The 144,179-nt window shown below is 44.3% G+C and overlaps 4 protein-coding genes and 1 non-coding gene across 5 annotated transcripts; 4 read left to right on the top strand and 1 right to left on the bottom strand.

Moving 5' to 3' along the window:
- The first annotated feature begins 30,598 nt into the window (after positions 1 to 30,598).
- LOC121574896 (CTTNBP2 N-terminal-like protein) lies at positions 30,599 to 53,618 on the top strand. Its single transcript, XM_041887562.2, has 5 exons — positions 30,599 to 30,706; positions 41,714 to 41,821; positions 51,255 to 51,488; positions 51,748 to 51,855; positions 52,110 to 53,618. Exons 2-5 carry the CDS (start codon positions 41,723 to 41,725, stop codon positions 53,397 to 53,399), a joined length of 1,731 nt encoding a protein of 576 aa, XP_041743496.1. The 5' UTR covers positions 30,599 to 30,706; positions 41,714 to 41,722; the 3' UTR covers positions 53,400 to 53,618.
- Positions 53,619 to 71,889: 18,271 nt separating this feature from the next.
- On the top strand, positions 71,890 to 71,965 carry trnaa-agc. The gene has a single exon. It is a non-coding gene; the product is annotated as a tRNA-Ala (tRNA).
- Positions 71,966 to 75,773: 3,808 nt separating this feature from the next.
- Positions 75,774 to 87,182, top strand: LOC121574897 (protein Wnt-2b-A-like). The gene is made up of 5 exons (XM_041887563.2): positions 75,774 to 76,447; positions 79,454 to 79,674; positions 83,194 to 83,471; positions 83,738 to 84,002; positions 84,862 to 87,182. The coding sequence occupies exons 1-5, from the start codon at positions 76,290 to 76,292 to the stop codon at positions 85,089 to 85,091; spliced, it is 1,152 nt and encodes a 383-aa protein (XP_041743497.1). The 5' UTR covers positions 75,774 to 76,289; the 3' UTR covers positions 85,092 to 87,182.
- A 3,701-nt stretch (positions 87,183 to 90,883) lies between these two features.
- LOC121574898 (suppressor of tumorigenicity 7 protein-like) lies at positions 90,884 to 129,968 on the bottom strand. The gene is made up of 15 exons (XM_041887564.2): positions 129,761 to 129,968; positions 129,061 to 129,143; positions 128,656 to 128,815; positions 128,466 to 128,520; positions 128,205 to 128,320; positions 127,951 to 128,029; positions 126,818 to 126,906; positions 126,593 to 126,693; positions 125,973 to 126,087; positions 124,124 to 124,196; positions 123,542 to 123,644; positions 113,072 to 113,222; positions 112,797 to 112,889; positions 112,404 to 112,543; positions 90,884 to 93,619 (listed from the first exon to the last, which is right to left on the bottom strand). The coding sequence occupies exons 1-15, from the start codon at positions 129,966 to 129,968 to the stop codon at positions 93,524 to 93,526; spliced, it is 1,662 nt and encodes a 553-aa protein (XP_041743498.1). The 3' UTR covers positions 90,884 to 93,523.
- An 18-nt stretch (positions 129,969 to 129,986) lies between these two features.
- Positions 129,987 to 139,883, top strand: LOC121574899 (F-actin-capping protein subunit alpha-1). Its single transcript, XM_041887565.1, has 10 exons — positions 129,987 to 130,092; positions 131,901 to 131,964; positions 132,087 to 132,138; positions 132,243 to 132,306; positions 136,841 to 137,047; positions 137,141 to 137,220; positions 137,457 to 137,535; positions 137,809 to 137,880; positions 138,314 to 138,376; positions 138,505 to 139,883. Exons 1-10 carry the CDS (start codon positions 130,054 to 130,056, stop codon positions 138,643 to 138,645), a joined length of 861 nt encoding a protein of 286 aa, XP_041743499.1. The 5' UTR covers positions 129,987 to 130,053; the 3' UTR covers positions 138,646 to 139,883.
- The last annotated feature ends 4,296 nt before the right edge of the window (positions 139,884 to 144,179 follow it).

Raw genomic sequence — 144,179 nt, 5'->3', positions numbered from 1 at the left:
TCTCATTGTTTCTACAGATTGTAAATAGAAAATAAACAAAATAAACGTGCCACCATTTGTTAGAGATGAAGAGTTGGAGCGAGATTTATCTCGTCATGGTTAACTTGTATCTACTTTTGGATGAAAATCTCCTTTGCTGAAACATGTCGTGTCTCATAGGAGACAAGTGCATATGATTTTAAAGAAGGAAACTGACGAACTGAATTTAGCGTTCAGTTTTAAGATTGATGGATTTGATTATGTCTTCTACGCTTCTACTGAATCAATGAAATGCTTTGGCTGTGGAAGAGAGGGGCATTTGGTATGTTATTGTCCCGAGAACGAGCGTGCATAGCCCGGTAGCAGCTCGAGTGCTGGTGCAGCTAATGCACCACCACGAAGGGATGAACATGCTAAGGGTGCAGGGGAAGGGAGAAGGTGGGCAGATGTGGTTGGAAAAGTAGGAAAGGAAAGCAGTGTGGCTGCGGAGGCAATTGTGGTAGATCAGAACAAAGAGGGAGGGGAAACAGTCGGTGTGATTGCGACTGTTGCTGAGGTGGTGCTGGAAAATGAAATTGGCGGTCAAGAGGAGATTGAAATAATGGAAAAGAAAGCAGCTGTTTTCAAAGTACCGAGGAGTAAGAGGAAGAATTTAAGGGGTGGTGAAGGGTCTAATTCTAAGAGGAAGGTAGAGATTGATAAATCAGTTGAGGATAAACAGGTTGTAGAGATGGCAGAGTTTTCCTCTGGGGAGGATAGCGAGAGTGAGTCATCTGATGTGTCACAACAAAATAGTGAGAGAAATGGGGTGGAAGGGAGGTATAATAATAATAATAATAATAATAATAATAATATGCCATTTAGCAGAGGTATGGGAAGGTACGTCAATTTCTGAATGGGGGGGACGGACGGACAGTGTTGTGTAGTCATAAAAACTCAAGAAGTGGGGGTGTGGCCATCTTGTTCTCAAAAGGGTTTTTGCCTTTGTCATATGAGGTTGAAGAGGTAGTTGAGGGGAGGTTATTAAAAGTTAGAGCGAGGTATGAAAACATCACTATGTGTCTGATAAATGTATATGCCCCATTGGTGGCAGTTGAGAGGGTATGTTTTTTAGAGACATTATCAAATACCATTGAGAAATGTAATACTGAAGATTATTTATTTATTGCTGTCAGTGATTTAGATAGAAATCACAAAGAACCTCATATAGCCTCAAGGACTTTTTTTAAACGCCTCATTGTAACAGGTTGAGCTAGAGCAACAATTGTCTTTGCAGGAGCTATACACTGCATTAAAAGGCATGGAAAATGGAATGGCACCAGGCATTGATGGGCTTCCTGTTGACTATTTAAAGTATTTTTGGGCTATGTTTGGAGAGGATTGGCTAGCAGTAGTTAATGATAGTTTGACCAGAGGGTTACTATGATAAGCTGCAGAAGGGCTGTCCTCACCCTACTGCCAAGAAAGGGTGACCCTAGGGAGGTGAATAACTGGAGGCCGGTGGCTTTATTGTGCACTGATTATAAGATCCTGTCAAAGGCTTTGTCCAACAGGCTGAGGGAGGTGATGGGGCAAATCATACATACGGACCAGTCCTACTGTGTTCCTGGCAGGCAGATAGGGGATAACATTTCTCTGATTCAGGATTTTTTGGACGTCTCTAGGGCTATTGGGTTGGATGCTGGTCTAATTTCAATTGATCAGGAAAAGGCATTTGACAGAGTTGAACATCAATACTTATGGCACACTTTTGAGGCGTTTGGTTTCAGCTCTGGTTTTATTGCCATGATCAGGGTGATATATGGTGACATTGAAAGTGTATTGAAAGTTAACGGTGGTTTGAGTGCTCCTTTTAAAGTGTGTAGAGGTATTAGGCAGGGATGTTCTTTGTCAAGAATGTTATATGCCATCGCTATAGAGCCACTACTAGCGGTACCGGAGCGCCAAGTCTAGGTCCAAAAGGCTTCTCAACAGCTTCTACCCCCAAAGCCATAAGACTCCTGAACAGCTAATCATGGCTACCCGGACTATTTGCACTGCCCCCCCATCCCACCCCATCCCCCTCTTTTACGCTGCTGCTACTCTGTTTATTATTTATGCATAGTCACTTTAACTCTACCCACATGTACATATGACCTCAATTACCTCGACTAGCCGGTGCCCCCGCACATTGACTCTGTACCGGTCACCCCCCTGTATATAGCCTCCCTACTGTTATTTTATTTTACTGCTGCTCTTTAGTTATTTGCTTTTATTTTTATTTAATTAAAACTTTTTTTATTTAAAATTTTTCTTTAAAAAACTGCATTGTTGTTTAAGGGCTTGTAACTAAGCATTTCACTGTAATGTCTACACCTGTTGTATTCAGCGCATGTGGCAAATAAAACTTGATTTGATTTGATTTAAATAGCATTAGAAGTCGCATTGAAGGGTTATACCTTTCAGAGGATATTCCTCCTATTCGTCTCTCAGCCTATGCTGATGATGTAGTTATTTTAGTGAAAAATCAAGCAGAGGTGGATAGTTTGAGTCTAATAGTTGATCGTTTTAGGGGAATATCCTCTGCAAAGGTAAATTGGGAGAAAAGTTGTGCTTTACAGATTGGAGAATGGTCTGGAGGGATCATGGCTTTGCCAGGAGGGTTGGAATGGTGTAAGGGAGGTTTTAAGTATCTTAGAGTGTACCTAGGAGATGAGGGGACTATGGGAAAAAAATGGATTGGGGTGGTTGAAATGGTGGAAGGGAGGATGAGGAGATGGCGTTGGTTGTTATCTCGTATGTCATATAGGGGGCGCACTATTATAGTTAACAATGTGATTGCCTCTGCACTGTGGCATCGGTTGTCAGTTTTAGAGCCACCTTCTGGCTAAGATACAGGCGATTATTGTAGATTTATTTTGGGATAAATATCACTGGGTTCCACAAAGTGTTTTGTATTTGTCAAAAGAGGAGGGGGGACAAGGTATTGTACATCTTGCTAGTATGGCTGCTGCTTTCCGGTTTCAGTTTATTCAAAGGTTGCTTTATGGACCAGAAAATGTGGTTTGTAGAGGGGTGGCAGGTCTTGTATTACAGCAGGTTGGGGGATTAGATTTAAAGAAGGCTTTATTTTTGGTTGATAGTAGCCAGATTTCTAGGGAGGGAGTACCACAGTTTTACAGAGGCCTCGTATGGTTTGGAGCATAATGAAAGTGTCCAGACGCACTTCAGTGGAGACAGTGCATTGGCTGTTGGAGGAACCTCTGGTGTATGGGGTAAAACTGCAGCTGTTCCACATTTCTCCAAGATTCTGGTGAAGGACAAAATCATCACCTTAAAACAGTTAATGGCCATGGCTGGGCCCACCTTAATGGATGGAAGACGGTGGCTGAACATTTGGGGGTGAGGTCGGAAAGGATTGTTGGACAACTGCTGGGAAGCTGCAGGAAGGCTCTGTCAGCAGAAGAGTGGGGAATGCTTAATAGTCACAATAAGAAGGTACAAGATGAAAACGTCTCATTTCCAAGACTAGGGATTACACCCAATATCCCAGTCAGAAAGAAAGGCGTTATTACTGTATTTGAGAGGGTTGGAAGAGGTTGGTTTGGATGAGGTGAATGGGAAAGACTTATATATTGGGTGTGTCAAGGTTTTGAATAAAGATAAATAGAAAAATAGAAAAGACACTCCATGGAGGGTAACATTGGGCATTGATGACAAGGTAAAGCCAGCACCACTGTACAAGCCTCCATTACAAAAGGGTACTGGTGACATGCAATGGAGGGTTTTGCATGGCATCATTGCAGTTAATGCTTTTGTATCTGTTATTAACTCAGATGTTGGAGATGGATGTCCTTTTTGTAATATAAGAGAAACAATGTTTCACTGTTTTATGGAGTGTGAGAGGATAAAGCCTGTCTTGGAAATACTGGAGTTTTTGTTTAAAGCTGTAGGGGAGATTTCCAATAACACTGTTTTTATTTTTGGGTTTCAATATAGTAAGCAACAGAAGAAAAAAATGTCAACTGTTAAATTTTATTTTGGGACAAGCTAAGATGTCAATTTCTTCTGAGTAGGAAACATAAGATAGACACGGGATATGGGCAAGATGTAAGATGTGTTGTTAAAGGATTAGTGAAAGCGAGAATAAAAGTGGATTTTGAGTTCTTCTCGGCTGTAAAAGATCTCCCATTGTTTGAGGAGAAGTGGGCTTATGTGACACTCTGGCTCCATGGACTTTGATTATTGAGCCAGGGTTGTTCATTTTCATTGTTTGGGTGTATTTCTATGTTGGGTATTCTAGTTGTTCCTTTCTATGTTTGGTGATTGTTCTTGATTAGTCATATGACTCCCAATCGGAGGTAACGAGTGTCAGCTGTCGGCTCGTTATCTCTGATTGGGAGCCATATTTAAACTGTGTGGTTTCTCCTTGGTTTTGTGGGTTTTTGTTCCTTTTGGTCAGTGTACCGTGGACTTCATTGAGTCGTCTTTTGTTTGTAGTCCGTTAACGTTTATTTAATAAAGTCATGTTTCTTGGACACGCTGCGCCTTGGTCATACTTGGACGACATAGACCCTCGTGACAGAAAAACCCACCATAAAAGGACCAAGCGGCGTGTCAAGCGGCAACAGGATCCACCTACACAGGATTTATATCCACCCATAAAGGATTCATGGACATGGGAGGAGATTCTGGATGGTAAGGGGCCTTGGGCACAACCGGGAGAATATCGCCGTCCTCGTGAAGAGCTGGAGGCAGCTAAAGCCGAGAGGCGGCGATATGAGGAGGCAGCACGGAGGCAAGACTGGAAGCCTGTGGGTACTACCCAATAATTTCTTGGGGGCTAAGAGGGAGTGTGGCGAAGTCAGGTAGGAGACCTGCGCCTACTCCCTGGACTGACCGTGGAGAGCGAGAGTACGGGCAGACACCGTGTTACGCAGTTGAGCGCATGGTGTCTCCTGTACGCAGGCATAGCCCGGTTCGGTACAGTCCAGCTCCACGTATCGGCCGGGCTAGATTGAGTGTTGAGCCGGATGTCATGAAGCCGGTCCCACGCCGTGCCTCTACATCTCCTTTCCCTCCTTTAACCAGTAGCCCCCGTAACCTGGTGGCCTCTTGAATTCGCCCCTTCTCTGCCTCCGTTAGCCCCGTCGTCCAAGCCATGTGCCCCCCCCCAAAAACTTTTTGGGGTTGCCTCTCGTCCTTCCAACGATGATGGCCCTGCTGACGCCGTTGCTCCTCTCTCGCCAGGGCCTTGATCTTCCCCCAAGGTCCCTTGCCCCCGAGCATGTTCTCCCAGGACCACGATTTGCCCACCTGGGCCATCGCCAGCCTCTCGATCTCCTTACCAGGCGCTTCCTCCCATGTCCAGCTGTCTTGCTCCTGGGGGGGGGGGGGCTAAGAGGGAGTGTGGCGAAGTCAGGTAGGAGACCTGCGCCTACTCCCTGGACTGACCGAGGAGGTATGCCCGCCCAGCCCTCCCCTGTTTGGGGGTTTTGAGGCGCGGTCGCAGTCCGCGCCTTTAGGGGGGGGTACTGTCACACCCTGGTTCTGGGACTCATTATTGTTGAGCCAGGGTGTGTGCAGTCTATGTGTTTATGTTCTATGTTGGGTGTCTAGGTTGTTGTTTTCTATGTTTGGTCAATGACTCCCAATCGGAGGTAACGAGTGTCAGCTGTCGGCTCGTTATCTCTGATTGGGAGCCATATTTATACTGTGTGTTTTCACCTTGGGGTTGTGGGTTTTTGTTCCAGGTTCAGTCATAGTCACTGTAGGACTTCACTATCGTCATTTGTTTGTTGTTTTCGTGGTTGCTTTTATTTAAATAAAGTCATCATGTTCACTCCACGCGCTGCGTATTGGTCCGTTTCCTCAGACGATCGTGACAGAAAAACCCACCATAAAAGGACCAAGCGGCGTGTCAAGCGGCAACAGGATCCACCTACACAGGATTTATATCCACCCATAAAGGATTCATGGACATGGGAGGAGATTCTGGATGGTAAGGGGCCTTGGGCACAACCGGGAGAATATCGCCGTCCTAGTGAAGAGCTGGAGGCAGCTAAAGCCGAGAGGCGGCGATATGAGGAGGCAGCACGGAGGCAAGACTGGAAGCCTGTGGGTACTACCCAAGAATTTCTTGGGGGGGGGCTAAGAGGGAGTGTGGCGAAGTCAGGTAGGAGACCTGCGCCTACTCCCTGGACTGACCGTGGAGAGCGAGAGTACGGGCAGACACCGTGTTACGCAGTTGAGCGCATGGTGTCTCCTGTACGCAGGCATAGCCCGGTTCGGTACAGTCCAGCTCCACGTATCGGCCGGGCTAGATTGAGTGTTGAGCCGGATGTCATGAAGCCGGTCCCACGCAGCTGGTCACCAGTGCGTCTCCTCGGGCCGGCGTACATGGCACCAGCCTTGCGCATGGTGTTCCCGGTTCGCCCACATAGGCCGGTGCGGGTTATTACACCTCCCCGTACTGGTCGGGCGACGGGGAGCATCAACCCAGGGAAGGTTGGGCAGGCTCAGTGCTCAAGGGAGCCAGTACGCCTGCACGGTCCGGTATTTCCGGTACCACCTCCTCGCTCCAGCCCAGTACCACCAGTACCTACACCACGCACCAGGTTTCCAGTGCGTCTTCAGAGCCCTGTGTCTCCTCCACGCACTGGCTCTATGGTGCGTGTCTCCAGCCCTTTACCACCAGTGCATACACCACGCACCAAGCCTCCTGTGTGTCCCCAGAGTCCTGTGCGTCCTGTTGTTGCTCTCCGCACTAGCCCTGAGATGCGTGTCCTCAGCCCGGTACCTCCAGTTCCGGCACCACGCATCAGGCCTACGGTGCGTCCCCAGGGTCCAGCATGCCCTGTTGCTTCTCTCCGCACTAGCCCTGAGATGCGTGTCCTCAGCCCGGTACCTCCAGTTCCGGCACCACGCATCAGGCCTACGGTGCGTCCCCAGGGTCCAGCATGCTCTGTTGCTTCTCCCCGCACTAGCCCTGAGATGCGTGTCCTCAGCCCGGTACCTCCTGTTCCGGCACCACGCACCAGGCCTACGATGCGCCTCAGACGGCCAGAGTCTGCCGTCTGCCCAACGGGGCCTGAACTGTCCGTCTGCCCAACGCCGTCTGAACTGCCCGTCTGCCCAACGCCGTCTGAACTGTCCGTCTGCCAAGCGCCGCAGGAACTGCCCGTCTGTACTGAGCCTGCAAAGCCGCCCGTCTGCCATGAGCCTTCAGAGCCGTCCGCCAGACCGGGAGCCGCTAGAGCTCTCCGCCAGACAGGAGCAGCCAGAGCCTTCCGCCAGACAGGATCAGCCAGAGCCTTCCGCCAGACAGGATCAGCCAGAGCCTTCCGCCAGACAGGATCAGCCAGAGCCTTCCGCCAGACAGGATCAGCCAGAGCCTTCCGCCAGACAGGATCAGCCAGAGCCTTCCGCCAGACAGGATCAGCCAGAGCCTTCCGCCAGACAGGATCAGCCAGAGCCTTCCGCCAGACAGGATCAGCCAGAGCCTTCTGCCAGACAGGATCCGCCAGAGCCTTCCGCCAGCCAGGATCCGCCAGAGCCGTCCAGCCAGGATCCGCCAGAGCCGTCCAGCCAGGATCCGCCAGAGCCAGCCAGCCAGGATCCGCCATTCAGTCCGGTGCTGCCCCTCAGGCCGGTGCTGCCCCTTAGTCAGGTACTGTCCCTTAGTCCGGTGCTGCCCCTTAGTCCGGTGCTGCCCCTTAGTCCGGTGCCGCCCCTTAATCCAGTGGGGTTTAGTTGGGGGGTGGTCATGTGGAGGGGGCTACGGAAGCGGATAGTGACTAAGGTGGGGTGGGGACCACGACCTGGGCCAGAGCCGCCACCATGGACAGACGCCCACCCAGACCCTCCCCTAGACTGTATGCTGGTGCGCCCGGAGTTCGCACCTTTAGGGGGGGGGTACTGTGACACTCTGGCTCCATGGACTTTGATTATTGAGCCAGGGTTGTTCATTTTCATTGTTTGGGTGTATTTCTATGTTGGGTATTCTAGTTGTTCCTTTCTATGTTTGGTGATTGTTCTTGATTAGTCATATGACTCCCAATCGGAGGTAACGAGTGTCAGCTGTCGGCTCGTTATCTCTGATTGGGAGCCATATTTAAACTGTGTGGTTTCTCCTTGGTTTTGTGGGTTTTTGTTCCTTTTGGTCAGTGTACCGTGGACTTCATTGAGTCGTCTTTTGTTTGTAGTCCGTTAACGTTTATTTAATAAAGTCATGTTTCTTGGACACGCTGCGCCTTGGTCATACTTGGACGACATAGACCCTCGTGACAGCTTACGAAGGAGCGGTTTGTTTTGTGGAGGAGGGGAAACTATTTTTTGTTGATGAAATGAGTTGAATGTATAAATATGCTGTTTTGTATTTTTATTTATTTTATTTTTATGTTTTAATTTTTATTTAGGAATTACATTTGTTGTTTCATTTCTGAAAAGGCAGTGTGCCATTATTTGGGTTAATACTTGAGTATAAAATAAAGGTTTTTATAAAAACTCAAAACTCTCTCTCTCTCTCTCCCTCTCTCTCTCCTCTTCTCTTCTCTTCTCCTCTCTCTCGATAATGTATTCAATGCTGTTTAAGAGGTATCTATGTATTCCACATCCCTATTCTCATACTGTTCAGCCATTCTAATCTCTATGGGGTTTTACCATTGTAGATAGTTGTAGTTATCCATCTATTTACAAGAAAAATAGCAACCACCACAGAAGCTAAAATCCGAGCCAGTAGTGAAACAAATAAATGAACAACAGGCAATCCACTTTAACTGGAGCAAGTGGATGTTTGGCTCAATCTGTCTGGAAGGGGATAGTGAGAAAGCCAGGTGTGAACAGGGCATTTCACAAGCAGTCACAGCCTGCTTCTCAGACCACACTGCCCTGGACATTGCTGCTCTTGATTGGTTAGTAAGTTAAATGCAGTTTACACATCCCCTTGATGTTGAACCTTGACAGAGCTATGAGATAGATTGTATTGAATGTTTGTGACCTAGGCCTACAGTTCTTCAATGATTTTGTTTTGCATCTCTGGAATGAAATACTATGGAAATAATAGAATTTATTGCCTCCCTCAATTCAATATCAACAAACTTCTTGTTAAAGTATCTCCTTCCTACTCACGCCATATGCATTGATCTGTCTGAACGGGCTGTTTATGGCGCTAAGAATGGTGGTTTTCTGACAGGAATAATTCTGCAAATCCTCTCACAGAAAGCCTTGATGTGTGGAAGGGGAGAGACGCTTTGAAAGGCCTCACCATTTGAAGCACTGGATCGATACCGCAGCCTTTTCAACTCAGAATATATTGTGCAGGCTTTGACAAACACACCGGCTGAGGAATATCCTGTCATGTTGTGTCCTGTGGGATATCTCCACTCGGTCAAAAAAGCAAATTCATCCTCAGAATATAGATTAGTTATGGCCTGAGGTAAAGATTGTCAGGGGAAAAGTCTCTACACCACTGAACTGAACACTTATTCACAGCACAATCCTGAAACCATTGAAACACAGTGCATTATAGCACTCACTTATGATTTCAAGTAACTAAGTGATAGCCTGCTGTACGGTATTAGATTTAAGCAATAAGGCACGAAGGGGTGTGGTATATGATCAATATACCACGGCTAAGGGCTGTTCTTATGCACGACGCATCGCGGAGTGCCTGGACACAGCCCTTAGCCGTGGTATATTGGCCATATACCACAAACCCCCGAGGTGCCTTATTGCTATTATATACTGGTTACCAATGTAATTAGAGCAGTAAAAATAAATGTTTTGTCATACCCGTGGTATACGGTCTGATATACCACGGCTGTCAGCCAATTAGCATTCAGGGCTCGAACCACCCAGTTTATAATGAGGCATAATTCAAATGCATCATTTACTTCTGATGACACAAGCCTGCAGTATAGAATCAGCTACAGTGCCTTGCAAAAGTATTCATCCCCCTTGGTGTTTTTCCTATTTTGTTGCATTACAACCTGTAATTAAATTGATTTTTATTTGGATTTCATGTAATGGACATACACAAAATAGTCCAAATTGGTGAAGTTAAATGAAAAAATTCTAAAAAATTCTAAAAAATAAATAACGGAAAAGTGGTGCATGCATATGTATTCACCCCCTTTGCTGTGAAGCCCCTAAATAAGATCTGGTGCAACCAATTACCTTCAGAAGTCACATAATTAGTTAAATAAAGTCCACCTGTGTGCAATCTAAGTGCCACATGATCTCAGTATATATGCACCTGTTCTGAAAGGCCCCAGAGTCTGCAACACCACTAAGCAAGGGGCACCACCAAGCAAGCGGCACCATGAAGACCAAGGAGCTCTCCAAACACGTCAGGGACAAGGTTGTGAAGAAGTACAGATCAGAGTTGGGTTATAAAAAAATATCAGAAACTTTGAACATCCCACGGAGCACCATTAAATCCATTATAAAAAAATTGAAAGAATATGGCACCACAACAAACCTGCCAAGAGAGGGCCGCCCACCAAAGCTCCCGGACCAGGCAAGGAGGGCATTAATCAGAGAGGCAACAAAGACACCAAAGATAACCCTGAAGGAGCTGCAAAGCTCCACAGCGGAGATTGGAGTATCTGTCCATAGGACCACTTTAAGCCGTACACTCCACAGAGCTGGGCTTTACAGAAGAGTGGGCAGAAAAAAGCCATTGCTTAAAGAAAAAAATAAGCAAAAACATTTGGTGTTCGCCAAAAGGCATGTGGGAGACTCTACAAATATATGGAAGGTACTCTGGTCAGATGAACAAAATTGAGCTTTTTGGCCATCAAACCCAACACCTCTCATCACTCCGAGAACACCATCGGCAGGGACTGGGAAACTGGTCATAATTGAAGGAATGATGGATGGCGCTAAATACAGGGAAATTCTTGAGGGAAACCTGTTTAAGTCTTCCAGAGCTTTGAGACTGGGACGGAGGTTCACCTTCCAGCAGGACAATGACCCTAAGCATACTGCTAAAGCAACACTCGAGTGGTTTAAGGAGAAACATTTAAATGTCTTGGAATGGCCTAGTCAAAGCCCAGACCTCAATCCAATTGAGAATCTGTGGTATGACTTAAAGATTGCTGTACACCAGCGGAACCCATCCAACTTGAAGGAGCTGGAGCAGTTTTGCCTTGAAGAATGGGCAAAAATCCCAGTGGCTAGATGTACCAAGCTTATAGAGACTTACCCCAAGAGGGGTGAATAGTTACGCTCATGTTTTCAGTTTTTTTGTCTTATTTCTTGTTTGTTTCACAAGAAAAAATATTTTGCATCTTCAAAGTGGTAGGCATGTTGTGTAAATCAAATGATACAAACCCCCCAAAAAATCCATTTTAATTCCAGGTTGTAAGGCAACAAAATAGGAAAAATGCCAAGGGGGTGAATAGTTTCGCAAGCCACTGTATTTACTGTCCTCACTGATCTTATGTGTTGGAGGCAGGCATCATGGAGACAAGTGGCTAGCTCTTCACCAAGACAAGATGGAAACGATTAAGGGTTAAATTGGGAATTCGGAGGTGGGGAGCCATATCTGGAGGCTTAAGGCCAAGGGTTGAGCAAAAGGGTAAGGTTTATGGCTAGGGTAAGGTTTACTGTTGTAAGCACAATGCATTACCATTTTAAGTTAAGGGGGTTACAGGGTTAGGGTTAGTACTTTTATCCTACTTGGACTCGTAAGGTGCTGTAGCTCCGCTCTGCTTGGCTCTCTCTTTGACCCAAGGTGCAAGAGCACGGTTCCGGGTAGCTCCGGCTCAATTTAAGCACAGGACATTTCAATGACACACTTAGGCATAGATACAAGCATATGCAACACCTAAGCATAGGTACATTTTTATTTGTATCATTTAGACATTTTCACAATTACAGTGCATTCGGAAAGTATTCAGACCATTACAGCCTTATTCTAAAATTGATTAAATAAATGAAAATCCTCATCAATCTACACACAATACCCCATAATGACAAAGCGAAAAGAGGTTTCTAAAAATTAACACCTGTCTATATAAGGTCCCACGGTTGACAGTGCATGTCAGAGCAAAAACCAAGCCATGAGGTCGAAGGAATTGTCCGTAGAGCTCCGACAGAAGCCACTCCTCAGTAAAAGGCAAATGACAGCCCACTCGAAGTTTGCCAAAAGTGACCTAAAGGACTCTCAGACCATGAGAAAAATATGTTCTGGTCTGATGAAACCAAGATTGAACTGTTTGGCCTGAATGCCAAGCGTCAGGTCTGGAGAAAACCTGGCACCATCCCTACGGTGAAGCATGGTGGTGGCAGCATCATGCTGTGGGGATGTTTTTCAGCGGCAGGGACTGGAGACTAGTCAGGATCGAGGGAAAGATGAATGGAGCAAAGATCCTTGATGAAAATCTGCTCCAGAGCGCTCAGGACCTCAGACTGGGGCGAAGGTTCACCTTCCAACAGGACAACGACCCTAAGCACACAGCCAAGATAACACAGGAGTGGCTTCGGGACAAGTCTCAGAATGTCCTTGAGTGGCCCAGCCAGAGCCCGGACTTGAACCCGATCTAACATCTCTGGAGAGACCTGAAAAATAGCTGTGCAGCAACACTCCCCATCAAACCTGACAGAGCTTGAGAGGATCTGCAGAGAAGAATGGGAGAAACTCCCCAAATACAGGTGTGCCAAGCTTGTAGAATCATACCCAAGAAGACTCAAGGCTATAATCGTTGCCAAAGGTGCTTCAACAAAGTACTGAGTAAAGGGTCTGAATACTTATGTAAATGTGATATTTCCGTTTTTAATTTTTAATACATACATGTCGTTATGGGGTATTGTGTGTAGATTGATGAGGGGAAAAAAAACTATTTAATCCATTTTAGAATAAGACTGTAACGTAACAAAATGTGCAAAAAGTCAAGGGGTCTGATTACTTTCCGAATGCACTGTAAATAGGCACATTTATAGTTCAGAAAGGAAACAGCACTTGGAAATATGTTTAACAATTTCTTAAAGAATGAATTCTGCAAGTTTTTGCGATATAGGCTCTGCTCCTTCAGGGTAGCTCACTGCCCAAGCAAAGCGTCAATATATAAAATGACCTACAAGCAGTGCAAGCTATACCAATTCCCCAGCTGGAAAACAGAACCTAACAGGTGGAGGCTGGGATGGCGGTGGGGGCAAAAGAAGCAAACGCATACTAGCAGTAGCAACAAGTGGCAGCAGGATGTGTGAGCAGAACTGGTCAGCTTAACTAGACCACCAAATAAGGTAGTGTGATTGTTACTATCACGTAATTGGTGCAATCTCAGCTGATGCGTGAACTGAGGCGGGCATTCGGGTTCCCTTTCTGAACTGGCTTCACTTTATGTAACAAAGATGACAAATTGTGGTAACAGTAGTGGGAATTATAGCGTGCCATGTCTTTTGAGGTCACATTTGCTATACATACAATCTTAATGGATAGATTTTTTACTATTCATCCGGTGTTCTATATATATCAATCTGTTGTGAAATGATAAAAGTGGTGGAAGAATAGGTCACAGGTGAGAGGATTGATGACGACCAGTGAATAAGGACAGAATAATGGTGTCCAGACAGACAGTGGCCAAGGCCCTTTGCAGCTCTCAGCAGCCCGCAGCCAGCTAGCAGCTAGCCAGCCATCCAGCCCGCCAGCAGCCAGCCATCCAGCCAGCCAGCCATCCAGCCAGCCAGCCAGCCAGCCAGCCATCCAGCCCGCCAGCAGCCAGCCATCCAGCCAGCCAGCCATCCAGCCAGCCAGCCAGCCAGCCAGCCAGCCAGCCATCCAGCCAGTCAGCCAGCAGCCAGCAGCCAGCCAGCAGCCAACCAGCCAACCATCCAGCCAGCCATCCAGCCAGTCAGCCAGCAGCCAGCCAGCAGCCAACCAGCCAACCATCCAGCCAACCAGCCAGCCTTCCAGCCATCCAGCAGCCAGCAGCCAGCCAGCCAGCCAGCAGCCAACCAGCATCCAGCCATCCAGCCAGCTAGCAGCCAGCCAGCCAGCAGCCAGCCAGCCAGCAGCCATCCAGCCAGCAGCCAGCAGCCAGCCAGCCATCCAGCCATCCAGCCAGCCAGCCAGCAGCCAGCCATCCAGCCATCCAGCCATCCAGCCAGCAGCCAACCAGCCATCCAGCCAGCCAGCAGCAACCAGCAGCCAGCCAGCCAGCCAGCCAGCAGCCAACCAGCAGCCAGCCAGCAGCCAGCAGCCAACCAGCCAGCCAGCAGCCAAACAGCCATCCATCCAGCCAACCAGCCAGCCATCCAGCAGCCAGCCAGCAGCCATCCAGCCAGCCACCCAGCCAGCCAGCCAGCCTGCAGCCAGCAGCTAGCCAGCAACCAGCAGCCAGCAGCCAGCCAGACAACCAGCCAGCAGCCAACCAGCAGCCAGCCAGCAGCCAGCAGCCAGCAGCCAACCAGCCAGCCAGCAGCCAACCAGCCATCCAGCCAACCAGCCAGCCATCCAGCAGCCAGCCAGTAGCCATCCAGCCAGCCAGCCAGCCAGCCAGCCATCCATTCAGCCAACCAGCCATCCAGCCATCCAGCCAGCAGCCAGCAGCCAGCCAGCCATCCAGCCAGCCAGCCAGCCAGCAGCCAGCAGCTAGCCAGCAATCCAGCCAGCCAGCCAGCCAGCAGCCAGCCAGCCAGCAGCCATCCAGCCAACCAGCAGCCAGCCAGCCATCCAGCCAGCCAGCAGCCAACCAGCCATCCAGCCAGCCAGCAGCCAGCCAGCAGCCAGCCAGCAGCCAGCAGCCAGCAGCCAGCCAGCAGCCAACCAGCCAGCAGCCATCCAGCCAGCCAGCCATCCAGCCAACAAGCCAGCCATCCAGCAGCCAGCCAGCAGCCAAGCAGCCAGCCATCCAGCCAGCAATCCAGCCAACCAGCCAGCCATCCAGCAGCCAGCCAGCCAGCAGCCAACCAGCCAGCCATCCAGTCAGCCAGCAGCCAGCCAACCATCCAGCCAGCCAGCCATCCAGCCAGCCAGCCAGCCAGCCATCCATCCATCCATCCATCCATCCAGCCAGCCAGCCAGCCAGCCATCCAGCCATCCAGACATCCAGCAGCCAGTCAGCCAACCAGCAGCCAACCAGCCATCCAGCCATCCAGCCAGCTAGCAGCCAGCCAGCCAGCAGCCAGCCAGCCAGCCAGCCAGCCAGCAGCCATCCAGCCAGCAGCCAGCCATCCAGCCAGCCAGCCAGCCAGCCAGCAGCCAACCAGCCATCCAGCCAGCCAGCAGCCAACCAGCAGCCAACCAGCAGCCAGCCAGCCAGCCAGCAGCCAACCAGCAGCCAGCCAGCCAGCCAGCAGCCATCCAGACAGCCAGCAGCCAGTCAGCCATCCAGCCAGCCAGCAGCCAGTCAGCAGCCAACCAGCAGCCAGCCAGCAGCCAGCCAGCCAGCAGCTAGCCAGCCAGCAGCCACCCAGAAGCCAACCAGCCAGCAGCCATCCAGCCAGCTAGCCAGCCAGCCAGCCATCCAGCCAACCAGCCAGCCATCCAGCAGCCAGCCAGCCAGCAGCCAACCAACCAGCCAACCAGCCATCCAGCCAGCCAGCCATCCAGCCAACCAACCAGCCAGCCAGCCATCCAGCCAGCCAGCCAGCCAGCCAGCCAGCAGCCAAAAACAGCCAGCCATCCAGCCAGCAGCCATCAGCCAGCCAGCCAACCAGCCAGCCATCCAGCCAGCCAGGCAGCAGCCAGCCATCCAGCCAGCCAGCCAGCCAGCCAGCCAGCCAGCCATCCAGCCATCTAGCCAGCCAGCCAGCCATCCAGTCATCCAGCCAGCCAGCAGCCATCCATCCAGACAGCAATCCAGCCAGCCAGCAGCCAGGCCAGTCATGGACCTCAATATGTAACACATAACAAAGGAGACGTTCAGGTGCTTGTGCCACTGTGTTTAACGGGATTATTCTAAAGGTTATGGAGGCAATTACAGAGCACTGATTTAATCAGAGCGAGAGAGCCCGACAGTCAGCCTGATGCTGCAGCCTTTACATAATGTGTGGCTACCCGGCAAATACCAGGCTACACACAGCCATAGACATACATGTCAGTTTAAAGGGAAAATCCACAAAAAAAACTATATTTCGGTATTCTTTTCATTAGTCCACTGTTGATACAGTCCCAAAATGTTTTGCATGTCAGCAGTCGAATTTTCAAGATGTTGGACTTTCAAGAAGTGAAGTGTCACCGGCCACATCATGATGATGCAAAAGGCAAGATCAAATCTAATGCTAAAACAAGATGCCTCAGGTAATATACAGTATCCTACAGCCTGGCCAGCAACCCAATATGAAGCATCCTTCTGGTAAAGGAGCAGTTTGAAGATGCAAATCAAATTTGTGCGAAAACAGACAAACTTTATAAAGTATGTAATCTCCAAGAGGTTTGAGACAGACATGTCAGCTAGAGTGAAATTAGTTCTAAAAATGCTAACTAGTTTTAAAATGTGGTTTTAAAATGCTAAAATTAGATGCTTCTGGTAAAAACAAAGCAAAAACAAATATAGGCTACAGCTGAAACAATTACACGATAATACTTGGACAACTCTTACAGTGACGTGCTTTTCGTAAGACACACTAAATGGCCATTCATTTTATACCGTAAAGTTATCTGATCCTACTGATGGCCATGAACTTGAGAGATGACCTATGGTAATATCAATAATAGCATGTGAGCGCTCAGCCCTAGTGTCTTTGATCTTTACTGCTGTGACAGCTGCACGTTCTTTCATTTTTTGTACTTCAGGATTACTGCAGTTGACATTTGTCAAATCTGGTCAAGGGAGATACGATGGGAATCTCTGTATGCTATTCTTGAAAGTTGAAATTGCCAGGGATACTTATGAGTAACTTACAGGAGTGAGAGGAGAGGCAAGGCCAGTGATGTTGAATAAATGCATTTCATGAATCTTATTAGCAGCCCATGTGAGTTATAGATGCTTTGGCAAATGTTTACTTGAACTGTCTGACTACCAAAATGACTTTTGAGATGTGGAGCCACTAGCATCCAGATGTTTTAATAGGAAATTAGATTCTAAAAAACAGTAGTGTGTTGATTTGAAGAGCAAAGACCATCTGCAGACGAGCCTGGAGTGAAATATTGTAATTACTAATCTCTATTTACATATCTATGGATCCATATTCTTTACTTTGGTAGAAAATCTAATGGTTTACAAATGACTGAATATATGGACTGATGGAGAAAGGGGAATTCCATTTGTTTATATGTGACAACTTGCCAACCCTATTATTTTGTGACAGCTTAATAGCAACATACATTTTGACATATGTTGATCTATACAGTCCTACGCATATTATTATTCTACCATAGGTAAGAGGGACCAGGTGGTGTGTGTGTGCGTTGTGTGCAAGTGCGTGCGTATGTGCATGTGTGTGTATTAGAACGAGTGATACAGTCCCTGTCTGTATTAACTACCATTGTTGCCTCAATTACCAAAGAGATGCAGTCATCATTTGGTTCAGCAAACTGTCACCCATCATGTTTGAAGGGACTCATTAATTTCGGAAAGACTTGTTGACTTCCACATTAAAGCAGCAGCGACAGCAGCAGCTTACATCCTGTAGGCTATATAAAAGGAATCAAGGGAAGGTCATTGGTTTTCAATGAGCCAAACATCCTCCGTAGAGAATAGAGATCTCCTTTTTGAACTTGCTCCCTGGCAGCCAAACTGTTTCCACAGCCTCTGCCTTGTGCATCGACCTTGCAGATGGCATACAGGGGGAGAGTTTAATGGCAAACTCATTTGGATGTTCAGGGAACCTGAAGGAGCAACATTTAATGTCTGAATAACGAAAGAAACATCAGTGTTTAACACAAACAGCCTCTCATTTCATTCTCTAGGAGGAGAGTTTAAATGCTGCCTCAACATCTCCTCAGATTACTACCACCATCATGACAAAAAAACTGTTTTAGTGACACAAATTAATCAATAATAAAATGTAAAATCTATTCTACTGATTGAATAGCACTAAAAGTTAAAGGTATAAAATTGACTTCTCAGACAAAATAGTCTGTTTCACCGACACACAGAATCCAAATGTGCTTTTACTCAGCGGGAAGCATGGGTCCCCGCAGACCCATGAAAAAACGTTGTTCATGTCTTTTGTAATAGGATTTTGCTAGATTGTATGTGCTATCTATAAGTCCCTGTTGACTAATGTGGGAATAGATCTGATTCATATCTTACAGTTAGGCTACAACTTGTCAATAATACTAAATCATTATGTCTCCTTTAAGAGTCTGATAGGCCTAGGTATGATGGTTATATATTGTTTAAACTAATAGATACAGTATTTCAATGCAACGAGTCTGGCATGTCATGCCTTCAGCCTGTGTTTTCATTACACTAACTCACTGTACATATCAACCCCTTGGTGTCCAGCACTGTTTTTATCAGGCAAAGTTGAGGTGTCTGAATAAAATGGAATGTAAAAAATGTTCTCCCCTGACATCTATCATACTTGGTAATGTGGGGCAGCTACCAGAAATGAGCCATTTGAAAGGACTCAGAGCCATTATGTGATTAAATTACCATTCATAATCTGGTACTTAGCAGAGCCATTTGCCTGGCTGTCTCGCCATGTTGGTCTGTGTGGACATGGCTTCCCAGCTAACAACAAATGTTCCCACAACTTTAGAGAACGTTCCCTTAAGAGTCTCATTAGGTAATTAACTAACGTCTTCATAGGAATGTTCCAGTGATGTGCAAGGAAAGTTTCCAAGAGACCATTCTCTTTATGCAAAAAAGAACTTACCCTGAACGTAGTTGCCATGTTCTCAGAACATAAGATATTAATTTTCTGGAAGAACATTAATGTGTACAGTTTTCTGTTGGTTAGGAAAATATTCCATCAATGTCCCACCAAGCATACACAGAACATGGTGGCCATGTTCTCAGAACATACGATATTAATGTTCTAGACACGTTTCATGGGAAAGTGGCAAAAACATCAATGTGTCCAGTTTTCTGTGGGTTTGGAGAATATTCCATCAACCTCCCACCAAACATACACAGAACAATCTTGCCATGTTCTCAGAATACATTGTGACGTTGATGGAATATTCTCCTAACCCTCAGAATACTGGACACATTAATGTTCTTGCAACATCCCATGAAACATGTCTAGAACATTAATATTGTATATTCTTAAAACATGGCAACAATGTTCTGTGTATATTTGGTGGAATGTTGATTGAATATTCTCTTAATGTTGTATATTCTAAGAACATTGTAGTCATGTTCTAGATCAGTTCTGCTTGACATTAAGGGAATGTTCTTCTAACTTCAAGACCAAAAGATGCTAGAAAGCTTCTCAGAAGGTTTTTACTAACATAGATTGTTTTTACTAACATAGATGGACCATGTGTTTGATGCCATTCCATTCGCTCAGTTCCAACCATTATTATGAGCCGTTCTCCCCTCAGCAGCCTCCATTGACTTTGAGTACTGCTGGGGAAGACCTGAGCCTCAAGGCTTCCATTTAATCTAAACCGCATTGTAGTATTTACACGGTAGCTCTTTTTCCCATGGTCAAATACAATTACAGATAGTTTGGGGTAGTCTTAAATCCTACTACTACTAGATTCTGCTCACAGGTGAACGCTTCCTGTTTTCAAAATTAGAAGTATGTTTGCATGGGCAGAATTTCGCAAACATTGCTATGGTGGATTTAGCTTGAATGCAACCTTCATTTCAGGATTCTCTGTGTACCTTTGTATGTCCATCACCATCTTGTAATGGTGGCATTTTATTTTACCGCTGCATGGTGTTGCTGCAGTGTTACACAATGTCACTAGACTAGAGTTATTCTCTCAGCTATGATGAACATTGCACCCAAGAGGTATTCATCTTGCCAACACTGCCTGTCTACCTATTGTCCATCATCCTCTACTTGTCTGCCCTAAACCTAGACATGAACCATTATCCACACAGCCTAGTCTGAGAATATTACACCAGCCATGCTGCTGTAGTCTATTCCATTCCTGGAGGCTGTCCAAAAATCCCTGACTTCATTTAGTGCCTTGAAATGTTATGAGGAGTTTGAGGTAAAAATCACACACTCCACCATGGCACAGCTGTTCATAGAAAAAAAAGTATTATCCAACTAATACATATATAACATAACATATAAATCTCCCTTCCCTCTGTTTCACTGGTTTCACCCCGGCATGTTCGTTCCTTGCCAGCCATTATTACAGGTAGCAGCAGACAACATCCAACATTCAATTGATAGGGCAGGTTTATTAGGCAATTTGCACACCACGTGACTGTACAGCTGAAACAAATCAATTACCCAGCATCCCTTTCTTCAAGCGGTCTGGTATGGTAAAAGAGAGTGCAGGTGTGTGGTTGGAGGTGTAGCTGTCTAAGAGTGACTCAGGAGGGGTTGCCGAAGGGTTACATCATCCTACGCTGTTGTGTCCTCTTTACGGGGAGCTAGACAGACAGAGTGACAGATACCCTACAGATCTGGGTGCCAGGCAACAGATGCCGATAACAGCCACAGATTAGGTCTTAGATTGGCGCTGATGCTATATTTACAGCCTTTCACCTCCGCTCCTCTGATCAACACTGCCTGCACTGTGTGTGTGTGTATGTGTGTGTGTGTGTGTGTGTGTGTGTGTGTGTGTGTGTGTGTGTGTGTGTGAGAGAGAGTGTATGTGTGTGTGTGTGTCATTGGGATTTGACTGGAGCACCAGGTGTGAAATGGATATGAAAAATTCATTTAAGCGGTAGGAAGAATGCAGGATTTTAATAAGTAGGGCAAGGCAGATGTGGAACAGAGAGGAGGGAGATCATTCCTGTGTAGAATGCAGAGGTGGAACAGATAGGAGGGAGATCATTCCTGTGTGGAATGCAGAGGTGGAACAGAGAGGAAGGAGATCATTCCTGTGTAGAATGCAGAGTTGGAACAGATAGGAGGGAGACCATTCCTGTGTGGAATGCAGGTTCTCAACCAGAGTCACTTGACCTTCTAGAGTGTGATATTAAAATGTATTTATAGAATTAACAAGGGGCTATGTGTTTTTAGCCTTATTCTGACTCAAGGTAGTATCATACTGATGATAGTGGGATCAGCCATTCCATTAAGGCCATTTCCATGTAAAAGGACCCATGAGCACCAACATACAACGTTTGTAGGAGCATATCAAATTTGGTGTCAAATGAAAGCTAAGGTCTCCACACAGTCTACGCAATGGATCTGCAACGGATCCGACGGAGCTTCATTTGCATATCTCTATACATATGTCTATGTCCTTTTGTGATGCTGAATTTTTGGAACACGGCACTAACAGAGCTCCGTAGCGCCTCTTGCGTAGACTGTGAAATCACTGTGGAGAGCACTTAAGAGTCTAGATTTTGGGGAAATTGAGGCAACAATTTTCCATCCAAAAATGAGGAATAAGCAAAGGCTTTGATTTCTGGTCCCACAGATGGGAAAGGGGACTTAAAAACATGTACTAGAAAAAGTCTTAGAAGGTATTAGAAATACATCAAAACACAATAATGTTGAAGTTAATGCCCCTGCCAACTAATATCAACATTTATATTTAGTTTTGCAGAAATGATTTGCCTTCTGTAAGTTTAAGAAATATTGTCTTGTCATTCTGTTACCAAAAACCCACATATCTTTAAGATATTTTCACATTTCTCTCTCTCATGAGGAGGTAGGATTATGAAGGTTCACAGAAGTAACAAGTAAAGGTAGACCTACCAATTAGTTAGTGTTTTTACTGATAACAGTTTTGTTTATGAATTATTAAGTGATTGAAATCCATTAATCTGTTACCAAATCGGTAACAGAGTGACCGAAAAATCTGTAACAGAATGACTGCAATTGAATTGGCCACAATAGGTACTCATAATAGTCACAAACCACAGTTGCAATAGAGCACAGTACAATACAGTTCAGTATAGTTCAGTAGAGTAGAGTACAGTACAGTACAGTACAGTACAGTACAGTAGAGTACAGTAGAGCACAGTACAGTAAAGTAGAGCGCAGTACAGTACAGTAAAGTACAGTGCAGTAAAGTAAAGAAAAATGGACTAGAATTCAGTACAGTAGAGTATAGTTCAATACAGTAGAGTATAGTTCAGTGCAGTAGAGCACAGTACAGTACGGTAGAGCACAGTACAGTACAGTACAGTAGAGCACAGTACAGTAGAGTACAGCGCAGTAGAGTACAGTACAGTAGAGCACAGAAGAGCACAGTAGAGTACTGTAGAGCACAGTACAGTAAAGTAAAGAAAAGTAGAGTACAGTTCCGTACAGTAGAGTTCAATACAGAAGAGCACAGTACAGTATAGTAGAGCACAGTACAGTATGGTAGAGCACAGTAGAGCACAGAAGAGCACAGTACAGTACAGTAGAGCACAGTACAGTAAAGTAAAGAAAAGTAGAGTACAGTTCCGTACAGTAGAGTAGAGTTCAATACAGAAGAGCACAGTACAGTAGAGCACAGTACAGTACGGTAGAGCACAGTAGAGCACAGAAGAGCACAGTACAGTACAGTAGAGCACAGTACAGTAAAGTAAAGAAAAGTGGAGTAGAGTATAGTTCAGTACAGTAGAGTATAGTTCAGTACAGTAGAGCACAGTACAGTAAAGTAAAGAAAAGTGGAGTAGAGTATAGTTCAGTACAGTAGAGCACAGTACAGTACAGTAGAGCATGGTACAGTAGAGTACAGGGCAGTAGAGTACAGTGCAGTACAGCACAGTAGAGCACAGTACAGTATAGTAGAGCACAGTACAGTAAAGTAAAGAAAAGTATAGTAGAGTTCAATACAGTATAGTAGAGTTCAATACAGTAGAGTAGAGTTCAGTACAGTAGAGTTCAATACAGTAGAGTAGAGTTCAGTACAGTAGAGTTCAGTACAGTAGAGTTCAATACAGTAGAGTAGAGTTCAGTACAGTAGACTAGAGTTCAGTACAGTAGAGTTTAGTTCAGTACAGTAGAGTAGAGTTCAGTACAGTAGAGTAGAGTTTAGTACAGTAGAGTTTAGTTCAGTACAGTAGAGTAGAGTTTAGTACAGTAGAGTAGAGTTCAGTACAGTAGAGTTCAGTACAGTAGAGTAGAGTTCAGTACAGTAGAGTTCAGTACAGTAGAGTAGAGTTTAGTACAGTAGAGTAGAGTTCAGTACAGTAGAGTTTAGTTCAGTACAGTAGAGTAGAGTTCAGTACAGTAGAGTAGAGTTCAGTACAGTAGAGTAGAGTTTAGTACAGTAGAGTAGAGTTCAGTACAGTAGAGTTTAGTTCAGTACAGTAGAGTAGAGTTCAGTACAGTAGAGTAGAGTTCAGTACAGTAGAGTAGAGTTTAGTACAGTAGAGTAGAGTTCAGTACAGTAGAGTTTAGCTCAGTACAGTAGAGTAGAGTTCAGTAGAGTAGAGTTCAGTACAGTAGAGTAGAGTTCAGTACAGTAGAGTAGAGTAGAGTTCAGTACAGTAGAGTAGAGTTCAGTACAGTAGAGTAGAGTTCAGTACAGTAGAGTAGAGTTCAGTACAGTAGAGTAGAGTTCAGTAGAGTAGAGTAGAGTTCAGTACAGTAGAGTAGAGTTCAGTACAGTAGAGTTTAGTTCAGTACAGTAGAGTTTAGTTCAGTACAGTAGAGTAGAGTTCAGTACAGTAGAGTAGAGTTTAGTACAGTAGAGTTTAGTTCAGTACAGTAGAGTTTAGTTCAGTACAGTAGAGTAGAGTTTAGTACAGTAGAGTAGAGTTCAGTACAGTAGAGTTCAGTACAGTAGAGTAGAGTTCAGTACAGTAGAGTAGAGTTCAGTACAGTAGAGTTTAGTTCAGTACAGTAGAGTAGAGTTTAGTACAGTAGAGTTCAGTACAGTAGAGTAGAGTTCAGTACAGTAGAGTAGAGTTCAGTACAGTAGAGTAGAGTTTAGTACAGTAGAGTTTAGTTCAGTACAGTAGAGTAGAGTTCAGTACAGTAGAGTAGAGTTCAGTACAGTACAGTAGAGTTCAGTTCAGTACAGTAGAGTAGAGTTCAGTACAGTAGAGTTTAGTTCAGTACAGTAGAGTAGAGTTCAGTACAGTACAGTAAGCAGTGGTTTCTGCCCCACTGGTGTGCCTCAAAACTTTTCCTGATCTTGATTTCTTTATTGAACACTCAGTTATAAACATGACCTGTGGAATGCACATGGAATTTTGACTTGGGAGCAGGTAGCTTAGTGGTTAAGTGCGTTGTGCCAGTAACCGAAAGGTTGCTGGTTCTAATCCCGTGTCGACTAGGTGAAAAATCTGTCGATGTGCCCTTGAGCAAGGCACTTAACCCTAATTGCTCCTGTAAGTCGCTCTGGATAAGAGTGTGTGCTAAATGACAAAAATGTAATGTAAAATGTAGTGCCTGTCAGATATTTCATTAAATGGCTCATGGTTACATCTGTATCATTGTTTCAAGTCCAGTGCACTCAGGCTGTTGTTACATTTGCATCCTTTGAGGGGCGCACATCACGAGCAAAGTCATTTGTATCATTTTACTTCGTCTGTGAAAACCATTTGCACAGGCAAGTCTGATTAGGCTTAGCCAGAGTCATTTATTTCTTCATATATGGCTCTGGGCTTAGCTATATAACACAGCCTCTGCCATAGAAACAAATGGAGCATGGCTTTGTGTCCGTGGTTGCACCTTTACAATGCAGAAAACCGATTGTTTGTAGCCCAAACACTTCAAAACTAAATACCTATCTTACAGTTACATTATTTATTTATTTTTGGCCAGATTGGCCCAGACGCTCTTAAAGGGGTACACACAAATTAACCATCATGAGTAAGGAACATTGAAAACTATGAAAATATTTTACATAAACACTATTCAATCAAAAAAAAGTTTAACAGAAAATAGATGATTTGCTGTATAGAGCAGATGAGATGGAGGTCATTAACACTAAATCAATTAATAGGGTGCCACAGAATTCTATATCCCATCAAGGTGTGCCACGGTTAAAAAAAGGTTGGGATCCACTGCAGTAGAGCACACATGAGTAGAGTACAGTATCATGTAATATTGGTAGAGCATGGCGCTTGTAACGCCAGGGTAGTGGGTTCGATCCCCGGGACCACCCATACTTAAAAATGTATGCGCACATGACTGTAAGTCGCTTTGGATAAAAGCGTTTGCTAAATGGCATATTATTATTATTATTATATACTCTACTATACTTTACTGCACTGTACTGTGCTCTACTGTTCTGTACTGTACTCTACTGTGCTGTACTGTAAAAGAGACCTTGGTATCAGCATGACTCCATGTCAAAATAAAAGCTAAATAAAATACTATATTTTTCTTTACTGTACTGTATGCTACTGTACTGTGCTCTACTGTACTCTACTGAAATCGAATGTACTGTACTCTACTCTGCTCTACTGTGCTGTACTGTGATGTCCAAACTCGTAAAACATAGACGTCTATAATTGGTACATATTTGGTCCAGTCTGGACCAAACAAATGTTGTGTTGTTTAGGGGCGGAGCTCATTAGAATAATTTCCAGTGTGTAGAATAATACCCAAACATGCAAAGGAGGATATTACATTGTTCTACCTTTGTGTACCTATTCAGGATACATCACCATGAAGAGAAGGACAGAATGACATTCATAATTATGCATTTCTGTATAGTACAGATCAAGGACCGATGATGTCATCCTGTTACCGTCATTCTGTTGGGTGTTGATCCATTTCACTTACTGTAGTTCAGTAACCAAAATAGTTTTTTTCTAACTCAATTTTGATTGGATTTGATTTGAGGTATCATATCATAGCTGAGTTTTTGGAAAACGTGGTCACATAAAAAACTGGGGGAAACTTTACTGTCATTCTGATACCAAACTTTGCACCTGCACTGTTCCTCAAGTAAATGTGTTTAAGTAAAATCAGAGACAATTGTTAAAAGAAGACATATGCATATAGGTGTATGGTTGGTCAAACTTTGCAATCAATGGTTTTTGCTTGGCATACATTTTAAAGTGAAAAAGTGAGTCTCAGCATCACGCTGTTACCATGGAATTGCCCTTAGCTAATTTGTTTAGTCTAGCCGATTGTACATCCATTACATTTTGGCCATGCATACCAAATACATTTGTCCATCCAAGCTTGTGGGTCCAAGACAAAGTGTGTCATCAAACTTCATTGGATCCCAAACTTGTTTTCAGCTAAATCTGATGACTGGAATCCACAGTCAATGTTCTATGTAAAGTTTGCTTCTGAGTTTGACTGAAGGCCAGCCAGCACACCTTGAGGAGAATGTTTACGAACATAAAAACACCTCTCTCAGCAATAATGTCAGTGGAAATAAGTAGAGGGGAGGAAAAGTTTCAGAGTTTCAAATGAAAGAAGAAGAAATGAAAAAGCTATGCGATGCTGACACCACACAATTCTAACAGAGCTTTTTAGTCTGAATAGCTTGCTTTGTGCCTAACCTTCAAGATACGTTACACTTTGTTTATTCAGTATTGTGGCAGTAATGTAAACGTTTTTGGGAGGATTTCATTGGACTGAGGGTATCATTGGCTATCTACACTACATGACCAAAAGTATGTGGACACCTGCTCGTCTAACATCTCATTCCAAAATCATGGGCATTAATATGGAGTTGGTCCCCCCTTTGCTGCTATAACAGCCTCCACTCTTCTGGGAAGGCTTTCCACTAGATGTTGGAACATTGCTGCAGGGACTTGCTTCCATTCAGCCAAAAGAGCATTATTGAGGTCGGGCACTGATGTTGGGCGATTAGGCCTGGCTCGCAGTCGGCGTTCCAATTCAGTTGAGGTCAGGGCTCTGTGCAGGCCAGTCACCAGTCATGTTCTTCCACACCGATCTCGACAAACCATTTCTGTATGGACCTCACTTTGTGCACGGGGGCATTGTCATGCTGAAAGGGCCTTCCCCAAACTGTTGCCACAAAGTTGGAAGCACAGAATCGTGTAGAATATCATTGTATGCTGTAGCATTAAGATTTCCCTTCACTGGAACAAAGGGGCCTAGCCCGAACCATGAAAAACAGACCCAGCCCATTATTCCTTCTCCACCAAACTTTACATTTGGCCCTATACATTGGGGCAGGTAGCGTTCTCCTGGCATCAGCCAAACCCACATTCATCCGTCGGACTGCCAGATGGTGAAGCGTGATTCATCACTCCAGAGAACGCGTTTCCACTGCTCCAGAGTCCAATGGCGGTGAGCTTTACACCACTCCAGCCGACGCTTGGCATTACGCATGGTGATCTTAGGCTTGTGTGCAGCTGCTCGGCCATGGAAACCCATTTCATGAAGCTCCCTACGAACAGTTCTTGTGCTGACGTTGCTTCCAGTGGCAGTTTAGAACTCGATTTTATACACCTGTCAGCAACGGGTGTGGCTGAAATAGCCAAATTCACTCATTTGAAGGGGTGTCCACATACTTTTGTATATATAGTGTAATTTGAGTCACACTTTATTTGGATAGTCTGTATAGCCCATCTGTAGATGCTCTACAGATATGCTCTACAGATGGTCATACTATCAACAATTATCTGTTGATAAGCAATTGCTTGCTAAGGTTAGGGTTAGGTTTAGAATAAGAGTTAGGGTAAGGGTTAGGATAAAATAAAATTGATTGACTGGAGTAACAGTGTTGCTTCCGTCCCTCTCCTCGCCACAACCTGGGCTTGAACCAGGGAACCTCTGCACACATCAACAACCGACACCCTCGAAGCATCGTTACCTATTGCTCCACAAAAGCCGCGGTCCTTGAAGATCAAGGGAAACAACTACTTCAAGGTCTCAGAGCAAGTGATGTCACTGATTGAAATGCTACTAGCGCGCACCGCTAACTAGCTAGCCATTTCACACAGGTTACACTAGGGTTAGGGTAAAGGTTAAGTTTAGGGTTAGGTTAGGGTTAGTAGATAGTTAGTTACTGATAGTCCATCTGAAGATCTTCTACAGACTATCCAAATAAAGTGTTACCCTATTTTTTTCCGTAACAGAGGAAAGCTGAATGACAAAACATATTTATCAACTACAGTATATCAAATATGTCCTTACCATGATCTTCTACCACGTAATACAAACCATTCTGTGGATGCTTCACCTGATTGTTCATTTTTATACAATTCTAGCGACAATCAAAACAATCAGATCACAGTTTGATCACACAGCACTTGATCCCCAGAGCTTTACTGTCTAAATGCAAATAACAAATCTATTCAAGGCGAGTCTGTGAAAACAACATTGAATTTGAAAGAACACAATCTACTCTGAGCCTTGTAATTTCTTGTCGTTACAAAAACTGTAAGAATAAAAAGTGCAGTGGCAGAAGGCTGTCCTGAGTTAGAGTGAGGACACAGTTTCTCCTCCACGGCAGTCATGATGCAGAGCAGAGCTCCTTAACTGAAGAGCCTGAAATAGAGCCTCTCGATTAGGGCTGGAGAGGCCCTGGCCCACTCTGCTCCCCTCAGCAGTCTACTACACTCTGACTCTATCTGGCTGTCATCCCACAGAACCCTCCAGATAAAAACCAACTATTAAAAAGCTGCACAAACATGACTAACCGAGAGTTTAACCTAGGTAATCTGTGTAACTCAACACCATGATATCCCTCTGAGCAAAAGCTGAGGATTGAGGCACCTGGCTGGGAAAAGACTCAAGGAAAAGCTATTCATTATCATGCAGGCCACCCATGGGGCGGCGCACAATTGGCCCAGCGTCGTCCAGGGTAGGGGAGGGAATGGCCGGCAGGGATGTAGCTCAGTTGGTAGAGCATGGCGTTTGCAACGCCAGGGTTGTGGGTTCGATTCCCACGGGGGGGCAGTATGAAAAATGTATGCACTCACTAACTGTAAGTCGCTCTGGATAAGAGCGTCTGCTAAATGACTAAAATGTAATGTAAAAATGTTGACTGAACCACCTGCGCTACACAAAGACGTGTATAATCACACAAAGACTGGAATGACTGAGTTCATTCATTGCTCTGGTACACTACTTATATGATGACTTATATATACATATAACTATGTTATATACTTTAAAAGGGTCAGCATTGCTTTGACTTTAGTGTCCTTTGAGTACTGTAACTTGTGTTTACTGGTGATAGGTAGAAGAGCCTACAGAGTTCTATGGAAGAGCCCCAATGGCACGAAGGCCACTCGTTAGCTTGGCTTGAATAACACAGCACTGCACTCTACTGGCAAGTATGGTGTATTGCAATAGGCAACAGGGGTTCTTAAGGTGAACAGGGTTGGAAAAAAGTTGAGTTCATACAATTCATTGGCTGTATGCTTTTGTGTGAATAAGAACCATCACTTAGCATAGATCTACAATAATATGATCCCTATTGTTTAACTAGTACATCACTATATTGTTTTCCTAATGTTAAGAAGCATTCCCAGTCACTAATCAAACGTTTTTTCTGACGAGAGGATACTACAATAAACAGAGAAGACATGGGTACTAGCCAAAGGCTGATGAGTTAGACATCACACTTGGTTTGATGTGTGAGACAATCCTGTCTGAAGTCACAGAGAAGAATGCATCTCTCGCCACGGGCAAGTCAACACCTGCATTTGGAGTGACTGCTCTGTTGACTGTTCTTTGTTCTAACTCAGCCAGCTGTGATCATGACATACTGGGATAGAAATCACAAAACCAGACAGGATCTGAAGTCTGAAGCACAGCTAGGGATTTTAGGTTCAGTAAAGACAATTACATGAAAGATTTTACCTTAAATTTTACAAACACCAGAATTGTATTGTCTCTACCCACCAGGTGGCGTATAGTCACAACATATAGGATTGTTTGAGAGGATCAGGAGACAACTGTAATCCCCACTAATCCTGCTAAGAATCCCAGGGATTTGAATGTTATGTTTGTATGGGAAATAAATGAATGTGTGGGGGTATAGGCAATGGTCATTGGGTATAGCCCTAATGATCAACTGGTTTATAAAGTCAGGTAGTAATTAAATATAAACTAATGTGAGTCGTCCACCTTTAATAAAAATAACAATGGCAGTAAAATAACAATAATTGACCTTTTATCGGATCACTTTATAAAACTCATGATTAAACTGATATATATATATTTTTTTAATAGGATTATTTAAGTATTCGAAGTGCATATTTTGAATAAAGTGTTATGTTATTATGGAAACATTATGACTGCCTATTTGAACTGAGACTAAATTGCAGTAGCCTATAATAGGATACTCTGTAAACGTGCATTTTCCATGATCCCGGAGCAGTCCTTGCTATCTGATAAAAATCACAACATACCCTACATATTTCAATCTTTTTTTGTGTGCTTCTTATAGCCTATGAGCTGACAATGCGAACTCCAAAACGTCTGCTTGAAAAATAAACTATCTTGAGAATTTAAAAAAATTGTACTTTAACATTTCAAGTGAAGCGCCACAGTTTGTAAGATATAAGGTAAATTAACGCAACGTGAAATATACAGGAAAACAACCAATCAAGATCTTTGAAAGAGGCAAACATTTGGCGAAAAAAAGTCTAAACAAAGAAATAAGTGCAAATTCCAAAACCCATGCGACAGCTTCCTTTCCCTGACTCTGCGTCTGAGGTAGACTAGACTAAGCTTATAGGTCAACAATCTGAATTCGGCCTTGCCTATAGGCTGACGGACATGTCACATATTAGTTCTTCCGCTATTGAAAGCTGAAGACGCAAGACAATCTTTGACAATTGTTAAAGTTCATGTTGGCGTGTACTAAGGCATTGAAGAGACATAGAAGGTATGTTGATGTTCGAATATAAACTTTTATATTATTATGATTGGCCAGACACTCGAGTCTGCACAGCTACGTTGTAATACCTCTTATAATTGTTTATCCTTATATGACTATGGCTTATCCGCAGTTGCCTATACAATCAAATTGAGAGAAGTAAAACAGAATGAATGAACATTGTTGCTCATTACCTGAACTAAACTTAGAGGGGTTTTGTAGCATCTTCAATATTTTTAAACTTTCAGATTTATCTGAATGACTTGGGCAAGTTCTAAAATGTCCTGAATGATAGCCTATGATCAAAGATTGGCTAATATAAATATCACATTATATATGATTTATGCTTTATTCTGGTTTCTCTGTTTATGTATCCTGATTTGGTAGACATGCTTATAATGATAGTCTGTTCTTAATGTACTGATGTGAACCAGGCTATTTGATGTGAACCAGGCTATATGATGTGAACCACGCTATATGACTTGAACCAGGCTATATGACGTGAACCAGGCTATATGATGTGAACCAGGCTATATGATGTGAACCAGGCTATATGATGTGAACCACGCTATATGACTTGAACCAGGCTATATGACGTGAACCAGGCTATATGACGTGAACCAGGCTATATGATGTGAACCAAGCTATTTGATGTGAACCAGGCTATTTGATGTGAACCAGGCTATTTGATGTGAACCAGGCTATATGACTTGAACCAGGCTATATGACGTGAACCAGGCTATATGACGTGAACCAGGCTATATGACGTGAACCAGGCTATATGATGTGAACCAGGCTATATGATGTGAACCAGGCTATATGATGTGAACCAGGCTATATGATGTGAACCAGGCTATATGGTGTGACCCAGGCTATATGACGTGAACCAGGCTATATGATGGGAAACAGGCTATATGGTGTGAACCAGGCTATATGATGTGAACCAGGCTATATGACGTGAACCAGGCTATATGATGTGAACCAGGCTATATGATGTGAACCAGGCTATATGCGTGAACCAGGCTATATGACGTGAACCAGGCTATATGATGTGAACCAGGCTGATGTGACTGAACAAGTCTCTTCTACGGTCTTGTCTATTTATTGTCTGGTGATGTTTTCAACCTCTGTCAGAAAGATATAACCTCACACACTAGCATTTTACATTGTAACATTGTGGCAACAAATAGACAAGACTACACGCCTAGCGTATCCAATAGTTTTGATATAGGAGATGGGTAGCTAGTATTTCCTAAAGCTGTCAATGTAAGGTCAGAAATTAGATCAGACTTCATGGGAATAAACCAGGAAGAAATCAATGAATTATAATGGCTTTGTAAAAGGCGTTTCTTATTTGTAATAGCACTGACATGATACTGAAATTCAAATTATTGCACAGCACACCCCACACAGACAGTATGCTGCAGACTTTGAAAAGGAATGCCAGTTATGACTTTGTAATCTGATCGAGTCTCTTGATACATCTCTTTATACAAGGAGTTGCTGTTGTGACCCGCGGTTGTGATCAGTCAGTGTGCAGCAGGCCAAAGGGATTTAACTAATTAGCCCCTGGCATCTGCTACTTGTGTGCTATGAGAGAGAACGAGAGAGACAGAGAGAGAGAGAGAGAGAGAGAGAGGGGGGGAGGACAGATGGACGGACAGACAGACGAGAGCCTCTGATGTTCAGTTAGAAGTTTGTTATGAGGCAATGTTTGTGTAATGTAGCATTATAAGGGGAACATGGCTGACTAGGCTTAAAACAAACAAGGATAAAAAGGGATTATAGACGCAGGCATTTCTTTAGGGAGCGGAAATGAACGAGTGTGGGAATATTTGGATTTCCCATGCATGCCATCTCTTTCAATAACATGCCCATGCTATCTGTTTGAATAATACATTACTAGTGACTTACTTTCAGACATGTTATCAAGAGCAGGGGATTAGAATAAATACTTTTCAAATTAAGAGGTAGTGTTTACTAACGTGTGAAAATCACATGTAGGCTATACCTGGCCTAGCATGTTTCAAATACAGTAAGAACACATTTTCAGACAGGTTACAAGCGTCCTCCTGTAGGTCAGTTGGTAGAGCATGGCGCTTGCAACGCCAGGGTTGTGGGTTCGATTCCCACGGGGGGCCAGTATGAAAAATGTATGCACTCACTAACTGTAAGTTGCTCTGGATAAGAGCGTCTGCTAAATGACTAAAATGTAAAATGTAAGCGGCTGTGAAATTAGCGAGGCTGTAAAAGCAGACTGAAGGAGGTGGGGATTTCAATTAGCATGCTAGCCATGTGGTCAGACCACAAACCAAGCCATGAGGGTCTGGAGAAGATCTACAGATCATAGATATTTTACAGTACAGTGTGTGCTTGGATCTGGGATGAAACTGCCAGAATGAATCATAATGTAGTAGAGTAATAACTGTGTGATTAGATTTAGATCGAGCTATGCTATTTCTGCTGATGCATCCTTTGCTACGGTCCCAGAGCTCAGAAAAGGGAAATGAATCGATTCATATCCCATAGTCTAGAGTCAGACTATGTCCATTCAGATATTTTAAGTGTCTAGTTATTGATCAGACAGATGCTGGGAGAGCTTCTTAGCCCCCATGATGGTGTACAGTAGCAGCTCCAATCAAAGCCCCCTGGGCTCCCATCTCATTATGCAACGCTCTGAGCTCTGGCTGGCCCCTCCTGATGACTTCACGATGTGGAAACTTCTACTGGGCGACCACAGAGCTCGTATAGGAGCAGGCCTGCTGAATGCTTAGTGGTCGGAGCAGCATGGCTCACAGAATAACTGGAAGGATGGGGGACTAATAAAGTCGAGAGACTGAGGCAGGCATATCATATGGAGGGTATTAGGTCTTCTGCTATTGCTGTGGATAATCAGATATGGGAATGCTGATTGGGTGAGGTGACACTAGTGTTTACGAGTTGATTAGGTGTTTTTCCTGGTCAGGAACAACTGGCCCTATGAACATGGGTTCATCGGCATATAAAATAAGTTGTAGTCAAGGATCATCCTATATAACTACTGCTGTGCACACCTTTTCTAGTCATATACTGTCCATACTGTTGTTACACACCATTATATTAGGGCTGTCCCCGACTAAAACAAATCTTGGTCGACTGAGAGTCGTCTGTTCTTTCGACCAATCGATTTGTTGAAATTTTTAAACATGTACTTTTCCATATATAGACACACCCTATGTTTGAATAAAATAATCTATACAGTGCCTTCGGAAAGTATTCAGACCCCTTTACTTTTTCCACATTCTGTTAGGTTACAGCCTTATTTCTTCATCAATCTACACACAATACCCCATAATAACAAAGCAAAAACAGGTTTAGAAATTGTTGCTAATTTATAAATAAAAACAGAAATATCACATTTACATAAGTATTCAGACCCTTTACTCAGTACTTTGTTGAAGCACCTTTGGCAGCGATTACAGCCTTAAGTCTTCTTAGGTATGACGCTACAAGCTTGGCACACCTGTATTTGGGGAGTTTCTCCCATTCCTTTCTGCAGATCCTCTCAAGCTCTGTCACGTTGGATGGGGAGCATTGCGGCACAGCTATTTTCAGGTCCCTCCAGAGATGTTCGATTGGGTTCAAGTCCGGGCTCTGGCTGGGCCACTCAAGGACATTCAGAGACTTGTCCCGAAGCCACTCCTGCGTTGTCTTGGCTGTGTGCTTAGGGTCGTTGTCCTGTTGGAAGGTGAACCTTCGCCCCAGTCTGAGGTCCTGAGCGCTCTGGAGCAGAATTTCATCAAGGATTTCTCTGTACTTTGTTCCATTCATCTTTGCCTCGATCCTGACTAGTCTCCCAGTCCCTGCCGCTGAAAGATATCCACACAGCATGATGCTGTCACCACCATGCTTCACCATAGGGATGGTGCCAGGTTTCCTCCAGACGTTACGCTTGGCATTCAGACCAAAGAGTTCTATCTTGGTTTCATCAGACCAGAGAATCTTGTTTCTCATGGTCTGAGTCCTTTAGGCGCCTTTTGGCAAACTCCAAGCGGGCTGTCATGTGCCTTTTCCTGAGGAGTGGCTTCCGTCTGGCCACTCTACCATAAAGGCCTGATTGGTGGAGTGCTGCAGAGATGGCTGGAAGGTTCTCCCATCTTCACAGAGGAACTCTGTCAGAGTGACCATCGGGTTCTTGGTCACCTCCCTGACCAAGGCCCTTCTCCTCCGATTGCTGTTTGGCCCGGGCGGTCAGCTCTAGGAAGAGTCTTGATGGTTCCAAACTTCTTCCATATAAGAATGATGGAGGCCACTGTGTTCTTGGGGACATTCGATGCTGCAGAAATGTTTTGGTACCCTTCCCCAGATACCCTTCCCCAGATCTGTGCCTCGACACAATCCTATCTCGGAGGTCTACGGACAATTCCTTCGACCTCAAGGCTTGATTTTTCCTCTGACATGCATTGTCAACTGTGGGACCTTATATAGACAGGTATGTGCCTTTCCAAATCATGTCCAATCAATTGAATTTACCACAGGTGGACTCCAATCAAGTTGTAGAAACATCTCAAGGATGATCAATGGAAACAGGATGCACCTGAGCTAATTTTCGAGTCTGAATACTTATGTAAATAAGGTATTCATTTTAATTTGCGAAAATTTCTGAAAACCTGTTTTTGCTTTGTCATTATGGGGTATTGTGTGTAGATTGATGAGGAATTTATTTTATTTTATAAATTTTAGAATAAGGCTGTAACGTAACAAAATGTGGAAAAGGTGAAGGGGTCTGAATACTTTCGGAATACACTGTATACATATAGTGGGGAGAACAAGTATTTGATACACTGCCGATTTTGCAGGTTTTCCTACTTACAAAGCATGTAGAGGTCTGTAATTTTTATCATAGGTACACTTCAACTGTGAGAGACGGAATCTATAAAAAAAATCCAGAAAATCACATTGTATGATTTTTAAGTAATTAATTTGCATTTTATTGCATGACATAAGTATTTGATACATCAGAAAAGCAGAACTTAATATTTGGTACAGAAACCTTTGTTTGCAATTACAGAGATCATACGTTTCCTGTAGGTCTTGACCAGGTTTGCACACACTGCAGCAGGGATTTTGGCCCACTCCTCCATACAGACCTTCTCCAGATCCTTCAGGTTTCGGAGATGTCGCTGTACAATACAGACTTTCAGCTCACTCCAAAGATTTTCTATTGGGTTCAGGTCTGGAGACTGGCTAGGCCACTCCAGGACCTTGAGATGCTTCTTACGGAGCCACTCCTTAGTTGCCCTGGCTGTGTGTTTCGGGTCATTGTCATGCTGGAAGACCCAGCCACGACCCATCTTCAATGCTCTTACTGAGGGAAGGAGGTTGTTGGCCAAGATCTCGCGATACATGGCCCCATCCATCCTCCCCTCAATACGGTGCAGTCGTCCTGTCCCCTTTGCAGAAAAGCATCCCCAAAGAATGATGTTTCCACCTCCATGCTTCACGGTTGGGATGGTGTTCTTGGGATTGTACTCATCCTTCTTCTTCCTCCAAACACGGCGAGTGGAGTTTAGACCAAACAGCTCTATTTTTGTCTCATCAGACCACATGACCTTCTCCCATTCCTCCTCTGGATCATCCAGATGGTCATTGGCAAACTTCAGACGGGCTTGGACATGCGCTGGCTTGAGCAGGGGGACCTTGCGTGCACTGCAGGATTTTAATCCATGACGGCGTAGTGTGTTACTAATGGTTTTCTTTGAGACTGTGGTCCCAGCTCTCTTCAGGTCATTGACCAGGTCCTGCCATGTAGTTCTGGGCTGATCCCTCACCTTCCTCATGATCATTGATGCCCCACGAGGTGAGATCTTGCATGGAGCCCCAGACCGAGGGTGATTGACCGTCATCTTGAACGTCTTCCATTTTCTAATAATTGCGCCAACAGTTGTTGTCTTCTCACCAAGCTGCTTGCCTATTGTCCTGTAGCCCATCCCAGCCTTGTGCAGGTCTACAATTGTATCCCTGATGTCCTTACACAGCTCTCTGGTCTTGGCCATTGTGGAGAGGTTGGAGTATGTTTTATTGAGTGTGTGGACAGGTGTCTTTTATACAGGTAACGAGTTCAAACAGGTGCAGTTAATACAGGTAATGAGTGGAGAACAGGAGGGCTTCTTAAAGAAAAACTAACAGGTCTGTGAGAGCCGGAATTCTTACTGGTTGGTAGGTGATCAAATACTTCTGTCATGCAATAAAATGCAAAGTAATTACTTAAAAATCATACAATGTGATTTTCTGGATTTTTGTTTTAGATTCCGTCTCTCACAGTTGCAAAAGTAGAGAACATTTGAAAGGGGGCAAATACTTTTTCATAGCACTGTATATATGCAGTGGGGAGAACAAGTATTTTATACACTGCCGATTTTGCAGGTTTTCCTACTTACAAAGCTTGTAGAGGTCTGTAATTTTTATCATAGGTACAGTGAGGGAAAAAAGTATTTGATCCCCTGCTGATTTTGTACGTTTGCCCAATGACAAAGACATGATCAGTCTATAATTTTAATGGTAGGTTTATTTGAACAGTGAGAGACAGAATAACAACAAAATAATCCAGAAAAACGCATGTCAAAAATGTTATTAATTGATTTGCATTTTAATGAGGGAAATAAGTATTTGACCCCTCTGCAAAACATGACTTAGTACTTGGTGGAAAAACCCTTGTTGGCAATCACAGAGGTCAGACGTTTCTTGTAGTTGGCCACCAGGTTTGCACACATCTCAGGAGGGATTTTGTTCCACTCCTCTTTGCAGATCTTCTCCAAGTCATTAAGGTTTCGAGGCTGACGTTTGACAACTCGAACCTTCAGCTCCCTCCACAGATTTTATATGGGATTAAAGTCTGGAGACTGGCTAGGCCACTCCAGGACCTTAATGTGCTTCTTCTTGAGCCACTCCTTTGTTGCCTTGGCCGTGTGTTTTGGGTCATTGTCATGCTGGAATACCCATCCACGACCCATTTTCAATACCCTGGCTGAGGGAAGGAGGTTCTCACCCAAGATTTGACGGTACATGGCCCCGTCCATCGTCCCTTTGATCCGGTGAAGTTGTCCTGTCCCCTTAGCAGAAAAACACCCCCAAAGCATAATGTTTCCACCTCCATGTTTGACAGTGGGGATGGTGTTCTTGGAGTCATAGGCAGCATTCCTCCTCCTCCAAACGCGGCGAGTTGAGTTGATGCCAAAGAGCACGATTTTGGTCTCATCTGACCACAACACTTTCACCCAGTTCTCCTCTGAATCATTCAGATGTTCATTGGCAAACTTCAGACGGCCCTGTATATGTGCTTTCTTGAGCAGGGGGACCTTGCGGGCGCTGCAGGGTTTCAGTCCTTCACGGCGTAGTGTGTTACCAATTGTTTTCTTGGTGACTATGGTCCCAGCTGCCTTGAGATCATTGACAAGATCCTTCCGTGTAGTTCTGGGCTGATTCCTCACCGTTCTCATGATCATTGCAACTCCACAAGGTGAGATCTTGCATGGAGCCCCAGGCCGAGGGAGATTGACAGTTCTTTTGTGTTTCTTCCATTTGTGAATAATCGCACCAACTGTTGTCACCTTCTCACCAAGCTGCTTGGCGATGGTCTTGTAGCCCATTCCAGCCTTGTGTAGGTCTACAATCTTGTCCCTGACATCCTTGGAGAGCTCTTTGGTCTTGGCCATGGTGGAGAGTTTGGAATCTGATTGATTGATTGCTTCTGTGGACAGGTGTCTTTTATACAGGTAGCAAACTGGGATTAGGAGCACTCCCTTTAAGAGTGTGCTCCTAATCTCAGCTCGTTACCTGTATAAAAGACACCTGGGAGCTATAAATCTTTCTGATTGAGAGGGGGTCAAATACTTATTTCCCTCATTAAAATGCAAATCAATTTATAACATTTTTGACATGCGTTTTTCTGGATTTCTTTGTTGTTATTCTGTCTCTCACTGTTCAAATGAACCTACCATTAAAATTATAGACTGATCATTTCTTTGTCAGTGGGCAAACGTACAAAATCAGCAGGGGATCAAATACTTTTTTCCCTCACTGTACCTATGATAAAAATTACAGACCTCTACAAGCTTTGTAAGTAGGAAAACCTGCAAAATCGGCAGTGTATCAAATACTTGTTCTCCCCACTGTATATATACAGTGCTATGAAAAAGTATTTGCCCCCTTTCAAATGTTCTCTACTTTTGCATATTTGTGATACTGAATGTTATCAGATCTTCAACCAAAACCTAATATTAGATAAAGGGAACGTAAGTGAACAAACAACACAACAATTACATATTTATTTCATAAACAAAGTTATGCAACACCCAATTCCCCTGTGTGAAAAAGTAATTGCCCCCTTACACTCAATAACTGGTTGTGCCACCTTTAGCTGCAATGACTCCAACCAAATGCATCCTGTAGTTGTTGATCAGTCTCTCACGTCGCTGTGGAGGAAACCAAACCATCACACCACCACCACCATGCTTGACCTTTGGTATGATGTTCTTACTGTGGAATGCAGTGTTTGGTTTTCGCCAGGCTCTATCTCAGACTGCCCATCTTAATCTTTAATTTTTATTGGCCAGTCTGAGATATGGCTTTTTCTTTGCAACTCTGCCTAGAAGGTCAGAATCCTGGAGTCGCCTCTTCACTGTTGACATTGAGACTGGTGTTTTGCGGGTACTATTTAATGAAGCTGCCAGTTGAGGACCTGTGAGGCACCTGTTTCTCAAACTAGACACTCTAATGTATTTGTCATCTTGCTCAGTTGTGCACCGGGGCCTCCCACTCCTCTTTCTATTCTGGTTAGAGACAGTTTGGCTGTTCTGTGAAGGGGGTAGTACACAGCGTTGTACGGGATCTTCAGTTTCTTGGCAATTTCTCGCATGGAATAGCCTTCATTTCTCAGAACAAGAATAGACTGACAAGTTTCAGAAGAAAGTTATTTTTTTTCTGGCCATTTTGAGCCTGTAATCGAACCCACAATTGCTGATACTCCAGATACTCAACTAGTCTCAAGAAGGCCAGTTGTATTGCTTCTTTAATCAGCACAACAGTTTTCAGCTGTGCTAACATAATTGCAGAAGGGTTTTCTAATGATCAATTAGACTTTTAAAATGATAAACTTGGATTAGCAAACACAACATGCCATTGGAACACAGGACTGATGGTTGCTGATAATGGGCCTCTGTACGCCTATGTAGATATTCCATAAAAAATCAGCAGTTTCCAGCTACAATAGCCATTTACAACATTAAAAATGTCTACACTATTTCTGATAAATTGTATGTTCTTTTAATGGACAAAAAAATTGATTTTCTTTTGAAAACAAGGACATTTCTTAGTGACCCCAGACATTTGAACGGTAGTATATATACACACACACACACACACACACACAATTCGTCAGGGCGTTCCACAGGGATGCTGGCCCATATTGACTCCAATGCTTCCCACAGTTGTGTCAAGTTTGCTGGATGTCCTTTGAGTGGTGGACCATTCTTGATACACACGGGACATTTTTGTGCGTGAAACACCCAGCAGCGTTGCAGTTCTTGACACAAACCGGTGTGCCTGGCACCAACTACCATATCCCGTTCAAAGGCACTTGAATCTTTTGTCCTGCCCATTCACCCTCTGAATGGGACACATACACAATCCATGTCTCAATTGCCTCAAGGCTTAAAAATCCTTCTTTAACCTGTCTCCTCCCCTTCATCGGCACTGATTTAAAGTGGATTTAACAAGTGACATCAATAAGGGATCATAGCTTTCACCTAGATTCAACTGGTCAGTCTATGTCATGGAAAGAGCAGGTGTTCCTAATGTTTTGTAAGCTCAGTGTATATTTATATTTATATTACGGACTAATTTAATTTTTTTTGCTTTTTGGAACATGTGTGTATTGTTTTGTGTTGCTAGGTATTACTGCACTGTTGGAGCTAGAAACACAAGCATTTAGCTGCACCGGCGATAACATCTCAAAATCTGAGTACGCTACCAATACACTATTATTTTGTGTTATTTTGTCACGTCTGACGGTCTCTTTCCAACTTACTAATAATATCCCAATGAGCTCACCGTGAGTTTCTGTAAACTATTTTAAGGATCCCATTGCTTAGTGTGATACTGTATGAACCACACTGATTCCAAAGCATGGCCTGCATGTGTTGGCTGGCCAGAGTGTGGTTGTATGTTTGAGGTGTGGATACCACAGTGTTGTCAACAGACCCAGAGCAGCTGCACCAAGTAAAGAATGCAAGCCGACAAAGAGACCACAACATATCTCAAACATTCTCTCCCCTGCCTTTTAACCACTAACTCTAATGGGGTCCAACCAAAAGTTGGAGGGAGAGAGGATCGCACAACTTGTTGAGTCTCGATATGAACGAGTATGGGAATGAATGAGGGCAATCAGCTCATTGTCAGTTACTTAATATCTTGTTGACAACTATGTGACAATCCGTATATGGATTGGGACTTGGAGTTTCCGTCTCTGTCTGCTCACCATATGTTGTGTGTGTGTGTGTGTGTGTGTGTGTGAGGCATTTGTCTCCACATGTATGACGTTCACAAGCTCCTCACAAATACAAGTCAACCATGACAGTGAATGGAAAATGCAGTGCTTTTCTCTCAGTTTACCAAAGCTTTCAGCTTTTATTAACGATGGTCCAGACCCAGTAAGGCCTGGTAAATGCATCTAGTGTTTAAATAGTGGACCTCTTAGATTCACATTTTGACTGATATCCAAGTCTTTGCCAGATGTGTGCTAATTTCTGCACTGTTAAAAGTTAATTCAAAATCTATAGTGATCCACAATGACCCACAGGATTCAAGGATGCTTTAACCTAAGTACAGTATAGGCCATCATATCCAAATATCCTGTTCATACACAAAGCAAAAAAACATCTTCATCTCATGCACATAACTTCCATGTTGTTATATTATAATGTATTGACAGTGTATGTCATGGTTCTGACCCAGCTCCTCTCCCCGGCATGCCCACAGGAGTCCCGGATGAACATGGAGAGCCTGAGTAAGCCAGAGCTGCTGATGCTGTTCAGTGTCCTGGAAGGAGAGCTGGAGGCCCGTGACCTGGTCATTGAGGCCCTCAGGGTAAGAGCTATCCTTCTCCCCGGTCTTTCCTCTTGTTTCATTTCCAGGCACGGCCCCAAGGCCCCTTAATGATGCCACCCATGACCTATAATGTGAGGTCTTAGGTATAGAGATGTAACTATGATTTATACTTATGTCCGAGGAGTTGCCACGAAGCGCATGAAACAAACAAGAACATTGGTTGGAGTTGCGCTTTCCGTTTACTGAAGAGGACTACCTGAGAGATAGCAGGTAACAGGCAGCTAGAGTGGAGCTACGCCTGGGAGATAGCAGGTAACAGACAGCTAGAGTGGAGCTACGCCTGGGAGATAGCAGGTAACAGACAGCTAGAGTGGAGCTACACCTGGGAGATAGCATGTAACAGGTAGCTAGAGTGGAGCTACGCCTGGGAGATAGCATGTAACAGGTAGCTAGAGTGGAGCTACGCCTGGGAGATAGCATGTAACAGGTAGCTAGAGTGGAGCTACACCTGGGAGATAGCAGGTAACAGACAGCTAGAGTGGAGCTACGCCTGGGAGATAGCATGTAACAGGTAGCTAGAGTGGAGCTACACCTGTGAGATAAATTGGGCAGGTAACAGACAGCTAGAGTGGAGCTACGCCTGGGAGATAGCATGTAACAGGTAGCTAGAGTGGAGCTACGCCTGTGTTCAGTGAGAGGCATTATAGTTGAATGCCTGAACAGTTTATTATTGCAGAGAATATCTTTGATTCATCCAAGTCTTTATGTCAGCGTCAAGTTTGTTATTTTTGTACTAAGTATGTTGGCCAAGTCATCCTGCATCTGTAAATATTGTAAATAAAATGATCTCACTGAGGTGAACTGTCAACATCCTGTCTGCCTCCTTACTGTCCACTCCACCGCTTTCGGGTCATGCTTCAAAGGAGTAGCGGATGTAAGATGGCCAGGTTAGTGGTCCACAACCTGGGACAGGGGTTCGAGAGCAGAGTTGGCCTTTACCTAATAGACTCTCTTACCAGGCCTCTAGTGGTCCTGTAGTGTACATGCGGGACGGCTGAAGACGAGACAGATACTCATTACCTGACCTCACATGATTTAACCTGACCTTAATTGATGAGAGATCCTTTAGCCAACCAGGGAAGGAGCTCTACTTTAGTAGCCAGGATGTACTGCCACAGCGCTAGCCACTTAAGCCAATTCATGTCCATGTGCCTGGGATGTCAGGCTGTCTGGCTATGGGAAGATTATCCTTTATCTCTCTGCGGTCTGAGGATACTCTCTGGCTATTAATCCACATATTCTACTCATTCACATACTGTACACAACGTGGTGTACAGACAACAACAACAGAATTAAAATCTGCCAAGCCTTCTAGGCTCATCCTAATATGTCGTATTGAGTATTGATCACAATGACTGCTGATGCAAATTAGTACTGAGTACATTACAAAGTAACCTGGATAATCCAATAAACTCTACCGTATCCAGGTGAACAGAAATGTCAGAAATCAAGGCCCCCGTAGAGCATTCTTGTGTTGTGTCTAGACCTCATTCCACACATCTACTGGGCACTGGCCATCTAAGGCAAGGCAATTTAGTGCACCCTGCTAGGTCGATATCCAAGATGGCGTAGTAGTGCAGTTCTGTTTTTGTCGTGTGTCTGTAAATAGCCTGTAAATACCCTGTTTTTTTGTATTTTTCGTACATATTTCCCTATCAGACTTTTCATCCTTCTACAAAATATACTTTCCTGCAACCCGCCTCACTCAATGTGGAACGGATTCTATTATTGACTTACCTTTTATCTAGAATCTCCAGTTGAAACTAGCTAGCCAGCTAACTAGCTACTTGCTATTAGCCACAGCTAGCGGTATTTCACCCAGAACATTGGTAGTAGAGTAGAGTAGAGGATGCCTGGTTGTTCCTTAAAAGTAATTTCCTCTCAATCTTAAATAAACATGCCCCATTCAAAAAATACAGAACTAAGAACCGATATAGCCCCTGGTTCTCCTCAGACTTGACTGCCCTTGACCAGCACAAAAACATCCTGTGGCGTACAGCATTAGCATCAAATAGCCCCCGCGATATGCAACTTTTCAGGGAAGTTAGGAACCAATATACACAAGCAGTCAGGAAAGCAAAGGCTAACTTTTTCAAACAGAAATTTGCATCCTGTAGCACTAACTCCAAAAAGTTTTGGGACACTGTAAAGTCCATGGAGAATAAGAGCACTTCCTCCCAGCTGCCCACTGCACTGAGGCTAGGAAACACTATCACCACCCGATAAATCTACAATAATCGAGAATTTCAACAAGCATTTTGCTACAGCTGGCCATGCTTTCCATCTGACTACCACTACCCCGGCCACCAACTCTGCACCCTCTGCTGCAACTTGCCCATGCCCCCCGCTTCTCCTTCACACAAATTCAGACAGCTGATGTCTTGAAAGCGCTGCAAAATCTGGACCCCTACAAATCAGCTGGGCTAGACAATCTGGACCCTTTCTTTCTAAAACTAGCCGCCGAAATTGTCGCAACCCCTATTACTAGTCTGTTCAACCTCTCTTTCATAACGTCTGAGATCCCCAGAGATTGAAAGCTGCCGCGGGTCATCCCCCTCTTCAAAGGGGGTGACACTCTAGATCCAAACTGCTACAGACCTATATCCATCCTGCCCTGCCTTTCGAAAGTATTTGAAAGCCAAGTTAACAAACAGATCACCGACCATTTCGAATACCACCGTACCTTCTCCGCTATGCAATCCGGTTTCCGAGCTGGTCATGGGTGCACTTCAGCCACGCTCAAGGTCCTAAACGATATTATAACCGCGATTGATAATAGATAGTACTGTGCAGCCGTCTTCATCGACCTGGCCAAGGCTTTCGACTCTGTCAACCACCGCATTCTTATTGGCAGACTAAATAGCCTTGGTTTCTCAAATGACTGCCTCGCCTGGTTCACCAACTACTTCTCAGATAGAGTTCAGTGTGTCAAATCGGGAGGGCCTGTTGTCTGGACCTATGGCAGTCTCTATGGGGGTGCCACAGGGTTCAATTCTTGGGCCGACACTTTTCTCCGTGTATATCAATGATGTCGCTCTTGCTGCTGGTGACTCTCAGATCCACCTCTACGCAGACGACACCATTTTGTATACATCTGGCCCTTCATTGGACACTGTGTTAACAAACCTCCAAACGAGCTTCAATGCCATACAACACTCCTTCAGTAGCCTCCAACTGCTCTTAAACACTAGTAAAACTAAATGCATGCTTTTCAATCGAACGCTGCTGGCACCCGCCCACCCGACTAGAATCACCACCTCGACGGGTCTGACCTAGAGTATGTGGACAACTACAAATACCTAGGTGTCTGGTTAGACTGTAAACTCAACTTCCAGACTCACATAAAGAATCTCCAATCCAAAGTTAAATCTAGAATCGGCTTCCTATTTCGCAACAAAGCCTCCTTCACTCATGCTGCCAAACATGCCCTCGTAAACTGACTATCCTACCGATCCTTGACTTCGGCGATGTCATTTACAAAATAGCCTCCAACACTCTACTCAGCAAATTGGATGTAGTCTATCACAGTGCCATCCGTTTTGTCTCCAAAGCCCCATACACTACCCACCACTGTGACCTGTACGCTCTTGTTGGCTTGTCCTCACTACATGTTCGTCGTCAAACCCACTGGCTCCAGGCCATCTATAAATCACTGCTAGGCAAATCCCCGCCTTATCTTAGCTCATTGGTCACCATAGCAGCACCCACCCGTAGTCTGCGCTCCAGCAGGTATATCTCACTGGTCATTCCCAAAGCCAACACCTCCTTTGGCTGCCATTCCTTCCAGTTCTCTGCTGCCAATGACTGGAACGAATTGCAAAAATCTCCCTCAATAACTTTAAGCATCAGTTGTCAGAGCACCTTACCGATCACTGCACCTGTACACAGCCCATCTGAAATTAGCCCACCCAACTACCTCATCCCTATATTGTTATTTATTTTGCTCTTTTGCACCCCAGTATCTCTATTTGCACATAATCTCTTGCACATCTAGCATTCCAGTGTTAATACTATTGTAATTATTTTGCACTATAGCCTATTTATTGCCTTACCTCCATAACTTGCTACATTTGCACACACTGTATATATATTTTCTGTTGTATTTTTGACTTTATGTTTTTTACCCCATATGTAACTCTGTGTTGTTTTTATTGCACTGCTTTGCTTTATCTTGGCCAGGTCGCAGTTGTAAATGAGAACCTGTTCTCAACTGGCTTACCTGGTTAAATAAAGGTGAAATAAAAAATAAAAAGTGGGTGGAAGATGACTGCACTGTGATGGGTGGGTGGAAGATGACTACTGCACTGTGATGGGTGGGTGGAAGATACCTACTGCACTGTGATGGGTGGGTGGAAGATACCTACTGCACTGTGATGGGTGGGTGGAAGATGACTACTGCACTGTGATGGGTGGGTGGAAGATGACTCTATGTGAGCAGGGAGTATTGGAGTGAACAAATAAAGAAAGTCCTTAACTGGAGCGGTGGAGAATGTGTGTGGCTGACTGTGTGGCTTCACTGACACTAAATCACCATGATCTGTTAACCCAATGAGTCCCACCGTAATGCCGGCACGTTTTGGACTGCTAACCCTTTTTAAATATTGAACTACAGACTTCTGGGTTGTTGGATTCGTCAATTTCTTCTGTATCCGTAGATACCAACCATTCGTCTGTGTGATCAACCAGGTCTTTTTACAAACATGTCTGTAGTCCAAATGGTTTGAGCTACAAACTATTAAAAGCTATCTATGAAAATGGTTGCCCGGTTGTGTCATGTCTCCTGTCTCACAGGACCCCCGAAAATGGTGAAACACTTCATTGGTAGGCTAAATATAAGGGTTGGACATGCAGATCAATGAAAGTCAGATAAATGAAAAGCCGATTTTTGCTTAGATCTCGGGACTGATAGGGTTAACTCAATCCTTGGTTGCATCAGCAGTAGTCTCTTGTGGCCTGCAAACACACAATATTTGGTTCTGAGATTACCTCAGTATTGTACAGTGGAATATGGAATCCCTTCTTGCCCTCACTTTAAAGAAAAATGAACAACATTACAACAATGGATCCCATAGTTACTCAAAGTGAGAAAGGCTTAGACTAGAGGGCTCGCCCACCAAGCAGCTTTTCATCTTTTGGTTTTCAATAGATTTAAGTGTGTCAAAGAACTGTGTGTCAGGCAGTATATGAACTCTCACCAACATTTGGAGCAAGAGATCATGTGAACAAGTGTTATTGCTCAAGGCACTCAGTCTCATACTATAGTCAGGAGAACTATTCAGTACGTGGTTCTCCAGGGAAGCCACAAGCTGCCATTGACGTAGAAGCCTAATGTATGGTGGTGTGTCACTGTCAGCCACAGGGTGTTTTCCTATTTCCATTTAGTCTAAAGGGTTAAGGTTTGTTAAGTTTGTTTTGTTCCCGTTATATGTTCCTCATTTCTTATAATAGCAGATATTTGTGTGTTCAGTTTATAAAATATTTGATGATGGCTAAAGCTTTGCTCAGTGTTAACCAGTACCCATCCATGACTCATCTTGCCTGCTCGCATCAGAAAGTTGGACCCTAGCGATGCCCATATTTGGCACACAGCCGTTCCGCTAGTACAGGGAAAAAAAGACTCTCCCTGGTCAACTGTTATTGTAAGAAGCACAAAATATGAGAAATGGGACCGCCTACTTTCGGGCCTGTTAGCATGTTAGCAGCGCCACATTAGTGCAGGAATGACTGAATAAGCATTGGTTGACTTGGCTGTTAAACATAAGCTACGTCAGGAATGTGTTTTACGTCAGTCCACCTCCTCACACTCCGCCCCCCCCTCCTCGATTACACCACTGGAACACCAAACCACCTCCCAGTGCTGTATGTGTGTGTTTGTGTTTGTGTGTGTACGTGCATGAGTGCATGTGTGCTCTGGGGGGGGGGGGAGGCACCATCGTCTTCATTTCCTTGTTTACTCTATGAGAGTTGACTGGTGTCAGAGCAGTCCCTGTAGAGAGCTGGAACAGACAAGGCCTGAATGGATGACAGCAACGGTTAGAAGACTCATTCAATCCGTAGTGCTGAAGATCCGCTTTCTAGCGTGATTGACGATTAAAGGCAATGTTCAATGTTCCCGCGGTCGCGGAGACTGCATTCACTGTAAACGCTGCATATGTCGGCTCAATCGGAAATTACCTTTACATTTTAACGTGGATCTTCGGTGATACTTACATACATCTCTGGGACCAGGCTAGGCTTGGCGCTTGGTGTGGGGAGCTTCACTGGACTGTTGTATTGTAATGTGGGAGGCTGAGGAATGTTCCCCCTCTCTCCTGGTTCACACAGGTCAGATACAGGACCAGGGTATTGGGTCACACAGGTCAGATACAGGACCAGGGTATTGGGTCACACAGGTCAGATACAGGACCAGGATATTGGGTCACACAGGTCAGATACAGGACCAGGGTATTGGGTCACACAGGTCAGATACAGGACCAGGGTATTGGGTCACACAGGTCAGATACAGGACCAGGGTATTGGGTCACACAGGTCAGATACAGGACCAGGGTATTGGGTCACACAGGTCAGATACAGGACCAGGGTATTGGGTCATTGGTCATCATGACTAGCTGTCAGGCACCAGACTGTGTCCACTGTGTGTTTCAGAGACATGTCTCCTGTCTCAAAGGACTACTGTCTCACACGTTTCCTGTCTCACATGTCTCCTGTCTCACATGTCTCCTTTCTCATGTCTCCTGTCTCACAGGACTATTGTCTCACACGTTTCCTGTCTCACATGTCTCCTGTCTCACACGTCTCCTGTCTCACATGTCTCCTATCTCACATGTCTCCTGTCACACGTCTCCTGTCTCACAGGACTACTGTCTCATGTCTCCTGTCTCACAGGACTACTGTCTCTCAGGACTACTGTCTCACAGGACTACTGTCTCACAGGACTACTGTCTCAGGACTACTGTCTCTCAGGACTACTGTCTCTCAGGACTACTGTCTCACAGGACTACTGTCTCAGGACTACTGTCTCTCAGGACTACTGTCTCACAAGACTACTGTCTCACATGACTACTGTCTCACAAGACTACTGTCTCACATGTCTCCTGTCTCACAGGACTACTGTCTCACAGGACTACTGTCTCACAGGACTACTGTCTCTCAGGACTACTGTCTCACAGGACTACTGTCTCACAGGACTACTGTCTCACAGGACTACTGTCTCAGGACTACTGTCTCTCAGGACTAATGTCTCTCAGGACTACTGTCTCACAGGACTACTGTCTCACATGTCTCCTTTCTCATGTCTCCTGTCTCAAAGGACTACTGTCTCACACGTTTCCTGTCTCACATGTCTCCTGTCTCACACGTCTCCTGTCTCACATGTCTCCTATCTCACATGTCTCCTGTCACACGTCTCCTGTCTCACAGGACTACTGTCTTGCAGGACTACTGTCTTGCAGGACTACTGTCTCGCAGGACTACTGTCTCAGGACTACTGTCTCACAGGACTACTGTCTCGCAGGACTACTGTCTCGCAGGACTACTGTCTCGCAGGACTACTGTCTCTTATGACTACTGTCTCTTATGACTACTGTCTCACATGACTACTGTCTCAGGACTACTGTCTCTCAGGACTACTGTCTCAGGACTACTGTCTCACAGGACTACTGTCTCACAGGACTACTGTCTCACAGGACTACTGTCTCTCAGGACTACTGTCTCAGGACTACTGTCTCACAGGACTACTGTCTCACAGGACTACTGTCTCACAGGACTACTGTCTCACAGGACTACTGTCTCACAGGACTACTGTCTCAGGACTACTGTCTCACAGGACTACTGTCTCACAGGACTACTGTCTCACAGGACTACTGTCTCACAGGTCTACTGTCTCATGACTACTGTCTCAGGACTCATGTGCTTTCCTGACTCTCCTTATTTTCTATCCTTCACTTCCCAACGGACCAGATGAAATAGAATAAGCTATAGGAGGATGGGCTCTTTGTAATGGCTGGAATGAAATCAATGGAACGGAGTCAAACATGTGGTTTCCATATGTTTGATACAGTTCCATTCATTCTATTCCAGCTATTACAATGAGCCCGTCCTCCTATAGCTCCTCCCACCATCCTCCTCTGATCCCAATATTTACATTTACATTTTACATTTTAGTCATTTAGCAGACACTCTTATCCAGAGCGATTTACAGTTAGTGAATACATATATATATATATTTTATACTGGCCCCTGATGGATAGATATTAGAAATTACATTGGCTTTTGTTTTGTTCCAGCCTAGCAGAGACACACCTGACTCTACTAGCTAATAATCTTGAAGAGTTTGACTAGTTAAGGTGTGTAAAAAAAAAGCACCAAAAAAGCAAAAGCCTGCCCAGCAGAAACACTGACCGTCAGCGGATAAGAATGGCCATCCCTGGTGATAAGCCCTTGATCATCTTTGTTACTAGACCTGTGCCTTGTTTCCCTACAACCACTATATGGACTCCTTCAGCTAGGTTCACTGCAGCTCAGAAGCAGTCGCTGAAGTTGCCTAGACTTCCATTGTTCCCCATGCACTGGTAGAGTAAAACAGAGGTCTAGTCAGCCCTGGCCCTGGCCCCAGCAGCAGCAGCAGCAGCCACAGCTGTCCCCAACCCTGTAAACACTGACTGAAGACAGACACCATCTGTTTGCTTCTTCCTCTCTCTCTACTGCCCTTTCCTCTTCTGCCTGCTCCTTCTCTCTCTCCTTCCCCCTTCTCTCTCACTCCCTCGCTCTCTTGACTCCTTCCTCTTTTGCCTGCTCTTCCTCTTCCTCTTTCTCTCTCTCTCTCTCTCTCTCTCTCTCTCTCTCTCTCTCTCTCTCTCTCTCTCTCTCTCTCTCTCTCTCTCTCTCTCTCTCTCTCTCTCTCTCTCTCTCTCTCCTGCTCTCTCTCTCTCTCTCTCTCCTGCTCTCTCTCCCTCCCTCTCCCCATCTTCCTGGTAGGGATGGGAATCCCCACCCCCATAGAAAATATGGTTGATGTTTCTCTTGGCATGTAATGTTTGCTGCTCTGGCTGACTTCCTGTTTAGCGGGCAGTGGAGTGGAGGGAAGATTCCTGCAGCAGGCCTGAAGAGAGAAAAAGAGCAGCATGCAGAAACTGAAAAATAAGCTTTTAAAGTCACTGGGAAGCCAGGTTAGACTTGTGTATAGTACATGTATTGTTTATAGTGTTTAGTAAGTAAGTGTCTGATGATGAGATTGGTTGACTTTCTTACATAGTTACAAAACTGTAAAATATCTCCGGGAAAGAGTGTGTTTATTCAGGAAGAATCTTAAGAGCTGACTGAACAATAACAACCACCATCCTACACCATATAGCCCATGTTGACACACATACAGTCTACACCAGTGTCTCTCAACCCTCCTCTCCCCCCTCAGGCCCAGCACAGAGACACCTACGTGGAAGAGCGGTATGGGAAGTACAACCTGAGCGACCCGTTCCTGGCTCTGCAGAGGGACAGCGAGGCCTTGGGAGGGCAGAGCCCTGGGGTCCACCAGGCTGTAGCATGCTCCAGCCCCCTGGCCGTGCTCAAGCTGGTGGTCACCCACTGCAGGAGGATGCAGGAGAAGATGCTGGCCCAGCTAGCTGCAGCTGAGAGCAGGCACAGGAAGGTAGGTCTGGGGTTGGGACTGGAGCTGGAGCTGGGGATAGAGCTGGGACTGGGATTGAGACTGGGGATGAGACTGGGGCTTAGATGCCAACCCCTATACTCTTGATTAGATTAAAGATAAACTAGCTGGCTACCAAAGCATAACTAATCACGAGGGGTTCTTGTCCACCTTGACTCAGGGAAGGATTTAGTGAGCAGAATATCCTAACCTGTGAACTGATCATTTCTGTGTCTCTGTCTCCCCCCTGTGGTTGTGTCAGGTCATTGCAGATCTGGAGGAGGAGAGGAGAAGGCATGCAGAGGACACAGCCGAGGGCGATGATGTCACTTACATCCTGGAAAAGGAGAGGGAACGCCTCCTGCAACAGGTAGAGTTAAGATCAATATCTGAGTGATGATAACTGCTATAGTAGAGTGATGATAACTGCTATAGTAGAGTGATGATAACTGCTATAGTAGAGTGATGATAACTGCTATAGTAGAGTGATGATAACTGCTATAGTAGAGTGATGATAACTGCTATAGTAGAGTGATGATAACTGCTATAGTAGAGTGATGATAACTGCTATAGGCTATTTAGTTTTTATCGGTTGTAACCTATTCTACTCTATTCTGCCTGTAGCTGGAGTTTGAGCGGGGCCAGGTGTGTCGTCTGGAGAAGGAACAGAAGAAGGTCCTAGATCAGCTGGAGGAGGAGCGGGTCCAGCACAAGCAGCTCTCCTCTGCCCTGGCCAAGGAGTGCAAGTGGGCCAGCCAGCGGGCTCTGGAGGAGGGCCACCGCCTGGCTGAGGCAGGCCGTAGGCTGGAGAAGGAGCAGGGGGAAGTCCTTGCCCTGAGGGCTGAGCTGCAGGAGGAGAGGAGGAGGGCCCTGCAGATGGAGGCCAGGGTGGAGGAGCAGCTGGCTGAGTTTGATACGGAGAGGGAGCAGCTCCGCTCCCGGCTCAAGAGGGAGGAGGCCCAGTGCTGCCAGCTGCAGGAGCAGGTGGAGGTGCTGAAGAGAGAGCTGCAGGGAGAGAGGGGAGCTGAGGAGGAGAGGAGAGACTCTCCTGTTGACACCAGTGGAGGGTCACCACCACCACACCCCAGCCAGGCAGAGGGGGGTGAGACTGAGGAGCCTAAAGTCAACGGGCACCATGACTGCCCCAGGGAGGAGCAGGTGCCGGTCCTTCCAGACAGACTGGGCCAGGACAACTGGAGTGAGAACAGCAGCTCTGTCCTGCTGTCCCCTGCCCTCTTGACCCAAAGCCTATCGCCCTGCAGCACAGGGCCCTCCTCCGTCACCTCCTCCCCCTGCTCCTCTCCTCAGCTGGCCATCAGCCCCAGCTACCAGTCCTCCTACCAGGCAGGCATCAACCATCGCTTCCACGCTGCTCGCCACAAGTTCCAGGGCCACACTGACCCAGAGCAGCAGCAACAGCAGCAGCAGGGTGGAGGAGGGGGTGGCAGCCTGCCTCACTCCCCCAGAGACCTGTCCCCTACCCCCAGCCTGTCCCCTGAGCCCGTTCCCGTCCCTGTCCACAGCCCGGCCAAGCAGCTGGCCCGCAGCACCGTCACCCAGGTCCTGTCCCGCTTCACAGTCCAGCAGGGGGCCAAAACGCCGCCACCCAACAGCTCTCCCTTTGGCACTGACTACCGTAACCTGGCCCTGGCCCTGGCCCCCTCCTCCCCAGTCATCCCCAGGGCCTCTGGTGCTGCTCTGCCTCTGGGGGTCCGCTCACCTACCATCCCCCGGGCAGAGAGGGGCAACCCACCCCCCATCCCCCCTAAGAAGCCTGGCCTGGCCCAGTCTCCAGCGTCGCCCATCCCTGGTACCAGAGCCATCCACTTCCCTGAGCTTTCAGGAAGCTGTGGTCTCACCAGCAGCCAGGAGAACGTTAAAGAGCTGGACATGGTGGTGTCCTCCACCAGCTAGCCTAGCCTGCTACTGGGTGCTACTAGCGCTGTGTTCTTTTATACTGCTCACACGTTTGTATGCAGAGAGATGCTCCAAAACACTGTCAAGTTAACTGTATTTATTGGATATTTTTTTTTTACATGCAGTCTGTTTCATTCTTCTATAGCACTATACACTGAGTGTACAAAACATTAGGAACATGGACTCTACAAGGTGTCGAAAGCGTTCCACAGGGATGCTGGCCATGTTGGCTCCAATGCTTCCCACAGTTGTGTCAAGTTGGCTGGATGTCCTTTGGGTGGTGGACCATTCTTGATACACATGGGGAAACTGTTGAGCGTGAAAAACCCAGCAGCGTTGCAGTTCTTGACACACTCAAACCGGTGTACCTGGCACCTTCTACCATACCTCGTTCAAAGGCACTTAAATATTTTGTCTTGCCCATTCACCCTGTCCATGTCTCAATTGTCTCAAGGCTAAAAAATCCTTCTTTAACTTTTCTCCTCCCCTTCATCTACACAAATTGAAGTGAATTTAACAAGTGACATCAATAAGGGATCATAGCTTTCACCTGGATTCACCTGGTCAGTCTATGTCATGGAACGAGCAGGTGTCCCTAATGTTTTGTACACTCACTGTAGATATATTTGTATGTATGCATTTGTTGCTTTCTGAATCGTAATAAATATAATAATAAGAAGAAATAACAATAATAATAATAATAGTACAGGTTTATTCAGTAAAATTGTGAAAAATAGGCCAAAATGCATGTCAGTTGCTGGGTACTTATCCTACGTTTGCTAAGAAGAGCAGTCATGGGACAATCAAATCTCTCTCTCTGCACTACTTATAATCAGGGTTGGGCTCAATTCAGAATTTTGGAATTGACTCCCATTCAACTCATGAGATGAAATTGAAATGTAATAGGCCACACCCCACAGGATGTAGAATTTGAGTGAGTGACAGGAAGTAGAATTTAATTCAGTACAATTCAAATAAATTCCACTCAGTCATAGAACATGAGTTTCATTGAATCTGACAGGTCACATTTCCAGATACCAAATAATATATCACTTTTCTCTGGAAACATTGTTCATATACTACACTGCTCAAAAAAATAAAGGGAACACTTAAACAACACAATGTAACTCCAAGTCAATCACACTTCTGTGAAATCAAACTGTCCACTTAGGAAGCAACACTGATTGACAATACATTTCACATGCTGTTGTGCAAATGGAATAGACAACAGGTGGAAATTATAGGCAATTAGCAAGACACCCCCAATAAAGAAGTGATTCTGCAGGTGGTGACCACAGACCACTTCTCAGTTCCTATGCTTCCTGGCTGATGTTTTGGTCACTTTTGAATGCTGGCGGTGCTTTCACTCTAGTGGTAGCATGAGACGGAGTCTACAACCCACACAAGTGGCTCAGGTAGTGCAGCTCATCCAGGATGGCACATCAATGCGAGCTGTGGCAAGAAGGTTTGCTGTGTCTGTCAGCGTAGTGTCCAGAGCATGGAGGCGCTACCAGGAGACAGGCCAGTACATCAGGAGACGTGGAGGAGGCCGTAGGAGGGCAACAACCCAGCAGCAGGACCGCTACCTTCGCCTTTGTGCAAGGAGGAGCAGGAGGAGCACTGCCAGAGCCCTGCAAAATGACCTCCAGCAGGCCACAAATGTGCATGTGTCTGCTCAAACGGTCAGAAACAGACTCCATGAGGGTGGTATGAGGGCCCGACGTCCACAGGTGGGGGTTGTGCTTACAGCCCAACACCGTGCAGGACGTTTGGCATTTGCCAGAGAACACCAAGATTGGCAAATTCGCCACTGGCGCCCTGTGCTCTTCACAGATGAAAGCAGGTTCACACTGAGCACATGTGACAGACGTGACAGAGTCTGGAGACGCCGTGGAGAACGTTCTGCTGCCTACAACATCCTCCAGCATTACCGGTTTGGCGGTGGGTCAGTCATGGTGTGGGGTGGCATTTCTTTGGGGGGCCGCACAGCCCTCCATGTGCTCGCCAGAGGTAGCCTGACTGCCATTAGGTACCGAGATGAGATCCTCAGACCCCTTGTGAGACCATATGCTGGTGCGGTTGGCCCTGGATTCCTCCTAATGCAAGACAATGCTAGACCTCATGTGGCTGGAGTGTGTCAGCAGTTCCTGCAAGAGGAAGGCATTGATGCTATGGACTGGCCTGCCCGTTCCCCAGACCTGAATCCAATTGAGCACATCTGGGACATCATGTCTCGCTCCATCCACCAACGCCACGTTGCACCACAGACTGTCCAGGAGTTGGCGGATGCTTTAGTCCAGGTCTGGGAGGAGATCCCTCAGGAGACCATCCGCCACCTCATCAGGAGCATGCCCAGGCATTGTAGGGAGGTCATACAGGCACGTGGAGGCCACACACACTACTGAGCCTCATTTTGACTTGTTTTAAGGACATTACATCAAAGTTGGATCAGCCTGTAGTGTGGTTTTCCACTTTAATTTTGAGGGTGACTCCAAATCCAGACCTCCATGGGTTGATAAATTTGATTTCCATTGATAATTTTTGTGTGATTTTGTTGTCAGCACATTCAACTATGTAAAGAAAAAAAGTATTTAATAAGATTATTTCATTCATTCAGATCTAGGATGTGTTGTTTAAGTGTTCCCTGAGCAGTGAATTTTCCCCAATTATATTTCAACCAACCATTTCATTTGTTTGGCTTCTTTTTGAACGCCTCAGGGTCAACTTGATGGATAAACGAATGCATTCTGGGAAATGTATATTTAGTTTTAAAAAATGTATTAACCTTTATTTAACTAGGCAAGTCAGTTGAGAACAAATTCTTATTTACAATGACGGCCTACACCGGCCAAACCCGGACGATGCTGGGCCAATTGTGCACCGCCCTATGGGACTCCCAATCACAGCCGGTTGTGATACAGCCTGGAATCGAACCAGGGGATCTGTAGTGACGCCTCAAGCACTGAGATGCAGTGCCTTAGACTGCTGCGCCACTCGGGAGCCCACTTAAGTGATTAATGAAATATAGTTTGTCCTGAAAATCAATTGTTTCAATAATATTTGATATTCATGTATATAAATGACATGTTTGATGTACAAGATGTACAGTATATTTGTATAGACTAAAATATAGAATAGAATAGGCATTTGAATTGCATTGAATTCAAATCAAATCCAATTGTATTTGTCACATACACGTGTTTAGCAGATGTTATAGCGGGTGTAGCAAAATGCTTGTGCTTCTAGCTCCGATAGTGCAGTAATATCTAACAATTTCACAACATATCCCCAATACACACAAAAAAGTAAGGAATGGGATTTAAGAATATATACAGTCATGGCCAAAATTGTTGGCACCCCTGAAATTTTTCCAGAAAATGAAGTATTTCTCACAGAAAAGTATTGAAATTACACATGTTTTGCTATGCACATGTTTATTTCCTTTGTGTGTATTGGAATAACACAAAAAAAACAGGAAAAAAGCAAATTTGACATAATTTCACACAAAACTAAAAAAATGGGCCGGACAAAGTTATTGGCACCCTTTCAAAATTGTGGATAAATAAGTTTGTTCCAAGCATGTGATGCTCCTTTAAACTCACCTGGGGCAAGTAACAGGTGTGGGCAATCTAAAAATCACACCTGAAAGCAGATAAAAAGGAGAGAAGTTGACTCAGTCTTTGCATTGTGTTTCTGTGTGTGCCACACTAAGCATGGAGAACAGAAAGAGGAAAAGAGAACTGTCTGAGGACTTGAGAACCAAAATTGTGGAAAAATATCAACAATCTCAAGGTTACAAGTCCATCTCCAGAGATCTAGATGTTCCTTTGTCCACAGTGCGCAACATGATCAAGAAGTTTGCAACCCATGGCACTGTAGCTAATCTCCCTGGACGTGGACGGAAGAGAAAAATTGATGAAAGGTTGCAACGCAGGATAGTCCGGATGGTGGATAAGCAGCCCCAAACAAGTTCCAAAGAAATTCAAGCTGTCCTGCAGGCTCAGGGTGCATCAGTGTCAGCGCGAACTATACGTCGAAATTTGAATGAAATGAAACGCTATGGCAGGAGACCCAGGAGGACCCCACTGCTGACACAGAGACATAAAAAAGCAAGACTACAGTTTGCCAAAATGTACATGAGTAAGCCAAATTCCTTCTGGGAGAACGTCTTATGGACAGATGAGACCAAGATAGAGCTTTTTGGTAAAGCACATCGTTCTACTGTTTACCGAAAATGTAATGAAGCCTTCAAAGAAAAGAACACAGTACCTACAGTCAAATATGGTGGAGGTTCAAAGATGTTTTGGGGTTGTTTTGCTGCCTCTGGCACTGGGTGCCTTGACTGTGTGCAAGGCATCATGAAATCTGAGGATTACCAAAGGATTTTGGGTCGCAATGTAGGGCCCAGTGTCAGAAAGCTGGGTTTGCGTCCGAGATCATGGGTCTTCCAGCAGGACAATGACCCCAAACATACTTCAAAAAGCACCCAGAAATGGATGGCAACAAAGCGCTGGAGAGTTCTGAAGTGGCCAGCAATGAGTCCAGATCTTAATCCCATTGAACACCTGTGGAGAGATCTTAAAATTGCTGTTGGGAAAAGGCACCCATCCAATATGAGAGACCTGGAGCAGTTTGCAAAAGAAGAGTGGTCCAAAATTCCGGGTGAGAGGTGTAAGAAGCTTATTGATGGTTATAGGAAGCGACTGATTTCAGTTATTTTTTCCAAAGGGTGTGCAACTAAATATTAAGTTAAGGGTGCCAATCATTTTGTCCGGCCCATTTTTTGAGTTTTGTGTGAAATTATGTCAAATTTGCTTTTTTCCTGTTTTTTTTGTGTTATTCCAATACACACAAAGGAAATAAACATGTGCATAGCAAAACATGTGTAATTTCAATACTTTTCTGTGAGAAATACTTCATTTTCTGGAAAAATTTCAGGGGTGCCAACAATTTTGGCCATGACTGTACATATATATGGACAAGCAATGACAGAGCGGCATGGACTAAGATACAGTATAATATTATAGTATAGAATACAGTATATACATATGAGATGAGTAGTGCAAGATATGTAAACATTATTAAAGTGACTAGTGTTCCATTTCTTAAAGTGGCCAGTGATTTCAATAGGCAGCAGCAACCTCGAATGTGCTAGTGATGGCTATTTAACAGTCTGATGGCCTTGAGATAGAAGCTGTTTTTCATTCTCTCTGTCCTAGCTTTGATGCACCTGTACTGACCTCGCATTCTGGATGATAGCGGGGTGAACAAGCAGTGGCTCGGGTGGTTGATGTCCTTGATGATCTTTTTGGCCTTCCTGTGACATCGGGTGCTGTTTGTGTCTTGGAGGGCGGGTAGTTTGCCCCCGGTAATGCGTTCGGCAGACCGCACCACCCTCTGGAGAGCCCTGCGGTTGTGGGCGGTGCAGTTGCCATACCAGGCGGTGATACAGCTCGACAGGATGCTCACAATTGTGCATCTGTAAAGGGTGAGGGTGAGGGTTTTAGGTGACAAGCCAAATTTCTTCAGCCTCCTGAGGTTGAAGAGGCTCTGTTGCGCCTTTTTCACCACACTGTCTGCGTGGGTGGACCATTTCAGTTTCGATGTGGATAGGGGGGTGCACCCTCTGCTGTTTCCTGAAGTCCACGATCAGCTTCTTTGTTTTGTTGATGTTGAGTGAGAGGTTATTTTTCTGGCACCACACTCCCAGAGCCCTCACCTCCTCCCTGTAGGCGGTCTCGTCATTGTTGGTAATCAAGCCTACTACTGTTGTGTCGTCTGCAAACTTGATGATTGAGTTGGAGGCGTGCTTGGCCACGCAGTCATGGGTGAACAGGGAGTACAGGAGGGGGCTGAGCACGCACCCTTATGGGGCCCCAGTGTTGAGGATCAGCGAAGTGGAGATGTTGTTTCCTACCTTCACCACTTGGGGGGCGGCCCGTCAGGAAGTCCAGGACCCAGTTGCACAGGGCGGGGTTCAGACCCAGGGCCTCGAGCTTAAAGATGAGCTTGGAGGGTACTATGGTGTTGAATGCTGAGCTATAGTCAATGAACAGCATTCTTACATAGGTATTCCTCTTGTCCAGATGGGATAGGGCAGTGTGCAGTGTGATGGCAATTGCATCGTCTGTGGATCTATTGGGGCAGTAAGCAAATTGAAGTGGGTCTAGGGCAGGGTTCTTCAATTCCGGTCCTGGAGGGCCGAAACACTTCTGTTTTTTATTTCTACCTGGTAGTTAATTGCACTCACCTGGTGTCCCAGGTCTGAATTAGCCCCTGATTAGAAGGAGAGGATGAAAAACAGAGGTGTTTCGGCCCTCCAGGACCGGAATTGAAGAACCCTGGTCTAGGGTGACAGGTAAGGTGATATGATCCTTGACTAGTCTCTCAAAGCACTTCATGATGACAGAGGTGAGTGCTACAGGGCGATAGTCATTTAGTTCAGTTACCTTTGCTTTCTTGGGTACAGGAACAATGGTGGCCCTCTTGAAGCATGTGGGAACAGCAGACTGGGAAAGGGAGAGATTGAATATGTCCATGAACACACCAGCCAGCTGGTCTGCGCATGCTCTGAGGATGCGGCTAGGGATGCCGTCTGGGCCGGCAGCCTTGCGGGGGTTAACATGCTTAAATGTCTTAATCACATCGGCCATGGAGAAGGAGAGCCCACAGTTCTTGGTAGTGGGCCTCGTCAGTGGCACTGTGATATCCTCAAAGCGGGCGAAGAAGGTGTTTAGCTTGTCTGGAAGCGAGACGTCAGTGTCGGCGACGTGGCTGGTTTTCTTTTTGTAGTCCGTGATTGTCTGTAGACCCTGCCACATACGTCTCGTTTCTGAGCCGTTGAATTGCGACTCCACTTTGTTTCTATACTGATGTTTTGCCAGTTTAATTGCCTTGCGGAGTGAGTAGCTACACTTTGTATTCTGCCATATTCCCAGTCACCTTTCAGATTTGCGCAAATGCTGCCGTCTATCCACGGTTTCTGGTTAGGGTAGGTTTTAATAGTCACAGTGGGCACAACATCACCTATACACTTCCTGATAAACTCAGTCACTGTTTCAGTGTATATGTCAAAATTATTTTCGGAAGCTACCTGGAACCCGGCGGGGGAGGGCCTTATAACCATCCCGGAAGTTTGAATAGCAATGGTCGAGGATTTAAGCAGCGCGAGTACAACAGTCGATATGTTGATAGAACTTCGGCAGCCTAGTCCTCAAATTTGCTTTGTTGAAATCCCCGGCTACAATAAATGCAGCCTCAGGATATGTGGTTTCCAGTTTGCATAAGGTCCAGTGAAGTTCTTTGAGGGCCGTCGTGGTATCGGCTTGAGGGGGGATATACTCGGCCGTGACTATAACCGAAGAAAATTCTCTTGGGAGATAATACGATCGGCATTTGATTGTGAGATATTCTAGGTCGGGGGAACAGAAGGACTCGAGTTCCTCTATGTTACTACAATTACACCACGAGTTGTTAATCATGAAACACACACATCCGCCCTTTTGCTTCCCGGAGAGATATTTATTCCTGTCTGCGCGATGAACTGAGAACCCATCTGGCTGGACCGATTCCAACAGAAGATCCCAAGAGAGCCATGTTTCCGTGAAACAGAGTATGTTACAGGACTTGATGTCTCTCTGGAAAGAAATCCTTGCCCGTAGTTCGTCGACTTTGTTAACTAAAGATTGAACATTAGCGAGTAGAATACTTGGAAGCAGTGTGTGGTGTGTGCGCCTCCTAAATCGGACCAGCAGGACGCTCCGAGTGCCTCTCTTCCGCAGGCGATGTTTTGGGTCAGCCGCTGGAATCAGTTCAGTTGCCCTGGGGAGAGCAAACGAAGGATCTGCTTCGGGAAAGTCGTATTCCTGGTCGTAATGCTGGTGAGTTACCGCCGCTCTGATATCCAATCGTTTTTCCCGGCTGTATGTACTTATGCAAAACACTTTCTGAGCTAATAATTTAAAAAAAATAATACATAAAAAAACTAAATACTGCAAAGTTTCCTAAGAGCTAGTCGCGAGGCCACCATCTTCGTCGGCACCAGGTATTATTTCCCTGAATTCAATTATATTTCCTTTCATTAAAATTAAAATTGAAATTCTGCATCCTGTTTACTACATCAATTCAAATTAAACTCAAATTCAATAATTGAATTGGAATTTGAGACATTCTCAATTAAATTCTGAATTGAGCCCAACACTGGTTATAATACAGCTTCTGAAATTGAGTTAAGAAAGACAGTTGAAGTCGGAAGTTTAAATACACCTTAGCCAAATACATTTAAACTCAGTTTTTCACAATTCCTGACATTTAATCCTAGTAAAACTTATCTGTTTTAGGATGCCCACTTTTTTTTAAGAATGTGAAATGTCAGAATAACAGTAGAGAGAATGATTTATTTCAGCTTTTATTTCTTTCATCACATTCCCAGTGGGTCAGAAGTTTACATACACACAATTAGTATTTGGTAGCATTGCCTTTAAATTGTTTAAGTTGGGACAAACGTTTTGGGTAGCCTTCCACAAGCTTCCCACAATAAATTGGGTGAATTTTGGCCCATTCCTCCTGACAGAGCTGATGTAACTGAGTCAGGTTTGTAGGCCTCCTTGCTAGCACACACTTTTTCAGTTCTGCCCACACATTTTCTATAGGATTGAGGTCAGGGCTTTGTGATGGCCACTCCAATAACTTGACTTTGTTGTACTTAAGCCATTTTGTCACAACTTTGGAAGTATGCTTGGGGTCATTGTCCATTTGGAAGACCCATTTGCGACCAAGCTTTAACTTCCTGACTGATGTCTTGAGATGTTGCTTCAATATATCCACATCATTTTCCTTCCTCATGATGCCATCTCTTTTGTGTAGTGCACCAGTCCCTCCTGCAGCAAAACACCCCCACAGCATGATACTGCCACCCCCGTGCTTCACGGTTGGGATGGTGTTCTTCGGCTTGCAAGCACCCCCCTTTTTCCTCCAAACATAACGATGGTCATTATGGCCAAACAGTTATATTTTTGTTTCATCAGACCAGAGGACACTTCTCCAAAAAGTACGATCTTTGTCCCCATGTGCAGTTGCAAACCATAGTCTGGCTTTTTTATGGCGGTTTTGGAGCAGTGGCTTCTTCCTTGCTGAGCGGCCTTTCAGGTTATGTCGATATAGGACTCGTTATACTGTGGATATAGATACTTTTGTACCTGTTTCCTCCAGCATCTTCACAAGGTCCTTTGCTGTTGTTCTGGGATTGATTTGCACTTTTCGCACCAGTACATTCATCTCTAGAAGACAGAACGCGTCTCCTTCCTGAGCGGTATGACGGCTGCGTGGTCCCATGGTGTTTATACTTGCGTACTATTGTTTGTACAGATGAACATGGTAGCTTCAGGCGTTTGGAAATTGCTCCCAAGGATGAACCAGACTTGTGGAGGTCTATAATTCTTTTTCTGAGGTCTTGGCTGATTTCTTTTCATTTTCCCATGATGTCAAGCAAAGAGGCACTGAGTTTGAAGGTAGGCCTTGAAATACATCCACAGGTACACCTCCAATTGACTCAAATTATGTCAATTAGCCTATCAGAAGCTTCAAAAGTCATGACATAATTTTCTGGAATTTTCCAAGCTGTTTAAAGGCACAGTCAATTTAGTGTATGTAAACTTCTGACCCACTGGAATTGTGATACAGTGAATTATAAGTGAAATAATCTGTCTGTAAACAATTGTTGGAAAAATTACTTGTGTCATGCACTAAGTAGATGTCCTAACCGACTTGCCAAAACTATAGCTTGTTAACAAGAAATGTGTTTTAATGACTCCAACCTAAGTGTTTTAATGACTCCAACCTAAGTGTATGTAAACTTCCGACTTCAACTGTATGCATATCTCTAAATCAAGATTTGGATTTATCCTACTGTGTTGTTCTGGAAATACTGAATAAAATAAGAGAGCTTATCCTAAACTTCAGAGTTTAGTAATGAAACTAGGCGGCTTATAAACATATTATCTTTCCTAACATGGCACATGATTTTAACATTCCGTATCTTGATCAGTTGACAATATGTATAATGTGTATATACAGTATTATTATTAATATGATGTATTATGTGTATAGTAATTACAAAAAAAAAATGAATATTTGCTCTCATACCAATGGTTAATTTGTTTTTTATATGGTACATCAGCATTAAATGTTACCTTAGTATATCACTTGGCTGTCAGTACTGGTAATCAGCACTGCTGCATGGTTTAGTAAGACAATCAAGTATGATATTATAGTATTACATAGAATTTACTGTAGTATAACGTGTGTTATTTACCACATAGCTATTCTGGCAATGACGAGGGGGTAGTTGTGGGGGAAAATATAAAAGTATTATATATCCGAAAATTTTAAAAAGTGAGGGAAAAAAGTATTTGATTCCCTGCTGATTTTGTACGTTTGCCCACTGACAAAGACATGATCAGTCTATAATTTTAATGGTAGGTTTATTTGAACAGTGAGAGACAGAATAACAACAAAAAAATCCAGAAAAACGCATGTAAAAAATGTTATAAATTGATTTGCATTTTAATAAGGGAAATAAGTATTTGACCCCTCTGCAAAACATGACTTAGTACTTGGTGGCAAAACCCTTGTTGGCAATCACAGAGGTCAGACGTTTCTTGTAGTTGGCCACCAAGGAGGGATTTTGCCACCAAGTACTAAGTCATGTTTTGCAGAGGGGTCAAATCTCAGGAGGGATTTTGTCCCACTCCTCTTTGCAGATCTTCTCCAAGTCATTAAGGTTTCGAGCCTGACGTTTGGCAACTCGAACCTTCAGCTCCCTCCACAGATTTCTATGGGAATAAGGTCTGGAGACTGGCTAGGCCACTCCACGACCTTAATGTGCTTCTTCTTGAGGCACTCCTTTGTTGCCTTGGCCGTGTGTTTTGGGTCATTGTCATGCTGGAATACCCATCCACGACCCATTTTTAATGCCCAGGCTGAGGGAAGGAGGTTCTCGCCCAAGATTTGACGGTACATGGCCCCGTCCATCGTCCCTTTGATGCGGTGAAGTTGTCCTGTCCCCTTAGCAGAAAAACACCCCCAAAGCATAATGTTTCCACCTCCATGTTTGACGGTGGGAATGGTGTTCTTGGGGTCATAGGCAGCATTCCTCCTCCTCCAAACACGGCGAGTTGAGTTGATGCCAAAGAGCTCGATTTTGGTCTCATCTGACCACAACACATTCACCCAGTTCTCCTCTGAATCATTCAGATGTTCATTGGCAAACTTCAGACAGGCATGTATATATGCTTTCTTGAGCAGGGGGACCTTGCGGGCGCTGCAGGATTTCAGTCCTTCACGGCGTAGTGTGTTACCAATTGTTTTCTTGGTGACTATGGTCCCAGCTGCCTTGAGATCATTGACAAGATCCTCCCGTGTAGTTCTGGGCTGATTCCTCACCGTTCTCATGATCATTGCAACTCCACGAGGTGAGATCTTGCATGGAGCCCCAGGCCGAGGGAGATTGACAGTTATTTTGTGTTTCTTCCATTTGCGAATAATCGCACCAACTGTTGACACCTTCTCACCAAGCTGCTTGGCGATGGTCTTGTAGCCCATTCCAGCCTTGTGTAGGTCTACAATCTTGTCCCTGACATCCTTGGAGAGAGAGCTCTTTGGTCTTGGCCATGGTGGAGAGTTTGGAATCTGATTGATTGATTGCATCTGTGGACAGGTGTCTTTTATACAGGTAACAAGCTGAGATTAGGAGCACTCCCTTTAAGAGTGTGCTCCTAATCTCAGCTTGTTACCTGTATGAAAGAAACCTGGGAGCCAGAAATCTTTCTGATTGAGAGGGGGTCAAATACTTATTTCCCTCATTAAAATGCAAATCAATTTATAACATTTTTGACATGCGTTTTTCTGAATTTTTGTTGTTGTTATTCTGTTTCTCACTGTTCAAATAAACCTACCATTAAAATTATAGACTGATCATTTCTTTGTCAGTGGGCAAACGTACAAAATCAGCAGGGGATCAATTACTTTTTTCCCTCACTGTATATTGTATTATCGTCACTTAATGATTTCTTCTTGCATTTGCTGTTCATTTAATTGAATATGATCATAAAGGTCCAATCTCAATATCAATTAATTGCTGGGTGACAATTAAGTACCTTTTTCAATTAAAATGGTCAAAAAGAAACAAAAAATTGCTTGTTAGCAAAAAGCAATTTCTTAAGCAATAATTTTACTAGGATTGTCTTGGTGTGGTCTGAGTGAGCGGCCTAATTGGAGTAGCCTAATAGGAGGGACATGTAACCTGAAAACTAGCTGTTATTGGCAGAGAGGGCAAACTCTCTTTGTTATTGGTCTATTAACTTATACCGCCTGGTGATGTCACCAGGCTGTCCAAAACCCCACCCATGCAAAACAAGCTGAAATTTCGGGCAGTCTTTTCAAACAGCTCTTACACTAAAACCGCATTATCATAATTTTCACAATTTCACAGTATTATTCCAAACTCATAGTGTGGAGATATACACTATATGTACAAAAGTATGTGGACACCCCTTCAAATTAGTGGATTTGGCTATTTCAGCCACACCCGTTGCTGACAGGTGTATAAAATCGAGCACAGAGCCATACAATCTCCATAGACAAACATTGGCAGTAGAATGGCCTCACTGAAGAGCTCAGTGACTTTCAACGTGGCACTGTCATAGGATGCCACCTTTCCAACAAGTCAGTTTGTCAAATTTCTGCCCTGGTCAACTGTAAGTGCTGTTATTGTGAAGTGGAAATGTCTAGGAGCAACAACGGCTCAGCCGCGAGGTAGTACACAAGCTCACAGAACGGGACCGCCGAGTGCTGAAGCACGTAAAAATCATCTGTCCTCAGATGCAACACTCACTACCGAGTTCCAAACTGCCTCTGGAAGCAACGTCAGCACAATAACTGTTCCTAGGGAGCTTCATGAAATGGGTTTCCATGGCTGAGCAGCCGCACACAAGCCTAAGATCACCATGTGCAATGCCAAGCATTGGCTGGAGTGGTGTAAAGCTCGCCGCCATTGGACTCTGGAGCAGTGGAAATGCGTTCTCTGGAGTGATGAATCACGCTTCACCATCTGGCATATTAATGCCCATGATTTTGGAATGAGATGTTCGACGAGCAGGTGTCCACATACTTTTGGCCATGTCGTCTATGTATACACAGCACAGGAAAATCACGTTTTTGACTGCACTGCCCCTTCAAATATTGAGACCTTGCTTATCATATGATTTGTTACAGTATTATCCATGATGGATATAAAATGAGTCCACTCACTTCCTCACCCTCACTGTATCTATTTATACATGTATATCTATTGATCAATTACCCCTGATCTGGTAGTTTCCAATGCACATTAAAAGATCCGACCATGCTTTCCTGTTTTTACTGGTTGTCCATTGCTTTCTTCAGGTCTATGAGAGAATCTCAATTGTATTTCCTTGATTCCTTGCGTCCTCTCTCCTCGTGTCATTCTCAAAACCCATTGGACGAGAAGGTAATAGGGGCGGGAACTCTAACCTTCTGATCCAATGGATTTTGAGAAGGAGGTGAGGAGAGAGTATGTGAGGAATCAAGGAAATACAATTGAGATTGTCCCTCTTTTGAATCCCACTGATTGTGACTCTATCCACCAGGTGTCACTGTTTCATTATGTAGCAGGCAAAGGTACTCACGCACGCTGTCTCTCATGTCTGGTATAAAGTCCCCAGCCAACAGATAACACTGGAAAATCACTGTGTACACACACCTCTACTACACACACAATGAATGGAGCTTGCTCTAATCACAGCCAACAGAAAAGGATTGGAGGACTTTTCAGCTCTGGTTAAAGTGGTAAAGTTGTAATTACCATACCACACACACTTTCCACTTTTCCATGAATAAGCACTCATGCTTCAACCCAAAACATGCATGTGGTATTCTTGTGGTATGTGTGTATCTTTTGGGTGTTGAATCAATCAAGAGTAGCACAAAGGCAGCCACTAGCTGTTGTGAAATTGCAATGAACATAAAGAACAGGAAGACTGTTCATGCTCCCATTTCAAGCTGTGAATCGTTTCTGTTCTTCACATGTATTCTTTATTAGCCCAGCACCTACGTTTTTAAGGATGTGCGTATGACCACAAACTTTTCAATTAAAATAGTGGGTTATTTTCAACTTGTTTCATACAGTCTGCGGTCCGAAATGTTACTGTGCAGTAGATGTATACAATTTCTGTCTCATCCAAAGTCAGTCCATTAGTAACCCAGCATTCCGTTGCTCATATTCAACATGTCTCCTACATGGTCCAACATGTTACTTACTACGGCCCGGTATCCGAAGCCAAAGCTAGTTCATTTCAGAGTGAGTGACCGTATGGAGTGTGGAGCAGGTCAGCATGCACTGACCAACCGACCCGGGTACCCGACCCGTTTCTCAGCAGACAGACAGGCGGTTCCTCCTCTCCTCTCCTGCCTGCATGAGAACAGAGCGGGTCACCTCCCCTGCTCCACTCACCTCATTAACATTCCTGTGTGGGACAGCAGGGCCGCATTGCGAGGCCAACACAGACATGTCTGGCCTCCAGCAAAGCTCTCTCAGTAAACACAGTCCCTGGATGATGAGCTGTGAGTGGCCACATCCGAGCTGCTGTGACAGGCTAGGGCTCAGGCAGGCCCTATCTGCCGGCCCGGGCTGAGGGCAGCTGAAGGCCAGAGCGGAGGCAGACTAAGCTCCCATGTCTGATGCCAGCCCATCACTCGACCTAGAGACATTTTACTGTCCTCTAAGACTAGTTTGCTAATGAAGCACTTTTTCTTAGAAAAGAAAGTGGTTCTTTAAGTAGAAATAGCGCTAGAACCATCGATCACTGCAATACATAGAACCATCGCTCACAGCAATACATAGAACCATCGGTCGCTGCAATACATAGAACCATCGCTTACTGCAATACATAGAACCATCGCTCACTGCAATATATAGAACCATCGCTCACTGCAATACATAGAACCATCGCTCACTGCAAATACATAGAACCATAACTCACTGCAATAGAAATAACCATTGCTCACTGCAATACATATAACCATCACTCACTGCAATACATAGAACCATCACTCACTGCAATACATAGAACCATCGCTCACTGCAAAACATAGAACCATCGCTCAATGCAATACATAGAACCATCGCTCAATGCAATACATATAACCATCACTCCAAGAGAGTACCAGAGTACCATCACTCCAAGAACCTGCAGTGAACACACTTTTTTAAAAGAGTAAAAAGAAAGTATGCAAAGTATATATTATATGTCTGTTACCACCACAACCAGGAAGTTGTACAACAGACTATGCTGTAAATCTTTGTGGTAAAGCATGAGAGAGCCAAGGGATGTACTGTAGCAAGGAAGAGTAATAAGACATGGGGTAGTTAGTAGGACATGATATGATATCATCCTCAACTACCGGTAGGTATGTCGGACAAGGTGTGAACGAGATTGGTGCCAGAGAGGTCAAGGTGAACACATTAGCCGTTGTGATTTACAGAGAGAATTTACAACCCCTTCACAGACCAAAAATATGCTGAGTGACTGTTCGCACTGTCCTGACCCTGTAAGAGGAGATCTATTAACAGGCCAAAGGAAGTGACACGCGGTGGTGACTGGCTCAACCATGTCGTCATCCAGGCCAGGACAGACATCTGATGGGGCCGGCGGGCACAGGCACAGTCTCTCCCCTGCCACTGTCCCCCTGTCCAAAATTAGCCTGGACCATGAGCCTGGCCCAGAATAGGAGGCATGGTCGTATGGCGCTGAGCCCTCAGGGTCCACAGCTGGAGCGTTCTAGACAGGGGGCCCGCTGGCCCATCACCTGCTTCCTGTAAAGCAATTTGTTATAGAGTTGTCACTGTAAAATCTACAGCCTGTCTGAGAGGTAAAGAAAGACAGGGTCACATGTAATGAGGATACTGCAGCCTCAGTCTGGCTGTGATGTAACCGAAGGAAGGACAAACACTTTAGGCTTTGCCAGTAGCTGTGGGTAGACACACGTGTCTTTTTATGTACAGTGAAGCATGTATGCTCCGTGTTTTAGAATAAAATGATTTGTGAGGCCAAATACAACCGTGATGTATCATGTCATATAATTAAGCAGACAATCATTTCATTAGGCTTCTGAAATCCCCTGCTTCCCTCACTCCCAGGAGAGACACATACTGCGCCTCCACTGTCCATGTGCTGGTCATTTTAGGCCACTCCCAGCCCCCCCAGCACCACCTCCACTGTCCATGTGCTGGTCATTTTAGGCAGCTGCTGTATTATTGTTTGACCTTTGCTTAGGTCTCTGACTAATGCTCCTGGATTTGTACTGATTATTATGGCCCCACACACTCACACATGCTCCCATTGTCCAGCAGCCTCTTCCTAGCTGCTCAAAGCCCAGGCACACAGCACCTGGCAACTCCAACTGAATGGTGGTAAGTACAAGGCCAGGAGTGTCCTTGAACATAGCTCTTTGTTTCCACATCAGCCAGACGAGCTGATGAATACTGTCTGGCCAGAGTCATGTCTGTAGTGAGGGTAGGATCCCATGCACTTCCATTGAATAAAAATATGCTGTGAACCTGAACTGTGATGTTGAGTATCGAGTTGGCCACTGGGTGTTTGTCTGACAGGTAAGTGGCTGTAAGTCAGGAGAAGTGGATGGATCTGACCTGAAGGTCAGGTTGAGTTATGCATGACCAGACCTACATTTCTTCTATATGCTGACCCAGGACATACATTTCTTATTCTATATGCTGACCCAGGACATACATTTCTTCTTCTATATGCTGACCCAGGACATACATTTCTTATTCTATATGCTGACCCAGGACATACATTTCTTCTTCTATATGCAGACCCAGGACATTTTATTTGTATTTTTTTTATTTCACCTTTATTTAACCAGGTAAGCCAGTTGAGAACAAGTTCTCATTTACAACTGCGACCTGGCCAAGATAAAGCAAAGCAGTGCGATAAAACAACAACACAGAGTTACATATGGGGTAAACAAAACATAAAGTCAAAAATACAACAGAAAATATATATACAGTGTGTGCGAATGTAGTAAGTTATGGAGGTAAGGCAATAAATAAAGAGGCCATAGTGCAAAAACAGTTTCAATTTCGTAATTAACACTGGAATGATAGATGTGCAAAAGATGATGTGCAAATAGAGATACTGGGGTGCAAATTAGCTAAATAAATAACAATATGGGGATGAGGTAGTTGGGTGGGCTAATTTCAGAATGGCTGTGTACAGGTGCAGTGATCGGTAAGCTGCTCTGACAACTGGTGCTTAAAGTTAGTGAGGGAGATAAGAGTCTCCAGCTTCAGAGATTTTTGCAGTTCGTTCCAGTCATTGGCAGCAGAGAACTGGAAGGAATGGTGGCCAAAGGAGGTGTTGGCTTTGGGGATGACCAGTGAGATATACCTGCTGGAGCGCAGACTACGGGTGGGTGTTGCTATGGTGACCAGTGAGCTAAGATAAAACGGGGATTTGTCTAGCAGTGATTTATAGATGACCTGGAGTCAGTGGGTTTGGCGACGAATATGTAGTGAGGGCCAGCCAACAAGAGCATACAGGTCACAATGGTGGGTAGTATATGGGGCTTTGGTGACAAAACGGATGGCACTGTGATAGACTACATCCAATTTGCTGAGTAGAGTGTTGGAGGCTATTTTGTAAATGACATCGCCGAAGTCAAGGATCGGTAGGATAGTCAGTTTTACGAGGGCATGTTTGGCACCATGAGTGAAGGAGGCTTTGTTGCGAAATAGGAAGCTGATTCTAGATCTAACTTTTGATTGGAGATGCTTAATGTGAGTCTGGAAGGAGGGTTTACAGTCTAACCAGACACCTAGGTATTTGTAGTTGTCCACATACTCTAGGTCAGACCCGCCGAGAGTAGTGATTCTAGTCGGGTGGGCGGGTGCAAGCAGCGTTTGGTTGAAGAGCATGCATTTAGTTTTACTAGTGTTTAAGAGCAGTTGGAGGCTACGGAAGGAGTGTTGTATGGCGTTGAAGCTCATTTTGAGGTTTGTTAACACAGTGTCCAATGAAGGGCCAGATGTATACAAAATGGTGTCGTCTGCATAGAGGTGGATCCGAGTGTCACCAGCAGCAAGAGCGACATCATTGATATACACAGAGAATAGAGTCGGCTCGAGAATTGAACCCTGTAGCACCCCCATAGAGACGGCCAGAGGTCCAGACAACAGGCTCTCTGATTTGACACATTGAACTCTATCTGAGAAGTAGTTGGTGAACCAGGTGAGGCAGTCATTAGAGAAACCAAGGCTATTTAGTCTGCCAATAAGAATGCGGTGGTTGACAGAGTCGAAAGCCTTGGCCAGGTCGATGAAGACGGCTGCGCAGTTCAGTCTTTTATCGATCGCGGTTATAATATCGTTTAGGACCTTGAGCGTGGCTGAGGCCTCCTGTAGCTCAGTTGGTAGAGCATGGCGCTAGCAACGCTAGGGTTGTGGGTTTGATTCCCACGGGGGGCCAGTATGAAAAATGTATGCACTCACTAACTGTAAGTCGCTCTGGATAAGTGTCTGCTAAATGACTACAAAGGTAAACATTTCGGTGGCTAATTTTAGAAAGAAAGGGTCCAGATTGTCTAGCCCAGCTGATTTGTAGGGGTCCAGATTTTTCAGCTCTTTCAGAACATCAGCTGTATGAATTTGTGTGAAGGAGAAGCGGGGGGGTAGTGGTAGCCAGGTGGGAAGCATGGCCAGCCGTAGCAAAATGCTTGTTGAAATTCTCGATTATTGTAGATCTATCAGTGGTGACAGTGTTTCCTAGCCTCAGTGCAGTGGGCAGTTGGGTGGAGGTGCTCTTATTCTCCATGGATTTTACAGTGTCCCAAAACGTTTTGGAGTTAGTGCTACAGGATGCAAATTTCTGTTTGAAAAAGCTAGCCTTTGCTTTCCTAACTGATTGTGTATATTTGTTCCTGACTTCCCTGAAAAGTTGCATATCGCGGGGGCTGTTCGATGCTAATGCAGTACGCCACAGGATGTTTTTGTGCTGGTCAAGGGCAGTCAAGTCTGAGGAGAACCAGGGGCTATATCTGTTCTTAGTTCTGAATTTTTTTAATGGGGCATGCTTATTTAAGATTGAGAGGAAAGCACTTTTAAAGAACAACCAGGCATCCTCTACTGACGGAATGAGGTCAATATCCATCCAGGATACCGGGGCCAGGTCAATTAGAAAGGCCTGCTCGCTAAACTGTTTTAGGGAGCGTTTGACAGTGATGAGGGGTGGTCGTTTGACCGCGGACCCATTACGGACGCAGGCAATAAGGCAGTGATCGCTGAGATCCTGGTTGAAGACAGCGGAGGTGTATTTAGAGGGTAAATTTGTCAGGATGACATCTATGAGGGTGCCCATGTTAACAGATTTAGGGTTGTACCTGGTAGGTTCCTTGATAATTTGTGTGAGATTGAGGGCATCTAGTTTAGATTGTAGGTTGGCCGGGGTGTTAAGAATATCCCAGTTTAGGTCACCAAGCAGTACGAACTCTGAGGATAGATGGGGGGCAATCAGTTCACATATGGTGTCCAGGGCACAGCTCGGGGCTGAGGGGGGTCTGTAGCAAGCGGCAACAGTGAGATACTTATTTCTGGAAAGGTGGATTTCTAGAAGTAGAAGCTTCTAAAACCCCACCCCCTTTGGCAGTTCTATCGAGACGGAAAATGTTGTAGTTGCTAAGCCAGGATTCAGACACTGCTAGAACATCAGGGTTGGCAGAGTGTGCTAACGCAGTGAATAACTCAAACGTAGGGAGGAGGCTTCGGATGTTAACGTGCAAGAAACCAAGGCTTTTACAGTTACAGAAGTCAACAAATGATAATGCCTGGGGAGTAGGAGTGATACTGGGGGCTACAGGGCCTGGGTTAACCTCTACATCACCAGAGGAACAGAGGAGGAGTAGAATAAGGATACGGCTAAAGGCTTTAAGTACTGGTCTTCTAGTGCATTGGGTACAGAGAAAAAAAGGGGCAGATTTCCGGGCGTTGTAGAATAGATTCAGGGCATTATGTACAGACAAGGATATGGAAGGATATGAGTACAGTGGAGGTAAACCTAAATGTTGGGTAACGATGAAAGAGATAGCATCACTGGAGGCACCGATTGAGTCGGTCTCCGCGTGTATGGGGGGTGGGACAAAGGAGCTATCTAAGGCAGGTTGAGCTGGGCTGGGGGATCTACAGTGAAATAAGAAATAACCGAAACAGCAATAAGCAAGACATATTGACATGGGAGAGAGGCATAAAGCAATCACATACATTTCTTCTTCTATATGCAGACCCAGGACATACATTTCTTCTTCTATATGCAGATCCAGGACATACTGTACATTTGCCTGGCCTTTAGGTTCAACTTCTCTTGTTTTTTCCCCCCAACCTTTATGAACTCCTACCATCAAACAACAATAGCTCTTCAAATAAATACACCTCTACATGACCTCGGTCTCTTCTCAAGGGTTATCAAGATGACCATGCTACAAAGGAAAACACTTACTTTATCCTCACAATTGATATGCTAATCCATAAGATATTTGCTCTAAAGGTTTAAAGTTATATAGGTGAGGTTAATGTGTGGTTTAGGGGTAGGGTTAGGGGTATAGCGTTTAAAATCATATCTTTGAAAGACATTGTACTTCCGTCCTTTGTCGTAAGCTATGGCCAGACAGTGAAGGGAAAACTTAGTCAGTTGCACAACTGAATGTGTCTTCCACAGTTAACACAACCCCTCTGAATCATAGAGGTGTGGTGGGCTGCCTTAATCAACATCATCGGAGAAATTGTTGTTGGCAGTTAACTGCCTTGCTGAAGAGCAGAACGGCAGATTTTTCCACCATGCTGGCTCAAGGATTCGAACCATCTGCCTTTCGGTTAATGGCCCAACACTCTTAATCACTAGACTACCTGCCGCCCCTTGGTGACAACCATTAGTTCTCAAAGGCATCCAGCTGGGATCCAATGGCAGGCCAGGCCATGTGCTGAAACAGCCAACTAGGTCAGGCCAGGCCAAGCATGTGCTGAAACAACCAACCACCCCCCAGGACAGATTATGAGGCCTTTTAGTCTATCTCTATGGAGATACCAAGTTCCTGGTTAATGATGTGTCAAAGCATGAAAGCTTGACCTCTCATAGTTGAAGGTGCCCCAAGCAAAACATTCTCCAGCGCTTGCTGTGCTGACACAATGAAGCTCCAGACACATACCTGTTTTACCCCCACATCATAGCTTACAATGCTATGTATCAAACGTAACATCTAGATGAGGCAAGTTGATGTCATCTCAAGAAAATCAAGAGATGAGAGTAGTTACTGATGAGATGTATGGTTATTCTTCACCTCATTGGAAAGCTCTTGGCCATCTTTCTTGCCTTGTTTAAGGCTCTTGCATGTGTACTAACTGCCTTACAATACACTGTCAATAACGGTCTGTTCATTCAGTCATTTCTGTTTGATTGGTAGTTTCACAGATACTTTTCATAGGCCTAAGCAGTGTGCAATGTCATCTCCTAAAATAAACTACAGATTGTGTGGTCCCAGCCATCACACCATGTGGTCCTCATAGTAAGGTTTTTTTTATGGGCTTAACACAACACCATAATGCTCATGTAAGCAGTGAAATATATTAAAGTTTTGGGTTGTTTCTTAGATTGCTATGTATTTGTATAACACATATTTAAATGTATTGGATCTATTAGGATGTGTTTCATGAGGAAAATAGCGGGAATTAAATGCAATGGGATGAAAATAACAGCAACACCAAACAACATGAAACTATAATTTCACCACTGTCACCCATCCATAAATTACTGAACTCATTTCAATAGTTTTAATTTGGTAGGAGCAAAAACAGGCATTTTATTATCGGTTATATTGCGCATAAAGAAAGGGAGCTCTCCTTTTACGCATGTTCAATTCTTGCCTATGCACATAAAAAAAAAAATAGTTACATTCCTTAATTCAATGATTTCTATATGACTTAGTTAACTTAAAGCAAAGTCATTGAGATTAAAAGTATTTGGATAATTTTCCTCATAGGTTGCATCGAGACGCTTTATCATCAGTCAATGAGGGTGTCAAATTCTTTCCAATATGGGGATCACCAATATTTAAACGGCTATGTAGGGTAGATAACTTTTACTTGTGACGTCTAAATATAACGTCCCTTACCTCACCGTGCACATACCGGTGTTTGTAATTGTCTAACAAAAGGGGGGCATGGACAGCTGACGTGCTAGTGCAGTGTTTTGTCCTGCGGCGCATCTTCAGTCCGGACTGAGAAGAAGAGCGCGGCGTAGCTATCTGTCTCATCCTCGGAGAAATGAGTGACTGACTTTACCTTCCAGGAACAAGAAGTGGTTTCAGTTTCATCTTTTTTTCACCGTCTAGGATACTTGTGTTTGGGTTTGCAACTTCTTCAGCTTCACCTGTTATTCACGTCGAATGTCAAACAAATAGCCTAGGCTATAAAAACAAAACGCAACCGCGGAGGAAAAGTGTTTTCGTTGGCAACCGAACATCTGGCTGGACATTTGTGACAGTTTCTCAGAAGATGTGTCTTCATTCGATTTACTTTTACCAGACTGACTTTTGATAAGCACTGACTCGTCTCGAATAAGTCAGAGACAAACAATGGCATCAATGAACTGACAAGATATCAAATTAGCCTTTTGAAACAGGATGAATATAATTTTTCAACTTCTATAGATAGGCAGGTTTTCCCCCAATTATGAACAGTAAACCGTCGCTCAGGACTTGTCTTCTTCATTTTAAATTGTCTGCCTTCTGTTCACAAAAATAGAAATGTTTTGTTTCTTCAAACCCCGAGGATATTCCAGGACCAGGAAGGGGTCTCGAAATGGGACAATATCCCGACACTCCTCCAACTCAACATCAAGGCTATACTTTCCTATTATTCTTCTGCTTCTCATCTTCACACCTAGAGTGGATTCTTCCTGGTGGTGAGTGGTTTCTTTCATGTGCAATTGATCCTGCTGAAATAATCATATAATTTCTATCCAAGATTACATCTTTCATTTAAGTCTAGGAGAGCTCTGTCATTGATATCCAAGATGAGATCTTTCAGTGGTTTTGGATGACCAATTGTCTTCTTAATGAGCTAATTCTAAGATATTCCAAGACCCTGCAAAAGTTAGCCCTATTTATGTTGGCTATTTAGGAGTCGAAAATATAAGTGAGGAGAAATCATATGGCCTAATGCATATATAATGGTTGAATATGAATGTAATAAATAAATACATAATTATAAGCTCATCATTAAACATGCGAAACGTCTTGAACATAGTCAAGATCAAATGTAAAGCATGTTTGTATTTCAATTAAGGTTTTAGGGAAATGGTTTAGGCCAACCTTCAAAAATTCTGTAATAATATTTGTTCCTTTTTATAAGAGTCTATTCTCAGTAGGCTACATTTGCTTTTCACTGAAACCTGAGTTTATCTCTATGTTTATCCCAAACCTGAGATTGGCAATTATGTCTTGAAAGATGTGAATTCTCCTTGGGATGCAGGAGGTGGGGACAATAAGGTACACTAAATAATGGGCCACTGTTATGTGGCAATTTAAACAAATTCAAGATACACCCAATTTTAGTCTAAACCTCTATCACACCTTAGAATTAGACCCATACCCTGCTGGTACTTGTGAAGAGATCGCAGCCAACTCCAATTCAAAACAGCCACAGGGGGGAATGTGTGTGGATTGGAGTTTTAAAACATCAAAATAAAGAGAGATCAACCAACAACAGCACACTGTGTTCATGAAGATTCATGGGCTGAGGGACTTTCCACTATCAATCTTGCATATTGGAAATGGCAGATGCAGGCAGTGGTGGATGAAGAAGTGTTCCTTGACGATTTCTCTTGAGGGTAAGAACCCAGGGTGTAAAAAGGAAGTGCCTACCTCCAACACTCTAATCAAACTGCACAAAACATGATAAATCAGCTTTCAGCTAAGGGCAAAATCTTAATTTTCTATTCTGTTCTTATAGTTGAACTAGTTAAAGTAGATTAAATAAATCAAGTGGGCTCAACTCAAAAATACATTTTATGTAAAGAACAGTGAGGAATTGTATGACTGAATAAAAATAAGGCTGTGTGTGTAATTAAAACAGTGAAGTGAGGCAGAGTGGGGAGACATGGTAGCTCTCTCCAGACCAAGGGTCTAAATATGATTTATATAGTCCAGGTTTTTTTTTCATCATGATCGTGATCATTCAGATAAGCAGCAACGTGTTCTCTGGTGTTCTGGACTGATAGTCCTCTCCCCAAACTACGTATGAGGCGTAGAGATAGTCAGGGTCTTTTGGCTCAGCTCTCTACTCTCTCTATGGAGAGAGTAAACACTGTGTCTCTGCTCTGCTTTCCTGCTAAGGCTCAGGCAACAGGGAATGAATGCAGATTGTTGGGGGGAAGGGACAGCCATAACTGGAATGGAAACCCTTTTCTGTTGCTGTCTAGGTGGCGTGACACATAATGTAGCTGTGATTAAGCCTGGCAGTAATGACGTTTGGTCATCGTAGGGAGCGGGAAAGTTAGAGGAGCATGCCAGCTTATAGGAGACTGGTGATTTATAGAAGACTGGTGATTTATAGAAGACTGGCGACTTATAGGAGAATGGCGACTTATAGGAGACTGGAAACTTATAGGAGACTGGCGACTTATAGGAGACTGGAAACGTATAGGAGACTGGAAACTTATAGGAGACTGGTGATTTATAGGAGACTGGCGACTTATAGGAGACTGGTAACTTATAGGAGACTGGCAACTTATAGGAGACTGGTGACTTATAGGAGACTGGCGACTTATAAGAGACTGGAGGTTTATAGGAGATTGGCGATTTATAGGAGACTGGCGACTTATAGGAGACTGGCGACTTATAGGAGACTGGAAACTTATTGAAGACTGGAAACTTATAGGAGACTGGCGACTTATAGGAGACTGGAAACGTATAGGAGACTGGAAACTTATAGGAGACTGGTGATTTATAGGAGACTGGCGACTTATAGGAGACTGGTAACTTATAGGAGACTGGCAACTTATAGGAGACTGGTGACTTATAGGAGACTGGCGACTTATAAGAGACTGGAGGTTTATAGGAGATTGGCGATTTATAGGAGACTGGCGACTTATAGGAGACTGGCGACTTATAGGAGACTGGAAACTTATTGAAGACTGGAAACTTATAGGAGACTGGAGGTTTATGGGGACAGGTGCCTTATAGGAGACTGGTGACTTATAGGAGACTGGAGGTTTATGGGGACAGGTGCCTTATAGAAGACTGGTGACTTATAGGAGACTGGAGGTTTTTGGGGACAGTTGCCTTATAGGAGACTGGTGACTTATAGGAGACTGGAAACGTATAGAAGACTGGAGACTTATTGGAGACTGGCGACTTATAGGAGACTGGTGACTTATAGGAGACTGGTGACTTATAGGAGACTGGTGACTTATAGGAGACTGGTGACTTATAGGAGAATGGTGACTTATAGGAGACTGGTGACTTATAGGAGACCATGTCATACTGCATGGCTGCTTCACTGCACTCTGTGTTCCTGTCCCAGTCTCAGTGGTCAGGGGCCACTCCTAGTTAACTGTGTGGACTCTTCCCTGTCTGTGAAAGGGCTTCTGAAGGTCTCACATTTCATAACACTGTCCTCTGATGTACCATTTATGGCATGTTTCACAGCGTGGGATTACAATGAAGCGGGACAGAATGGTTAAATGCACACTTTGTAAGAATTACTGCTGTTCAATAGTCAATTAAATTAATGATGCCCATTGATTCTTGAAGAATCTATCAGACTGGACCTAACTTCACAAGCAATATACAGTATCTTGCCCTTCTAAAAGAAAACGAGATAAATAACATCTGTGTTTGCATAACAATAGTTCCTGGAAGTTTGACTGGTCTACCACTGACAGTGCACCTGTCTATCTGATCTGCAGGTACATTGGAGCCCTGGGTGCACGGGTGATCTGTGACAACATTCCAGGCCTGGTGAACAAGCAGCGCCAGCTGTGTCAGCGCCACCCGGACCTCATGCAGTCTATTGGGGAGGGTGCCAAGGAGTGGATCCGCGAGTGCCAGCACCAGTTCCGTCACCATCGCTGGAACTGCAGCACGCTGGACCGAGACCACACTGTCTTTGGCAGGGTCATGCTGCGCAGTAAGTCTGTGTGTGTGCATCTGCGTGTGTGTTTCCGTATGTGTCTGTGTATGTGTGTGTGTGTCCGTGTGTGTGTGTGTTAAGATGTTTAGTATTCAACCACTTGAATCTTAGATGAAAGATTCACTACATGAATCTGATACAATATGTAGAAGTGATGGATTGTTGTAGACTATTATAGAAGCATTAAGGGACTGTTCCATTTACTTTTAGACCTACAGATATCCAAGCCTTAAAGGGACATTTCTAAATGTTTGAACTTCATATTCATCATCTCCAGCACCACCCCAACATCAACATATGTGCAAAGGTTACGTTTCTATGTTTTGTAGTAAAAAAGATAAAGGAAGAGAAGTGTTTGCAATGACATCATCGGTGTGCATCATGTGATTTTGACCAATTATGAGGAGGCATTGTCTACTAATTGTCTACTAATTGTCTCCTAATTGGTTGATTTCATTGCAAACACTTATCTTCCTCTATCTTCTTTTGCTACAAAACATAGAAATGTGACATGTTCATATATGTTGATGTTGGGGTGGTGCTGGAGATGATGAATATGAAGTTTAACAATTTAGAAATTTCCCTTTAAGGGTATATGCATGTTATATACATATCTCAGTTCAACACTTCATACAACAGTTTATCATCTCTATGTACAGGGTGGTCCTCTGTAGCTCAATTGGTAGAGCATGGCGCTTGTAACGCCAGGGTAGTGGGTTCGATCCCCGGGACCATCCATGCGTAAAAATGTATGCACACATGATTGTAAGTCGCTTTGGTTAAAGCGTCTGCTAAATGGCATATTATTATTATGCGGTCAAATATATTGGCACCCCTTGCACTTTACAATGGAGTGAAATGTAGCAGAATGTTCTGTTCTCTCTTTTCAAAACTGGTATAATGGCTATTTTTTACCCTGTAGGCACCTGCAACTTACCACAGGTGAGAAAAATTACACAGTAAACAAGATAACTTGCCTCCAACCAAATTAATTAGAATTTTGAATAATTTCGTCAAGACCATTTTTTTTTTACTATGAAGTGAAAAATCTCAAATTCAGTTTGGATTATTTTTTATCTTGGTCCAGTGTAAATCAAACAAATACACATGAGAACGCCAAAAGTTATTTCAATTTAATCTTCTTTTAGAATAAATATGTAATCGTGCAAGGGTGCCAATATATTTGGCCGCACCTGTATGTTTCATTTGTTTGCCACTCTCCAATAAGGCAACAGGAGAAGCTACTAGTCTGCTCCACAGTACAGAGAGAATGTGTGAACAATATATATACTGAACAAAAATATGTACGCAACATGCAACAACTTCAAAGACTGTACTGAGTTACAGTTCATAGAAGGAACGGTAAATGTACTAGTGGTGATACTGGTGTGCCACCCCCGCGGCCTCCACAATGGATTAGTCCACTCAGACAGGTGTGAATCAGACAGGTGTCTTGTGTGCCATAATTGTTTTAACATATATATATTTGCCACTGCTCGACTAAAAAAACTTGGTCGACCAACAGCCTATCGACCAAACCATCGACCAGTCGACTAAATGGGATCAGCCCTACATTATATACACTGAACAAAAATAAAAATGCAACATGCACAAATGTCAATGATTTTACTGAGTTACAGTTCATATAAGGAAATCAGTCAATTGAAATAAATTCATTAGGCCCTAATCTATGGATTTCACATGACTGGGCAGAGGCACAGCCATGGGTGGGCCTGGGCGGGCATTGGCCCTCCCACATGGGAGCAAGGTCCACCCACTGGGAAGCCAGGCCCAGCCAATCAGAATGAGTTTTTCCCCACAAAAGGGCTTTATTGCAGACAGAAATACTCCTCAGTTTCATCAGCAGTCCAGGTGGCTGGTCTCAGACGATCCTGCAGGCATGGTTACACGTGATCTGTGGTTGTGAGGCCGGTTGGATATACTCCCGTGATCGGGAGTCCCATAGGGCGGCGCACAATTGGCCCAGCGTCGTCCGGGTTAGGGGAGGGTTTGGCCGGGGGGGCTTTACAAGTAGGCCATCATTGTAAATAAGAATTTGTTCTTAACTGACTTGCCTAGTTAAATAAAGGTTAAATAAAAAATAAATAAAAATATACTGCCAAATTCTCTAAAACGACACAGTCAGCATGCCAATTGCATGCTCCCTCACATCTGTGGCATTGTGTTGTGTGATAAAACTGCACATTTTAGAGTGGCCTTTTATTGTCCCCAGCACAAGGTACACCTGTGTAATGATAATGCTATTTAATCAGCTTCTTGATATGCCACACCTGTCAGGTGGATGGATTATCTTGGCAAAGGAGAAATACTCACTAACAGCGATGTAAACAAATTTGTGCTCAAAATTTGAGAAAAATAAGCTTTTTGTGCATATGGAACATTTCTGCGAACTTTTATTTCAGCTCATAAAAAATGGGATCAACACTTTACATGTTGCGTTTATATTTTTGTTCAGTAATAGTTTCACCTTCTCCATGAATGAGGAGCGTTGGAGAAAGTTGCTATTCTCTGAAGACAGGTAGCAGATAGAAAGATCCACATGGGTGACGTCTAAACAGAAATAGGAGATGTAAATATTTGGGTCGATGTTTCTGGCAGGCAGACAAAGCCGTGCTCCCTGACATATCGCCTGTGTTCTGCTTCATTGCGTGAGGAGGAATGAAAACTAGAGGTGGGTGGGAAAAGCAGACCAAATAACCCTGAATCTGCTCTCCTCTCAGATGGAAACATACCTAGTGACTGAGAAAGCTTCCATCTGTGCAAATTAAAGGGTGAAAGGAGAGGCGGCGTAAATGTGCTGCTAGCAGCCATGTTTATTTGTTCTACTCAACTACTGTATTGTGCATTGTTTTTCTTCATGGTGATGGAAAGTCTACAGGTACAAACCTAGATGACCAGCCTATGTACAATACAGTAATGTACATTTAGATTAAGTGGTTTGTAAGGATGGTAAATTAATATACACAAAAAGTGGTTGTTTTCCATGTTATTTGATCAAGAAAAATATTTAATATGATATGGATGTTTTGGGTCTTTGTCCATAACTTTGCACCTTTTGATGTAAATGTTTGAGGACAGGGTTTTGGTCTTTCTGGATTCCATTAGAACAGAAAAAGGGACAGGGCAACATATCTTACAATTCCAACTATTGAATCCTGCAAGATACTGTTCTTAATTATACAACTATCTTTTTTGCCAAAGCTGAGATGCTGAAAAAATGTTTTTTGCCCGCGCTACAGACGTCTATATAGGTCCACTAATACAGGACTAGTAAAGGCCCAGTGCACTACTTTTGTGAAAAAATATATTTGTCAATTTTTAAAACTTTTTTATATATGCATATTTTTTTCTTCTGATTTTTCAGGGGGTGCTGCAGCACCCCTACTTCCCATGGCTGTGGGAACACATCTACCCCTCCCTCCCTTCCCTGACCTTAACAGTAGCTGTCTAACAATGACATCTTCTAACACAATCTCCTCCATCATGTCTCCCCAGGTAGCCGGGAGGCAGCGTTTGTGTACGCAATCTCCTCGGCAGGCGTGGTCTATGCAATTACCAGAGCCTGCAGCCAGGGGGACCTCAAGGTCTGCAGCTGCGACGCCCACAAGCGGGGCCAGGCTAGTGACGACAGGGGCGAATTTGACTGGGGCGGCTGCAGCGACAACATCAACTATGGCATCAAGTTCACCAAGACGTTTGTTGATGCCAGGGAAAAGATGGTGAAGGACGCTCGGGCACTGATGAATCTACACAACAACCGCTGTGGACGAATGGTGAGCGATGGCTTCGGAGTTAAGGGGCATTATACTTTTTTAAATGTGCACTGTGATGCATCTGGACTTTCAACTAACATTAGAGCATGCTATAACTACTGTGTAACAACATGGTTACTACAATGGAACAAACATTGCTGGTAAAATTCAAGCCACTGTTGAACAGACATAAATGCTCTAGACATGAATAGTGAGTGTACTAGGTTGGTCACAGGTGAGCCTGTGTCTCAACCACCAATTAAATTGTCCAACCGTCTCGATTTCAGGCAGTGAAGCGCTTTATGAAACTGGAGTGCAAGTGTCATGGCGTCAGCGGCTCCTGCGCCCTCAGAACCTGCTGGCTGGCCATGTCGGACTTCCGGAGGACCGGGGACTACCTCCGGAAGAAGTACAACACGGCCATCGAGGTGACCATGAACCAGGATGGCACAGGGTTCATGGTGGCTGACAAGGACGTCAAGGGAACCACTAAGAATGACCTGGTGTATGTAGAAAACTCCCCTGACTACTGCCTCATGGACAGAGCAGCAGGTGGGTCAACTCATGCAGTTAAAGGTGTTAGGTACGGACAGGAGTTTTTCCTCAACACATGACCTGACAGAGAAAACCCCAGATGTTTTAGCAATGGCTTATGCAAAAATGAGAGTATATGATTCAACATAATATCACATTTAGTCAAACGTAGTTTGAAAACATATGGGACGTTATTCAAGTGCTTATCACCAAACTTGGGGGAAATATTGCCATCAGAAACCTAGTTGCTCTGAGTCAAGAGTGTTACCCAGAAGTTAGATAATACAGCGGCCTACTCCTCAAATACGGCTACGAGAATACCAGACTCATCTGCCGAAGGCCTGCATACCTGCATAGCTTAGAGTTCAATTATTTGACCTTTAACTTCTCTCTAATTCCAACTGAGTTTTCTCTGCCTTGGTAATCTCTGTCTTTCACGCCCCTCATGTCCCATCACTTCAGCAGAGCGTTCAATGAGGTCTAGAACAGTTAACAGGCTCTGGTTATGATACTTTGGGTGTATTGTGTGTTACTGGCATCATCCTCATCTCTGTTAGACCTATGGTTAAAGGTTGACACGTAGTGAACTGCTGTTAATTTAGAAGAGAAACTACACTACGCCCCTCTACTACTTCAAGGTGCAACAGGGCTGATTTTAAAGGGCTTATAGCTCTCTTCTCTGCTAATCTTTTATTGTATAGGAATTCACACCCTAAGGATACAACAGGGTAATTTTTCAAATCCTTCTGTAGTCACTATTAAGCTCCACTCCCAAATCCTAAAGGGGATTACCTCCACTCACACCCATTCTTACACCCCTTCACTCACGGGCCGACTGGTCTTTAACCATGGCTTCTGTCTTGTGCCCTCTCCACAGGCTCCCTGGGAACGTCAGGGAGAGTCTGCAACAAGTCTTCTAGAGGCACAGACGGCTGCGAGGTCATGTGTTGCGGACGGGGCTATGACACGATGCGTGTCAAGCGAGTCACCAAGTGCGAGTGCAAGTTCAAGTGGTGTTGTGCCGTTGAGTGTAAGGACTGTGAGGACACGGTGGACGTTCACACCTGCAAGCCCCACAAGCGACCCGATTGGCTGGACCTAACCTGACGCTGAGGCCCGGCCTTTCAAAGGACGTAGCAGTGGCCAACTGCATTGTGGGATATGTATTCCCTACCCCTGACTCCTTTCTGACCTCCATTACCTCTGGCATGGTTCTCATCTGACAACCCCTTCTAAAGTGACATCCTAAAGAACCTTTCCCAAGGTGCCATATCCCAAGTTGGTTTGGATGGTGCAGTACTGTATGGGACTGTTCTGTGGGAAGGCTGCTTAAGAGAATGGTTGGGCCGGGAGAGGGGATAGTTCCTATTTACGTTTATGTTTGTTTGTGTTGATCTGGGAAAATACTATTGTGTGCTGCTTCCAAGGTGTTGAGGACACTTCATTTCTACAGACATTCATTCACACAGTATCTGTTGTCGAAATGTGGAACAGGACATTATACTGTGAGCACACCAGAGATTGAGTTAGGATTGTTGGGTGGTGTATGTGTTGTTGTTTTTTGAACTGAAATTGTACTCTGCTTGATATAATGGAAAGACTGACTTGTATTCAGTTGTTAGGAGAGTGAACCCCCCCCAAAAAGGACATCATACCTTAACCTACTGGTAAAGTGAATTGGAATGGATGTACAGCAGAAAGTTGCACCAAGTCTAACAATCAACTTTTACCGCAGGCCAGAGAGCTGCTCTATGGACACTAATGTAGCTAAATATGGAGCAAAGAAATTCATTTAAACAAATGTTTCTATTATAAGAGTTAAGTGAAACAGACATTGTGGTGGACTGAGATGGATAGTATGTCTCCTCTCTCTTCAGTGTGACAGGTACTCTTACAGTATGTGTTATCAATCTATTATTGTACATGTTCCTAAATGTATACGGTGTGATGGACGGGAGCTGTCATCTCTTGCTCATTATTTTTCACTGGTTTCCGATTACTGACGCTGCTAGCTTCTATATCTCCGAAGTTATCATTCTCACTTTGGGGCACTTTTATTCTGCATCCGTATGCAACACTACAGCCATTTCACTGTCAGGGTTGTGTTGTAGGCTACAGGTGGTTCTGGGTTGTGTTGTAGGCTACAGGTGGTTCTGGGTTGTGTTGTAGGCTACAGGTGGTTCTGGGTTGTGTTGTAGGCTACAGGTGGTTCTGGGTTGTGTTGTAGGCTACAGGTGGTTCTGGGTTGTGTTGTAGGCTACAGGTGGTTCTGGGTTGTGTTGTAGGCTACAGGTGGTTCTGGGTTGTGTTGTAGGCTACAGGTGGTTCAGGGTTGTGTTGTAGGCTACAGGTGGTTCTGGGTTGTGTTGTAGGCTACAGGTGGTTCTGGGTTGTGTTGTAGGCTACAGGTGGTTCTGGGTTGTGTTGTAGGCTACAGGTGGTTCTGGGTTGTGTTGTAGGCTACAGGTGGTTCTGGGTTGTGTTGTAGGCTACAGGTGGTTCAGGGTTGTGTTGTAGGCTACAGGTGGTTCAGGGTTGTGTTGTAGGCTACAGGTGGTTCTGGGTTGTGTTGTAGGCTACAGGTGGTTCTGGGTTGTGTTGTAGGCTACAGGTGGTTCTGGGTTGTGTTGTAGGCTACAGGTGGTTCTGGGTTGTGTTGTAGGCTACAGGTGGTTTAGGGTTGTGTTGTAGGCTACAGGTGGTTCTGGGTTGTGTTGTAGGCTACAGGTGGTTCTGGGTTGTGTTGTAGGCTACAGGTGGTTCTGACCGATCTGGGAGAAATTAAGGACTTTGTGAAACTAGGCCATGATGTTACACAACGTAGAGGAGCTGAGAACCAGAATTGAACATTCAAATCAACATTCAGAAATGCACGTAGGCCTATAGGGAGTCAGGCCATTGGAGACTGGACAAATGGTACAAAGTTTGAACCACATGGAACCCAAGATTGAACAAAATCAGTAAAATCCATGCGATGATCATAACTACTTTGTAAGCTGAATGAGGCTTCAGTTTACGTAAAAAATATCAACATTTTCAAGTGTAAATGGTAATTGATATGATTTTAATGCAATGTTCTCGAACGGTTGGGAGTCGTGGGCCAAGTTGTACTGTAATGTTAGTTGAAGGGTTATTGTCACCTTGGGGAGGACCCCAAAATACCACACTTGTTCTATATTAAACCTTGTTGATCCTTCACATCAGATTTCTTCCATCCCCATATCACTGTCACTGAGATACAGGAGCTGATATTCACTGAATATAGGCTACTCCACACTTTTCTTGAGTAATTCATTCAATTAAGATATATATACTTTTTTCCTCCTAATGTCAGTGCCAGACACAGCATTTACATTTGAGTCATTTAGCAGACGCTCTTATCCAGAGTGACTTACAGTTAGTGCATACATTTTCATACTGGCCCCCCATGGGAATCGAACCCACAACCCTGGCGTTGCAAGCGCCATGCTCTACCAACTGAGCTACACAGGGCCTGCTTTCAGCACATGCCGAATCCGTGGTGAAGGCCATCCAATTACAACAGACTACTCCTCACCAATGCCAAAAGTTTGAATTATTTCTCTATTTCAGAGACTGTGTAAACCAGGGGATATTATGCAGACTGTTTTCTTTACACAGAGCATTATTGTAAAATGATTAGTCATATTAATCACTTTCGAAAAAGCTTTTATTGGTCTCTAAATCTTTTTAAAGGGCAGTGCAACTGTGTCCTTGTGGAAATGTCCTGCCAAATCTCATATAGTGAACAGTGAACAGGGAACAGGAAACGCCTGCCTTTCTCACATCAGTCTTCTAAAATAACCAGCTTGTCACTGTCTGCATTCTCCTCCTATCATAGTGATATCTAATGGGCATCTATTTAGTCACAGGATGATCATTCTAAAATTGTCCCGGGGGAAAGAAAGTTGAGGGTGGAAGACCTCAATGCACTCAGTGACATAATAAAAAGAAATAAGTATCGTAGTGTATTAACTTCAGGGATGTAGCTCAGTTGGTAGAGCATGGCGTTTGCAACGCCAGGGTTGTGGGTTCGATTCCCACGGGGGGCCAGTATGAAAAATTAAATAAAAATAATGTATGCACTCACTAATTGTAAGTCGCTCTGGATAAGAGCGTCTGCTAAATGACAAAAATGTAAATGTAAATCATACAACAGTTAGTTTAGATGCAAAAACATCTAATCAGTATGAATGATTGTAATTCCCATTTATTTATTACAAAAAGTTACTGGGGGCCTCTGGCCTTATCTGTCCTATTTAACAAATTCTGCGGTTCACCATGCACTCCTTGCCAAATCTCAGTTTTGCTGAGTAATAGAGGAAAATATGTATGTTTACTTTTAGAAGTTGTCCCATGGCTTCCGGGACTGCATGCAGAAATGTGTTGAAAGTTACTATGTCGGAGTTTCATTCGTTTAGTTTGGCCCTGAACAGAGCCCTATCGACTGTAAGATTTGTGGTGGCACACACTGGTCCTCACTGTGCTCAACAGAACAGCAGCTCCAGCCAAGTGATATCAGCACTAGTTGCTGGTAGAGAGTCCGAGTCCTAGTGGTCTTCTTTCTTATCCTAAGGCTCTAGCTGCATTACAACACAGAACCCAAATACACAGCCCACCCTAACATGTCATCGGCCATCAACTGCTTTATGGTTATGTTGGTGGTGATCTGGTTACGTTGGCTCATCCCTGATCTTATTCGTGTCATAAATTCAACACGATATGAATCATAGCATATTGTCGTAACCCCATAGTCAACACATCCCGCACCTGGTCCCACTGTGCTGCGGCCTAGGAGGCTGCTTTAGAGTTGGGTGGTGGGACAGTGTTTGGTTGAGCCATGTGCTTGGTACTTACCTGTCTGTGTGTCCGAGCCGACCGCAGTCCTCAACAGCGCAGCATAGCAGCAGGCTTAGGGTCAGTGCCAGTGATAGGTCCCTGGGGCAGATTTATAGGGGAGTTAATTGTAATATATACGTGACCTTCAGGGACATGCATGGCAAGGCTCCCAGGCGAGGTTCATGGTCTATTAACACGTTCGCTGTCCGGGTGAGATTACCGGGCTGCCGGCAGAGGATTAACACATGAAAACCCTTATCTAGTGAGTCAACTGTCAAGAATGCGTCTCTCACCAAGTTTTTGTGTGACTGTCTGTTGCTGTAGAGAGGATGAACAGAAGATGGATACAAAGATAGCGTCTGCTCAGTTATAGGCCAACTCTTTTTACACGAATGTGCTGACCCAAACCTAATCTCACTTGACCTGGAACTAAAGTCTTGTGTAATTGGTCAGATGCTCAATTATGTTCTGGGTTGAGAAGAAATGGGAACCGAAACGAGGAGCTTTGCAAGTTACGGGCAAGTCTATAGGCCAAATAGCCTCTCCCCTTCCGAAATTCAAAAGATGCTTACACCTGCGAAATCGTGATTTGTCCAAAGCAACAGATCTAATCCTGCTTGTTATCTCACGCATGCCGTTGTATCATGACAGATCTATGTTACCATTTATGTCTACGTAGTCTGTCCACCAGAGATTAACCTGAACTGTACTGTGCTAGCTCAGATTGTTTCTGTATTTTTCAGCGACTCCAGTGAATGTGAAACCAGGCCATCTTTGTCACTAGTGTGACAAGGGTTTTATTCTCCCTGCCACCCTTGTCACTAGTGTGACAAGGGTTTTATTCTCCCTGCCATTCAGTGGATTATTAGCCTGGCCCCAGATCTGTATTAAACCAACACCTCTCACTATTGCTGTATAGCCTACATACGCAACAGACAGGAATTGGCTAAAGCACATACAGATCTGGGACCAGGCTAGTGGCTTATCGTATATTCCCAGTCTGTCTACCCCAAAGTAGACAGCTTACCCTGTCCTCTCCAGCTTCTGACCTCTGATCGGCAGAGTTGACCATCCAGGCCGGCCAGCTCCAGCATTGTTTGGTTTGTAGTTGAGGTGATACCAGGTATATACAATAAATCATGAGCTTCATCAAAGGGACTTGGGTCTCACATCAGTTCATCCAGTCTCCATGTGCAGGAGCACACCAAACGACCATCTCTATCCCACCACATAGCATCTGCAAGTCCCAAACCAGAGAGAATGAGGGCTGGCTACACACTCCAATCAGGAAATTGTTTCAGAGTAGCTTTGAGAGTATAGAGTACAGTAGCTTTGAGAGTATAGAGTACAGTAGCTTTGAGAGTATAGCTACTGCCATCTTGGGTTATGGAGTGTGAAGTGGGATTCTGCAGTAATGCTTACCCAATCTTTCAGATATACACAAATACCTAGAGGGGATAAGGGTTGTTTCAAACCCCCCACTTTGGTGTTGCAAGCACTAACCCTAACCCAAGCATCATGCTCCAAGCCAATGAGTCATGGTAACCACTCTCTATAAGTCTCTGTGTATCTCTACTGACAAAGACAAAGTGGCTGTTTGTGTATCTTCATAGGGGACCGATGAGAGCGTTTTGTGCCTCCTGTTGTTGTCACGGCCCCAGAGTCTGAGGAACGTTCACCAGCAGTTTGTTGGTTCAAACACAAACATCATCATTAGTAACTGTCACAAAGGCCTGGACCTGATACAACTTCAATAAGTGGCCAACTTCCTCTAAGCGCCAAACTGCAAGTATAAATGTAAATATAACAGTTGAACAACCCCTAGTCTAGTGTTAGGAGATGGGCTCTCTTCACGGTGTGGGGGAAAGGGAACATTGATGTGGTTCATAACGTCAAAGCTGGTTTTCATCCCAACACCAAATACAGTGAAATGGTTAGGGCGTATAATGTAGGTACTCAGCTTGTTTTACGTGTGTTCACTGTCTAGGTAAACCATAGGGCCTAGGCCACACCCCCAAAACATAATCAAAATCAGTCTTGAATCTTTTTATTTTCTTTTATTTGTTCACAAAGTACAACAAAAATTCAAACACAAACGCATTAGATTTACATTCAAGAACCAATTTATTGTGAGATATCTAACTCATATGGTAGTAAGGTCAAATATTAGGACTTCTGTCTTCAGCATTTCATCTTGTTACTCTGGACTATCCCAAATATAATCCAACAGTATGGAATTAAAATAGTGTACAGTAATTACACCCAGATCGTGCACAGTATAGCCAGGTAGGAGTGTTGATGGCTCTGACACATAAGTTGAATGAAAGTAGCAAACCAATTATAAGTGCTGTTCAAGCACTGTGCACCAATAGACCATGATAAAATCAGGGTCGGATTGCCGAACGGGCACGCAGAGCACGTGCCCCCGACCCCCCCCAAAAAAGGGTGTCGGGGGTCCCCACAAATAGGATATGAACACGTCATAAGCAATGGCAAAATGTGTAGAATTGCAGGAAATGTACTTTAAAACTGGAAGATTTTCTCTTAGCCTCATGGCAAAATGTGTAGAATAGCAGGAAATTTGCAACATTTTCTCTCATCCTGATGGCAAAATCTGAAGAATAGCATGATAAGCTATAAAACAGCAACTTTTTCTCTCTGCCCCATGGCGAAATGTGTAGAATCGTAGGAAATTTGCTTTAAAACTGCAAAATGTTATCTCGGCCTCATGACACAATATGTAGAATTTCATTATAAAACTGCACATGCAGGAAGTTAGCTGTATTCCTCCCCCAAAATATAAATATGTTTGGGCCCCGAGGCCCAAAACGCGTTAGTCCAGCACTGGATGCAATGCACTACCAGCAACCAATGAACGGTCAGCTCTTGCTGCCATCTTTTTTATTTTTTATTTGGGTTTATGTTTGCTAAATTATATAATACAGGTCAAGGAATTAGCAAATGAATGAGCAGGTTCTGAAACCACTGTATGCCGAAACGTTGGTTCATCAATACAATACGTATCTGGGAGTATTGTGGGCAATAGCTTTCAATTTCATCAAGCCGCTTAAATCCAATCTGTCTGTTGAGCCAGTGAGGCACAAAAGGTCCTTCATGCTATTCAATATCAAATAGCAAGTCCTGCCACAATATATAGGCTATTGACTAGTCTTAGATCATGGTTCAGAGTATATGCTGTTGAGGCTAGGGTGAAATCACACAGTGATTCAAACAAAGCGTCCTGTTGTGATTGGCCCATAACACCTGAGCAATACGAGTTGCATACAACTCATAGAGGAGAAACGCAACGCTGCGTTCTGTTATGTGATTGGCTGTGAGTGATGATGCCATGACTACCCATGCCGTAACCGGTCATAATCCCACTTACATGTTTATGCTACGTTTGAGGGGGTGCAGGTTGCCAGTGACATAGCACGGAGGTGGCATGCTGTAGCAACAACTGGCAAAACACTGCAGGCGTTGTATACACTACAGACAGAGTGAGGCAGTAAATCAAGGATCTGTTTTTAGAAGGTCTCACAAACTTAAACTCTGCCACATATGATGACTATGTACCATAAAGGCTTTGTTTTAACCTATCTGAACTGGCATGACCTCTGACACACATACCTTATTCCAGAGCCATGCATTTAGAGTTGGGCCAAGTTTTAGATTTTTTAAAATATTGTTCTAATTCTAGACATTGTTACATAGCATTATATACATATTCCCTGTGTAATATTAATGGGGCGCTAACATGGCTGCCATATAATTTTGAAGTGTAATGTAAATTAGTCATATACTCATTCTAGACATATTCCCTATGTAATGTAAATGGGGCGCTAACATGGCTGCCATATATTGTCTCATGTAAATGCATCATAAAGCAGAAAGCTCAATGTCCCAACTCTCTAAATACATGGCTCTGCCTTATTCTAGTGAACAGAAATGGATCTGTTCAGATCTGCGATCATGGAAAACAGGCCTTCTAGTATGCTTTTCTATATATCCATCCATCTGTCTCCTGCTGCACCAGCTAACACAGACAATACACTTGGCCAGATATTAAGAATAGCAACACTAGAACAATACGTTCCATGTTTTTCCCACAATCCCGGTTGGAGGATTCCCGGAATCAGGAGGGGATAAGCAGGAAATCCGGAATCCTACATCCAGGATTTCAGAAGAACCAGGGAATTTATTGAAAGTTCCTGGAATTTTGCACCCCTAACTAGAACAGAGGGATACTACTTGCATGAACTGTAGTGTTAGCCTTCACAATAATGAAAAGTAAACTAATAATACATTTATTGTTTCAGCACTTAATTCATAACTGTATGAGAGATTGACGTAATTTAGAGGTGGGACTTGGAAGTAAAATGTAGGTTGAAATACTTCCAAATTTACCGTTCTGTGTAACTCAACATAACTTCAAGTTCCTATAATAATAATAAACGAATAACTGCGTGAATATCTGGTAAATGTTTACTTTAAAACCTGGCTTCTTTAGTGGGTGCATCTCTGAGTTGCGACTGGATGTTGATACAAGACTTGGCCAACATAATCAGTACCAAAACAACAAGTGTGTGTGAATGCTGAAAACAGGAGAGCAAACATTTCTGTCTGTAGTTTTGGAGTGTTGGTGTCTGAGGGGTGTGTATGTGTACGTGTGTGTGATGGGGTCAAATTCGAGTCAGCTGATGCCAGAAACTCGACGGCATGAAGCTCTCCATCTTGTCTGCGAAGAAACCCAGGGGTGTGAAGAGGGTGCTGAAGAACTGAGGAACAAAACAAAGTCATTTCAATACACTGCTTTCAATTACCTACAACACATCCAGAGATGAGGCTTTAAGGTTCTATTTGCAAAAAGATGATTCTGAGATAATTGGCTGACTCCGAACCCTCATTGGTTTGAATGGTGTCAGCAATTTTTATTTTGAACTTAACATGAATTGGGGGTATTTAGAGTACTATATAGGGTGGAGAAATGAAAGTGAGATGACCAGCAGAAGCCTGGCGACTTGTATTGAGGGCATGTTAGAATGTACCCTTCATCTAAGGCTGAATACCAGAGCTTGCATCACTACTACACCCTAGGGACCCAAGGTCTAATTCTATAAAATGCTCCCAAAACAAATAAGCAAGTAGAGAGAGGAGACCCATAACCCTTGCTGAGGCCTCGCTCTGTCCAGCTTAACCAATTGAAATCGCCCACGATCACACATCTGAAAAATGTTCAACACCAATAGTTCAATCCACCATAAACAACACTTTAATGTGTTTCTGAAGCCATACATTCACGAGGTGTACAGATGGTTTCGACAGGATATGGAAAGCAAGGCCACAGCATTGTTCTAGTATCTGGACCATGGGCAAGAATGCCATGCCATATAATGGGCCTCTCTTCTCCAGTTCCGAACCTCACTTAATAGATACACACACTAGGGTTGGGTGGTATCCAGATTTTCATACCTTCATACCATTCCTGTACCATACTGGGGTATACGCATAAGCGCCTGAGCAATGGAGTAGCTGCACCCTCACTTTTTTACCAGAATATTATCATGATGCATTGGGTAATGTCATTTTCAATGATTAGTAATGTTTTAAACTAGTCTGTATTAAAATAGATATTTCCATTTTATATATGATACTGTGTAATAATTAACAGATTGCATTTTGAACCAACACCAATAGAAAGCCTCAAGATTAATGGTTTTGACCAATAGGAAGTCTTGCTTCACTCCTGCGTGCACTGTTTTGGTTCAGTATAGTTAGAAAGCACTAGTTGCACCACTGGTGTTTAATATGAAAAGGCACCTGACCTGCAAAATATTTATTTAATTTGTATTGTTGTTTCATGTCAGAGTGTTTTGGTCCAATGGTGTTGTTCCATATCATTTTCATGGTATCATTTCCTGGATGAGCCCCATATGCCAGTGCACCGTGGCCGCTTCACAGTTACAACGTAGCCAAGCTTTGTCTGTATGCACCTATGCGCCAAATGAAAAAGCACAGGATATTTGTATCTCGATAAAATAGCTATGCTCGGTTTGGTAACTAATATCGACCAAATAAGCAATTTCCACCCTCTTCGCATCAAATATGTATGCTGCTGAGACAAGTTAATTTAAAACAATTTTCATGGTGACAGCGCTTCAAACAATGGCACCAAAAAAAGTCCATGTCGGAGTTAAAGCGGAACGTCAATACGTGCTGAGACCACACTTTTGTTATTCCTCATACTTTTCATGAATGAAAAATGTTTAAGTATTTAGTGGCCTTTATGAAAGAAAAGGTTGGAGATCCCTGCTCTATCTCAAACTGTTCAAATATGACCCATATATTACAGGAGCTACATTTTATTCTTTCTATTGCAGATTCGGTGCCACAATTTATAAACTCCCCTGTCCAAATTGGTTGTTGATCATTGTTAGACAACCATTTGCAGGTCTTGCCATAGATTTTCAAGCAGATTTAAGTCAAAACTGTAACTCGGCCACTCAGGAAGATTCACTGTCTTCTTGGTAAGCATCTCCAGTGTAGATTTGGTCTTGTGTTTTAGGTTATTGTCCTGCTGAAATGTGAATTCATCTCCCAGTGTTTGGTGGAAAGCAGACTGAACCAGGTTTTCCTCTATAATTTTGTGCTTAGCTCCATTCCATTTCTTTTTTATCCTGAGAAACTCCCCAGTCCTTAACGATTACAAGCATACCCATAACATGATGCAGCCACCACTATGCTTGAAAATATGGAGAGTGGTACTCAGTAATGTTTTATATTGGATTTGCCCCAAACATAACACTTTGAATTAAGGACAAAAAGTTAATTGCTTTGCCAATATTTTTTGCTGTATTACTTTAGTGCCTTGTTGCAAACAGGATGCATGTTTGAGTATTTGCATTCCTTCTTTTCACTCTGTCAATTAAGTTAGTATTGTGGAGTAACCACAATGTTGTTGATCCATCCTCAGTTTTCTCCTGTCACAGCCATTAAACTCTGTAACTGTTTTAAAGTCACCATTGGCCTCATGGTGAAATCCCTGAGTGGTTTTCTTCCTCTCCGGCAACTGAGTTAGGAAGGACAACTGTATCTTTGTTGTGACTGGGTGAATTGATACACCATCCAGTGTAATTAATAACTTCCCCATGCTCAAAGCGCTATTCAATGTCTGCTTATTATTACTTTTTTTCATCTACCAATTGGTGCCGTCCTTTGTGAGTCATTGGAAAAACCCCTGGTCTTTGTGGTTGAATCTGTGTTTGAAATTCACTGCTCGACTGAAGTAGTCATTCAAAAATCATGTTAAACACTAATATCCATTCAACTTATTATGTGACTTGTTAAGCATATACTCCTGAACTTATTTGCACTTGCCATAACAAAGGGGTTGAATACATATTGACTCAAGACATTTCAGAGTTTAATTTTTTTATTAATTTGTAAAAATAAATAAAAACCATAATTCCACTTTGACATTATGGGGTATTGTGTGTAGGCCAGTGAGAAAATATCTCAATTTAATCCATTTTAAATTCAGGCTGTAACACAACTACAGTTGTTTGCACCAAACGTGTTTGCTTATTTTTTTCCTTAAGCAATGGCTTTTTTCTGGCCACTGTTCCGTAAAGCCCAGCTCTGTGGAGTGTATGGCTTAAAGTGGTCCTATAGACAGATATTCCAATCTCCGCTGTGGAGCTTTGCAGCTCCTTCAGGTTTATCTTTGGTCTCTTTGTTGCCTCTCTGATTAATGCCCTCCTTGCCTGGTCTGTGAGTTTTGGTGGGCGGCCCTCTCTTGGCAGGTTTGTTGTGGTGCTATATTCTTTCCATTTTTTAATAATGGATTTAATGGTGCTCCATGGGATGTTCAAAGTTTCCGATATTTTTTATAACCCAACCCTGATCTGTACTTCTCCACAACTTTGTCCCTGACCTGTTTGGAGAGCTCCTTGGTCTTCATGGTGCCGCTTGCTTGGTGGTGCCCCTTGCTTAGTGGTGTTGCAGACTCACAGGCCTTTCAGAGCAGGTGTAAATATACTGAGATCATGTGACAGAGCATGTGACACTTAGATTGCACACTTTATTTAACTAATTATGTGGCTTCTGAAGGTAATTGGTTGCACCAGATCTTATTTAGGGGCTTCATAGCAAAGGGGTTGAATACATATGCACGCACCACTTTTCCGATATTTGCATTTTTTGAAACAAGTAATTTTTTTTATTTCACTTCACCAATTTGGACTATTTTGTGAAATCCAAATAAAAATCCATTTAAATTACAGGTTGTAATGCAACAAAATAGGAAAAACGGCAAGGGGAATGAATACTTTTGCAAGGCACTGTAAATGTGGAAAAAGTCAAGGGGTGTGAATACTTTCTGAAGGCACCTTACATAAAGTGCATTCGGAAAGTATTCAGACCCCTTCCAATTTTCCACATTTTGTTACGTTACAGCCTTATTCTAAAATGGATTAAATAAAAAGAAATCCTCAATCTACACACAATACCCCATAATGACGAAGCGAAAACAGGTTTTCAGAAATTCTTGCAAATGTATTCAACTTAAAAAACAGAAATACTTCATTTACATAAGTATTCAAACCCTTTGCTATGAGATTCGATATTGAGCTCAGGTGCATCCTGTTTCCATTGATCCTCCTTGAGATGTTTCTACAACTTGATTGGAGTCCACCTGTGGTACATTCAATTGATTGGACATGATTTGGAAAGGCACACACCTGTCTATATAAGGTCCCACTGTTGACAGTGCATGTCAGAGCAAAAACCAAGCCATGAGGTCGAAGGAATTGTCCGTAGAGCTCCGAGACAGGATTGTGTTGAGGCACAGATCTGGGGAAGGGTACCAAAACATTTCTGCAGCATTGAAAGTCCCCAAGAAAACAGTGGCCTCCATCATTCTTAAATGGAAGAAGTTTGGAACCACCAAGACTCTTCCTAGAGCTGGCCGCCCGGCCAAAATGAACAATCGGGGGAGAAGGTCAGCGAGGTGACCAAGAACCCGATGGTCACTCTGAGAGAGATCCAGAGTTCCTCTGTGCAGATGGGAGAACTTTCCAGAAGGACAATAATCTCTGCAGCACTCCACCAATCAGGCCTTTATGGTAGAGTGGCCGGACGGAAGCCACTCCTCAGTAAAAGGCACATGACAGCCCGCTTGGAGTTTTCCAAAAGGCACCTAAAGGACTCTCAGACCATGAGAAACAATATTCTCTGGTCTGATGAAACCAAGATTGAACTCTTTGGCCTGAACGCCAAGCGTCACGTCTGGAGGAAACCTTGAACCATCCCTACGGTGAAGCATGGTGGTGGCAGCATCATGCTGTGTGGATGTTTTTCAGCGACAGGGACTGGGAGAGTAGTCAGGATCGAGGGAAAGATGAACGGAGCAAAGTACAGAGAGAACCTTGATGAAAACCTGCTCCAGAGCGCTCAGGACCTCAGACTGGGGCGAAGGTTCACCTTCCAACAGGACAATGAACCTAAGCACACAGCCAAGACAACGCAGGAGTAGCTTCGGGACAAGTCTCTGAATGTCCTTGAGTGGCCCAGCCAAAGCCCGGCCTCGAACCCGATCATAAATCTCTGGAGAGACCTGAAAATAGCTGTGCAGCGACGGTCCCCATCCAACCTGACAGAGCTTGAGAAGATCTGCAGAGAATCGCACCAACTGTTGTCACCTTCTCACCAAGCTGCTTGGCGATGGTCTTGTAGCCCATTCCAGCCTTGTGTAGGTCTACAATCTTGTCCCTGACATCCTTGGAGAGCTCTTTGGTCTTGGCCATGGTGGAGAGTTTGGAATCTGATTGATTGATTGCTTCTGTGGACAGGTGATTATTCGCAAATGGAAGAAACACAAAATAACTGTCAATCTCCCTCGGCCTGGGGCTCCATGCAAGATCTCACCTCGTGGAGTTGCAATGATCATGAGAACGGTGAGGAATCAGCCCAGAACTACACGGGAGGACCTTGTCAATGATCTCAAGGCAGCTGGGACCATAGTCACCAAGAAAACAATTGGTTACACACTACGCCGTGAAGGACTGAAATCCTGCAGCGCCCGCAAGGTCCCCCTGCTCAAGAAAGCATATATACATGCCTGTCTGAAGTTTGCCAATGAACATCTGAATGATTCAGAGGAGAACTGAGTGAAAGTGTTGTGGTCAGATGAGACCAAAATCAAGCTCTTTGGCATCAACTGAACTCGCCGTGTTTGGAGGAGGAGGAATGCTGCCTATGACCCCAACAACACCATCCCCACCGTCAAACATGGAGGTGGAAACATTATGCTTTGTGGGTGTTTTTCTGCTAAGGGGACAGGACAACTTCACCACATCAAAGGGATGATGGACAGGGCCATGTACCGTCAAATCTTGGGTGAGAACCTCCTTCCTTCAGCCAGGGCATTGAAAATGGGTCGTGGATGGGTATTCCAGCATGACAATGACCCAAAACACACAGCCAAGGCAACAAAAGAGTGGCTCAAGAAGAAGCACATTAAGGTCATGGAGTGGCCTAGCCAGTCTCCAGACCTTAATCCCATAGAACATCTGTGGAGGGAGCTGAAGGTTCGAGTTGCCAAACGTCAGGCTCGATACCTTAATGACTTGGAGAAGATTTGCAAAGAGGAGTGGGACAAAATCCCTCCTGAGATGTGTGCAAACCTGGTGGCCAACTACAAGAAACGTCTGACCTCTGTGATTGCCAACAAGGGTTTTGCCACCAAGTACTAAGTCATGTTTTGCAGAGGGATCAAATACTTACAGTGGGGGAAAAAAGTATTTAGTCAGCCACCAATTGTGCAAGTTCTCCCACTTAAAAAGATGAGAGGCCTGTACTTTTCATCATAGGTACACGTCAACTATGACAGACAAAATGAGAAAAAAATATCCAGAAAATCACATTGAAGGATTTTTAATGAATTTATTTGCAAATTATGGTGGAAAATAAGTATTTGGTCAATAACAAAAGTTTCTCAATACTTTGTTATATACCCTTTGTTGGCAATGACACAGGTCAAACGTTTTCTGTAAGTCTTCACAAGGTTTTCACACACTGTTGCTGGTATTTTGGCCCATTCCTCCATGCAGATCTCCTCTAGAGCAGTGATGTTTTGGGGCTGTCGCTGGGCAACACGGACTTTCAACTCCCCTCCAAAGATTTTCTATGGGGTTGAGATCTGGAGACTGGCTAGGCCACTCCAGGACCTTGAAATGCTTCTTACGAAGCCACTCCTTCGTTGCCCGGGCGGTGTGTTTGGGATCATTGTCATGCTGAAAGACCCAGCCACGTTTAATCTTCAATGCCCTTGCTGATGGAAGGAGGTTTTCACTCAAAATCTCACGACATATGGCCCCATTCATTCTTTCCTTTACACAGATCAGTCGTCCTGGTCCCTTTGCAGAAAAACAGCCCCAAAGCATGATATTTCCACCCCCATGCTTCACAGTAGGTATGGTGTTCTTTGGATGCAACTCAGCATTCTTTGTCCTCCAAACACGACGAGTTGAGTTTTTACCAAAAAGTTCTATTTTGGTTTCATCTGACCATATGACATTCTCCCAATCCTCTTCTGGATCATCCAAATGCACTCTAGCAAACTTCAGACGGGCCTGGACATGTACTGGCTTAAGCAGGGGGACACGTCTGGCACTGCAGGATTTGAGTCCCTGGCGGCGTAGTGTGTTACTGATGGTAGGCTTTGTTACTTTGGTCCCAGCTCTCTGCAGGTCACTCACTAGGTCCCCCCGTGTGGTTCTGGGATTTTTGCTCACCGTTCTTGTGATCATTTTGACCCCACGGGGTGAGATCTTGCGTGGAGCCCCAGATCGAGGGAGATTATCAGTGGTCTTGTATGTCTTCCATTTCCTAATAATTGCTCCCACAGTTGATTTCTTCAAACCAAGCTGCTTACCTATTGCAGATTCACTCTTCCCAGCCTGGTGCAGGTCTACAATTTTGTTTCTGGTGTCCTTTGACAGCTCTTTGGTCTTGGCCATAGTGGAGTTTGGGGTGTGACTGTTTGAGATTGTGGACAAGTGTCTTTTATACTGATAACAAGTTCAAACAGGTGCCATTAATACAGGTAACGAGTGGAGGACAGAGGAGCCTCTTAAAGAAGAAGTTACAGGTCTGTGAGAGCCATAAATCTTGCTTGTTTGTAGGTGACCAAATACTTATTTTCCACCATAATTTGCAAATAAATTCATAAAAAATCCTACAATGTGATTTTCTGGATTTTTTCCCCTCATTTTGTCTGTCATAGTTGACATGTACCTATGATGAAAATTACAGGCCTCTCTCATCTTTTTAAGTGGGAGAACTTGCACAATTGGTGGCTGACTAAATACTTTTTTCCCCCACTGTATTTCCCTCATTAAAATGCAAATCAATTTATAACATTTTTGACATGCGTTTTTCTTGATTTTTTTGTTGTTATTCTGTCTCTCACTGTTCAAATAAACCTACCATTAAAATTATAGACGGATCATGTCTTTGTCTGTGGGCAAACGTACAAAATCAGCAGGGGATCAAATACTTTTTTCCCTCACTGTACATACGGTAGCAGTCTCTAAGGTGCAGAGCAGAGTACCGGGTGGTTGACAGCTAGTAACAGTGACTAAGTTCAGGGCAGGGTACTGGGCAGAGGCCGGCTAGTGGTGACTATTTAACAGTCTGATGGCCTGGAGATAGAAGCTGTTTTTCAGTCTCTCGGTCCCAGCTTTGATGCACCTGTACTGTCTCAGGCTTCTAGATGGTAGCGGGGTTAACAGGCCGTGGCCCGGGTGGCTGAGGTCCTTGATGATCTTCTTGGCCTTCCTGTGACACAAAGTGCTGTAGATGTCCTGGAGGGCAGGCAATGTGCCCCCGGTGATCCGTTGAGCTGACCGTACCACCCTTTGGAGAGCCCTGCGGTTGCGGACGGTGAAATTGCCGTACCAGGTGGTGATACAGCCCAACAGGATCCTCTAAAATGGTGTATCTGTAGATGTTTGTGAAGGTCTTAGGGGCCAAGACGCATTTCTTCAGCCTCCTGAGGTTGAAGAGGCGCTGTTGTGCCTTTTTCACCACTGTCTGTGTTGGTAATCAAGCCTACTACTGTTGTGTCATCTGCAAACTTGATGATTGAGTTGGAGGCGTGCTTGGCCACGCAGTCATGGGTGAACAGGGAGTACAGGAGGGGGCTGAGCACGCACCCTTGTGGGGCCCCAGTGTTGAGGGTCAGCGAAGTGGATATGTTGTTTCCTACCTTCACCACCTGGAGGCAGCCCGTCAGGAAGTCCAGGACCCAGTTGCACAGGGCGGGGTTCAGACCCAGGGCCTCGAGCTTAATGATGAGCTTGGAGGGTACTATGGTGTTGAATGCTGAGCTATAGTCAATGAACAGCATTCTTAAATAGTATTCCTCTTGTCCAGATAGGATAGGGCAGTGTGCAGTGTGATGGCGATTGCATCGTCTGTGGATCTATTGGGGCGGTAAGCAAATTGAAGTCGGTCTAGGGTGACAGGTAAGGTCAATATGATCCTTGACTAGTCTCTCAAAGCACTTCATGATGACAGAGGTGAGTGCTACGGGGCGATAGTCATTTAGTTCAGTTACCTTTGCTTTCTTGGGTACAGGAACAATGGTGGCCCTCTTGAAGCATGTGGGGACAGCAGACTGGGATAGGGAGAGATTGAATATGTGCGTAAACACCAGCCAGCTGGTCTGCGCATGCTCTGAGGACGCGGCTAGGGATGCCGTCTGGGCCGGGAGCCTTGCAGGGGTTAACATGCTTAAATGTCTTACTCACGTTGGCTACGGAGAAGGAGAGCCCACAGTCCTTGGTAGTGGGCAGCGTCGGTGGCACTGTGTTATCCTCAAAGGGCGAAGAAGGTGTTTAGCTTGTCTGGAAGCGAGACGTCGGTGTCGGCGAAGTGGCTGGTTTTTCTTTTGTAGTCCGTGATTGTCTGTAGACCCTGCCACATAGGTCTCGTGTATGAGCCGTTGAATTGCGACTCCACTCTGTCTCTATACTGATGTTTTGCCAGTTTAATTGCCGTGCGGAGTGAGTAGCTACACTGTTTGTATTCTGCCATATTCCCAGTCACCTTGCCATGGTTATATGTGGTGGTTCGCGCTTTCAATTTTGCGCGAATGCTGCCATCTATCCACGGTTTCTGGTTAGGGTAGGTTTTAATAGTCAGAGTGGACACAACATCTCCTATACACTTCCTGATAAACTCAGTCACCGTTTCAGTGTATTCGTCTAAATTATTTTCACAAGCTACCCGGAACATATCCCAGTCCGCGTGATCAAAACAATCTTGAAACGTGGATTCCGATTGGTCAGACCAGCGTTGAATAGTCCTTAGCACGGGTACTTCCTGTTTGAGTTTCTGCCTATAGGAAGGGAGCAGCAAAATGGAGTCGTGGTCAGATTTGCCGAAGGGGGACGGGGACGGCCGGCTTGTAGCCACCCCGGAAGTTCGAATAGCAATGGTCGAGGATTTTAGCAGCCCGAGTACAACAGTTGATATGTTGATAGAACTTCGGCAGCCTAGTCCTCAAATTTGCTTTGTTAAAATCCCGGCTACAATAAATGCAGCCTCAGGATATGTGGTTTCCAGTTTGCATAAAGTCCAGTGAAGTTCTTTGAGGGCCTTCGTGGTATCGGCTTGAGGGGGGATATACACAGCCGTGACTATAACCGAATACATTTATCTTGGGAGATAATACGGTCGGCATTTGATTTTGAGGTATTCTAGGTCGGGTGAACAAATGGACTTGAGTTCCTGTAGGTTACTACAATTACACCATGAGTCGTTAATCATGAAACCCACACCTCCACCCTTATGCTTCCCAGAGAGATATTTATTTCTGTCAATGAACTGAGAACCCATCTGGCTGGACTGATTTCGACAGAATATCCCCAGAAAGCCATGTTTGCGTTACAGGCCTTGATGTCTCTCTGGAAATAAATCCTTGCCCTGAGCTCCTTAACCTTGTTATTCAAAGACTGAACATTAGCGAGTAATATACTTGGAAGCGGTGGGTGGTGTGCGCGCCTCCTAAGTCGAACCAGCAGGCCACTCCGAGTGCCTCTCCTCCGCCGCCGATGTTTTGGGTCAGCCGCTGGAATCAGTTCAATTGCCCTGGGGAGAGCAAACAAAGGATCTGCTTTGGGAAAGTCGTATTCCTGGTCGTAATGCTGGTGAGTTACCGCCGCTCTGATATCCAATAGTTTTTCCCGGCTGTATGTAATGATACAAACGACTTTCTGAGCTAATAATGTAAAGAATAATACATAAAAAACAAAATACCGCAAAGTTTCCTAAGAGCTACTCGCGAGGCCGCCATCATCGTCGGCGCCAGGTGCATATCAGCCCAATTGATCATGGTTTTAAGATATCAGTTTAATTGATAATGGTTTTAACATATCAGCCCAATTGATCATGGTTTTAAGATATTAGTTCAATTGATCATGATTTTAAGATATCATCCCAATTGATCCTGGTTTTTCACATTCAGGTAGGCAACATTATACAAGACTGCAAAGTTCTGACTGCAAGTTTTTATCTTGAGTGTGGTCTTCATAAATTCCTTGTTGAAGTGTATTTTGGCCAACTATTTGCTTGCGTTTATAAAAACAAGCCTTTTGGTAAACATTTCAATAGTAACAGGTCTACAGACACATCCACCCAGACCCAAACAGAACAGGGTGTAGTGACCAAATGCATAGCTGGAGCCCTGAGCTGGAGATCATTTATTTGGCACATCTAAGATAGTTAAGCAAGAGGGTAGCATGCACGCCCCCCCCAAAAAAAATACCAAACGGTATTGAAAATCATACTGTCAGTATTTCAAAATACCCTGGTATAGGGTATACCGCCCAAGTCCACACACACAGTCCTTAATGAAGTAGAGGACTATGTGATGAGAGGAAATTGTGCAAAATACACGTAGTCTCAACCGACAGCGACGACACCACACAACATGATAACATAGGCTAGTCTTCATGCCTAGTACAACAACTGGAATGTATAAATGTCTATACTTCACGTTAACATATCAGCCCAATTGATAATGGTTTGAAGATATCAGCCCAATTGATAATGGTTTGAAGATATCAGCCCAATTGATCGTGGTTTTAAGATATCAGCTTAATTGATCATGGTTTTAACATATCAGCCTAATTGATCATGGTTTTAAGATTTCAGCCCAATTGATCAAGGCTTTAATATATCAGCCCAATTGGTCTTGGTTTTAAGATATCAGCTTTACCGCCGCTCTGATATCCAATAGTTTTTCCCGGCTGTATGTAATGATACAAAATACTTTCTGAGTTAATAATGTAAAAAATTATACATAAAAAAACAAAATACCGCAAAGTTTCCTAAGAGCTAGTTGCGAGGCCGCTGATTCCTTGTTGAAGTGTGTTTTGTCCAACTATTTGCTTGTGTTTATACAAACACGTTTTTTGGTAAACATTTCAATAATCACAGGTCTACAGACACATCCACCCAAACCCAAACAGAACAGGGTGTAGTGACGAGGAGTCAGATGTTTTTTAAAAAGTGTTTAAAGACACTCAATCAGATAACATTTACAAAGAAACAACTTTCTCTCTCGTCATATCACTCGGTCACCTATGTCTGAAAACATCATCCATCCTCCATAAGATGGAGAGAGTTACAAAGCACACGTTGAATTAGATCTCTACTGACCAACTGCCAACAATGATCCATAGAATAGGTAGCCTTATAAAAGCTGGTTGAGGATAGGGCTGGGTGATATGGCCAAAGTATCATATCACGGTAGTTTTCACATTTTTTACGGTATGATAGTATTTTATGTTTTTTAATAATAAAAGTTCTAAATTTGCTTTATGGGTAGTGAGTGACCCTAAGGTGGCAGCACATACATTCTAAGTAGTTTCAATGGGTATTTCTCCATTCTGATTGTTTTATATTGTTCAATTCAACCAAAAATAATATCCTGCATTTCATTCAATTTTTGCATTTCCTGCACTCATCTGAGATCATTTCCACACTGCCACGTAGGGCTGCATGATACTGGCAAAAAAAACTAGGCCTTATTTTTAACCAAATATTGCAATTGCAATTTGATTTGCGATTTAGATCAAAACACTTGGTTGAACTATTGGAATCATAGAAATAGAATGATTATTCTAATTCTATAGTTAGAATCTAAATAACAGTGGGTGATTTGAATACAGTGTTGTTTGACATGACAACAAATGAAAAAGCCAGGGAGGAGTTATTGTGACAGGGTAGGAACCAAAGTGATGGTCAGTGTTTCCTAGGGGACCCTATAATCTTTGTTGCTTCATGTAGCCAACATATTCATGCTTTGCCTATTAAGAAGCAAATGTCATCAACATTGTTGCATGTGCTGCATTGACCATGCAGACTGAACGCAAGTGCCTGGTGGTCAAGCAACAACAAATGCGCTCCTTGAGTGACAGTGGGCGGGGCTAAGTCTGTGAGGAAAGTGGTATGGAGAGAGAGCAGAGAGGGATGACTGAAGTAGCGGTGTAAACAATAAAAATGGACGTTACACACGGCTTATCACATTTAACAAACCAAACATTCAAATACCGTTATAGAAGGTAAAGTAAAAACCCGAACCGGTCCGTGCATCAATACCGGTACATAGTAAAATACGGTATACCGCCCAGCCCTAGTTGAGTACAGATATGGCTGCCATGTAGTGGGACTGGGGGGGGCAGATTCAAAGAGATTTTTCTCTTCAGCAGGAATCTATTTTTTTCCTCAGAGAATGGTGGGCCTGGCCTTTCCTCCCTCCAGCCTCTGAGGCTTTCATGTAGTGCCTCTATCTGGCCCTTACACAAACCAGGCTTTCCGCCGCTCTGTAAAAACCAGGCTCTCCACTATCTAGAGGCAGCCTTTCCCATAACAAAAGTCTGAGCATGAGACGGTCTCTGAGGGCTTGCTTTTACCCAGGCTAATGGCCCTGCTCTGCTGTGTAAAGTGAGAGCTAATAAACAGGGCCACCGTAAACAGAGGATTAGCCTAGTGTGAGAGAAGACCTAGCCAAACAAGCTAAAAACAGAAACACTGAGTCTGCCACACGTGTCTTATAAATACATATAACCAATGGTTATACCCTGTAACTAATGTGTATGCTGTAACCTATTACACCTTTCAAACCAAGACGTTTTTTCATACAACTTTAGCATCCCACCAACTTTTTGCTGACTTTTCTTTACATACTGAACAAAAATATAAACGCAACATGTAAAGTGTTTGTCCCATGTTTCCTGAGCTGAAATAAAAGATCCCAGAAATGTTCCATACGCACAAAATGCTTATTACTCTCCAATTTTGTGCACAAATGTGTTTACATCTCTGTTAGTGAGCATTTCTCCTTTGCCAAGATAATCCATCCACCTGACAGGTGTGGCATATCAAGAAGCTGATTAAACAGCATGATCATTACACAAGTGCACCTTGTGCTGGGGACAATAAAAGGCCACTTTAAAATGTGCAGTTTTGTCACACATCACAATGGCACAGATGTCTCAAGTTTTGAGGGAGCGCGCAATTGGCAGGTTGACTGCAGGAATGTCCACCAGAGCTGTTGCCAGAGAATGTAATGTTCATTTCTCTACCATAAGCCGCCTCCAATGTCGTTTTAGAGAATTTGGCAGTACGTCCAACCGGCCTCACAACCGCAGACTACGTGTAACCACGCCAGCCCAGGACCTCCACATTCGGCTTCTTCACCATCCGGACAGCTGATGAAACTGAGGAGTATTTATGTCTGTAATAAAGCCCTTTTGTGGAGAAAAACACATTCTGATTGACTGGGCCTGGCTCCCCAGTGAGTGGGCCTATGCCCTCCCAGGCCCACCCATGGCTGCGCCGTTGCCCAGTCATGTGAAATCCATCGATTAAGGCCTAATGAATTTATTTCATTTCCTTATATGAACTGTAACTCAGTAAAATCGTTGAAATTGTTGCATGTTCAAATCACATCACATTTTATTTGCCACATGCGCCGAATACAACAGGTGTAGACATTACCGTGAAATGCTTACTTACAGCCCTTAACCAACAATGCATTTATTTCTTAATAAAGAAGTAAAATAAAACAACAACAAAAAAGTGTTGAGAAAAAAAGAGCAGAAGTAAAATAAAATAACAGTAGGGAGGCTATATACAGGGGGTACCGGTGCAGAGTCAATGTGCGGGGGCACCGGCTAGTTGAGGTAGTTGAGGTAATATGTACATGTGGGTAGAGTTAAAGTGACTATGCATAAATAATTAACAGAGTAGCAGCAGCGTAAAAATATGGGGTGGGGGTGCAAATAGTTCGGGTAGCCATGATTAGCTGTTCAGGAGTCTTATGGCTTTCGGGTAGAAGCTGTTGAGAAGCCTTTTGGACCTAGACTTGGCGCTCCGGTACCGCTTGCCGTGCGGTAGCAGAGAGAACAGTCTATGACTAGGGTGACTGGAGTCTTTGACAATTTTGAGGGCCTTCCTCTGACACCGCCTGGTATAGAGGTCCTGGATGGCAGGAAGCTTGGCCCCAGTGATGTACTGGTCCGTACGCACTACCCTCTGTAGTGCCTTGCGGTCGGAGGCCGAGCAGTTGCCATACCAGGCGGTGATGCAACCAGTCAGGATGCTCTCGATGGTGCAGCTGTATAACTTTTTGAGGATCTGAGGACCCATGCCAAATTTGTTCAGTCTCCTGAGGGGGAATAGGCTTTGTCGTGCCCTCTTCATGACTGTCTTGGTGTGTTTGGACCATGATAGTTCATTGGTGATGTGGACACCAAGGAACTTGAAGCTCTCAACCTGTTCCACTACAGCCCCGTCGATGAGAATGGGGGCGTGCTCAGTCCTCTTTTTTTTTCCTGTAGTCCACAATCATCTCCTTTGTCTTGGTCACGTTGAGGGAGAGGTTGTTGCGTTTATATTTTTGTTCAGTGTATATATGAAAGGTATTGCCAGCGATAAAGCCTCTACTTTTATTTTCAGCAGCCGACCTAGTCATGACTGCAGTCTGCTTATGGCTTAGTATGAAATGTAGTCGTAATGCTGAGTCAGCATTGGCACGCACTACGCTCTTAAGCTCTTGATGGTTGCTAGGCAGCGCCCGCTACTACTATCCTCCTGCCAGTTCTAAACTTTGCGAGGCATGTCACTTCACCCATCTCTTCGTATAGTCCAACACATGCACTGTTTCTTAACCACAACTGGATGGATCCATAAAGAGTTACTGTGGGAATAAATATCACTGGATGACGAAAATATTGGACTAAAGTAGGCTAATGCAAATGAAGGCAACAAAATGTTGCTTACTGAAACTCCCAAAGACATCCAGTTGTTATAATACATTTGAAATATTAGCCTACCCGTGTGTGGTCAACTATGTCAGCACCATTTCGTGCTGCTTTTAGACAAGTGTGGAGAGTCATCTTGATAAATCAATCAATGTCAGATTTTTATTTTTACTGAATCTCCGTTTGGATATTGGTTAGGCTACAATTAGGCTGAGGAAATGTTGAGCTGAGTGCTGCTCATAATCATCTTGTCTAGTTAGCTCATTTATTAGCACCGATCAGAACATTTTGCCAGGATGTTATGCAGCTTAACAAGTGGATTATTTAGCTCTTCTCTCGCAGTCGCTTAGTAGCCTAGGCCTACCCGACCAAAAGCCTGTGACTTGTCAATCAATGGGATTAATCAATCAATGGGATTTTTTTTCACTGAATCTCCATCTGTATATTTGGTTAATTCTCTGGCTGAGCAAACAAGTGGAGGTGGTAGCTCATCTATTAGTTTGCTCATCTATCACTGATCAGAAACATTTAGCATGCAATAATGTAGCCTAAATCAACTGTAGGCCTATTATTTTGCTTGATCACATTATAGGCAACTCCAAAAGCCAGCGGAGGTTGTGGAATACGAACACTAGACTCAAATGCTTTTGAAAATATAGATTGATATTATTTTCTATCCGTATCCTGATGAAGATACTCTCAATGTAAGGCCCTACGCCTGCTCCCTAACAAAGCGCAGTGAGGGTAGGAAACAGATGAAAAGTGGATTTAAAATAAAGCATGGGCTTGTTTCAAAATATCACTTTTTTATATGACAGCGCTTCCACACGTTGCCGTGACGTAAGTTGTGTGAGAAAAAAAGTATTTGTATTTTATTCTGTTATATTTCATTATATTCTTAGCCTACTATAAAATATATGTGTTGACTGTGATCAGGGTAGCCTAAGTGTGTCTTGTCTGTTTAATGAACAAAATAACTATTGATTTCCTGTGCATGGCGCAGCCATGTAGCATTAGGCTGCACAGACCAGTAACATCATTCAAATGAAAATATGCCTTTGTCTTCTTTTGAAAATATATTTTAGTCTTATAATGTTTCTTAAGATCTGCTTAAAACACATTAATAATGGATTTCTTTGTGATGGTGTATATTCAATGGATTTATTGAAAAAGATGTCCACCCACATCGGCGCACTCCTAAAAATGCCGGCATGTACACGGTACATATAAATAGGCTTATCCCAGAAAGAATGTGGTAAAAATGGGACTGTATGAATTTGGCTCTAAGAAACATTGCCATATTTATTTATTTATTTATTTATTTTTGGGGGTAACATACAGTTAAGTCTGTCTGTAAAGGGTATACAGTATATGTTGAATTGTGTTATCAGCTGCTTACACTCTTCCGGCCCCCATATATGCCCATAACATACAGGAAAAGGGGCTCGGTGAAATGGTCTATTAGGGCAATTGGACTGCAGTTTTCTTTGCTTCTGATGTTTAACTGGCATTGTGCATTAAGAAATTGAGCCTGGGCTGGCCTGGGAACAGCCCTTTGAGAAGGACTGAGTGGAGGCGTTAGCCTGTTCTGGTAGTGACAGGCACTCTATCATCCTAAAGCTGAACCTCCACATTCCCTGGAGACCCTCCCGACAGGGTGAAGCTATGTGGAAAACTGGCATCATCAAAGCAAGCTACATTGTCACGATCGTTAGACGGAGTAGACCAAGGCGCAGCGTTGAAAGCACACATACTTTATTAATCGAATGACTAACCCGAACAGCGAAACAAAACAACAAACGATACGTGACATCCAAAGGACAAACCTAACTAGGAACACACCGAAAGGAACAAGATCCCACAACTAATGTGGGAAAACAGCCTCTATAAATATGGCTCCCAATCAGAGACAACCAGCAACAGCTGACACTCGTTGCCTCTGATTGGGAACCACTCTGGCCAACACAGAAATACAATACATAGAATATCCACACCCTGGCTCAACATATAGAGTCCCCAGAGCCAGGGTGTGACATACATCCTCAGGTCTGATTTACTATCCAAGTACAGTGCTGTTGAACAGAGGTGTTGTTCACCGGTTCTGAACCAACTTTTCTGTCTTTCCCACGAGACTTGCAACTGGCAATGCAAGACTAGCCTGTTAGACTATTGCTATACTATATCTGAACTAGTACCCCAGAGTGGCCCTCCTAGGTGCTGGTCTTATGATGGGCTTCAAGTCCTGCTATCCAAAACAGTGAACTGAACTACCAACTACCTGGCTGGGACAGAGCTTAGTTGGAGATGCTGCTTCTGTGCTATGACGGTCCTGGAATTTTGGAGGATGGTTATTGGTCAGCCAAATGACCGCAGGTCACCGTTATAATTGTCCATGTTTTTTATTCTTAAGACGCACTTTTTTTACCCACACCTCCGCTCCTGACTGCAGGGAGGGGGGCGTTGCCTAGGCAACCAAAGACTTGATTGCTACAACACCTTGCTTGGTTCAGCAAGGAGCAACACATTTTCATCACGTTGTAAAGAGTCCATATTACCGTGGAAACGGACTCAACCGTACAAATGTCCGGCCATCCCGTCTTCAGCCAGATGTTCGTTCCAACAATTTTTATTTTTTCAAACCAGTTATGACGGTTATTTTATTTTCACTTTGGTCTTCATCCATAATTGTCGGATACACGATTATACGGTAATTATGACATCCCTATTCTGCGCCAAGTCAAACAGTACTCTAGAAATCTACTTAGACAACAGGATATATTTCATTCTCAAACCTCAGAGACAAAACAGCCCCATGAAATAAGATATTTAATCATACAAGATTTTAGCTGGATTGCTTAACTGTGGTGCACAACAAGTTGATGGAGAGCAGCAGTTGAGGTGTAGGGAGTGAATGTGCAGTGAAACACACAGGAGCCTCGACCACCAGACCCAGGCATCCCATGAACCTCGTTGTTGACAGAGACGAGAGGCAGTGACTACACCAGAGGTCAACCGGGTCAGAGTACATAATAACACGCATACAACCAATGATGTGTATAAACCCTGGATTGCTGATGCTATGTGTATTGGCCAACGAGAGGCATTGAAGCCATGCATACAACATGTCTTAATAATTGAATTGTTCCCATTAAAACTTCTAATTTAAACAGATCCAGTTTGATATCAAACAATCATTCTAGGATCAGTGGATGAGAAGCGCAGGACTTACTGCTTTGACAAAGACGCCCATGAGCTCAGGGAACTGGTGTGTGAGCATGGCCAGCATGGCAGTGAAGGAGCAAAGGCCTGCTGTGAAGAGGATGAAGAAGGGAAGCTCTTTCTTTGGGTAAACAGACACCTCATGGAAGGCTGCAGGAGAGAGAGAGAGAGAGAGACAGAGAGACAGAGAGACAGAGAGACAGAGAGACATGGAGACATGGAGACATGGAGACAGAGAGAGAGACAGAGAGAGAGAGAGAGAGAGAGAGAGAGAGAGAGAGAGAGAGAGAGAGAGAGAGAGAGAGAGAGAGAGAGAGAGAGACAGACACATATCATGAGTGGACAGCTGAATTGACCATTGCATTGAGCATACTGTATAGTAGTTACTTGTCCTACTGCTTACTTGGCAGCAGTTCCCGATCTGCTGTTTCTGTGCACCCAGGGTAAGGGTAAAACAGGTGACCCTTCTCTAGAGGGTAGGGAATTATCCGAAAAGCTGCAGGAGAGAAATGCAGAAAAAAACACATCAAGCATGAGAATAGATTGGATGGTGTCTGTGCATAGATTTTTAATGTCAGTGATTTGTAATGTGAGTACTGCCAATGCATAATGCAATCAATCAATCAATTAATCAAGTAACCCATTAATTCATCAATCAATCAATGTCCCAGTACGTACTGCCTTCCCAGGTGCAGTGCAGCAGGTTTAAGGCTCCCTCTGCCCTCTTCCAGTGCTGCAGGTGAAAGAAGGCATAGGCCACCGCCTCACTGTCCCCCCTCTTCAGGATGTGTTCTGGGGGCAGGATCAGACTCTTCATCTCTAATAAATACTACAGACGGAGAGGGAGACAGGATCAGACTCGTCATCTCTAATAAATACTACAGACGGAGAGGGAGACAGGATCAGACTCGTCATCTCTAATAAATACTACAGACAGAGGGAGACAGGTATCAGACTCTTCATCTCTAATAAATACTACAGACAGACAGACAGAGAGGGAGACAGGTATCAGACTCTTCATCTCTAATAAATACTACAGACAGAGGGAGACAGGATCAGACTCTTCATCTCTAATAAATACTACAGACAGAGAGGGAGACAGGATCAGACTCGGAATCTCTAATAAATACTACAGACAGAGGGAGACAGGATCAGACTCTTCATCTCTAATAAATACTACAGACAGAGAGGGAGACAGGATCAGACTCGGAATCTCTAATAAATACTACAGACAGAGGGAGACAGGATCAGACTCTTCATCTCTAATAAATACTACAGACAGAGGGGGAGGGAGACAGGTATCAGACTCTTCATCTCTAATAAATACTACAGACAGAGGGAGACAGGATCAGACTCGTCATCTCTAATAAATACTACAGACAGAGGGAGACAGGATCAGACTCGTCATCTCTAATAAATACTACAGACAGAGGGAGACAGGATCAGACTCTTCATCTCTAATAAATACTACAGACAGAGAGGGAGGGAGACAGGATCAGACCCTTCATCTCTAATAAATACTACAGACAGAGAGGGAGACAGGATCCTTCATCCAGTCGTGTGGTCGAGTGCTGCAAGGAAAGACCTAGTTAAGCTGCAGCTGGCCCAGAACAGAGTGGCACGTCTTGCTCTTCATTGTAATCAGAGGGCTGATTTAAATAATATGCACGCCAGTCTCACTTGGCTAAGAGTTGAGGAGAGACTGACTGCATCACTTCTTCTTTTTATAAGAAACATTCATGTGTTGAAAATCCCAAATAGTTTGCAGTCAACTTACACACTGCTCTGATACACACACTTACCCCACCAGACCTGCCACCAGGGGTCTTTTCACAGTCCCCAAATCCAGAACAAATTCAAGAAAGCGTACAGTATTATATAGAGCCATTATTGAATGGAACTACGTTCCATCTTATATTGCTCAAATGAACAGCAAACCTGGTTTAAAAAAAACAGATAAAGCAACACCTCACGGCACAACGCCTCTCCCCTATTTGACCTAGATAGTTTGTGTGTATGTATTGATATGTAGGCTACATGTGCCTTTAAAAAAAGTATTATGTAGTTCTGTCCTTAAGCTGTTCTTGTCTATGAATGTGCTGTATTATGTCATGTTTCATTTTTTGTGTGGACCCCAGGAAGAGTAGCTGCTGCTTTTGCAACAGCTAATGGGGATCCTAATAAAATACCAAATACCCACATTTCTAATAAATACTAGACAGAGAGGGAGACAGGATCCGACTCTTCATCACTAATAAATACTAGACAGAGAGGGAGGCAAGATCAGACTTAATCTCTAATAAATACTAGACAGGATCAGAATCTTCATCTCTAATAAAAACTAGACAGAGTGGGAGACAGGAAAGTAACACCATTATATTACATTACAGTCAAAGGCATTTCCATCATAGTTATTTAGCAGACGCTCTTATCCAGAGTGACTTACGATCAGTGCATTCAACTAAGGTAGGTAAAACAACCACATATCACAATCATAGCCGCTATCTGGAAAACCAGTGCTTGAAAGTAAAGACAACTGCAAGAAGCAAGGGCAATGTAATTCATTCATTTGAATGTGATTTAGTCAGCAGCTCATCTATATCCTAGTGAGCAATAATTCCCTGAGCTATGGCTAACCGACCGATAGACTGAAATACACTTTTCCTCATGTGAGGTATTTATTATTGAGAGCCTTTGTTTTATTGTTACACTCAGAGGGTACCCCCCCCACCCCTCCACCCAATGTGTGTGTGTGTGTAGGATTGTGTGTGTGTGTGTAGGACTGTGTGTGTGTAGGACTGTGTGTGTGTAGGACTGTGTGTGTGTGTGTGTGTATGGCGGCGTGGCTGTGGCGTTAATCCCCTCTGAACTGGTCCCCTGGGCTGTGGAGGCCGCTAGGGCCGTTGGGGTTGGGCCTGCTGGATTCCCAGGCTGCCTGCTTCACAGGACTATGGGTCTCAGACTGACACTTTGGGAAGGTTACCATAAAGCTAATCCTGTCTAATCCCCCATGGTCACAGGCTCAGCCAGCCAGCCAGCCCAGTGCAGAGCAGCCCAGAGCAGAGCCGCCATGCTCGCCCGGGGCGCTCCCAGGGGCAGGAGAGGGAGACAAGCCCCAACCCTCGACTCTGCTCTCCTCTTCTCTCAGGGACAGTTAGGTGGTGGTGTGGTGGTAGCTGGCTGGCTACACGGTGTATGCATGAATGTAGTGGTGACGGGTATGCTTGGATAAGTGTCTGTATGATTTTCAAGTTTTTTTTTAAGAATGAGTGTCTCGCACTTTTAAAACTTGTTCTGCACACACCACTCCTCATTGCTGTGATTTATTTGACTGCTGAGTCATAGTTATTCAGTGTGTGACTTTCAAGTTGAGACTTTTACGTCGGTCAGCACTTACTGCAAAAGGGTGTTGTGCATTCCCTATTCTGTTACGAGCAGCACCTTTACCCAGGTATCCCAGTGTTCAATAACAGGGTAGAGGTGATGTTTACCAAAGCATTTGACTGGCAGCTGTCCTGCCTGGCATAAGGGTCGGTAACACCTTGGCCCATTCCTCCTGACAGAGCTTGTGTAACTGAGTCAGGTTTGTAGGCCTCCTTGCTCGCACACGCTTTGTCAGTTCTGCCCACAAATGTTCTATAGGTTTGAGGTCAGGGCTTTGTGATGGCCACTCCAATACCTTGACTTTGTTGTCCTTAAGCCATTTTGCCACAACTTTGGAAGTATGCTTGAGGTCATTGTCCATTTGGAAGACCCATTTGCAACCAAGCTTTAACTTCCTGACTGATGTCTTGAGATGTTGCTTCAATATATCCACGTCATTTTCCTTCCTCATGATGCCATCTATTTTGTGAAGTGCACCAGTCCCTCCTGCAGCAAAGCACCCCCACAGCATGATGCTGCCACCCCCGTGCTTCACGGTTGGGATGGTGTTCTTCGGCTTGCAAGTCGCCCCCTTTTTCCTCCAAACATAACGATGGTCATTTCTCCAAAAAATACGATATTTGTCCCCATGTGCAGTTGCAAACCGTAGTCTGGAATTTTTATGGCGGTTTTGGAGCAGTGGCTTCTTCCTTGCTGGGCGGCCTTTCAGGTTATGTCGATATAGGACTCGTTTTACAGTGGATATAGATACTTTTGTACCTGTTTCCTCCAGCATCTTCACAAGGTCCTTTGCTGTTGTTCTGGGATTGATTTGCACTTTTCGCACCAAAGTACATTCATCTCTAGGAGACAGAACGCGTCTCCTTCCTGAGCGATATGACAGCTGCGTGGTCCCATGGTGTTTATACTTGCGTACTATTGTCTGTACAGATGAACGAGGTACTTTCAGGCATTTGGAAATTGCTCCCAAGGATGAACCAGACTTGTGGAGGTCTACAATTTTTTTTCTGAGGTCTTGGCTGATTTCTTTTGATGTTCCCATGATGTCAAGCAAAGAGGCAATGCGTTTGAAGGTAGGCCTTGAAATACATCCACAGGTACACCTCCAAATGACTCAAATTATGTAAATTAGCCTATCAGAAGCTTCTAAAGCCATGACATCATTTTCTGGAATTTTCCAAGCTGTTTACAGGCACAGTCAACTTAGTGTATGTAAACTTCTGATCCACTGGAATTGTGATACAGTGAATTCTAAGTGAAATAATCTGTCTGTAAACAATTATTGGAAAAATTACTTGTGTCATGCACAAAGTAGATGTCCTAACCGACTTGCCAAAACTATAGTTTGTTAACAAGAAATGTGTGGAGTGGTTGAAAAATGAGTTTTAATGACTCCATCCTAAGTGTATGTAAACTTCCAACATCAACTGTATGTATGTATGTGTGTATATATATATATACACAGCTGTGGAAAAAATTAAGAGACCACTGCAAATGTTTCTTAAATCAGCATCTCTACATGTATGACAGCCATTCCATTCCAGTGTCTGTTGAATTCCAACTCAGGCACACCTCATTCTACTGAATTAGGTACTGATTAGGTGATCTTATTTAACGAGGAAAAGTATAAAAACCACTGCTGTGGTCATCACTATCCTCTTGCAATAGGACCAGCTGGATGGCAAAAACAGTGCTAATAATACCTCAAAAGTAATATGAATCAAAAAATAACTATTGACCATGCCAAAAGAGTTGAAAAGGAAAGTTTTCAGTGAGGAAAAGAAGGGGTCAATTCTGGCTTTACTGGCAGAGGGATACAGTGAGCGTCAGGTTGCTTCCATCCTCAAAATGTCAAAGACGGTGGTTCATAAGAACAAGGTCAAGCAGCAGACATTGGGGCCAACAAAGCTACAGACCAGCAGAGGGCGAAAACGACTCTCTACTGACCGGGATGACCGCCAACTCATTCGAATGTCCGTAGGATGACATCAAGTGACCTACAAAAATAATGGCAAACGGCAGCTGGAGTGAAGTGCATGGCGAGGACGGTTCGAAACAGGCTCCAAGGGGCAGGGCTGAAGTCGTGCAAAGCTAGAAAAAAGCCCTTCATCAATGAGAAGCAAAGAAAACCAGGCTGAGGTTTGCAAAAGACCATAAAGATTGGACCGTAGAGGACTGGAGTAAGGTCATCTTCTCCGATGAGTCCAATTTTCAGCTTTGCCCAACACCTGGTCGTCTAATGGTTAGACGGAGACCTGGAGAGGCCTACAAGCCACAGTGTCTCGCACCCACTGTGAAATTTGGTGGAGGCCTCCTGTAGCTCAGTTGGTAGAGCATGGCGCTTGCAATGTCAGGGTTGTGGGTTCGATTCCCACGGGGGGCCAGTATGAAAAATGTATGCACTCACTAACTGTAAGTCGCTCTGGATAAGAGCGTCTGCTAAATGACTAAAATGTAAAATGTAATGATCTTGGGGTGCTTCAGCAAGGCTGGAATCGGGCAGATTTGTCTTTGTGAAGGACGCATGAATCAAGCCACGTACAAGGTTGTCCTGGAAGAAAACTTGCTTCCTTTTGCTCTGACATTGTTCCCCAACTCTGAGGATTGGTTTTTCCAGCAGGACAATGCGTCATGCCACACAGCCAGGTCAATCAAGGTGTGGATGGAGGACCACCAGATCAAGACCCTGTCATGTCCAGCCCAATCTCCAGACTTGAACCCCATTGAAAACTTCTGGAATGTGATCAAGAGGAAGATGGATGGTCACAAGCCATCAAACAAAGCCGAGCTGCTTGAATTTTTGCGCCAGGAGTGGCATAAAGTCACCCAACATCAATGTGAAAGACTGATGGAGAGCATGCCAAGACGCATGAAAGCTGTGATTGAAAATCAGGGTTATTCCACCAAATATTGATTTCTGAACTCTTCCTAAGTTAAAACATTACTATTGTGTTGTTTAAAAATGAACATGAACTTATTTTCTTAGCATTTTTCGAGGTCTGACAACACTGCATCTTTTTTGTTATTTTGACCAGTTAATAAATAAATGCTCTAAATGAAAATATTTTTATTTGGAATTTGGGAGAAATGTTGTCAGTAGATTATAGAATAAAAGAAAAATGTTATTTTTAACCAAACACATACCTATAAATAGTAAAACAAGAAAAACTGATCATTTTACAGTGGTCTCTTAATTTTTTCCGCAGCTGTATATATCATGAATCTACACACAATACGGCATAATGACAAAGCAAAAACTGTTTTTTATACATTTTTGCAAATGTATAAAACATTTAAAACTGAAATATGACATTTACATAAGTATTCAGACCCTTTACTCAGTACTTTGTCGAAGCACCTTTGCCAGCGATTACAGCCTCGAGTCTTCTTGGGTATGACGCTACAAGCTTGGCACACCTGTATTTGGGGTTTCTCCCATTCTTCTCTGGAGATCTTCTCAAGCTCTGTCAGGTTGGATGGGGAGCGTCAATGCACAGCTATTTTCAGGTCTCTCCAGAGATGTTTGATCGGGTTCAAGTCCGGCCTCTGGCTGGGCCACTCAAGAACATTCAGAGACTTGTCCCAAAGCCACTCCTGCGTTGTCTTGGCTGTGTGCTTAGGGTCGTTTTCCTGTTGGAAGGTAAACCTTTGCCCCAGTCTGTGGTCCTGAGCGCTCTGGAGCAGGTTTTCATCAAGGATCTCTCTGTAATTTTCTCCGTTCATCTTTCCCTCGATCCTGACTAGTCCCCCAGTCCAAGCCGCTGAAAAACATCCCCACAGCATGATGCTGCTGCCACCACCATGCTTCACAGTAGGGATGGTACCAGGTTTCCTCCAGACATGCCGCTTGGTATTCAGGCCAAAGAGTTCAATCTTGGTTTCATCAGACCAGAGAATCTTGTTTCTCATGGTCTGAGAGTCCTTTAGGTGCCTTTTGCAAACTCCAAGAGGGCGGTCATGTGCCTTTTACTAAGGAGTGGCTTCCGTATGGCCACTCTACCATAAAGGCCTGATTGGTGGAGTGCTGCAGAGATGGTTGTCCTTCTGGAAGGTTCTCCCATCTCCACAGAGGAACTCTGGAGCTCTGTCAGAGTGACCATCGGGTTCTTGGTTAACTCCCTGAACAAGGCCCTTCTCCCCCGATTGCTCAGTTTGGTCGGGCGGCCAGCTCTAGGAAGACTCTTGGTGGTTCCAAACTTCTTCCATTTAAGAATGATGGAGGCCACTGTGTTCTTGGGGACCTTCAATGCTGCAGACATTTTTTGGTACACTTCCCTAGATCTGTGAATCGACACAATCCTGTCTCAAAGCTCTACGGACAATTCCTTCGACCTCATGGCTTGGTTTTTGCTCTGACATGCACTGTCAACTGTGGGACCTTATATAGACAGGTGTGTGCCTTTCCAAATCATGTCCAATCAATTGAATTTACCACAGGTGGACTCCAATCAAGTTGTAGAAACATCTTAAGGATGATCAATGGAAACAGGATGCACCGGAGCTCAATTTCAAGTCTCATAGCAAAGGGTCTGAATACTTATGTAAATAAGGTATTTCTGTTTTTATTTTTAATAAATTTGCAAACGTTTCTAAAAACCTGTTTTTGCTTTGTCATTATGGGGTATTGTGTGTAGATTGATGTTTTTTTTCTTTTTTCAATCCATTTTAGAATAAGGCTGTAACGTAACAAAATGTGGAAAAAGTGCAGGGGTCTGAATACTTTCCAAATGCCCTGTATGTGTGAAATGCTCGATAATGTATGTGATATCAACAGAGAGGTATATTTTCTGGGTGATTTCAATATTGACTGGCTTTTATCAAGCTGCCCACTCAAGAAAAAGCTTCAAACTGTAACCAGTGCCTGCAACCTGGTTCAGCGTGATGTAGCGTGATGTCCATATATAATCCCCTCAGGTCTGCTGCAATGCTGGCCCTAACACTCCCCACGCCTGACCTCCCAGAATGCCCATAAATCGTGCCTTCATTACACTGCCCTTCCCAGGCTGGCTGGTGAATGGCTGGCTGGGGGGCTGGCTGGCTAGCTGGGGGGCTGGCGAGGGCTAGCTGGCTGGGGGGCTGGCTGCTAGCTGGGGGGCTGGCGAGGGCTAGCTGGCTGGGGGGCTGGCTGCTAGCTGGGGGGCTGGCTGGGAGCTGGGAGCTGGCTGGCTGGCTTGCTGGGGGGCTGGCTGGCGGAGGGGCTGGATGGCTAGCTGGGGGGCTGGCTGCTGAGGGGTCACGTTGCCGAGGCCAGGGAAGGAATTGAAGCGGAGAATGTGGGGAACCTGCTGGAAATGGAAGCCCACCCACAACAGAGCCATAGCAGCTCAGAGCAGCTCGCTCCAGTCCAGTGAACCACTGGTATCTATGTGTGAACACTGGCTGCTGGGCAGAAAACAGCCCACACCAGGCCTTAGCCTCTACGGCTACAGGTGCACTCAATGACCATTTAGACAGACATAGACAGGGCTCCCTTGTGAAAGAGACGCATAAGATCTCAACGGGACTCACCTTGATAAATAAAGAAAGACAAGTCTGATACAAATAAACTGAAATAATCCCACTAACTGCAACATTTCAGTCAACAACAGCCAAAAGCTTTCACTATAAAGAACACTAGTGGAGTCAATGACGTGAGTTGACTTGACACTGTGAGGCCACAGAATGTGCTTCACTCCCGAGCTCCTGAGAACACTCCGACCGACACAACTCTTTACAAGTCGTCACATCAACAGCGCTGCATGTCAGCGGCCATTTTGACAGCACAGCTGTGTTCCTCCTCCTCGGGGTGTCTCAGACTCATAGTTCAGCCGGTCTATCTGTCTGTCTATTATGAACCCCATGTGAAAGACTGAGGGAGAAGCTCTTCTTCAATGGGACAGAGATTGACAGACAGATATAAGAGATTAGTCTCTCCTAGCTCAACGGTCTAGGGTATCACCAGTTGAAAGCAGAGGTACTGTAGTTGTGAACTATCTCTGGGATCACTACTTTATAGTCTGACCCGCCCTGTGTGTATGTCAACGCCGTGGCAGGGGGGGGACAGAGGGTAGCAGAGGGGGGCAGCAGTGCCCCTGGGGCGGGGTGGGTGACAGGGAGACACTCAGGATGAGGGCCCTGTCATCAAAGCCTGGATCAAAGAGCTGAGTTTCCCCCTCGCTGCCTGTGACTATCACAAAATAGTTCACACACGCTCACACACACACGAGGAGCGCACAGGATGCAACACACACACACGCAGACTACATTTTGCTGGGTGGGGTACTGCGACCTGTGTGTGTGTGTGTGTGTGTATATCAGTGAGTGTGAGAGAGTGTGTGTGTAATGTGGTCTGTGTGTGTGTTTTAGTATGGGACATCCAAGCCTAATCCCTGTGGGAAGAGATGTGCAGGAATTGTTTCTGTTCATCTACTGCAGGGAGATACATCAGAGAGCCAGGGGCCCCTTGTTGTCGCCCAGAGCACAGACCATAGCCTAGACCAGAGCCCAGACAGATGCATGATCAGGGAGGGTGCACTTCCTGTTCAGTAGGTAGAAAACTTTTGAAACTGGGGATGTACTACCTGACCTTGTGCAATAATAACACAGAGTTGTATTTTCCATTGCAAAAGATTTTGCTACAATGTGCCGTACTGAACATTTACATTTTTACATTTACGTCATTTAGCAGACGCTCTTATCCAGAGCGACTTACAGTTAGTGCATACATTATTCTTTTTTATTTTCATACTGGCCCCCTGTGGGAATCGAACCCACAATCCTGGCGTTGCAAACGCCATGCTCTACCAACTGAGCTACCTCCCTGTCGGCCATTCCCTCCCCTACCCTGGACGATGCTGGGCCAATTGTGTGCCGCCCCATTGGTCTCCCGGTTGCGGCCGGCTACAGCAGAGCCTGGATTCAAACCAGGATCTCTAGTGGCACAGCCTTAGACCACTGCGCCACTCGGGAGGTTACACAACCCAGATCTCACTATGAACTCTTTATAGTCCACTGATAGATGGCCATGACAACCTAGTAATAATTAGACTAATAGTGTCTCCTTTAGGAAAATCCACTAAGTGCATGGTACCATGTTCTTCTGTGCTGCAGAGAGAGAGTAGAAGTGGCTCACAGGTCCAGTCCTGACAACAGCAGCTACGTTTACTATCCAGTGCAATACTGACTCCTGCTGGCTAACATAGGTCATTACAGGTAATACAGTGGAGCACAGTCAGCTCACTTACATTTTACATTTACATTACATTTTAGTCATTTAGCAGACGCTCTTATCCAGAGCGACTTACAGTTAGTGAGTGCATACATTTTTTCATACTGGCCCCCCGTGGGAAACGAACCCACAACCCTGGCGTTGCAAGCGCCATGCTCTACCAACTGAGCTACAGGGGACTCTATCAACCACAGAACTTGGAATTTTGCACATCTGAAAATGATGGCGGTTGGTGAACAGATAACTTCAGGTTGAGAAGTTGATGATGCCCTCTCTGCAGCCATCACCCAAGAGGAGTATGGCGTACAGAGACACAACTAAATAGCCATCACCTGTGTGTGTAAAATTTGACAGAATTTGCTCAAATAAAGCTAACTGCATATACAGACAATGTCGTATATCAGTTGTGTTAACCCCACTAATGGTTCAGGTCAGAACTTAAGATAGGGTACGCTAAGATTATCCTAGATCTGTACATTTCTCCCCACTAATGGTTAAGGTTAGGATTTGGATAGGGTAAACTGATCCTAGATCTGTGACTGAGGGTCTGGACTGACCTTTGGCACATGTGGGTTAAACTCCACGGCTCTGTGTATAGCCTCCACAGCGTTCATCTCTGCAGTGCTCAGGCCCCGCCGGGATGCTGCCTCAGGAGAAAACCTGGAAGAGAGAGAGCGGGACAGAGAGAGGGACAGAGAAAGAGAGAGAGGGACAGAGAAAGAGTGAGCGGGACAGAGAGAGAGAGAGAGAGAGAGAGAGAGAGAGAGAGAGAGAGACGGAGAGTGATGGAGAGAGTGACGGAGAGAGAGAGAGTGAGACGGAGAGAGAGAGAGAGAGAGACAGAGAGACGGAGAGAGACACAGAGAGAGAGAGACGGAGAAAGAGAGAGAGAAGACGCCCATGGTAAGACACAGGAGTCAGGACAGCTTTAAGAGATATCATGCACTTCAGCCACAAATAGGGGGTTTGATGTCCCACAAACAAGTCTTGAAGATTAGTCTGACCTATAAAGACAGATGCATCCGTCAAGTATAGATCATATTGTTTGTTTATGTCTTATAATGGTACATTAATGGTTACAACTATGTCCTCCTACAACAAATATTTCTGTCAGAACGCAAATGAGTCTTTCCACATACTTATCTGATACAGCCCGTGCTTTCAGCAGTGCAGATGTGTAGCATATTGTAGCTGATTTTGGCAAGCTGATATCTACAACGAGAACACATTTCACTTTAAGCTCAAACTATGAGTCTGTAAATCATGAGTATCAAATCAAATCAAATTTTATTTGTCACATGCGCCAAATACAACAGGTGTAGACCTTACCGTGAAATGCTTACTTACAAGCCCTTAACCAACAATGCAGTTTGAAGAAAATAGAGTTAAGAAAATATTTACTAAATAAACTAAAGTTAAAAAAATAAAATAAATAAAAAAAGAACACTACAAAATAACAATAATGAGGCTATATACAGGAGGTACCAGAACCGAGTCAATGTGCGGGGGTACAGGTTAGTCGAGGTAATTAGTACATGTAGGTAGGGGTAAAGTGACAGAGTGGAGCAGCGGTCTAAGGCACTGCATCTCAGCGGTCTAAGGCACTGCATCTCAGCGGTCTAAGGCACTGCATCTCAGCGGTCTAAGGCACTGCATCTCAGCGGTCTAAGGCACTGCATCTCAGCGGTCTAAGGCACTGCATCTCAGCAGTCTAAGGCACTGCATCTCAGTGGTCTAAGGCACTGCATCTCAGCGGTCTAAGGCACTGCATCTCAGCGGTCTAAGGCACTCCATCTCAGCGGTCTAAGGCACTGCATCTCAGCGGTCTAAGGCACTGCATCTCAGCGGTCTAAGGCACTGCATCTCAGCGGTCTAAGGCACTGCATCTCAGCGGTCTAAGGCACTGCATCTCAGTGGTCTAAGGCACTGCATCTCAGCGGTCTAAGGCACTGCATCTCAGTGGTCTAAGGCACTGCATCTCAGCGGTCTAAGGCACTGCATCTCAGCGGTCTAAGGCACTCCATCTCAGCGGTCTAAGGCACTGCATCTCAGCGGTCTAAGGCACTGCATCTCAGCGGTCTAAGGCACTCCATCTCAGCGGTCTAAGGCACTGCATCTCAGCGGTCTAAGGCACTGCATCTCAGTGGTCTAAGGCACTGCATCTCAGCGGTCTAAGGCACTGCATCTCAGTGGTCTAAGGCACTGCATCTCAGCGGTCTAAGGCACTGCATCTCAGCGGTCTAAGGCACTCCATCTCAGCGGTCTAAGGCACTGCATCTCAGCGGTCTAAGGCACTGGATCTCAGCGGTCTAAGGCACTTCATCTCAGCGGTCTAAGGCACTGCATCTCAGCGGTCTAAGGCACTGCATCTCAGCGGTCTAAGGCACTGCATCTCAGCGGTCTAAGGCACTGCATCTCAGCGGTCTAAGGCACTGCATCTCAGCGGTCTAAGGCACTGCATCTCAGCGGTCTAAGGCACTGCATCTCAGCGGTCTAAGGCACTGCATCTTAGCGGTCTAAGGCACTGCATCTCAGTGGTCTAAGGCACTGCATCTCAGCGGTCTAAGGCACTGCATCTCAGTGCTTGAGGCGTCACTACAGACCCCCTGGTTTGATTCCAGGCTGTATCACAACCGGCCGTGATTGGGAGTCCCTTAGGGAGGCGCACAATTGGCACCAGCGTCGTCCGGGTTTGGCCGGTGTAGGCCGTCATTGTAAATAAGAATTTGTTCTTAACTGACTTAACTTAGTTAAATAAAGGTTAAATAAATAAATAAAATAAAACAGAGGACTGGTTCAAAGTTATTGTAGTTAGTCGGCTTGAATCATGTTTTTCTTATGTGGTCCTGCGTGGCTCAGTTGGTAGCATGATGCTTTCAACGCCAGGATCATGGGTTTGATTCTCACCGCTGGCCACAGATATGAAAATGTATGCACTCACTACTGTCGGCTTGGATAAAAGCATCTGCTACATGGCACATATCTTACCGTCGTATTTGGCGAGGACTGCTTGTACATCAGCGTAGGCCTGTTGCTCCAGTAACGCCTCCAGGAGGTTTTCATGTATATTCAACATTCCCAACAGTGGGAATTCTTTCATTAACTGGGAGAAGTGAGGAACAGTGAGTGAGAGAAGGAATCATACAATGGCAGGACTAACCAGTATTAAAGGAGCATAGAAGAGGACTGAAGACAGGACTATACAAATCAGGGCTACGTTCAGTAGTCAAACTTTCATGAACGTTGCAGATAGAAATGCTATGAATAGAGCCGACGTGATTCCTTGTCATTCTACATGTCAGAGAGGCATGTTTGTTCTACATGTCAGAGAGGCATGTTTGTTCTACATAGAATAATTATATCCGAAGGTTCCAAAACGTTGCGTCCTGCTGAGCGCGCCGCCCCCAGGGCCTCCAGGTCCACAATACTTCTGGTTGTTCTTCTAGCCTCTAAACAGCGACTGGTTCAGACCTGGGACACCATGTGTGTGAACACTCCCTCTAGCCAATCAATGACATCCGCTACTAGGGAGAAAAGAAAACCAGCCATAATGCAGAATTCAAGGCCCTGATTTGAACACCCCTGATTAAGGAAATGGCAACACTCACATCTCTCATCATTTTCACTGCCTCCTTGATGCGTCCCAGCTTGCGTGCACACATGGCCAGTCTGCGTTTGATGTACACCAGCAAGTTGATGTCTTTGCCAGCTATGGAAGAGAGGAAACTTAATGCATTTAATTAACACAATCCCATCCCTGACTAATGCTTTTAAACGAAGGGTCAGAGGCCTGAGGCTTGTGATGGGGTCCTGTACTCTCTGTTCTCCCTTACCACTCCGCAGGGCTTGTTTAAACAGCCTCTCAGCCTCTGTGATGGTGGTGGCTTCCTCCTCTGCCAGAAGCACATAGGCAGCAGCACACCTAGAAACCACAGGGAAGACACTTGCTACGAAATCTACTTCACAGAATATACAGTGCTTTCGGAAAGTATTCAGACCCCTTGACTTTGTCCACATTTTGTTACGTTACAGCCTTATTCTAAAATTGATTAAATAAATACAAAGCCTCAGCAATCTACACACAAAACCCCATAATGACAAAAAAACTAAAACAGGTTTTCAGATTATTTTGCAAATGTATTAAAAATAAAAAAAATAAAATACCTTATGTACGAAAGTATTCAGACCCTATGCTATGAGATTCGAAATTGAGCTCAGGCGCATCCTGTTTCCATTGATCATCCTTGAGATGTTTCTACAACTTGATTGGAGTTCTACCCCCAAGCCATAAGACTCTTGAACAGCTAATCATGGCTACCCGGACTATTTGCACTTTTTATTCTTTAAAAAACTGCATTGTTGGTTAAGGGCTTGTAAGTAAGCATTTCACTGTAAGGTCTACACCTGTTGTATTCGGCGCATCTGGCAAATACAATTGGATTTGATTTGACCTGTGATAAATTCAATTGATTGGACATGATTTGGAAAGGCACACACCTGTCTATATAAGGTCCCACAGTTGACAGCCATGTCAGAGCAAAAACCAAGCCATGAGGTCGAAGGAATTGTCCGTAGAGCTCCGAGACAGTATTGTGTCGAGGCACAGATCTGGGGAAGGGTACCAAAAAAATACCCAAGAAGAATCGATGCTGTAATCGCTGCCAAAGGTGCTTCAACAAAGTCTGAATACTTATGTTAATGTAATATTTTTTTTAAAAATATAAATTAGCTACAATTTCTAAAAACCTGTTTTTGCTGTCATTATGGGGTATTGTGTGTAGATTGATGAGGGGGAAAAAAACAATTTAATCAATTTTAGAATAAGGCTGTAACGTAACAAAACGTGGAAAAAGTCAAGGGGTCTGAATATTTTCCGAATAAGAAAATTAATTTGGGATTTTCCTAAATGAGCATGCAATGTCTTTTTAAGCGCAACTGAAACTGTTATGGTGGTGGTGGAACTCACTCGTGGTTCATCTCTATGGCCTGGTAAGCTGCTCTGATCCGGGCTTGGGGATTCCTCTCCCTCCAGGCCTTCTGCATCACTGTAACAGGCCGGAAGCAGACAACAAATACTGTACTGAATGCAGGAGTAGGAGTGAGAGATGAGAACCAAAGCAGTCTTTCAAAAGGAATTAAAGGATTATATTCCTCCCCAGACATTTACACTTTGGCTAACACTTTTTCATGATATTCCGATTAAAAAGTTTGGATTCTAACCAGTATCTTCAGCCTTGATTTGCTGAGTGTCACCAGTGAAAAAAGTCTGGTGGTCTTGAGCAGACAGGTTCATATCGTAGTACGTCAAAGGCTCCTTTCCAGTCACCCAGGTGTACCTTTAGATGGGTACAGTACAACATGAACACAGTGTTAGGCTGAAGTACAACATGAACACAGTATTAGGCTGAAGTACAACATGAACACAGTGTTAGGCTGAAGTACAACATGAACACAGTGACATTTTGTGGGGGCTCATCATACCTGCTGTATTCTGCTCCTCTGAATAGATTTAAAGGATTCCTCCAAACTTTACACTCTGCAAAAGACAGTGTCATTGTATCATTACTTTGTAACATTGATGGCCTTGCCAACCTGAGTCACGTATTCAACCCAGGGTCATTTTTGTTTTCTGTTGCAAAATGGGGAAACATTATATTGGAGAAACGTTTACCTGAGACACTGGGTCTGGGCTCAGCCTCTCCGTTGACTGAGGAGAACAGGCCAGTGGTTGAGCTGCTCTCCACCCCACCTAGGAGGGGTCGCAGATGGCTAACAGACACCTGCTCGATGAACGAGGTCCCATACTTACGGAAGTACCACCACTCAAATATCTGGGGGCAGGGGATTGGGACAGTCATACAGAGAGCAATGTACCGGTACACAAACCTTCTAGACAATTTATTAGATTATCATATCATTATTAGTGCACCAACTGTACAATGAATCTAAGCTACCTTTGGTGTTGGTATTTGAAATCCACATTTCCAAATGTAGTGTCCAAACTACAATCTGGGCAAAACAATATTCACATCACCAACCCCATGCAGTGAGTAACCCTGTGATCATCACAACTCACCAAGATTAGACCAGAGATTAGAGAGGATGTTCCAGTGAGTGCCACATAGAATTTAGGGGTCAGTGTATTCAAGAACACAGATGCTGAAACAACAAGGAACGCTATGTTAGATCAAACGCATCCCACACAAATGAATGACACTACACTTGCCTAAAATGGGATTCAGACTGAACACTGAAGGTAGCTAGTTGCTTGCTGATCATGCAGAGCCCACCACACAGACATATGCTGACTGAGTCAGTGTGTAGCTAGCTACAGTAGCGATGTTGAAGTACCATGACCATATAGCTAGATGAAGATATAGGCGCTAGGTAACTAGCTAACTTACAACATTGAGTAACTGAAACTCATGCAATTTTAGCTAGCAATCATTATGCATTGTTTGAATGATGTTAGCTAGCTAGCTGGCTAGTTGTTATGCATAAGCATAACATTAACAGCTAGCTAAGTTAGCTAACGTAGATAGCTAGTAGCCACATTAGCTAGTTAATATTTCTAGTTACCATTCAATAAATAAACCAACCTGAGATATATTGTTCGTGCAATGTGTTGTCATACAGTTAGCTAGCTTGCTGTCAAACGTTCAGTTCCTCCACTGTCTCTCGATTTCTATTTGCTAGCTCGCTAACGTCAGAAGGCTGGCTAGCTAGCTACACTACATTCGCTAGCTAGCCCATTCTTAGAAAGCTAGCTAACTCACCTGAGGTAAGAGTGTCCTGCAGTTTCAAGGGGCTTCGCAGAACATAGATCATAGTTAAAACCATGGCAAACCAAACGGCACATATGTATGTCCATGACCAGGACAACCATGATTTTAATTTATCTGTAAATCCAAGAGATTGAGGATTAATGCTGGTCGCGTCCTCCATGTTTTTAACGGATGGCTGTGCTGTAAACAGAGGAATCATGTGCCAGTGGCACTGTCAAGATCCGCTTCCTCACTGTCCGCTGCAGTCAGTCGCCGATCAGTAGAGGTTTGTCTCATGAGCCAAGATGGCCGATTTCGAAGAACAACTCACTGAGGAAGAGAAGGTACAGTATTTTGAGAAGCTTTGCTCATTGTTTTACGACGTTTAGTAAATTAGGTTGTTTGTGTCCTTACTCAATTATTTTGGCAGCAAAAAGTGTTTGCTAAGCTAACATTAGCTGACTGGCTAACATTACACTCTAGCTAGCTATCCTATCTGAAGCTAGCTACTGTTAGCGAACAAACTATCAGGGGGAGTTAATTGTATCACCTAGTTAGATAGCTACAGCTCCATACACCATGATAAAACATACCAGACCCAAGAAGCACTTTGCTTACTGCTTAACTAGCTAGCTAAAATGTTTGTGAATGTTAGCCACGTTCCTTAGCCAAAGATGAGCAAATTAGCTAGTATGTGCCTCAAGTCTGACACTTTAGCTGGGCTTTGCCATTGGGCTTTTGCACGGTGGCCAGCTAACTTTACAATGGCAATTGTCCCACCGAGTCTTGTAGTTACTATCTAGCAGTAAATGATCATACAATTGTTCATGGATTATTTGTAAATGGTTTTAGTCTAAAAAAAACATTTGATTAACTAACGTTAGTTAGCTAGAAAAAGCCACTACTTCCTGTATTGACTGCAACAGCCTCCACACCCTGCTAGACACAACTCTGAAGATAATAGGCATAATTTATAATCCCATGTTCTGTCTTGGGATGGCACCTGGCCTATTGACTATAACGCATTACAACACAATTAACTTTTGATTGACCAATTATTTGGTATAACAATCATTGAAGTCATGAAAAAGTCCACAAAAACATAAAACCCTATTCACAACACTTCTTCTGACGGTCATACACGATGAAAGTGATTGTGGCCACTTTCAACCAATTGAGATTGAATCACCAAAAACGAAACAACCTTAATATGAGAGCTTGGGTTTGACCATTCTTGCTGTCAACAGCTTGCAGATAGATACATGTTTGAGGCTGCCTACTGGTGTCTAGCATTCCTACCGCTTCAGTGGCAGGCAGAGATGCGGTCAGATACATGTACAGACCAGTAGAATGAGCATAGGTATTTTGTAAATACATTACTTAGCATGGGAAGGCACCTAACAGTGTTTGGGAGCATCTAACTGTATGGCAACAGCATACACACACCAGACGTTCCAGAACCTGTTGGTATTGTTTACAATGTACTGGTGAAGTGTTGCAAAAATACTTGAATTAAAGCTGTGTAACCCACACAACCTTTGGGTCTGAGTCTGGACATGAAGACATGCATTAGGGCCTACAATACTGCAGTTCTGCTACTGATTTCAGTGCACTCTAGACTTTCAGGGAAGCCCTAATGAAGATTGCCTAGTCCCTTCCACCCCCCACTTTCACTGTTCTTGGTTCTGCTCTGACACCACACGCTGCTAAGAAAAGCTCGAGCCATCTAAGGAGTGGTTAGGACAGCGCAGAGGTAGGCTAGTCAGGAAGCCAAGTCAGTCACCGCTCTCTGCTTCACCCTAGTGGCCAGTTTAATAATGACTTGGCTGCATCATTACACTGTCCCTGGGTGTCATATCAGTGGTAGAAATATTAATATGTATGCAATATCTTTTTCATGTTTTATTAGTCGTATGTACAGGATACACATGGTATACACCATCCAACGAAATGCTTCCTTGCAGGTTCCTTCTGGACAATGCAACAACAATAAGAGATAAAAGATAAGAACATAAAGCAAATGGTTCAGTAGAATAGAATAAACATTTTATCATATAGTACCAAAATGTTCCATTGGCACTCAGCTGTAAAAGCTGTATGGCAAAAAAGTGGATAGTAGCCTATTTACCTCATTGTATTTCCTTTCCCTCAGGTCCGCATTGCGGCTAATTTTGTCGTCCATGCTCCACCTGGAGAATTCAATGAAGTCTTCAACGGTGAGTGTGCTTAGAAATCGTGCATTCTTTGTACTGTTTGTTTATTTACCAATACACTTGGTTTGTTATACAGTCTGTTAAGGCGTTGGCAATCTCGTGATAATGCTATCTCTTGGTTTCAGATGTGCGGCTACTGCTCAACAATGACAATCTTCTCAGGGAGGGTGCAGCACAGTGAGTAGTATTTTATTGATTTATTTACTGTATTCTGTCCATGTATTGTTGTGTACATTTGTGTTAACTTGCTGTATTTTGTTTTTTTCTCCATTGGAAAACAGTGCCTTTGCCCAGTACAACATGGATCAGTTCACCCTTGCCAAACTTGAAGGGTATGATGATCAGGTAAGATGCTCAGTCACTTGAGCTGTGACTCCTACCCAGCTGTTTTGAGTCTTGTTGGTCTCATACTGTGATATACAGTGCCTTGCAAAAGTATTCATCCCCCTTGGCGTTTTTCCTATTTTGTTGCATTACAACCTGTAATTTAAATTGATTTTTATTTGGATTTCATGTAATGGACATATTCAAAATAGTCCAAATTGGTGAAGTGAAAAGAGAAAAATTACTTGTTTCAAAAAATTCGAAAAAATAAATAACGGAAAAGTGGTGCGTGCATATGTATTCACCCCCTTTGCTATGAAGCCCTAAATAAGATCTGGTGCAACCAATTACCTTCAGAATTCACATAATTAGTTAAAGTCCACCTGTGTGCAATCTAAGTGTCACATGATCTCAGTATACATACACCTGTTCTGAAAGGCCCCAGAGTCTGCAACACCACTAAGCAAGGGGCGGCACCATGAAGACCAAGGAGCTCTCCAAACAGGTCAGGGACAAAGTTGTGCCTCATTGCCTGCGTCCGTAATGGGTCCGTGGTCAAACGCTCCCTAAAACACTTCAGCGAGCAGGCCTTTCTAATTGACCTGGCCCGGGTGTCCTGGATGGATATTGACCTCATTCCGTCAGTAGAGGATGCCTGGTTGTTCTTTAAAAGTGCTTTCCTCTCCATCTTAAATAAGCATGCCCCATTCAAAAAATTCAGAACTAAGAACAGATATAGCCCCTGGTTCACCCCAGACTTGACTGCCCTTGACCAGCACAAAAACATCCTGTGGCGTACGGCATTAGCATCGAACAGCCCCCGCGATATGCAACTTTTCAGGGAAGTCAGGAACCAATATACACAATCAGTTAGGAAAGCAAAGGCTAACTTTTTCAAACAGAAATGTGCATCCTGTAGCACTAACTCCAAAAAGTTTTGGGACACTGTAAAGTCCATGGAGAATAAGAGCACCTCCTCCCAACTGCCCACTGCACTGAGGCTAGGAAACACTGTCACCACCGATTAAATCTACGATAATCGAAAATGTCAACAAGCATTTTGCTACGACTGGCCATTCTTTCCACCTGGCTACCCCTACCCCGGCCACCAGCTCTGCACCCTCCGCTGCAACTTGCCCATGCCTCCCCTGCTTCTCCTTCACCCAAATTCAGATAGCTAATGTTCTGAAAGAGCTGCAAAGTCTGGACCCCTACAAATCAGCTGGGCTAGACAATCTGGACCCTTTCTTTCTAAAATTAGCCGCCGAAATTGTCGCAACCCCTATCACCAGCCTGTTCAACCTCTCTTTCGTATCGTCTGAGATCCCCAGAGATTGGAAAGCTGCCGCGGTCATCCCCCTCTTCAAAGGGGGTGACACTCTAGATCCAAACAGTTACAGACCTATATCCATCCTGCCCTGCCTTTCAAAAGTATTTGAAAGCCAAGTTAACAAACAGATCACCGACCATTTCAAATCCGCTATGCAATCTGGTTTCCGAGCTGGTCATGGGTGTACCTCAGCCACGCTCAAGGTCCTAAACGATATAATAACTGCGATCGATAAAAGACAGTACTGTGCAGCTGTCTTCATTGACCTGGCCAAGGCTTTTGACTCTGTCAATCACCGCATTCTTATTGGCAGACTAAATAGCCTTGGTTTCTCAAATGACTGCCTCGCCTGGTTCACCAACTACTTCTCAGATAGAGTTCAATGTGTCAAATTGGAGGGCCTGTTGTCTGGACCTCTGGCAGTCTCTATGGGGGTGCCACAGGGTTCAAATCTCGGGCCGACTCTATTCTCTGTGTATATCAATGATGTCGCTCTTGCTGCTGGTGACTCTCAGATCCACCTCTACGCAGACGACACCATTTTGTATACATCTGGCCCTTCATTGGACACTGTGTTAACAAACCTCCAAACGAGCTTCAATGCCATACAACACTCCTTCCGTGGCCTCCAACTGCTTTTAAACGCTAGTAAAACTAATTGCATGCTCTTCAATCGAACGCTGCTTGCACCCGCCTGCCCGACTAGAATCACTGCTCTCGGCGGCTCTGACTTAGAATATGTGGACAACTACAAATACCTAGGTGTCTGGTTTGACCGTAAACTCTCCTTCCAGACTCACATTAAGCATCTCCAATCCAAAGTTAAATCTAGAATCAGCTTCCAATTTCGCAACAAGGCCTCCTTCACTCATGCTGCTAAACATGCCCTCGTAAAACTGACTATCCTACCGATCCTTGACTTCGGCGATGTAATTTACAAAATAGCCTCCAACACTCTACTCAGAAAATTGGATGTAGTCTATCACAGTGCCATCCGTTTTGTCACCAAAGCCCCATATACTACCCACCATTGTGACCTGTACGCTCTCGTTGGCTGGCCCTCACTACATATTCGTCGCCAAACCCACTGGCTCCAGGTCATCTATAAATCCCTTCTAGGCAAATCCCCGCCTTATCTTAGCTCATTGGTCACCATAGCAACACCCACCCGTAGTATGCGCTCCAGCAGGTATATCTCACTGGTCATCCCCAAAGCCAACACCTCCTTTGGCCGCCATTCCTTCCAGTTCTCTGCTGCAAATCACTGGAACGAACTGCAAAAATCTCTGAAGCTGGAGACACGTATCTAATAATAATAATATAATATGCCATTTAGCAGACGCTTTTATCCAAAGCGACTTACAGTCATGTGTGCATAAATGTTTACGTATGGGTGGTCCCGGGGATCGAACCCACTACCCTGGCGTTACAAGCGCCATGCTCTACCAATTGAGCTACAGTTGTCAGAGCAGCTTACCGATCACTGCACCTGTACACAGCCCATCTGTAATTATCCCACCCAACTACCTCATCCCCATATTGTTATTTACATTATTTATTTTGCTCATTTGCACCCCAGTATCTATATTTGCACATCTATCACTCCAGTGTTAATACTAAATTGTAATTGTAATTATTTTGCACTATGGCCTATTTATTACCTTACCTCCATAACTTACTACATTTGCACACACTGTATATAGATTTTCTATTGTGTTATTGACTGTACGTTTTGTTTATTCCATATGTAACTCTGTGTTGTTGTTGTTTTTATTGCACTGCTTTGCTTTATCTTGGCCAGGTCGCAGTTGTAAATGAGAACTTGTTCTCAACTGGCTTACCTGGTTAAATAAAGGTGAAAAAAAAAAAAAAATCTTAATTTGGTTGAGGTTGGGGGATTGTGGAGGCCAGGTCATCTGATGCAGCATTCCATCACTCTCCTTCTTGGTAAAATAGCCCTTACACAGCCTGGAGGTGTGTTGGGTCATTGTCCTGTTGAAAAATAAATGATAGTCCCACTAAGCGCAAACCAGATGGGATGGCGTTTCGCTGCAGAATGCTGTGGGAGCCATGCTGGTTAAGTGTTCCTTGAATTCTAAATAAATCACTGACAGTTTCACCAGCAAAGCACCATCACACCTCCTCCATGCTTCACGGTGGGAACCACACATGCGGAGATCATCCGTTCACCTACTCTGCGTCTCACAAAGACATGGCGGTTGGAACCAAAAATCTCAAATTTGGACTCATCAGACCAAAGGAGACATTTCCACCAGTCTAATATCCATTGCTTGTGTTTCTTGGCCCAAGCAAGTCTCTTCTTCTTATTGGTGTCCTTTAGTAGTGATTTCTTTGCAGCAATTCGACCATGATGGCCTGATTCACGCGGTCTCCTCTGGAAAAAAAAACAGTTGATGTTGAGATGTGTCTGTTACTTGAACTCTGTGAAGCATTTATTTGGGCTGCAATTTCTGAGGCTGGTAACTCTAATGAACTTATCCTCTGCAGCAGAGGTACTCTGGGTCTTCCTTTCCTGTGGCGGTCCTCGTGAGAGCCAGTTTCATCATAGCGCGTGATGGTTTTTGCGACTGCACTTGAAGAAACTTTAAAAGTTCTTGACATTTTCCGGATTGACTGACCTTAATGTCTTAAAGTAATGATGGACTGTCGTTTCTCTTTGCTTATTTTAGCTGTTATTGCCATAATATGGACTTGGTCTTTTACCAAATAGGGCTGTCTTCTGTATACCACCCTTACCTTGTCACAACACAACTGATTGGCTCAAATGCATTAAGAAGGAAAGAAATTCCACAAATTAACTTTTAAGAAGGCACACCTGTTAATTGAAATGCATTCCAGGTGACTACCTCATGAAGCTGGTTGAGAAAATGCCAAGAGTGTGCAAAGCTGTCATCAAGGCAAAGGGTGGCTACTTTGAAGAATCTCAAATATAAAATATATTTTGATTTGTTTAACACTTTTTTGGTTACTACATGATTCCATATGTGTTATTTCATAGTTTTGATGTCTTCACTATAATTCTACAATGTAGAAAATAGTAAAAATTAAGAAACCCTTTAATGAGTTGGTGTGTCCAAACTTTTGACTGGTAGTGTATATAAAAACACTTTTTTACAGTTTGGAGTATGGCAGAAAAATCCCTGTATGATCAATGCAGCAACTGAGGACCTCTATCTGTGTCCCTGTGATCCATCTCCCCTCCAGGTGCTGATCACCGAGCATGGGGACCTGGGCAATGGCCGTTTCTTTGACCCCCGCAACAAGCGGTCATTCAAGTTCGACCACCTGAGGAAGGAGGCCAGCGACCCCCAGCCCCACGAGGGAGAGGCAGCTCTCAGACCCTGGAGAGACGCGTGTGACAGCGCCCTGAGGGCCTATGTCAAGGAGCACTACCCCAGCGGCGTCTGCACTGTACGTCCCATCTTTCACCTGCAAGATATAATAACATTATCTTTAAGATGTGCGTGGTAAACAATGACAGGACCTTGTTTTATTATATCACAGGTTTATGGGAAAACTATTGACGGCCAGCAAACCATAATTGCTTGCATTGAAGGTCATCAATTTCAACCAAAGAACTTCTGGTAAGTGTAGTCTCACTTTAAAACCAATGTCTCTTCATAAAGTTACCAATCATTTATTTATTTATTTAACCTTTATTTTATCGGGGAGTCATTTAGGGAATGACTATACAAACATTTGCATTTTGAACTGTTGTGTTTTGTATGAAAAATGTAATTATGTCTATAATAGTGCCTTAGACCTAATTCAAATCAACTATGAATTTGGGAAAGGACTGATATTTGATTTCTGTTCTCAGGAATGGTCGTTGTAGGTCTGAATGGAAGTTCAGCATCTCCCAATCTACAGCTCAAGTCGTTGGAGTCCTCAAAATACAGGTAGGCTGGTAGTGTCCATCGCCAAGTGTTGTCCACCATTTTGTCCGGCTGTCTAAAAGCCTGTTCAAAGACAACTGGTTGGGCACAGGTAGCCTCGTATGAACCACCCTGAACTCACAAGCTCACATGCAGAATGTGAGCTCGCAAGATCAGGATGGTCCATACGAGGCTAGGGCACAGGCCCCTGCAAGTCAAATTTGATAAACTGAAAATGGATATTGTTTTGTCATATTGTGTATATAGTCTCCCTCACCCGCCATCTTGTGGTTGCAGGTGCATTACTATGAGGATGGAAATGTGCAGCTGGTCAGCCACAAGGAAGTACAGGAATCCCTCACCGTAAATGTGAGTTCCCCTTTCAGTAGGATATTTTAGACCTGAACATAAGCGTTCAAAAGAAGAAGGGTGTAAAACCTTTTCCTGGTTTTCCAGAAATCCTGGTTGTAGAATTATGGATTTCCTGCTTATCCCCTCCTGATTCCGGGAATCCTCCAACCGGGATTCCCAGAAAACCAGGGAATTTATTGAAAGTTCCAGGAATTTTGCAACCCTAGTCCAGGTTCATTGGTGCATGAGAAGTAGGATGACGTAAAATAAAATAATAAGTGAAATGTCCTTTTATGATAAAGAGAGAGATGGTCTTCAATCTCTGTCAAGTTTACAGGCAATTCAATTGTCAAAGGCATTAATTCTGATATTTGCTTTATTAGTCCTTTCTTTGGTATGACAACTCTTCCTCAGAGGTGTGACACTCGGTTGTATTCTGTTGTTTTGGCAGAGTGAGACTCAGACTGCAAAGGAGTTTGTGAAAATCATTGAGGATACAGAAAATGAATACCAGGTATGCAACATGTTTCCTCACAATAATATTGGCAGAATTGGAATATTGGAATAAATCACAGTTTAATGTATTTTTTCCCCCTCAATGTGGGGAGCACGAGTCTAAACATTTGTTTTCCTCATTTCCAGACGGCCATCAGTGAGAACTACCAGACCATGTCTGACACCACGTTCAAAGCCTTACGCCGGCAGCTTCCTGTCACCCGCACCAAGATTGACTGGAACAAGATCCTCAGCTACAAGATTGGCAAGGAGATGCAGAATGCTTAGAGGACAGTGTGTCGGTCAGTGTTACTGTGTTACTGCAAAGACAGAGAGAATAGGGGAAATCAGAAAAGGAGGCGTCACAAAGGGGGGTGGTGTCGTAAAAATGTGGTCTATTTCGTCTTTGTTAAAGAAAGCCACGGTTTGATTTGGTGTGTGGAGTTGGTATGCTATCTTCGGCGCGTTAGGAGGCGATGGCTTCATATTAAGAGGACATTTTGGGTTGTTTAGCTCTGGCTTATTTGCAAATTTTTTATTTCTACAAAATGCCTTTAGTGACACTGTGAAAGTTTGGGTAATTGGGTCAACCTTGCTCTCCCACACTCACTCATTGTCCGATGCTTCAAAAATCATAGTCATATCCTCATACCCCACATTTGGTTGACTTTGTGTCTGGGGGCCACAGGTAGTAATCAGTTTAAGCCCATTTCGTAACCCACTATGGCCGGGATTCAAACAAATGCAGATAAACGACCAGTGCATTGTGGTTAATCTTTAAAGGCGATTTCTGACTGAGCTGCATCCGCTGCGTGATCTCTGTGAATGTCTGGGAAATTGCCTTTAAAAGCCTATCGCTGTGCGCAGGTAATTGGATTGAATCATGACCTATATTTTATATAGGTCTTGGCCAATCTATCTGTAACCCAAGGTCTCCTCCAAGTGAGGGGTATACTCCTTAATGACTAAATATAGCGCACCTCCAAAGAAAATCCCAAGTAACAGCTCTGTCCCCTGCAAGCTTTCCCGTTGGAAAGAGATGTACTTGTACAATGGTTTAATCAGGCCTAAACAAGCAGAGTACCCTCAGTGTCCTCTATCAGTGATTAGGCCAACTTAATATATAATATACTGATCTTCCTCCTTACCTCCCACATGCCTTCCTTTAGCTTTTTGCTATATTTTTTTATACAAAATGTAAGAACAAACATGTATAATTCAAAGGAATAAAGAAGTTGCACCAAATGCTATGCAGTAACTATTGTGATCATTAACCATAAATAGCGTTTCACATACCAGTATGTAGAAATATGATGATTGGGAAATAATCTGAATTGGTGCCAAATGTGTATGTGTGTAAATGCTGGCTAGCGCTGCAAAAAGTGAAAGGGACATCATTTGAATAAAGAAACAAAGATTATTGTATATCACTTTAATTGAGCACTCCTCATCTGCATTGTCTGTGTACATTTGTGTCCAATGTGTAAAACCGTGTTGATGGACAATACAATTAGTCTCCCATTGTCCTCTGCTTTCAGTCCCTTTGTCTCTGAACGCTTCGATATATGACCTTACCTTCATTATACTGGCATGATAAATCTTATCTTCACATGCTGTTGTGCTGCTTTAGTGAAAACATTTACGGCCCATTTAAATTGTAAAAATGTAGATATTTTGGAGAATTAACACAACTAAATGATAACATAATTAACAGGACAAGGGGTGACCGACAACACAGTCAGTTATCTTGGAATACTAAGCACAGAACTTTGAACTCCATGTTATAGATCAGACATAAGTGGAGTCAGCGATCCATGCCTGATTGTTTGCATTAGGTACACATGCTACACACAGTTCCACTGTTGAAGAGATGATCATTAAATTAATGTGCGCGTAAAGACTCTTTGTGATGAGGCATATATATTTTACATAAACGTTTGTCATTCATCAGACGCTCTTATCCAGAGCGATTTACAGTTAGCGCGTTCATCTAAAGATACGTGGTTGTCCCACCTGGCTATCTCAGTCATAGTAAGTACATTTTTCCTCAAAGTTAGTAGTGCTAGTAGGGGGGAAAGAGTCAAGTGCAAGTGTTCGATCACAGAAGGCACGTTGTTTTTGGGGGGGTGGGGTGCTGTGGGATTATTTAAGGTACTCTTTGATGATGGTAGGGTTTCAGATGTTTTTGGAAGACTGTCAGGGACTCTGCTGTCCTAGCTTCAGGGGGAAGCTGGTTCCACCATTGGGGTGTCAGGACAGAGACGAGTTTGAGTGGGCTGAGCGGTAGCTGCCCTCCTGTAAGGGTGGGAGGGCCAAGAGACAAGAGGTTGCAGAATGGAGTACTTGGGTTAGGGTGTAGGGTTTGAGCATAGCCTGAAGGTAGGGAGGGGCAGTTCTTCTTGCTGCTCCGTAGGTCCATGGTCTTGTAGTGGATGTGAGCTTTGACTGGAAGCCAGTGGAGTGTGCGGAGACATGGGAGAACTTGGGAAGGTTGAACACCTGGCGGGCTTCGGCATTCTGGATAAGTCGCAGGGGTTTGATGGCACAAGCGGGGAGCCCAGCCAACAGCGAGTTGCAGTAGTCCAGACGGGAGATGACAAGTGCCTAGATTAGGACCTGCGCCGCTTCCTGTGTGAGGTAGGATCGTACCCTATGGATGTTGTAGAGCATGAACCTACAGGAGCGAGTCACTTTGATATTTGCAGAGAGCGAGAGGGTGTTGTCCAGGGTCACACCAAGATTATTTGCCCTTTGGGAGGGGGACACCGCAGAGTTGTCAACCTTGATGGAGAGGTCTTGGAGCCGGCAGGCCTTCCCTGGGAGGAAGAGCAGCTCCGTCTTGTTTAGCTTGAGGTGGTGGGCCGACATCCAAGCTAAGATATCTGGCAGGCACCCAGGGATGCGTGTCGCCACCTTGGTGTCAGAAGAGCGTCTGCTAAATGACATAAATGTAAATGTAAATGTAAGGAGGGAAAGAGAAAAGTAGTTGAGTGTCATCCGTATAGCAATGATAGGAGAGACCATGTAACGATATGACTGAGCCGAGTGACTTGGTGTATAGAGAGAAGAGGGCCCTGGCGGACACCAGTAGTGAGAGTATGTGAGAGTAATTGTTTCCAATGTTATTTCATGCTTGAGAGTACCTGTGATTGAGCCAGCTAGCTGCTACCATTCAGCTGTTTTTCTAACCTCATCCAAGGCATTAACGTTAGGTGGTTGGTAGCTGCTGTACTTAATCACAGCTACTGATAAGTCTGCTGTAGTCTACAACAATTCTAATTTCTAAAGTGGAAGTTGGGAGAGTTTTACTCGGGTGGTTCAGTGAAACAATTATAGTTTCTGAGGTGGAAGTTGGGAGGGTTATATATATATTTATTTTTTTTGGTGAGGGAGGCCTGCTCTCTCCTTTCCCTGATGTTCAGTTCATTTCATCCCGATCTCCTCTGCATTATTGTAGCCATCTGCTGCAGCCTGTCAACTATGCCTCTGCCTATCCCTGTTCTCTCCTCTCCGCACAGGCTACACAAACGCCTCACACCGCGTGGCTGCTGCCTCTCTAACCTGGTGGTCCCTGCACGCACCACACACCTGGAGTTCCAGGTCTCAGGCAGCCTCTGGAACTGCCGTTCTGCCGCCAACAAGGCTGACTTCATCCCAGCCTATGCTACCCTCCAGTCCCTCGACTTCCTGGCGCTGACGGAAACATGGATTACCACTGAAAACACTGCTACTCCTACTGCTCTCTCCTCGTCTGACCATGTGTTCTCGCATACCCCGAGAGCATCTGGTCAGAGGGGTGGTGGCACAGGAATCCTCATCTCTCCCAAGTGGACATTCTCAATTTTTCCCCTAACCCATCTGTCTATCTCCTCATTTGAATTCCATGCTGTCACAGTCACTAGCCCATTTAAGCTTAATATCCTTGTCATCTATCGCCCCCCAGGTTCCCTTGGAGAGTTCATCAATGAGCTTGACGCCTTGATAAGTTCCTTTCCTGAGGATGGCTCACCCCTCACAGTTTTGGGGTATTTCAACCTCCCTGTGTCCACATTTGACTCATTTCTCTCTGCCTCCTTCTTTCCACTCCTCTCCTCTTTTGACCTCACCCTCTCACCGTCCCCCCCTACTCACAAGGCAGGCAATACGCTTGACCTCATCTTTACTAGATGCTGCTCTTCTACTAATCTCACTGCAACTCCCCTCCATGTCTCTGACCACTACTTTGTTTCCTTTTCTCTCTCGCTCTCCTCCCACACTACTCACTCTGCCCCTACACAGATGGTAATGCGCCGCCGCAACCTTCGCTCTCTCTCTCCCACTACTCTCTCCTCTTCCATCCTATCATCTCTTCCCTCTGCTCAATCCTTCTCCCTCCAATCTCCTGATTCTGCCTCCTCAACCCTCCTCTCCTCCCTTTCTGCATCCTTTGATTCTCTGTGTCCCCTATCCTCCCGGCCGGCTCGGTCCTCCCCTCCAGCTCCGTGGCTTGATGACTCATTGCGAGCTCACAGAACAGAGCTCCGGGCAGCGGAGCGGAAATGGAAGAAAACTAAATTCCCTGCCGACCTGGCATCTTTTCACTCCCTCCTCTCTACATTTTCTTCATCTGTTTCTGCTGCTAAGGCCACTTTCTACCACTCTAAATTCCAAGCATCTGCCTCTAACCGTAGGAAGCTCTTTGCCACATTTTCTTCCCTGCTGAATCCTCCCCCCTCCTCTCTCTCTGTGGATGACTTCGTCAACCACTTTGAAAAGAAGGTTGACGACATTCGATCCTCGTTTGCTAAGTCTAATGACACTGCTGGTCCTACTCACACTGCCCTTCCCTATGCTTTGACTTCTTTCTCCCCTCTCTCTCCAGATAAAATCCTGCGACTTGTGACTGCAGGCCGCCCAACAACCTGCCCGCTTGACCCCATCCCCTCCTCTCTTCTCCAGACCATCTCCGGTGACCTTCTCCCCTACCTCACCTCGCTGATCAACTCATCCTTGACCGCTGGCCATGTCCCTTCCGTCTTCAAGAGAGCGAGAGTTGCTCCCCCTTCTCAAAAAACCAACACTCGATCCCACTGATGTCAACAACTACAGACCAGTATCCCTTCTTTCTTTTCATTCCAAAACTATTGAGCGTGCCGTCTTTAGCCAACTCTCTTGCTATCTCTCTCAGAATGACCTTCTTGATCCAAACCAGTCAGGTTTCAGGACTGGTCATTCAACTGAGACTGCTCTTCTCTGTGTCACGGAGACTCTCCGCACTGCTAAAGCTAACTCTCTCTCCTCTGCTCTTGTCCTTCTAGACCTGTCTGCTGCCTTTGATACTGTGAACCATCAGATCCTCCTCTCCACCCTCTCCGAGCTGGGCATCTCCGGCGCGGCTCACTCCTGGATTGCGTCCTACCTGACCGGTCGCTCCTACCAAGTGGCGTGGCGGAAGCTGTCTCCGCACCACGTGCTCTCACCACTGGTGTCCCCCAGGGCTCAGTTCTAGGCCCTCTCCTTTTCTCCCCTATACACCAAGTCACTTGGCTCTGTCATATCCTCACATGGCCTCTCCTATCATTGCTACGCTGACGATACACAACTAATCTTCTCCTTTCCCCCTTCTGATAACCAGGTGGCGAATCGCATCTCTGCATGTCTGGCAGACATATCAGTATGGATGACGGATCACCACCTCAAGCTGAACCCTGGCAAGACGGAGCTGCTCTTCCTCCCGGGAAGGACTGCCCATTCCATGATCTCGCCATCACGGTTGACAACTCCGCTGTGTCCTCCTCCCAGAGTGCGAAGAGCCTAGGCGTGACCCTGGACAACACCCTGTC

This window comes from Coregonus clupeaformis, chromosome 10 (assembly GCF_020615455.1).
Source record: "Coregonus clupeaformis isolate EN_2021a chromosome 10, ASM2061545v1, whole genome shotgun sequence".
Classification (NCBI taxonomy): domain Eukaryota; kingdom Metazoa; phylum Chordata; class Actinopteri; order Salmoniformes; family Salmonidae; genus Coregonus; species Coregonus clupeaformis.
Note: the sequence above shows the minus strand (reverse complement) of the source record. Positions and strands in the feature narration are given on the sequence as shown.

What these genes read in the sequence shown, in the direction of transcription:
- LOC121574897 (XM_041887563.2), top strand. Translation starts at nt 76,290, where the DNA reads ATGTTTTGTTTCTTCAAACCCCGAGGATATTCCAGGACCAGGAAGGGG. An exon ending in AGAGTGGATTCTTCCTGGTG is followed by an intron (nt 76,448 to 79,453) that starts GTGAGTGGTTTC and finishes TCTGATCTGCAG; the next exon opens with GTACATTGGAGCCCTGGGTG. An exon ending in ACAACCGCTGTGGACGAATG is followed by an intron (nt 83,472 to 83,737) that starts GTGAGCGATGGC and finishes TCTCGATTTCAG; the next exon opens with GCAGTGAAGCGCTTTATGAA.
- LOC121574896 (XM_041887562.2), top strand. Translation starts at nt 41,723, where the DNA reads ATGAACATGGAGAGCCTGAGTAAGCCAGAGCTGCTGATGCTGTTCAGT. An exon ending in TGGTCATTGAGGCCCTCAGG is followed by an intron (nt 41,822 to 51,254) that starts GTAAGAGCTATC and finishes CTCCCCCCTCAG; the next exon opens with GCCCAGCACAGAGACACCTA. An exon ending in CTGAGAGCAGGCACAGGAAG is followed by an intron (nt 51,489 to 51,747) that starts GTAGGTCTGGGG and finishes TGGTTGTGTCAG; the next exon opens with GTCATTGCAGATCTGGAGGA.
- LOC121574898 (XM_041887564.2), bottom strand. Translation starts at nt 129,968, where the DNA reads ATGATTCCTCTGTTTACAGCACAGCCATCCGTTAAAAACATGGAGGAC. An exon ending in AGTCCTCGCCAAATACGACG is followed by an intron (nt 124,197 to 125,972) that starts GTAAGATATGTG and finishes TTCTCGTTGTAG; the next exon opens with ATATCAGCTTGCCAAAATCA. An exon ending in TTAACCCACATGTGCCAAAG is followed by an intron (nt 113,223 to 123,541) that starts GTCAGTCCAGAC and finishes CTCCGTCTGTAG; the next exon opens with TATTTATTAGAGATGAAGAG.
- LOC121574899 (XM_041887565.1), top strand. Translation starts at nt 130,054, where the DNA reads ATGGCCGATTTCGAAGAACAACTCACTGAGGAAGAGAAG. An exon ending in CTCAGGGAGGGTGCAGCACA is followed by an intron (nt 132,139 to 132,242) that starts GTGAGTAGTATT and finishes ATTGGAAAACAG; the next exon opens with TGCCTTTGCCCAGTACAACA. An exon ending in ATACAGAAAATGAATACCAG is followed by an intron (nt 138,377 to 138,504) that starts GTATGCAACATG and finishes CCTCATTTCCAG; the next exon opens with ACGGCCATCAGTGAGAACTA.